General features: G+C 45.2%; 1 protein-coding gene and 1 long non-coding RNA gene across 5 annotated transcripts; both read right to left on the bottom strand.

The window, feature by feature from the left end:
• Positions 1-35,898: 35,898 nt before the first annotated feature.
• On the bottom strand, positions 35,899-103,504 carry LOC125447145 (branched-chain-amino-acid aminotransferase, cytosolic). Of its 3 annotated transcripts, XR_009443022.1 has the most exons (12): positions 103,374-103,504; positions 87,434-87,508; positions 82,781-82,981; positions 70,985-71,095; positions 63,267-63,386; positions 62,238-62,401; positions 58,100-58,242; positions 57,601-57,686; positions 55,529-55,669; positions 51,406-51,480; positions 47,952-48,069; positions 35,899-36,067 (listed from the first exon to the last, which is right to left on the bottom strand). XR_009443022.1 is itself a non-coding variant. In XM_059640419.1 (11 exons), the coding sequence occupies exons 1-11, from the start codon at positions 103,413-103,415 to the stop codon at positions 48,028-48,030; spliced, it is 1,200 nt and encodes a 399-aa protein (XP_059496402.1). In that variant the 5' UTR covers positions 103,416-103,504; the 3' UTR covers positions 46,586-48,027. The 3 variants fall into 3 exon arrangements, 2 of the variants coding, with proteins under 2 accessions (XP_059496402.1, XP_059496403.1); XM_059640419.1 differs by lacking the exon at positions 35,899-36,067 and having other exon boundaries at positions 46,586-48,069; XM_059640420.1 differs by lacking the exons at positions 35,899-36,067; positions 87,434-87,508 and having other exon boundaries at positions 46,586-48,069; positions 103,374-103,496.
• An 11,709-nt stretch (positions 103,505-115,213) lies between these two features.
• Positions 115,214-127,527, bottom strand: LOC125446983 (uncharacterized). Of its 2 annotated transcripts, none has more exons than XR_007246503.2 (3): positions 127,025-127,527; positions 120,838-121,029; positions 115,214-117,726 (listed from the first exon to the last, which is right to left on the bottom strand). It is a non-coding gene; the product is annotated as an uncharacterized LOC125446983 (long non-coding RNA). The 2 variants fall into 2 exon arrangements; XR_007246502.2 differs by having other exon boundaries at positions 115,214-117,731.
• Positions 127,528-129,640: the final 2,113 nt, after the last annotated feature.

A 129,640-nucleotide genomic window follows, 5' to 3' on the forward strand; every position in this document is an offset into this window, starting at 1 on the left:
TTTGGCATTTATACATTCTAGCACATCAGATCTGTTACCAGGGGGTTTAGGAGCAAGAGTAAGTTATACAGTCACTTGAGCTTGTGTTCCTATTCATTGTCATCGCCTTAAGTAAGGGAACCGAAGTTCTATGATGTGGTCCAGCTCCAGATGCGGTCTCACCAATGCCTTACACAATTGTTGCAACATTTCCTTACTTTGGTGCTGTATTCCTTCAGCAATGAATACCAAAATTCTGTTTGTTTTCCTTATTCCCTGTTGTGACTGCAAACTAGTTTTCTGTGAATCATGCACAAGGACAACCAGATCCCTCTGCACTGATGCACTCTGAAGTCTCCATCTATTTAGATAATAAGTTGCCTTCCTATTCTTCCAACCAAAACCAATAAGCTACACTTATCCACGTAAAACTTCATCTGCTAAATTTTGGCCAATTCACCTAACCTCTTCCTATCCATTTGCAAATTTCTTATTTCCTCATTGCAACTTACTTTCCCATGTATTTTAATTTCCTTTCCTTTATTCATTCATGGGGTGAGGGTGTGACTTTCAGGCAGCATTTATTTCCCATCCCTAATTGCCCAGAGGTGAATCTGGAGTCGCATGTAGGCCAGACCAGGTAAGGATGGCAGTCTCCTTGCCTAAGGACTTTAGTGAACCAAATGGTTTTTCCCAACAGTTGGCAATGGATTCATGGTTATCACTAGATTTTTAATTCCAGATATTTATTGAATTCAAATTCCATCATTTGCCACGGTTGGATTCAAACCCAGAACGTTATCTTGGTCTCTGGATTAACAGTCCAGCAATAGATACCACGAGGCCCATTGCTTCCCTAGTGTCATCTGAAAACTTGGCTATAGTACCTTCTATCCCCATTTCCAAGTCATCAATATAGATTGCAAATAATTGGGGCTCAAAGACTAAATCATGTGGCACACCAGTAGTTATATCTTGCCAACCAGGAAGAGAGCCATTTATTCTGACTCTGTGCTTCCTGTTGATTAACCCATCCTCTATCTAGTCTAATAAATTACCCTTAACTCTATGTGATCTTATCAAGTGTATCTTTTCTGTAACACCTTATCAAATACCTTCTGAAAGTTCATAGAATCCCTAGTATTGGGCCATTTTCCCTGTAACTCTGCACTTCCCATGCCTAATACACCTAACCTCCACATCTCTGAACTCTATGGGTAATTTAGCATGGCCAATCAACCTAACTTGCACATCTTTAGACTATGGGAGGAAACTGGAGCACCCAGAGGAAACCCGTGCAGACACAGGGAGAATGTGCAAACCCCACAAAGACAATCATCTGAGACTAGAATCTGGCACTGTAGGGTAGCAGCATTAGTCACTGTGCTGCCCTGATACTTACAGTCCAATATACTCTACAGGGTCCCATTTTCTGTTTTGCTTGTTATATTTTCAAAGAACTGTAGCAAATTAATCAAACACAATTTATCCTTAATAAGACCATGCTGACTCTGGTAGCTTGCATTTTGATTTCTAAATGTCCTGATACTATGTCTTTAATAATAAATTCTGACAGATGTTAAACTAACTGCTCTGTAGTTTAATAAAATGTGAGGCTGGATGAACACAGCAGGCCAAGCAGCATCTCAGGAGCACAAAAGCTGACGTTTCGGGCCTAGACCCTTCATCAGAGAGGGGGATGGGGGGAGGGAACTGGAATAAATAGGGAGAGAGGGGGAGGCGGACCGAAGATGGAGAGTAAAGAAGATAGGTGGAGAGGGTGTAGGTGGGGAGGTAGGGAGGGGATAGGTCAGTCCAGGGAAGACGGACAGGTCAAGGAGGTGGGATGAGGTTAGTAGGTAGCTGGGGGTGCGGCTTGGGGTGGGAGGAAGGGATGGGTGAGAGGAAGAACCGGTTAGGGAGGCAGAGACAGGTTGGACTGGTTTTGGGATGCAGTGGGTGGGGGGGAAGAGCTGGGCTGGTTGTGTGGTGCAGTGGGGGGAGGGGATGAACTGGGCTGGTTTAGGGATGCAGTGGGGGAAGGGGAGATTTTGAAACTGGTGAAGTCCACATTGATACCATATGGCTGCAGGGTTCCCAGGCGGAATATGAGTTGCTGTTCCTGCAACCTTCGGGTGGCATCATTGTGGCAGTGCAGGAGGCCCATGATGGACATGTCATCAAGAGAATGGGAGGGGGAGTGGAAATGGTTTGCGACTGGGAGGTGCAGTTGTTTGTTACGAACTGAGCGGAGGTGTTCTGCAAAGCGGTCCCCAAGCCTCCGCTTGGTTTCCCCAATGTAGAGGAAGCCGCACCGGGTACAGTGCGGCTTCCTCTACATTGGGAAGGTGCGGCTTCCTCTACATTGGGAAAACTGCATCCACTGTACCCGGTGCGGCTTCCTCTACATTGGGGAAACCAAGCGGAGGCTTGGGGACCGCTTTGCAGAACACCTCCGCTCAGTTCGTAACAAACAACTGCACCTCCCAGTCGCAAACCATTTCCACTCCCCCTCCCATTCTCTTGACGACATGTCCATCATGGGCCTCCTGCACTGCCACAATGATGCCACCCGAAGGTTGCAGGAACAGCAACTCATATTCCGCCTGGGAACCCTGCAGCCATATGGTATCAATGTGGACTTCACCAGTTTCAAAATCTCCCCTTCCCCCACTGCATCCCTAAACCAGCCCAGTTCATCCCCTCCCCCCACTGCACCACACAACCAGCCCAGCTCTTCCCCCCCACCCACTGCATCCCAAAACCAGTCCAACCTGTCTCTGCCTCCCTAACCGGTTCTTCCTCTCACCCATCCCTTCCTCCCACCCCAAGCCGCACCCCCAGCTACCTACTAACCTCATCCCACCTCCTTGACCTGTCCATCTTCCCTGGACTGACCTATCCCCTCCCTACCTCCCCACCTACACCCTCTCCACCTATCTTCTTTACTCTCCATCTTCGGTCCGCCTCCCCCTCTCTCCCTATTTATTCCAGTTCCCTCCCCCCATCCCCCTCTCTGATGAAGGGTCTAGGCCCGAAACGTCAGCTTTTGTGCTCCTGAGATGCTGCTTGGCCTGCTGTGTTCATCCAGCCTCACATTTTATTATCTTGGAATTCTCCAGCATCTGCAGTTCCCATTATCTCTGCTCTGTAGTTTCCTATTTTCTGCCTCCTTCCCTTTTGAATAAGGGCACTATATTGGTAAAAGTAAAAATGTTAATTTGGTTGTAATTGATCACAACTGCCTATCATCTTAGAGGTAAAAGGAAAAGTTCAGCACTATTTCCATTATTTGATATTGTAATAATGTGGCAGAAATATGCTGTTCAGCCCCTTGGATCTCCTTTGCCATTCTAGATCATTGCTGATTGTCTATTTCAAAGCCATAATACTGTGCTATCCCCATATCCTTCAATGTCATTAGTAACTAGAAATCTATCTACCTCTGACCTGAGCTAGCTTAATGACAGCTTCTACATTGTGCTGAGGTAGAGATTTCTGAACATTCATCACTTCTAAGTGAAAAAGTTCCTCTTCATCGCAGTCCTACATGACTTACCCTTTATTCGGTGACTGACCCCACAGTCAGAGCAAATATTTTTCTGCTTCAACCCTGCCTATCCCTCTGCCACATCCTTCTGTGGCAAGTATACACTTCCTTAGCTAAGGGAAATAAACCTGCACAAAATGCTCCAAGTGCAAATCTCACCAGTGTTCCATTTCATTGAAACAAATGGATAGATTTTCCATTAACTCCACAGTCATTATTCCAGAGTAGATGGGAATTGTATTTGGGAATCCGCATTGTGGCACACTGAGAAAATTGAACATCCCACTGGGTAATTCCTCTGTGCCTCTGAACCCTCCAAAAGTCCCTAGAAGACAGCGAGTGGTAGTAGAAGGAAAATATTCTGCCTGGAAGTCAGTGGTGAGTGGGGTTCCACAGGGCTCTGTCCTTGGGCCTCTACTGCTTGTAATTTTTATTAATGACTTGGATGAGGGGATTGAAGGATGGGTCAGCAAGTTTGCAGACGACACAAAGGTCGGAGGTGTCGTTGACAGTGTAGAGGGCTGTTGTAGGCTGCAGCGGGACATTGACAGGATGCAGAGATGGGCTGAGAGGTGGCAGATGGAGTTCAACCTGGATAAATGCGAGGTGATGCATTTTGGAAGGTCGAATTTGAAAGCTGAGTACAGGATTAAGGATAGGATTCTTGGCAGCGTGGAGGAACAGAGGGATCTTGGTGTGCAGATACATAGATCCCTTAAAATGGCCACCCAAGTGGACAGGGTTGTTAAGAAAGCATATGGTGTTTTGGCTTTCATTAACAGGGGGATTGAGTTTAAGAGTCGTGAGATCTTGTTGCAGCTCTATAAAACTTTGGTTAGACCGCACTTGGAATACTGCGTCCAGTTCTGGTCGCCCTATTACAGGAAAGATGTGGATGCTTTGGAGAGGGTTCAGAGGAGGTTTACCAGGATGCTGCCTGGACTGGAGGGCTTATCTTATGAAGAGAGGTTGACTGAGCTCGGTCTCTTTTCATTGGAGAAAAGGAGGAGGAGAGGGGACCTAATTGAGGTATACAAGATAATGAGAGGCATAGATAGAGTTGATAGCCAGAGACTATTTCCCAGGGCAGAAATGGCTAGCACGAGGGGTCATAGTTTTAAGCTGGTTGGTGGAAAGTATAGAGGGGATGTCAGAGGCAGGTTCTTTACGCAGAGAGTTGTGAGAGCATGGAATGCGTTGCCAGCAGCAGTTGTGGAAGCAAGGTCATTGGGGTCATTTAAGAGACTGCTGGACATGTATATGGTCACAGAAATTTGAGGGTGCATACATGAGGATCAATGGTCGGCACAACATTGTGGGCTGAAGGGCCTGTTCTGTGCTGTACGGTTCTATGTTCTATGTTCTATGTTCTAAGATAAAAAAAATTGGATGGTTCCAGCAAAATTAATTAAAATATTTACTCAGAGTCACAGAGTTACACAGCACAAAATAGATGCTTTAATCTAACTTCTCTGCACTGACCAGATGCCCAAAATTAATCTAGTTCTACTGGCCAGCATTTGGCCCATATCTTGCTAAACCCTCCCTATTCATTTACACATCCAGATGCCTTTTAAATGTTGTAATTGTACCCACCTCCAACACTTCCTCTGGCAGCTCATTCCATATACGTACTACCCTCTGTGTGAAACAGTTGCACTTTAGATCCCTGATAAATCTTTCCCCTCTAACTTTAAATCTATGCCCTCAGGCTTTGGACTTACTCCACCCTGGGGAACAAAGACCTTGACTATTAACCATATCTGTGCACCTCATAATTTTAGAAACCTCTATAAGTTAACCCCTCAGCCTCCGATACTCCAGGAAAATAGCCCCAACCTATTCGGCTTCTCCATATCGCTCAAACCCTCCAATCCAGGCAACATTCTTATGAACAAATCTTTTCATAACCTTTTCATGTTTCGCAATATCTTTCCTATGGCAGGGAAACCAGAACTGAATGCAGTATTCCAGAAGTGGCCAAACCAAAGTCCTGGTATTGCCGCAACATGATATCCCAATTCCTATGATCAATGCATTGACCAATGCAGGGAAAGTTAGACTATTAAATACATAATGCTGAGTATAAGACCATAAGACACAGGAGCAGAAATTAGCCTATTCGGCCATTGAGTCTGCTTCACCATTCAATCATGGCTGATAAGTTCAATTCCATTCTCCTGCTTTCTCCCTGTAAGCCTTGATAATCAAGAATTTATCTATCTCAGTCTTAAATATACTCAATGACCTGACCTCCACAGTCTTCTGTGGCAGTGAATTAAGAGTAACCCTTAACAAATGCCCATACTCATCTCACACCACACCACACGTTCCAGCAACCAAACAACCCCACCCTCGACCCAACACCTTCCCCGCGGAATCTGACATCAGCCCCCACACACCACCCCACCCCGCTGACCTGACCCCCAACATCCCTCCACCAAGGCCAGTGGTCATGTTTTCCCCTTTCTAAATCTTTGCTGACATTGTCCAATCAGACAAATATTTCCTAAATGTCCAACAATCTTTTTCTTTATGATAGGTTCTAGAATGTTCCTAGCAGCCAACAGGTCTGTCATTAAATTTCCCTAAGTGTAAATAACTGACACCTCCCTGTCAATAAAACCATTGAGTCATTTCATTCATGACAATTAAACCAGGCAGCTTTACTCAGGCAGACTTCACACACAAGCCCTTTCCTTACCTTGAATTTAAAAATACTGTTCCACACAATAGCAGTCTTAGAAACTAAAAGATATAGTCTGAAAACATTATAATCACATGAAGTTCACAATTGTAACGTAGTGAACTTGGAGTTGGGAGAACGGTCCATGAGTCTCTTTTGGGGATAAGGCGAAATACTCTGCTCCTTCTGCTTCCCCAATGTGCCTTTTTAACATTAGACAATGAATAAGTTACCACACAGAAACAAGCCATTCAGCCCAACTAACCTCTGCTGAGTTTTACCCTGCCTTTAATTACGCTCCCATCATGTTCTCACCATTGAATAATAGTTTTACTGGGAAGAAGACTCAGAGTTGGAAGTGAGGCAGAGATGAGCAAAATGAAATATTGAGACAAAATGGGGGGGGAGGGGATATCAGTAGGATGGTGCAGAGATTAGGGAGCACTGTTGAGTTAATTTGGGAACAAATTTACCAATAATGGTCTGGAAATTATCATTTAATTTGCTGTGACATGTGTTGACACAGGAACATTCGTCATGTCACTGATGGTTTGGTAAATAAGGCTTACATTAGACTCATGTTGTAATTACAAATAAATGATTACATGCATTTTCTCAAACTAATCTCAAAAAGGAGAAACTACAAACTGTGAATCAGGTTGAGAAAGTGGCATATCAAGTGACAACACTTCTCTGGAAAGGAAGCATTTTATTAATGTATCAAAATAATACAAGAAATTAATTCATTGACACGATTCCACAGAAATGAAATATTCTTTATGGGTACAATTAATCTGTCTAATTGGCTCTCTTATCACTGTGTTGTAGAGTCCCAGATAATAATAAGAAATCAAAGGAAGTACAATCAGGATATTATCTTTATTGAAGCAATTTCCTATCAGTTTTCCAAGTTCCCTTTTTTACATATCATAATTAGTTAACTTTCTGGAGAAAAACTAGGTGTGAATGTTGGTTTAACAAATCAAAGAGATTACCGGACAAAGAATCCAGGTGTAGGGGTAGAAAGGGCACAGCAGACATGTGGAGGCTGTTTAAGGACCAGTTGTTGCGAGTGATGTATAAATTTGTTCCTCTGAGACAGGTAAGAAGGGGTAAGATTAAGGAGCCTTGGATGATGGGTACACAGGTGCTTCTTGTCAAAAAGAAAAAGGCAGCGTACGTAAGGTGGAGGAAGCAAGGGTCCAGCCCAGCTTTAGAGGATTGCTCGGAAGAAGCTCAAAAGTGGACTGAGGAGGGCCAGGACGGGGCACGAAAAAGTCTTGGCAGGAGGAATAGGGAGAACCCGAAGGCATTTTACTCACGTGAGGAATAAGAGAATGATCAGGGAGAAGGTAGGGCTGATCAGGGATAGCGTATGTGCATAGAGTCTGAGCAAATAGGGGAAGCCCTAAATGAGTTTTCTGCTTCGGTTTTCACTAAGGAAAGGGACCTTGTTGTGAATGAGAACTTTGAGGAGCAGGAAAACAGGCTTGAACAGAGCAAGATTGAGGAAGTTGATGTGCTGGAAATTTTGGCAAACATTAAAATTGATAAGTCCCCAGGGCCAGACCAAATTTATCCTAGGTTGCTCCAGGAAGTGAGAAAGGAGGTTGCTAAGCCACTGGCGAAGATCTTTGCTTCCTCACTCTCCACGGGAGTCGTACCGGAAGATTGAAGGGAGGCAAATGTTGTTCCTCTTTTCAAGAAAGGGAATAGGGAAATTCCTGGAAATTACAGACCAATCAGTGTTACATCTGTGGTCAGCAAGGTTTTGGAAAGAATTCTGAAGGATAGGATTTATGACTATTTGGAAAAGCATAGCGTGATTAAAGGGAGTCAGCATGACTTTGTGAGGGGCAGGTCATGCCTTACAAATCTTATTGAGTTCTTTGAGGAAGTCACGAGACAGGTTGACGAGGGTCGAGCAGTAGATGTGGTGTACATGGACTTCAGCAAGGCATTTGATAAGGTTCCCCACGGCAGGTTCATTCATGAAGTCAGGAGGTATGGGATACAGGGTGATTTGGCTGTCTGGATTCAGAATTGGTTGGCTGACAGGAGGCAGAGAGTGGTTGTAGATGGTAAGTATTCTGCCTGGAGGTCAGTGCTGAGTGGTGTCCCGCAGGGCTCTGTTCTTAGACCTCTGCTCTTTGTAGTTTTTATAAATGACTTGGATGAGGAGGTTGAGGGGTGGGGTAGTATGTTTGCTGATGGCACAAAGGTTGGAGGTGCCATTGATAGTATCAAGGGCTATTGCAGGCTTCAGCGAGACATTGACAGAATGCAGAGCTGGGCTGAGAAATGGCAGATGAAGTTCAACCTGGATAAATGTGAAGTGATGCATTTTGGAAGGTCGAACTTAAATGCTGAATATAGGATTAAAGGCAAGATTCTCGGCAGTGTGGAGGAACAGCAGTATCTTTGTGTTCAAGTGCATAGCTCCCTCAAAGTTGCCCTCCCAGGTGGATAAGGTTGTTAAGAAAGCATATGGTATTTTGGCTTTCATTAACAGGGGGATCAAGTTTAAGATCCGCAAGGTTATGCTGCAGCTCTACAAAACCCTGGTGAGACCACACTTGGAATATTGTGTCCAGTTCTGGTCGCCCTATTATAGGAAAGATGTGGAGGCTTTGGAGAGGGTGCAAAGGAGGTTTACCAGGATGCTGCCTGGACTGGAGGGCTTGTCTTACGAGAAGAGGTGGACTGACCTTGGACTTTTCTCTCTGGAGAGAAGGAGGAAGAGAGGTGACCTGATCGAGGTGTACAAGGTAATGAGAGGCATGGATAGAGTCGATAGCCAGAGACCTTTCCCCAGGGCAGGATTGACTGCCACGAGGGGTCATAGTTTTAAGGTGTTAGGAGGAAGGTATAGAGGAGACGTCAGAGGGAGGTTCTTCACCCAGACAGTTGTGGGCGCATGGAATAGTTTACCAGTGGAAGTCGTGGAAGCGGAGTCATTAGTGACATTTAAGTGACTGCTGGACATGCACATGGACAGCAGTGAATTGAGGGGAATGTAGGTTAGGTTATTTTATTTTTGGATTAGGATCATTCCACGGCACAACATCGTGGGCCGAAGGGCCTGTACTGTGCTGTACTTTTCTATGTTCTATGTTCTATGTAGAGGTCTACAGATCTCTGAAAGTGGCAACACAAGTGGATAAGATCGTCAAGAAGACATATGGCATGCTTGCCGTCATCTGTTGGAGTACAGGGTATAAAAATTGGCAAGTCATGTTGCAGCTGTTCAGCAAGGCTACATTTGGAATATTGCATATGTTCCGGCTGTCATTGTAGAATTATGGACAGTTCAATGTCTCAAAGTGTAAATACCTGACACTTCCTTGTCAACTACTAGAAGGGTGCAGAGGCTTTGGAGAGGGTCTGGAAATGGTTTACTAGGATAAAAACTGAAAACTGAAAGAACTGCAGATGCTGTAAATCAGAAACAAAAGCAGAAATTGCAGGAAAAGCTCAGCAGGCCTGGCAGCATCTGTGGAGAGAAATCTGTGTTAATGTTTTGGTTCCTTTCTGGCCCTTCCTCAGAATCGCAGGTCACTGGACCTGAAACGTTGACTCTGCTTTCTCTCCACAGATGCTGCCAGGCCTGCTGAGCTTTTCCAGCAACCTCTGTTTTTGTTTCAGGTTTTCCAGGATATGCCGAATTTGGAGAGTATCATCTGTGAGCGGAGATTGGACAAACTCAGTTTGTTTAAATTTTCATTTATGAAAGGTAGAGATAATTGGAGTCTTTTATCCAGGATTACTGGGTGACATAGGTTAAAGATAAAAGGGGGAAGATTTAAAAGAGATGTGATAGGCAATTTATTTTTACACAGAGAGTAATAAGTGTATTGACCATGCTGCCAGAGGAGATCAGAGAGTCATAGATATGTATAGCATGGAAACAGACCCTTCGGTCCAACTCATTCATGCTGACCAGATATCCTAAATAAGTCCAGTCCCAGTTGCCAGCATTTGGCCCACATCCCTGTAAACCCATCTAATTCACATACCCATCCAGATGCCTTTTAAATGTTGTAATTGTACCAGCCTCCAACATTTCCTCTGGCAGCTCATTCCATACACAGACCACCCTCTGTGGGAAAATGTTGCCCCTTAGGTCCCTTTTAAATCTTTCTCCTCTCACCATAAACCTCTGCCCTCTAGTTTTGGATTCCCCTATCCCAGGGAGTAGACCTCGGCTATTTATCATATCAATACCCCTCATGATTTTATAAACCTCTATAAAAGGTTACCCCCTCAGCCTCTGACACTCTAGAGAAAATAGCGTCAGGCTAGTTGGCATCTCCCTATAGCTCAAATCCTCTAACCCTGGCAACATCCTTGTAAATCTTTTCTGAACCCTTTCAAGTTTCACAACTTCTTTCCTATAGCAGGGAGACCAGAACTGATAGAAGCAGATACAATAGCAACATTTAAGAGGCATTTTGACACATGAATTCTCAGGCAATAAAGTGATATGGATCACACAGAGGCAGAAGGTTTTTTGTTTAGAATGTGTTGGTATAGGCTTGGTGGGATGAAGAGCCTGTTCCTATGCTGCACTGTTATTTGTTCTCTTTGAGATCTATAGCAGTAGTAATCAAACAGTTATTATTCCCTGGCCGATCAATATCACGGATGTCAGAGTATATGGAGAGTGTAAGTGTGTGTTTGTCCCTGTGAGAGAATCAGCACTAGTACCTGTTTAACTTGTGTCTATGTAACCACCAGTTGTGTATTTGTGAGAATGATTGCACAGGAAGAACATTCTTCTCAAGTTCAGGAAGCCTCCCTTCCTGATCCCTTACATGACACTATCTGAATTGTGAAATAACTGCACAGAGGCTGGTATCCTATTATCAAGTCACACTTTATTTACTTGTGCACAGTACACAGGCTTGGCCAGTCAGCTCAGCTAGATTCTAAATCTCCTGGTTATGTTGGTCAGCCAGGACTTTCCTGATTGGTCCAGGTTAATAAACCTGATCAAGGATCTCACAGTCAACAATATCCAGCTGGTTCCAATCACGGCATCAGGCGAGTGGGCCATGAGCTGTGTGGCCTGTCTAGCTGATTAATGCCAGAGAGGTCATTCATCTGCCAGTCGATGCAGTTTTCTTTTGTTTCCTGTGCACTGTTACACAGGACACATGGCAATGTGGGGGCTGCTTGAGAAGTTGTGACAGTCCTGACTCTGCAGCTCAAGGCTGAATATCAGTGTTAACAAGGAACTGAATGTGAAGAATGGTTATTTGATAACTTTGATCACTCTTCTGGAGTGGAGCCATGGAGGGACACTTTTCTATAGAAACCATGTGAAGGCTCCTAAAGAGAACAGGAGAGGGTTAGCCTGCTAGACAACTCCTTGTGTTAGCAAATTTTGAGAAGATTTGTAGCTCAGGTTGAGGTTCTGGATGTGAGTTTGCTCGCTGAGCTGGAAGGTTTGTTTTCAGACGTTTTGTCACTTTTTTTTATTTGAAAAAAATATACTTTATTCATAGAATGTACAAAAAATAAAACATTCATACACCTACCCAGTCATGCAAGCCACTCCGGGTTACCCGGGGGTACGTACACCAACTAAAGGGAAAAAAAAACAAAACAGAGAAAAAAAAACAAAGCAAAGAAACCGCCCCGGCAGTCGTCACCCTGCACAGTCCCAGTTGGCCCCCTGACCAGTTGGGGAAGGCGCCAGCTGGGCCCAGTTACCAGATAGGATTCTTTTCCCTTTTCTGGACGAGGGGGCTCATACGGTGGTCTTTCCCCGCCGCGCCTTGGCGGCGGCTGCCCCAAGCTTTAGCGCGTCCCTCAGCACGTAGCCCTGGACCTTGGAGTGCGCCAGTCTGCAACACTCGGTCGGGGTCAGTTCTTTCAGCTGGCAGACCAGCAAGTTGCGGGCAGACCAAAGAGCGTCTTTCACCGCATTGATGGTCCTCCAGGCGCTGTTGATGTTGGTCTCGGTGCGCGTCCCCGGAAACAGCCCGTAGAGCACGGAGTCCCGCGTCACGGAGCTGCTCGGGACGAACCTCGACAAATACCACTGCATCCCCCTCCAGACCTCCTGCACATAGGCACACTCCAGAAGGAGGTGATCGACAGTCTCGTCCCCCCGCAGCCACCTCGAGGGCAGCGTGCGGTGGTGCAGAGATTCCGGGCATGCATAAAGGATCTCACTGGCAGAGCCCCTCTCACCGCCAGCCAGCAATGTCCTTGTGCTTGTTTGAAAGTTCTGGCGATGAGGCATTCTGCCAAACGACTTTGGCAGTCTGCATGGGGAACCACACGACAGGATCCACCCTCTCCTTTTCCCAAAGGGTCCTGAGGATACTACGTGCTGACCACTGCCTGACGGCCTTGTGGTCAAAGGTGTTTCCTTTCAAAAATTTCTCCACGAAGGACAGGTGGTACGGAACGGTCCAACTACTCGGAGCGTTCCGCGGCAACGAGGCCAGGCCCATCCTTCGCAACACCGGGGACAGTTAGAACCTCAGTAAGTAGTGACACTTGGTGTTTGCGTACTGAGGATCTACGCACAGCTTGATGCAGCCACACACAAAGGTAGCCGTCAGGGCGAGGGTGGCGTTCGGTACGCCCTTTCCCCCCATTTCCCAGGTCTTTGTACATGGTATCTCTGCGGACCCGGTCCATCCTCGACCCCCAAATGAAGTGGAAGGTGGCCTGGGTGACCGCAGCGGCGCAGGTCCAGGGAATAGGCCAGGCCTGCGCCACATACAACAGTACCGAAAGCCCCTCGCACCTGACAACCAGGTTCTTACCCGCGATGGAGAGGGACCGGAGCGTCCACCTGCCCAGCTTCTGCTTAAATTTGGAGATACGCTCCTCCCAAGTCTTAGTGCATGCCCCAGCTCCACCAAACCAAACACCCAGCACCTTCAGGTAGTCTGTCCTGACGGTGAAGGGGATGAAGGAGCGGTCGTCCCAGTTCCCGAAGAACATGACCTCGCTCTTACCCCTATTGACTTTGGCACCCGAGGCCAGTTCAAACTGGCCGCAGATGTCCAACAGCCTACTCACCGACCGACGATCGGTGCAGAAGACGGCGACATCATCCATGTACAGGGAGGTCTTGACCTGAAGGCCTCCGCTGCCTGGGATAGTCACGCCCCTCAGGCTCACGTCCTTCCTGATGGAGGCGGCGAAGGGCTCCACACAGCACACGAACAAGGCAGGAGAGAGCGGGCAGCCCTGCCTGACTCCAGATCTAACAGGAAAACTGTCTGATTCCCACCCGTTGATCGAGACTGCGCTAACGATGTTGGCGTAGAGCAGCCGGATCCAATTGCGGATGCCCTCCCCGAACCCCAATTTGGAGAGGACGTCCCTCATGTAAGCATGAGAGACCCTGTCGAAGGCCTTCTCCTGGTCCAGGCTGACAAGGCAGGTGTCCACCTGCCTGTCCTGTACGTAGGCGATCGTATCCCTGATGAGCGCGAGGCTCTCAGCGATCTTCCTGCCCGGCACAGCACAGGTTTGGTCAGGGTGAATCACCGACTCCAGGACAGACCTGACCCGGTTGGCAATGACCTTGGCCAGGATTTTGTAGTCCACGTTCAAAAGTGAAATGGGACGCCAATTCTTAATTTCTTCCCTCTCCCCCTTCCTCTTGTAAATGAGGGTGATGATGCCCTTCCTCATGGACTTGCACATTTCCCCTGCCCGAAGCGCACTATCGTACACCTCCAGCAGGTCCTGGCTGACCAGGCCCCACAGAGTGGAATACAGCTCGACCGGTAAGCCATCACTTCCGGGAGTCCTATTCCTCTGCAAGGACTTGAGGGCTCTGGCCAGCTCGTCCAGGGATATCGGCCGGTCCAGCCACTCCCTCGTGCCGTCGTCTAAGACCTCCGTGATAGACGACAGGAACGACTCGGAGGCCGTGGTGTCCGTGGGCTTCGTGTCGTACAGTCCGGCATAGAAGGATCTGCTGATCCTCAAAACGTCGGGCCGAGACGACGTCACCGAGCCGTCGTCCTCCTTCAGCCGGCTAAGCACAGAGCTCTCTTTGTGCACCTTCTGAAAGAAGAAACGCGAGCACGTCTCGTCCTGCTCCACGGAGCGGACCCTGGACCGGAAGATTATCCTGGAGGCCTCCGCGGCGAAGAGCGAGGCTTGCTGGCCCCTCACCTCGCGGAGGTCCTCCGTGACATCGACCCCCATCAACTGCAGAAGGAGCAGGTTCTGCACCCTTTTCTGGAGTCGCGACAGCTTTCCCCGCCTCTCTCTTGCCTTCTGAACACCCTTGAGGACAAAGAACCTCTTGATGTTCTCCTTCACCGTCTCCCACCAGTCGCCTGGAGACTCAAAGAGGGGTTTCACGGTTCTCCAACCAGTGTACTCCCTCTTAAGCTCCTCGACGTTCTCTGGGGTCAACAGAGTCGTGTTGAGCTTCCACGTCCCCTTGCCGGCCGGCTGGTCGTCCTGTAAGTGACAGTCGGCCAACAGGAGGCAGTGGTCAGAGAAGAACACCGGCTCGACACCAGTGGATCTGACCGAGAACGTCCGTGACACAAACAGGAAGTCTATCCTTGAGCGGATAGACCCGTCTGGCCGCGACCAGGTGTACCTCTGCTGCGCTCCGTCTGCAGGGGTGCTGAAGACGTCGAGCAGCTTGGCGTCCTTCACCGTGCCCATCAGGAATCTGGACGTGACGTCCAGTTGACTCCCCCCACCCGCTGTCCCCACGCCGGATCTCCCATCTGCATCGATGATGCAGTTGAAGTCTCCGCCTAGGATGACCGGCCTGGACGTAGCCAGCAGGGGTGGAAGCCGCTGCAGGACGGCCAACCGCTCACTCCGTACCGCTGGGGCGTACACGTTGATCAGCCTCAGGGGAGCATTCCTGTAGGTGATGTCAGCCACTAGGAGGCGCCCCCCCACCACCTCCTGAACTTGAGAGATGGTGAAGTTGTGCCCCCGCAGCAGAATAGCCAGGCCCGAGGAGCGACAGTCGTTACCCCCCGACCAGATCGAAGGCCCACAGGTCCAGGCGCCGGACCATTTCCCGTACCTGCCGAGGTGCGGTATCCCGCACTCCTGCAGAAACAGGAGGTCCGCCCTGACGGTGGTCAGGTAGGCCAATGTGGACGCACATCTCGCGGTTGACTTGACGCTGCGCACATTAATGCTCGCAACTCGTACCCCCATTGTGGGCAGTGACCGCAGTACCCTCCCCAAGTCCAAGGTCCAGCCCCTCCATCTGTGCCTTCATGCCCATTGCCCGAGCTAACTGCAGGACGCTCTCCGGACTCAGGAAACCGTCCGTGCTGCCTTCCGGGTGGCATCCCCCCGTCAGGGGTGCGGAGGCAGGAGGGTCCGGCTCCGGATCAGGCTGGGGACGTGCTGTTTCCTCCTTCCTGCCTGGAAGTTCCGGGGGGCCCTCCAGTGCTCCAGCGGCACTTGACTGGGTGTCGGAGTGTGCCTCAGGACGCCTCCCGTCACCTGGAAGCAGGGTGCTGCTTTCCTTCCCCCTCGAGACCTTTAACTTCTGCTTCGGGTGGGCCCTCTCCGAATCCTCCTCGTCAGAGGAGCTCTTATAGCCCCCCTGTAGCTGTCTCTTCCCTCCTGATTGTTGCGGTTCCTGGGCCCGTCGACGCACCTTCCTCCTCGCTTTCCGGACTGTAGTCCACTCCCCTGGGTCGCCTGTCGCCGCCTCCATTGGCTCCGGGTTGTCGGGGGGGATCGGAGCCTGCAGGGGTGCTTTGCTGGCCTCGGGCCCATCCTGCAGGGCTGGGCCCTCCTGCACGGCCTGGCCCTCCTGCACATTAGTGGGGTCCTTGCTGGGCCCTGGTGCCTTCCTCTCCTCCGGGGGGGCTGGCCCCGCATTTCCCCTGCCGGCGACCTGGGCGTAGGTGGTACCCCGCCGCGGGCATGCCCTATAGAAGTGGCCCGCTTCCCCGCAAAGGTTGCAGCTTCTCTCTCGTGGGCAATCCTTTGCAAGGTGTCCCTCCTCCCTGCAGTTCCTGCAGATGGTGGCTTTGCAGTCGGCCGCCATGTGACCTGACCTACCACAGGCATGGCAGACTTTAGGTTGCCCTGCATAGGTCAGGTAGCCCCTGCTCCCGCCGATCGCGAAGCTGGACGGTGGGTGTGCGACATTCCCGTCTGCGCCCATCCTCAGCGTCACCTTGACCTGCCTCTTACTCGTCCAGATGCCAAAGGGGTCCACGATGTCAGTTAGGTCCCCTTCCACCTTCACATACCTTCCGAGGAAGGTCAGGACATCAACTGCTGGCACGTGCGGGTTGTACATGTGTACAGTCACCATACGGCTCCTCTGTGCTGGCATCACAAACAGTGGGACAGCGGTCAATACAGAGAGGGGGCCCTCACCTCCTTTCTCCTTGAAAACCTCCAGGAAGCGCTCGCAAAGCTTGGCACTCCGGAAGGTTACATCGTAAAAACCTCCTCCTGGGAAATCCTGCAGGCAGTAAATGTCCGCAGCAGCGAACCCGCAACAGTCCAACAGGACCCTCTTCACGAAGAAGGTGCGGTCCACAGGTGCACCTTCATCCACCTTCTTTACGGAAACACGGATGGTGTTCCGGACCCCCTGACCTGGGGCACGAGCACTTGCCGCAGCCATCGTTGCAGGTTGGCTGCTCCCCTGAACCAGCGTTAGGCCGAAGCCAGCATTAAGATCCACTGGTCGCAAGGGTGCACAGCCAACCCGACGTCCTCCTTTCACCTCCAAGATAGCACTCTCCTCCTCTCGGTCCACAAGAGAGTGGGTCTTTATTGTGTTCGAGCTGTGAGCTGGTTCACTGAGCTGTAAGGTTTGTTCCCAGATGTTTCGTCACCATTCTAGGTAACATCATCAGTGAGCCTCCAACGAAGTGCTGGTGTTCTGTCCCGCTTTCTATTTATCTCTTTGGGTTTCCTTTGGGTTGGTGATGTCATTTCCTGAGTTGGTGATGTCATTTCCTGTTCTTTTTCTCAGGGGATGGTAGATTGGCTCCAAATTAATGTGTTTATTGATGGAGTTCCGGTTGGAATGCCATGCTTCTAGGAATTCTCGTGCGTGTCTCTGTTTGGCTTGTCCAGGATGGATGTGTTGTCTCAATCAAAGTGGTGTCCTTCCTCATCTGTATGTAAGGATACGAGTGATAGTGGGTCATGTCGTTTTGTGGCCAGTTGATGTTCATGTATCCTGGTGGCTAGCTTTCTGCCAGTTTGTCCAATGTAGTGTTTGTCACAGTTCTTGCAAGGTATTTTGTAGATGACGTTCGTTTTATTTGTTGTCTGTATAGGGTCTTTTAAGTTCATTAGCTGCTGTTTTAGTGTGTTGGTGGGTTTGTGGGCTACCCTGATGCCAAGGGGTCCGAGTAGTCTGGCAGTCATTTCGGAAATGTCTTTGATGTAGGGGAGAGTGGTGATGGTTTCTGGGCCCGTTTTGTCTGTTTGTTTGGGTTTGTCGCTGAGAAATCGGCGGACTGTGTTCATAGGGTACCCATTCTTTTTGGATACGCTGTATAGGTGATTTTCTTCTGCTCTGCGTAGTTCCTCTGTGCTGCAGTGTGTAGTGGCTCGTTGGAAAACAACACATACGGACCAAATACTGAACTACAGGAGCAACCATCCCAACACCCACAAACGAAGCTGCATTAGAACATTATTCCAATGAGCCACCACACACTGCAGCACAGAGGAACTATGCAGAGCAGAGGAAAATCACCTATACAGCGTATTCAAAAAGAATGGGTACCCTATGAACACAGTCCGCCGAATCCTCAGCAATAAACCCAAACAAACAGACAAAACGGGCCCAGAAACCATCACCACTCTCCCCTACATCAAAGACATTTCCGAAATGACTGCCAGACTACTCAGACCTCTTGGCATCAGGGTAGCCCACAAACCCACCAACACACTAAAACAGCAGCTAATGAACTTAAAAGACCCTATACAGACAACAAATAAAACGAACGTCATCTACAAAATACTTTGCAAGAACTGTGACAAACACTACATTGGACAAACTGGCAGGAAGCTAGCCACCAGGATACATGAACATCAACTGGCCACAAAACGACATGACCCACTATCACTCGTATCCTTACATACAGATAAAGAGGACACCACTTTGATTGGGACAACACACCCATCCTAGGACAAGCCAAACAGAGACATGCACGAGAATCCCTAGAAGCATGGCATTCCAATCGGAATTCCATCAACAAACACATTGGCTCCAAATCAATCTACCATCCCCTGAGAAAAAGAACAGGAAATGACATCACCAAACACAGGAAATGACATCACCAACCCAAGGAAACCTAAACAGATAAATAGAAAGCGGGACATAACACCTGCGCTTCGTCAGAGGCTCACTGATGATGTTACCTAGAATGGTGACGAAATGTCTGAAAACTAACCTTCCAGCTCAGCGAGCAAACTCACATCCAGAACTCCTTGTGTGTCATGGGGAGGCTCAAGCAACAGAGATCTTTATATAATATCCCAGCTAGACCACTTTCTCCTGACTGACTGCTATTCAAAACAAAAGCAATTCCACCAAGTTTTGTTATGAAAAGAAATCAATACTGAGACATAATTAAGTAACAAATCATTCTGTAGAGTCATATTGAATTAGAAACATTGGCTCTGTTTCTGTCTCCACAGTTGGTACCAGACCTACTGAGTTTCTCCAACATTTTCTCTGTTTGTTTCAGATTTCCAACATTTGCAGCATTTTGCTTTTAATTAACTTTAACAAATGACAGAGAAAAGAAAGATGTTTAATCTACCACAATGTGACTTAAATTATCCCCTTGCAAAAACTCTGAGGCTGCATTAAGTTGTCTCTCACAGCTCCTCATGATTTTTAGCGCTGATAGCATGCTGATCTGTGCTGCACTTTGATTGTTGTCACAGCCTCGTCTTTGTTAGAATTCGTTTTTTTAAGCTTTCTTAGTTTTACTGCCATTTTGCCCACAAGAGGGACAGATGGGTACATTAGCGTTTCCAGGTTTTGGATGTTTCTGCCATCCTTGTTCTCACAACTTTGTACAAATCTGCAGTTCAACCAATCAGAAAGCTGTCACCAGGTAGAATTTTCTGAACACAAACACTCTTGCTGCTACTCAATCTCAAAATGTCTCCCTCAATGTCTGATACAACTAAACTTGTGCAGCACTTTATTTTTCAGTGTTGCGAAAACATTCCCGGTATTTCAATTGTAGCAGTTCAGCTTCTGCTTTGGTTTATATTCCGAAAAAAAAACACACATGTCAACACTTGCATCAGGGCAATGCAAGTTGAAATGTTTATCCAGAAAGCAGGGTATATAAAGGCAACATCCCAATTACCTCCAGACGTCTGAATGCCAATGATATAGACAGCTGTGAAATTTAATAGTAGCCAATCACATCTACTCATGTGATACTCTCAGAGAATATGAACTCCACTTGTGTGACTGACTATCTGATACCTGTGTCTCTAGGTCACTGCAGCTTTAAATGTTTATGCCTCAGGAGATCTCTGAGAATTAGAGTCACAGAGTTGTTGAGTCACACAACATGTCAGAGGTAGTTTCTTTACTCAGAGAGTAGTAAGGGAATGGAACACTTTGCCTGCAACGGTAGTAGATTCGCCAACTTTAGGTACAATTAAGTCATCATTGGATAAGCATATGGACGTACATGGAATAGTGTAGGTTAGATGGGCTTCAGATCGGTATGACAGGTCGGCACAACATCAAGGGCCGAAGGGCCTGTACAATGCTGTAATGTTCTGTGTTCTGTGGAAACAGAACCTTTGACCCTACTCATCCATGCCAACCAAGTTTCCCAAACTAAACTAGTACATTTGCATGCATTTCACAAATATTCAGCTAAACCTCTCCTATTCTCGTACCTACTCAAATGTGTTTTAAATGTAACTGCATCTGCATCTACCACCCCCTCTGGAATCTAAATGGTAGGAGCAGCAGTGGTCACTCCTGCCAAAGCCTCCTCTTTGTTGCCAGTTGAGCTGGGTGCAGGTATCAACCTTGATGTCTCATTTCTCCAGGGGAACTTGGCAGGTATTCAATGGGCACCTGAGGCTCCAAGGACCCTGGCATTAAGAACAACACTTGCCCAAGAGTGCCCCAAGAGGAGGCAGCTGATGCAGCTACCTATAGTTTTCTTGCCTTTGTGAGGTCTAATGTTGGAATTAAATGAGGATCTGATGAGTGGTTTCAGCGCAGAGTGACTCCTCTGACACTGACTACTTGGTAGTCAGTGACAATGCAGTGAGTGTGTAGCTGGATACAGCATCCCCTGCAGGTGCTGTTGGCTCTCCCTCACCATGAAAGACACCAGGGTCTTTGTAGAAGAAGCTACACAGGCACACAGGAGGGAGATCTCAGCACTACTTCACTGGCCATGCTGTGTACACGTCATCTGGAATCCCTGCTGCTTCTACACTCATCTCCCACTGGACATTCAACATCTGCCATCTTGTGGACCATTTCGGAGGCTTGTCTTCTGCCAGATCTCCAACATCTTCAAGTGTTCCAGGCCTGGTTTGAGACAGCATTCAGCAGCTGGCTCAGCACACGTGTGGCACTCAGATTTGTTGGTACTGCCATTGCAGAAGGTGTACCTTGAAGATCACGGATAGGTTGGAATGCCATGAAAAGCATGGATTGGATGGTGCACAGTGGAGAAAGCAGGTGGTTGATAAAGATCTTAGTCAAGACACGAGAAAACTCTGCTTCTCTTTAAATAGTGTCCATGGATGGTTTACATCCACCTGAACACTAAAACGGCCTCATAGTTTAGCCTTTCATTCAAGAGCCAGCTACTCTAAACCTTCTGCACCATAATGTCAGCTTGGAGTTTCTCGTTCAGGCCATTAAGGACTTGCATAAGAATTGAAAGTAGGGTAAGGCCATTCAGCCCCTTAAGCGTGCTCTGCCATTCAATATTAGCATGGATGATTTGATGTGGCCTTTACTCCACTTTCCTTCTTGCCCCTTCCGTAGCCCTTGGCTTCTTTGTGGATCAGAAATCTGTCTAACAAAGACCCCATGATCTTCTGTTTTATATGTAGAAATGCAGTTGAACCAAGTTGGCCTGATAAAGTGGCTGGGCTAAAAGAACTGGGACGAGATCTATCAGTAGCTCCCATCCTTCCCAAAAGAATGTAGATAGAACATGGAACTGTACAGCACAGTACAGGCCCTTCAGCCCACGATGTTGTGCTGAGCTTTTCCCCTAATTCTAAGGTCTATCTAATCTCCACCTCTACCTTATACAATTGCCCATATGCCTGAAGGGTCTAGGCCTGAAACGTCAGCTTTTGTGCTCCTGAGATGCTGCTTGGCCTGCTGTGTTCATCCAGCTCCACACTTTGTTATCTTGGATTCTCCAGCATCTGCAGTACCCATTATCACTGCCTATCTAATTGCTGCTTAAATGCCCCAAATGAGGCCGACTCCAGTACCATCTCTGTCAACGCATTTCATGCCCCGACCACTCTCTGAGTAAAGAACATACCTCTGACGTCTCCCCTATATCTACTCCCACTCACTTTAAAACTATGCCCCCTCATAATAGCTACCTCCACCTGAGGAAAAAGTCTCTGGCTGTCTACTCTATCTGTACTTCTGATCTTTTTTTACACCTTTATCAAGCCACCTCTCATCCTTTGTCATTCTAAAGAGAAAAACCCTATCTCTCTCAACCTTTCTTCGTAAGACCTTCCCTCCATTCCAGGCAACATCCTGGTGAATCTCCTAAGTGTCATTGCCTGTAATGAGGTGACCAGAACTGGACTCAATACTCCAGATGTGGTTGAACCAGACTTTTGTATAGCTGGAGCATAACTTCACGGCTCTTGAACTAAATCCCTCTATTAATGAAAGCTAACACACCGTATGCCTTCTTAACAACTCTATCCACCTGAGTTGCAGCTTTTAGGGAACTGTGAACATGAACCCCAAGATCCCTCTGCTCCTCCACACTGCCAAGAAACTTTCTGTTAACGCTGTATTCTGCTTTCAAATTTGTCCTTCCACAATGAACCACCTCACACTTTTCAGGGTTAAACTCTATCTGCCACTTCTCAGCCCAGGTTTGCATCCTATCAATGTCCCTTTGTAACCTAGAACAGCTTTCCATACTGTCCACAACGCAACCCACTTTCATATTGTCCATGAACTTGCTAATCCATTCTTCCACCCCTTCATCCAAATCATTTACACTAAATAACAAATAGAAGAGGACCCAGAACAGATCCTTGTGGTACACCACTTGTAACTGAGCACCATGTTGAATATTTTCCGTCTGCTACCACCCTTTGTCTTCAAAGGGTCAGCCAGTTCTGAATCCAATCTGCTACATTTTCCCCTATCCCATGCCTCCTTACCTTCTGCATGAGCCTACCATGGGGATCCTTATCAAACGCCTTACTTAAATCCATGTAAACCACATCCACTGCTCAACCTTCATCCATGTGTTTGGTCACCTCTTCAAAGAATTCAATAAGGTTTGTGAGGCATGATCTACCCCTCACAAATCCATGCTGACTATCACAAATCAAACTGTGCCTTTCCAAGTGATCATAAATCCTATCTCTCAGAGCCCTTTCCAATAATTTGCCCACCACTGAAGAAAGACTAACTGGCCTGTAATTTCTGGGATTATCCCTATTCCCTTTTTTGAACAAGGGGATGACGTTTGCCTCTCCCCAATCTTCTGGCACTATACCCATGGACAGTCAGGATGAAAAGATCATCGCCAAAGGCCCTGCGATCTGCTCCTTTGCTTCCCATAGAATTCTTGGATAAATCCCATCAGGCCCAGGGGAGTTATCTGTCTTGAACTTCCTCAAAATTCCCAGCACATCTTCCTTACAAACATCGATCTTCTCTAGCCGATCAGCCTGTTTCACACTGTCCTCCTCTACAACTAGGTCTCTCTCCATTGTGAATACCGAAAAAAAGTATTCGTTAAGAACATCTCCTATTTCTTTAGGCCCCATACACAAATTCCCTTTACAATCCTTGATTGGCCCTACCCTTTCTCTGGTCATTCTCTTATTCCTCATGTACGTGTAAAAAGGCTTGGAGTTTTCCTTGATCCTATCTGCCAAGGTTTTCTCATGCCCCCTTATAGCTCTCCTAAGTCCTTTCTTCAGCTCCTTCCTGGCTAACTTGTATGCCTCTAGAGCCTTTTCTGTTCCTTGTTTCCTAAACCTTATAAAAGCCTCCTTCTTCCTCTTAACCAGTCATTCAACCTCTCTCAAGAACCAAGGCTCCCTCACTTGGCGCATTTTCCCTGCCTGCTCAGGACAAACATATCGAGCACACGCAGTGTGCATTCCTTAAACACAATCTTCACATTTCATTAGTGCTCTTCCCTGACAGCAACTGTTCCCAGATGTGAACCATAAGGATCAGCATGGAACAGTTAACATCAAAATGCCTGATACCCTGGAAGTTTATGTTTAGAACAGAAAGGACTATCACCACCAGTAAAAAGTGGGTGTATCTTGTGCTTTAATGATAGTAGTGAGGAGATGCTAATCGATTAGCTGAGTGGGCTGTGCAAACCAATAAATCCACTTAAATTAATGAATAAGACATCAGGATTTGGGGAGGTTTGCAAAACATTGATGGTAGTTCTGACGAAATTGGGAAGGATTCTGACAGATGGTAAACGGGATTATGATAGCCCACATAGGCTCTGATGAGCCAGACTTTATTTTATCAAAAGAGCTTTATTTTGTAGACGTAACTACATCACAGATTTATGGGAGAAGCTATCTGCTAGCTTACTATGATTATTAAAGGATTTTAATGAAGTGATAACTGAAGCAGGAGCGTGAAAGGGTGCAGCAGGGAGAAAATGGAGGGTAAGGGTAAAGGTAACTGGGCCACACTGGAGGAGCAAGTGAATGGAAGGTCCCAGATACTGGTATCAATAAATCCCTCTTATTATCTCAATATGAAGTAATGACACTGCTGGAGGACAACTGGAGAGGACTTGCTTTCAAAGGAAGTAGCCAAAATCTTAGAATGAGATGGCAAAGCTAAAATTCTGCACAGATGCTGGAAATCTGGGAAAGAAAATGGTAGAAAATCCTGCAATCCTTGCAGCATCTTTGGGCAGAGTAAGCAAGTCTGTTCCAAATCAGTTCTGATGAAAGGTGCCAGATCTGAAACATTAATTCTGTTTCTGTCTGCTGACAGTGTCTGAATGATTAATGCTGCCAGTATATTCTGTTCATATTTCTTCAAAGAGAAAGTTTGTACCCATGCTAATCGTGAGCAGTTGAAGCGGGTTTTTACGAGGAACAGTGTTGGGGCCATAACTTGTCAGAGTGTTTTTAAGAAACAAGTGAATGATATACATGAGATTGAGTACAGTAAGATCAAATGAGCCACCAGATTTTTGACACCCAAACCTATTTTTTGATTGATTATGTTGAGGCAATGAAGGTGTGGATCAAAGAGCATAAGCACAGAGATGACTTGATGTTCAACATTAGAATTTTAGGCAAAATACTAAAAGAGGTATTTTGGTATTATCACTTGACTATTAATCCAGGTAATGTTCTGCGGACCTGGGTTTGATTCCCACCATGGCAGATGGTGAATTCAATAAATATTTGGAATTGAGAGTCTAATGATGACCGCAACTGTTTATAAAATTAAATTGTTGTCATTCCTTTATTAATATCCTTAAAATTCCAGTGCACAAGCCAAAATCATTGCACTGTATTGATCTGTATCTTTGTTATATCAGCTGTTAACCCTCATTGTTGTTTGTTTTTACTGTCTACACACCTTTATGGCACATACATACGTAATTATCTTAGTGACAAATTGGAAAGTTAATGAGATGATAACGTTTTTAAGTTTTCTGTTGAGGAGGATGGACTGATGGTGAATATAAAGCACAACAGCAGACCAGGTCCTCAAAAGCAGCAGAAGAGGCTGCAGCTGAGGGTGCTGAGTCAAGCTCGTGGTCCATTCCAGTCTGAGCTCTGCCAATCTGTTTTAAGTCTCCTGTCTCTGATTTAAGATCTGACCGTCCATCTGCATTTATCTGTATGTAGGACTGTATACTTTTAGAATATTTGGTTTTCTATCGTTTGAATTCCTTCTGGTTATTCTATTTAAATGAAGATGTTATTACAGTGAGAGTGATTGTAACTTGCATTTAACCGGTGATTAAACAAACGAGTATCTTACAGCTATTTGTGATGTTGACCTGCAGGGCTATAATAGGTGGGAAAGGAGCCAGGCTGAAGCATTTACGCAATTTATGGTGTTATAATTTAGTTATTACAAGTTGGATCCTAAGGTAGATTTAACCAGCAGGGAGCAGGGTGGGTCTAAATGCAGAAGCTGGTGCTTTTTTCCTTGAGCAAACTAATAATTGGGCAGACTGTACGGGTAAGTCTAAAGCTCTCCTTTGTAAAGGAGGAGGTACATAATTGCCTACAGTGATCTTACTGGGAAAGCTTTTTTGTCTCTGCCTGCCTAACACTGCTTTCTGAACTGAACTAGAGGATGCTAGGTGGTAAAGGATCTTCTGATCTCACTTGAAGTTAAATCCTGCCCAGTGCTTTATACCAGTTTTATATTTTGGGTGTAACATCTATTTGTTTCACTTTTAAGAGTCAGTTTGTAGAATTGCTTTGAGACCATTCTGCCCTATAATTATTAAGAATTTTGTTTTCATTATTTAGACAACCCCACATTGACACCATGTTGAACTCGCTGCCTGTGCCGTGTGTTATGTTAATTCTGGCGATGTCTGTCACAGGACTGATCCGACAGTCCCACCAGCGAAACCTGGGCCATGTACATCGCTCACGAGCATCCAATCAGCACCATCTCCTGTACCTACAGATCGATGTTGATGGACATGTTGACAAATCCAAGCATCAGAATGATTACAGTAAGTCAATGATCATTTCCACTGACTGCACATCTCTCTCATTGATTCTTGGGCAGTGGGATTTCAGGATTACTCTGGTGGCTGGAAGGAAGGAAGTTTCACTTAGTGTGATGCTGAGCTACAAGGAGCAGAAAGACCAGCAGGATGGTCACTGTTTACACTTCCAAATCAGGAGGAGACCATCTGGCCCCTCAAACCTGTTCCATTCAATAAGATCTCGGTTAATCTGATTATAACCTCAAATCCACTTCCTCTGATAACACTTTCACCCCATGCTTACCAAGAACCTGCCTGCCTTTCCTTAAAAATATTTAAGGATTCTATTAACACCACCATTTCAAAAACAGAGTCCCAAAGACTCTCAACCCTCTGAATGTAATCTCTATTTTAAATGGGCACCCGTTATTTTTAAACAGTGGCTCCTGGATTTGGATTCTCCGACAAGAGGAAGCATCCATTCCACATCTGCCTGGTCAAATCCTGCAGGGTCTAATATGTTTGAATGAACTGATCTCTTTCTTTTCTAAACTCCAGAGGATACAGGCCCAGCCTGTCAAGCTTTCTCATAAGGCCATCCGCTCATTCAAGGAATCACTCCAGTAAATCAAATCCAAAATAGCTGGAAAATCTTAGTCAATCTGGCAACATGTGTAGGGAGAAATCCAAGTTAACATTTCAGACAGAGACGCTTCTTTCAGAACTCATCTTCAGAATTAGTGATGTATATCTCTGAATTACTTGCAATGCAGTTCTATCATTCCTTAAATAAGGAGATCAATACTGTGCAAAGTTCTCCAGATGTAGTCTCCCCACAACACACTCCTGACTTGAGCCTTGTAGATGGTGGACAGGCTTTGAGGAGTGAGGAGATGAGTTACTTGCTCCAGAATTCCTAGCCTCTGACCTGCTGTTACAGTTATAGTATTTTAATGGTTAGTCCAGTTTTGGTTCTGCTCAATGGGAAACCCCAGGATGTTGATTATGGGGGAATTCAGTAATGGTGATACCATTGAATGTCAAGGGGAGATGTTTAGATTCTCTCTTATTGGTGATGGTCATAGCCTGGCATTTGTGTGGTGTGAATGTCACTTGCCACTTTGTCAGCCCAAGACTGGAGACTGTCCAGACCTTGTTGCATTTAAACACGGACTGCTTCGGTATGTGAGGAGTTGCAAATGATACTGACCATTGTGTAATCATTAATGAACATCCCCACTTCTGACCTTATGATGGAGGGAAGGTCATTGATGAAGCAGCTGAAGATGGTTGGCCCTAGGACACTACCCTGAGGAACTCCTGCAGAGATGTCCTAGAGCTGAGATGATTGACATCCCACAAACACGACCATCTTCCTATGTGCCAGGTATGACTCTGACCACTGGAGTCCCCGATATCTATTCATTTCTAGTTTTGCCAGGGGTCCTTGATGCCACACTTGGCTTAATGCAGCCATGCTATCAAGGGCTGTCACTCTCACCTCACCTCTGGAATTTCTTTGTCCATGTTTGAGCTGAGGCTATAATGAGATCAGGTGCTGAGTGGCCCTGGTGGAATCCAAACTGGGCATCACTGAGCAGTTTATTGCTGAGCAGGTGCTGCTTGATAGCACTGTTACTGACACCTTCCATCACTTTACTGATGATCGAGAGTAGACTGATGGGGTGGTAATTGTCCGGGTTGGATTAGTCCTACTTTTTGTGTACAGGGCATACTTGGGCAATTTTCCACATTGTCGGGTAGACACCAGTGTACCTGAAAGAGCTTGGCTCGGGGAGCAGCGAGTTCTGGAGCACAAGTCTTCAGCACAATTGCCGGAATGTTGTCAGGGCCGGTAGCCTTTGCAGTATCCAGTGTCTCTTGATATCATGTGGAGTGAATGGAATTGGCTCAGGACTGGAATATTGGATGCTGGGACCTTTGATGAAGGCCAAGATGGCTCATCCATTTGGCACTTCTGGCTGAAAATTGTTGCAAATCCTTCAGTCTTATCTTTTGCACTGACATGCTGGGTTCTTCCATCATTGAGGATGGGGATATTTGTTGAGCCTGCTTCTCCAGTGAGATGTTTAATTGTCCACCATCATTCACAACTGGATGTGGCAGGACTGCAGAGATTAGATTTGATCATTAGCTCTGTCTACCACTTGATGGATTCATCACTGGATGTGACAGGAGCTTAGATCTTATCCATGGTTGTGGATTTGCTTAGCTCTATCACTTGCTGCTTACTCTGTCTTGCCCACAATGGTCCTGTTGAGGAGCTTCACAAAGTTGATACCTCCTCTGGAGCTGTGCCTGGTGCTGCTCCTGGCATCCCCTCCTGCATACTCCATTGAGCCAAGGTTGATCCCCTGGCTCGGCAGTATTGGTTGAGTGGGGGATATGCTGGGCCATGAAGTTACATATTGTGCTGGAGTACAGTTCTTCAGCTGTTGATGGCCCACAGCGCTTCATGGATACCCAGCCTGGATTTGCTCTAAATCCATCAAATGTATCCTTTCCCCAAGGAACATTATGAGCCAGATGGGGTTTCCCTGACAATTGGCAGTAGTTTCGTGGTCACCATTAGACTTTTTTGATTCCATATCTTTATTGGATTCAAATCCCACCATGTGCCTTATTCCCAGAATGTTAGCTGAGTTTCTAGATGGATAGTTTACGGATAACACCCACTTGGTCATCGCCTCCTTTAACCCGCTCTCTGCTTGGCTCTAGAACATGCTGTTCTAAAACACCATCTTTGAATTCCCTATCTTGGCTCACTCTTCCAGTCAATATATAGATTAAAATCTCCCATGAATATTACTATGCCTTTTTGACAAGCTATCATTATTTCTTCCTTTATGCACTAACATGCCGTACGAGCACTGTTAGGGGTCTGTACACCACAAGTGACCTCTTACCTTTATCATTCTCATCCCTCTCCAAATTGTTTCCACTCTGTGATTTCCTGAGCTTGAGTCAACCTTTTCATCGTAATACCATCATTTACTATCAAAGGCACACCCCGCCATTGCTAAGCCTCTTGTCACCCCTAACTGTCCTACATCCTTCAATATTCAGTTCCCAATCCATGTCATTTTACAGCTACAACTCTATAATGGCTATCAGATTGCACTTATTTCTATTTGTGGTTTGAGTTCATTTGTTAAGTGCTTTCAGATACAAAGCCTTTTGTTTTATTATGTTCTTTTCGTAATTTCTAACCTTATCCGTAGATTTACTCTTCAATATGTGCTCTTGATCTCTTCCTGTCACAGTCTGTTTTATCATCTCTCATATTAATGCCGTTCTATTCTATAAAGAGTAGGAATTAGCCCTACTCTTTGTTTGACCTCATCTTATCAAACTTGATTCCTTGCCCAATAAAAACTAAAAGAACTGCAGATGCTGTAAAACCAGAAACAAAGACAGAAGTTGCTGGAAAAACTCAGCAAGTCTGGCAGCACCTGTGAAGAAAAATCAGAGTTAATGTTTCAGGTCCAGTGATCCTTTGTCAGTTCTGAAGAAAACCAGCAAAAAAAAAGACAAAAAAAGTTTACTTTTGGGAATGGAGAACTTGCTTAAAATACTGTTGGGTTTCCAAAAAGAGCTAGAATCCTCTGGCAAGCAGAATCAAAGAACCCCTCCAGTGTGGAACAAGGCTATTTGGCCCCTGCACACAGCAGGGTGATTTAGTATGGCCAATCCACATAAGCTGCACACCTTTGGACTGTGGGAAGAAACTGCAGCACCCAGAGGAAACCCATGCAGACATGGGGACAACATGCAAACTCCACGCAGACTGTCATCCAGGGGTGGAATTGAACCTGGGTCCCCGGCACTGTGAGGCAGTAGTGCTAAATACTGGACCACCATGCCACTGAGAAGAGAAGCTTTAAAAACATACTTTACTAAGACCTGGGCAAATCCCAATTATCAGTTAGCCCTGTTTCCCTAAACTGGCTGTTGGATCAGCTGGAATATCCAATGCAGAGCCTGTTATCCTTTGTCCCTGCCTGAGGTTGTGAGAACATGGGTCCAGCCTGCTGTAATTAACTTGGCCTGGCGCAGTCTTTCTTCTACTCTTTCATTTTGAAGTTCATTGAGTGAACTTGTAATTATTACATGAGGCAACAATGTCCAGTGAGTGAGTTTCAATACCTTGCCAAGGTAGCATTGAGCGTTAGACTGACAGTGAGCATGATAAATTACCAAAGGAACTCAAACATCGGCTGTTTAGAAATTTAGCATTATCTGTGCAATCCCTGATACTAGTAGGATCAGCAGCTTTTGTGTCTCACTCAGTGATAACAGTTTATCAGAGAATCCCTCTCTAGAAACTGGAACACACAATCTCCATGACCCCTTAGCAAAGTTAGGAAGAATGAGATGTTGGACAATATTTCCTACATTACAACAGTAACTGTACTTCAAAAGTAATGCATTGTCACAAAGCACTTGGATACATCCTGAGGCAGTGAAAGGTGCTATATAAATGGAAGCCTTCCTTTTCTTCAGAGGGATATATTTAACTTTTGTATTGCCAATATATTAAGTCAATGAAAAGAAAAGTAACAGAATTTGCCCAAACAGAAGATTAGCCCAAAATATTACTTTCTAAAATGAAAACAAAATTATTTTACAGAGTACAGTAAGATTCCATTGCAAGAGACTGCAGAGGATCAAACAAGAAATGTATATGGTATCTTTCACTTCGTCGGGCTGTCTGAACACTCCATCCTTGTAGCTCCCATCCAGTCTGCAATTCTCTCCACTCCCTCACTTCCTCTCATTCTCCCTGAAATTCTCTTCACTCCCTGTGATTCTCTGCTCTCTCTTTCCTCAATCCCAAGCTTGATCAGGAAGTCAGCAGAAGAGTTATTCACTAAGTGCCTTTCTTTTGCAGCTCTGATGGACATTGCCTTCACCAATAATGGGATTTTGATTAAGGGACGAAAGAGTGCTCGGTATTTATGCTCCCATCCAAACAACACTCTGTATAGCACCGTGAGTATCTGTGCAATGCAGTGTCAGTGGAGACTTGTTTATATTTAAAGATTTTAATGGTCCCTTGTTCAATTTGACTTATCTAAGGTGACCAAATATAACTAATCCCAGTTTGCTGATGATGCACAGTTAGATTAGAAATCAATCTGTGAGGGGGATACAAAGGGACCTACCATTAACTGTGTAAGTCCTGCCCTGGTTTGTCTTATCAAAATGCAACATCTTGTATTTATCAAAACTAAACTCTAACATTCCTTGGCTCACTGTCCCAACTGAACTCTCAGATAACCTTCTTCACTGCCCACTATCGCCACCTAATTTGATGTCATAGCAAACATGCCTACCATGCTTCCACATTCTCATCCAAACAATTTCTACAAATGATGAACAATAGTAAAAATTCCTTGCATGACCTTACCCTGAACTTACTTTAACCATCTCCAGCCCTACCACAAGACAATAAGAAATAAGGAGTGGGCCATTCGGCACAAGCCAGTCTTTAGCATCCTGGCTGATATGACACTCATTCCATCCACTTTCCGGCACTTTCCCCTGAGCCCTTAACTCTCTATCTGATCAAGAATCTATCTTTATTAGCCTTTAACATACAGAAGGACTGCGCCTCGCCAGCTGTCTGTGACAAGGAGCTCCAAAAATTCTCAACCCTCTGAGAACCCTCTTTCTTGTCTCAATCTTAAATTGGCATCCCTTTATTCTGAGACAATGCTATCTAATCCTCGACTTTCTCACAAGGGGAGACATGGTCTCAGCTTTTATCTTGTCAAGCCCCTTAAGAAACTGCATATGTTTCAATGAAATCAATTCTCATTCTTCTAAATTTCAATGCATAGAGTCCCAACCTGTTTAACCTTCTCTCATAAAACAATCCCTCCGTTAAGTTAACGAAAAGAAAAGTAACAGAATTCGCCCAAACAGAAGATTGGCCCAAAATATTATTTTCTAAAATGAAAACTGAATTATTTTACAGAGTACAGTAAGATTCCATTGCAAGAGACTGCAGAGTATCAAACAAGAAATGTATATGGTATCTTTCACTTCGTCGGGCTGTCTGAACACTCCATCCTTGTAGCTCCCATCCAGTCTGCAATTCTCTCCACTCCCTCACTTCCTCTCATTCTCCCTGAAATTCTCTTCACTCCCTGTGATTCTCTGCTCTCTCTTTCCTCAATCACCCTAAAGGGATCACCCTAGTGAACCTTCTCTGAACTACGTCCAATTAAATGATATCTTTCCTTAGACAAAGGGACCAAGACTGCTCACAGTACTCCAAATGTGTTCTCACCAGCGCCTAGTACTGTCACAGTAAGCCTCCTTCTCTTATACTCCAAATCCCTTGAAATAAGGACCAACATTGCATGAGCCACCCTGATTACCAGCTACACCTGTGTGTTAGCTTTGTTTTTCATGCTCAAATATTCCTAAGTCCCTTTGTGTTGCAGCTTTCTGCAGTTTTCCTCCATTTAAATAACAGTTCGCTCTTTAGTTCTCCCTTCCAAAAGGGAGAACAATTTCACACTTCCCACATTAGACTCCATTAGCCAACATCTTTTGCCCACTTACTTCCTATCAACATCTCTCCAGACTGTTTGCTCGAATCTCTCTCATAATTTGCCTTTCCACCTATTTTTGTGTGATCTGCAAATCTGGCTACAGTACATTTACTTCCTTCCTCCACATCACTAATATATATCGTAAACAGTAGCAGTCCCAGCACTGACCCCTGTGAAATGCCACTGGTCAGGAGTTGCCAACTTGATAAAGAACCCCTAATCCCCACTCACTGTTTCCTGCCCAGGAGTCCGTTCTCTATCGACGCCAATATACTATCTCTAAAACCATGGGTTCCGTCTCATGACTGAACCTTTTCTGAGGTACCTTATCTCAGGCTTTCTGGAAGTCAAATACAATATGCCTCCTGGTTCCCATCTATCACTTTGGTTGACATTTTCAAAAAAAATCTATAATAAATTAATCAGACACCATTTCCCTTCCACAAAGCCATGTTGACTCTGCTTGATTAGATTATGTGTTTCTAAATCTTTTGCTATTACTTCCTTAACAACTCATCCCAAAAGATAATAGGCTAATTGACTTAAACTTACCTGCTTTTAGCCTCCTTCCCTTTTTGAATAAGGGTGTCACATTAGCAGTTAAACCTTTCTGAACTCTTGGTGTTATTCCAGTTTCCAGCTTCCTTTGTTTCGCCATTGTGACCAAACCATTAACATGCCAGTTCCTAAACCTCTTAAGTTCCCTCCCTAAATCAGTCCTGCCCCTTACAGTTATAGATTTGTATAGTACAGAAACAGACCCTTTGTCCAACTCGATCATGCTGACCACATAGCCTAAACTGAACTAGTCCCATTTGCCAGCATTTAGCCCATATCACGCTAAACCTTTCTATTCGTGTACTCATCCAGATACCTTTTAAATGTTGTAATTGTACCCACCTCAGTCACTTCCTCTGGCAGCTCAATCCATTCCTGTATCACCCTCTGTGTGAAAACTATGCCCCTTAGGTCCCTTTTAAATCTTTTTCCTCTCATCTTTGACCTCTGCCCTCTAGTTTTAGACTCGCCCCACCCTGAGGAAAAGACCTTGTCTATTTATCCTCTCGATGCCCCTCAGGATTTTATAAACTTCGATAAGGTCACCCCTCAGCCTCCTACGCTCCAGGGAAAATAGCCCCAGACCATTCAAAGTCTCCCTGTAGCTCAAACCCTCCAATCCTGGCAGCATCCTTATAAATCTTTCTGAACCCTTCAAAGTTTCACAACATCTTTCCTTGAACAGGGAGACCAGTATTGAAAGTAGTATTCCAAAAGTAGCAACATGACCTCCCAACTCCTACACACAAAGCCCGGACCAATGAAGGCAAGCATACCAAACGCCTTCTTTACTATCCTGTCGACCTGTGACTTCATTTTCAGGGAACTATGTACCTGCACCCCTAGGTTCTTTTGTCAAGCTACACTCCTCAGGCCCTAGCATAAAGTGTCTAAGCCCGGCCCTAATTTGCTTTTCCAAAATGCAACATCTCTCATTTATCTAAACTAAATTGCATCCGCCGCTCCTCAGCCCATTGGCCCATCTGATCAAGTCCCATTGTATTCTGAGATAGCCTTCTTAATTGTTCCAATAATTACTACCAATTTTGGTATCATCTACAAACTTACTAAACCATACCTCCGATATTCACACGCAAATCATTTACAGAAATAATGAAAAGCAGTGGACCTATCACCGATCTTTGAGGCATGCCACTGGTCACAGGCCTCCAGTTTGAAAAACAACTATCCACCAGCACCCTCTGCCTCCTCCCTTCAAGACAATTTTGTATCCAATGGCTAGTTCCCCTGGATTCCATGTGATCTATCCAGTCTACTTTGTTGAATGCTTTGCTGAAGTCCGTATAGACCACATGTACCTCTCTGCCTTCGTCAGTCTTCTTTGTCACCTCTTCAAAAAACTCAAATTAGTGAGACATAATTTCCCATACACAAAGCCTCCCTACTCAGTCCTTGCCTTTCCAAATACATGTAAATCCCGTCCATCAGAATCCCAACAACTTGCCCACCATTGACAACTTTAGTTCTCCGGCTTTTCCTCACCACCTTTGTTAAATAATGGCACCACGTTAGCCAACCTCCAGCCTTCTGCACTTGGCCTGTGGTTATCAATGATACAACAAATATTTGAGGCACCCAGCATCTCTTCCCTAGCTTCCCACAAAGTTCTGGAATACACATGACAGGTCCCAAAAATTTATCCACTTTTGAGTTTTAAAACATCCACCGCCTCTTCTTCTGTAATATGGGCCCTTTTCAAGGTAACACAATTTATTTTCTAAAATTCTCCAGCTTATATATCCTTCACCACCGTTAATAACGATATGAGATACCCATTCAATATCTCACTCATTTCCTGTGCATCCACAATCAGAAGGCTTTGTTGATCTTTAAGGGACTTTATTCTCTCCCTTGATACTCTCTTTCCTTTAATGTATTTGTAGAATCCCTTTGGATTCTCTTTTACCCTATTTGCCCTCCTGATTTCCCTCTTAAGCTTCCTCTGCTCTCATACTCCTCTAGGGATTCACCTGATCCCTGCTGTCAATACCTGCCATTTGCTCCCTTTTCTATTCTTGCCTAGAGCCTCAATTTCTTTAGTCATCCAGCACTCCAAGTTTATAGATAGGATTTGAGGTATATTGTCAGTTTAATTTTGTGGAACTGTACAATGATGTATCTATCCTATTCCTGATTGAACAGAAATTGATTCAGTCATCAGGGGTTTTTTTTAATAGAAGTGATTTTCCTCAACATAAGCATCCATTGCCAATTTGCCCTAAGTTCCACCTTGCAGTTTTCAGCTAAGATTTAATATCTTCAATACTTCCTGACTTGAAGTTTGTTTCAGTTTCAGTTGACAGAGAACTGCAAATTCAGAGAAGGCCGTGTTAATGACCTCTTAAATGACCATGGAAGCACACAAAGGCTCAATCTCCCATCGGTGGAAATGCGCAGTGAATGTTTGCGTTCTGGACAAGTCAATCCTAATTCAGCAGATCCATTGGGAATGATGGAATGTTGAGAACAGTGTAGCAAAGGAATTCAACAATAATCACAGATGTTACTGTCAGATATTCTTTATTTATTTAAAAAGTGAATAATCTTGATTAAACTATATTTATATAAAGAAAACAATTCAATGTTGAAACTGGTTTATTTTAATAGATAAATGGTTTCTCTGCGTTTGAGGTTTTTTTTTGCAGACTGCATTACTAAGAAGAAACACTGGTCACAGTTGATCTGTGAGCCCGCAGCACAGTGATAGAGATGTCATGGTAGTAACTTCATGGTCCTCTCTTCAGAGTGTCACTGAGGAGAGATGATCAGTTCATATTATAGAGTGCATCAGTGACTGAAAGGGAAAGTTGGGAGTTAAGGTACAAAACACTGTCTAGCAGAGTACAGGTTTCACTATTTTAAAGTGGCTGAGTGTGTGTGAAGGCAGCCTTATTCCATAATTTCATACAAAAGGCAGTGAACCCTAACCCACAGAGCATGTTGCTATTGTGTAAAGAGCACAGATGTTAAATCCACATCTTCTCAGATCCTTCCCCATAGGAAGGTGGCTATGGTTTTTGGAGGTCAGCCATCTCAGCTCCAGGACATCTCTGTTCCTCAGGTGAATATCCTGGACTCAACCACCTTCACCTGCTTCAATGACCTTTCCTCTATCATAAGGTCAGAGGAGGGGATGATCGCTGATGATCGTAAAATGATCAGCACTATTTGCCACTTGTATTGCCATATTGGAAAGTGACAAGTAACATTCATGCCACACAATACCATGAGGTCATTGTCTCCCCTATATCATGAGACTATTAATCCGAAAGCACAGCTAAACTTCTGCGAACTCAGGTTTAATTTGCACCTTGGAAGATGTGGTCTCTGAATTTCAATTTAGAAAATGTGGCTTTAAGAATCGAATGATGATCATGAAACTATTGTTGATTGTCAGAAAAACCCATCTGGTTCCCTAATGTCCTTCAGGGTAGGAAATCTCCTATCCACATCTGGTCTGGTCTACATGTGACTCCAGACCCACAGCAATGTGGTTGACTCTCAGTTGCTCTCTGAAATGACCCAGCAAGATACTCAGTCCTACCAATCGCTACACGGTCTCAAAAGAAATGAAACCAGATGGATCACTTAGCATCGACCTAGGCACCAGAAAAGACAAGGGCAGAAACAGAGCCTGCAGCATCCTCCTCACTAACATCTGGGGGTTGGTGCCAAAATTGGGAGAGCTGTCTCACAGGCTAGTCAAGCAACACCTGACATAGTCATACTCACAGAATCATACCTTGTAGACAATATCCCAGACACCACCATCACTATCCCTCGATAGGTCTTGTCCCAACGGCAGGACAGACCCAGCAGAGGGTCGACACAGTGGGATATAGTCAGGAGGGAGTTTCTCTAGGAGTCCTCAACATTGACTCCAGACCCCATGAAGTCTCATAGCTTCACCTTAAACATGGGCAAGGAATCCTCCTGCTGATTACCACAAACCATCCTCACTCAGCTGATGAAACAGTACTCCTCCATGTTGAACATGAAGTGGAAGTATGGAAGATAGCTAAGGTGCAAAAGATACGTCTGCCTCCAAGAGTGGCTCAACAGCAGTACTACTGATCTGATTGGTTCCTAAAGGTCATAGCTGCTAGAGTGTGACTGCAGTGGGTAATGAGAGAACCAACGAGAGAGAAAAACGTACTTGATTTAATCCTCACCAATCTGCTGTTTGCAGATGTATCAGTCCATGACTGTATGGGTAAGAGTGACCATCGCACAGTCCTTGTGGAGATAAAGTCCTGCCTTCACATTGAGAACAATCTCCATCATGTTGTGTGACACTCTCACCCTGCTAAATGGGACAGGCTTCACACAGATCTAGCAACTCAACACTGGGCATCCACGAGGCGCTGTGGGCCATCAACAGCAGCAGAATCGTACTCCAGCACAATCTGTAACCTCATGGCCCAGCATATCCCTCACTCAATCATTACCATCGAGCCAGGGCATCAACCCTGGTTCAAGGGAGAGTGCAGGAGGGCATCCCAGGAGCAGCACCAGGCATTCCTAAAAATGAGGTGTCAACCTGGTGAAGCCACCAAACAGGACTAGAACATAGAACATAGAAAAGTACAGCACAGTACAGGCCCTTTGGCCCACAATGTTGTGCCGTGGAATAATCCTAATCCAAAAATAAAATAACCTAACCTACATTCCCCTCAATTCACTGCTGTCCATGTGTATGTCCAGCAGTCGCTTCAATGTCACTAATGACTCCGCTTCCACGACTTCCACTGGCAAACTATTCCATGCACTCACAACTCTCTGGGTGAAGAACCTCCCTCTGACGTCACCTCTATAATTTCCTCCTAACACCTTAAAACTATGACCCCTCGTGGCAGTCAATCCTGCCCTGGGGAAAGGTCTCTGGCTATCGACTCTATCCATGCCTCTCATTACCTTGTACACCTCGATCAGGTCACCTCTCTTCCTCCTCTCCAGAGAGAAAAGTCCAAGGTCAGTCCACCTCTCCTCGTAAGACAAGCCCTCCAGTCCAGGCAGCATCCTGGTAAACCTCCTTTGCACCCTCTTCAAAGCCTCCACATCTTTCCTATAATAGGGCGACCAGAACTGGACACAATATTCCAAGTATGGTCTCACCAGGGTTTTGTAGAGCTGCAGCATAACCTCGGGGCTCTTAAACTCGATCCCCCTGTTAATGAAAGCCAAAACGCCATATGCTTTCTTAACAACCTTATCCACCTGGGTGGCAACTTTGAGGGAGCTATGCACTTGAGCACCAAGATTCCACTGTTCCTCCACACTGCCGAGAATCCTGCCTTTAATCCTATATTCAGCATTTAAGTTCGACCTTCCAAAATGCATCACTTTGCATTTATCCAGGTTGAACTCCATCTGCCATTTCTCAGCCCAGCTCTGCATTCTGTCAATGTCTCGCTGAAGCCTGCAATAGCCCTCGATACTATCAATGGCACCTCCAACCTTTGTGCCATCAGCAAACATACTACCCCACCCCTCAACCTCCTCCTCCAAGTCATTTATAAAAATTACAAAGAGCAGAGGTCCAAGAACAGAGCCCTGCGGGACACCACTCAGCACTGACCTCCAGGCAGAATACTTACCATCTACAACCACTCTCTGCCTCCTGTCAGCCAAGCAATTCTGAATCCAGACAGCCAAATCACCCTGTATCCCATACCTCCTGACTTCATGAATGAACCTGCTGTGGGGAACCTTATCAAATGCCTTGCTGAAGTCCATGTACACCACATCGACTACTCGACCCTCGTCAACCTGTCTCGTGACTTCCTCAAAGAACTCAATAAGATTTGTAAGGCATGACCTTCCCCTCACAAAGCCATGCTGACTCCCTTTAATCACGCTATGCTTTTCCAAATAGTCATAAATCCTATCCCTCAGAATTCTTTCCAAAACCTTGCTGACCACAGACGTAAGACTGACTGGTCTGTAATTTCCAGGGATTTCCCTATTCCCTTTCTTGAAAAGAGGAACAATATTTCCCCCCTTCCAATCTTCCGGCACGACTCCCGTGGAGAGTGAGGAAGCAAAGATCTTTGCCAGCGGCTTAGCAACCTCCTTTCTCGCTTCCTGGAGCAACCTAGGATAAATTTGGTCTGGCCCTGGGGACTCATCAATCTTAATGTTTGCCAAAATTTCCAGCACATCAACTTCCTCAATCTTGCTCTGTTCAAGCCTGTTTTCCTGCTCCTCAAAGTTCTCATTCACAACAAGGTCCCTTTCCTTAGTGAAAACTGAAGCAAAAAACTCATTTAGGGCTTCCCCTATCTGCTCAGACTCCACGCATAAGTTCCCTACGCAATCCCTGATCGGCCCTACCTTCTCCCTGATCATTCTTTTATTCCTCACGTATGAGTAAAATGCCTTCGGGTTCTCCCTAATCCTTCCTGCCAAGCCTTTTTCGTGCCCCGTCCTGGCCCTCCTCAGTCCACTTTTGAGCTTCTTCCGAGCAATCCTCTAAAGCTGGGCTACACCCTTGCTTCCTCCACCTTATGTACGCTGCCTTTTTCTTTTTGACAAGAAGCACCTCTGTACCCGTCATCCAAGGCTCCTTAATCTTACCCCTTCTTACCTGTCTCAGAGGAACAAATTTATACATCACTCGCAACAACTGGTCCTTAGACAGCCTTCACATGTCTGCTGTGCCCTTTCTGTGGAACAAATGCTCCCAATCTGTACTTCCCAACTCCTGTCTGATAGCGTCATAGTTTTCTTTTCCCCAGTTAAATATCTTCCACTGGTAACTGCTCCTTTCCCTTTCCATGGCTATGGTAAATGTGAGGCTGTTGTGGTCACTGTCGCCAAAGTGTTCTCCCACCATGAGATCTGACACCTATCCTGGCTCAATACCGAGCACCAAATCCAAAATGGCCTCCCCCCTCGTCGGCCTGTCCACATATTGAGTAAGGAAACCTTCCTGAACACACCTGACAAAAACGACTCCATCCAATGACAACTTGCACGCCAAACAGCAAAAGCATAAAGTGATAGACAGAGCTAAGTGAAACCACGAACAACAGATGAGATCCAAACTTTGCAGTCCTGCCACAACCAGTCATGAATGGTGGTGGATAATTAGACAACTCACTGGAAGAGGAGGAGGGTCCACAAATATCCCCATCCTTAATGATGGAAGAACCCAGCAATATCATTGCAAGAGATAAGACCAAAGTATTTGCAACAATCCTCAGCCAAAAATGCCAAATGGATGATCCATCTCAGCCTCCTCCAGTGGTCCCCAACATTACAGATAACAGTCTTCAGCCAATTCCATTCACTCCACATGATATCAAGAAACTGGATACTGCAAAGGCTATGGGCCCTCACAACATTCTGGCAATAGTACTGAAGACCTGTGCTCCTGAACTTGCCGCTCCCCTAGCCAAGCTGTTCCAGCACCGTTACAACAAGGGCATAACCTGACTATGTGAAAAAATTGCCCAGGTATATCCTATACATAAAAAGCAGGCCAAATCCAACCTGGCCAATTATCACCCCAGCGCTGCACTCTCGATCATCAGTAAAGTGATGGAAGGTGTCAGTAACTGTGCTATCAAGCAGCACCTGCTCAGCAATAAACTGCTCAGTGATGCCCAGTTTGGGTTCCACCAGGGCAACTCAGCTCCTGACCTCATTACAGCCTCGGTTGAAATATGGACAAAAAAATTCCAGAGGTGAGGTGAGAATGACATCTGTTGATGTCAAGGCCACACTTGACCAAAATATCACGGAAACCTAGCAAAACTGGAATCATTGGGAATCAGGAGGCAAACTCTCCACTGGCTGGAGTCCTAACTGGATATAGGAAGCTGATTGTGGTTGTTGGAGGTAAGTCATCTCAGCTCTGGGACATAGAGCTGTACAGAATAGGAGCAGATCCTTTGGCCCAACATGTCCATGCCAACCAGATTTTCTAAATTAATCTAGCTCCATTTGCCAGCATTTGGCCCATATCCCTCTAAACCCTTCCTATTTGTGTACCCATCCAGATGCCTTTTAAACAGCTTCCACCACTTCCTCTCAGTTCATTCCATACACGCACAACCATCTGCGTGAAAAAGTTACCCATAAGCACCTTTTTAAATCTTTTCCCTCTCACCTTAAACCTATGCCGTCTCATTTTAGGAAAAAGGCCTTGGCTATTCACCCTCTCCACATCCCTCATGATTTTACAAACCGGTCACATCTCAGCCTCTGACACTCCAGGGAAAATAGCCCCAGGGCATCCTTGCAGCAGTTCCTCAGGGTCATGTCCTCAGCCCAACCATTTCTAGCCGCTTCATCAATGACCTTCCCTCCAACATAAACTCAGAATTGGGGATGTTCACTGATGATTGCATAATATTCAGCACCATTCATGACTCCTAAAATACTGAAGCAGTTCATGTACAAATGCTACAATATTTGGAGAATATTCAGGCTAATGCTGACAAGTGGTAAGTAATAGACAACACACATTGTGGAGCTGGAGGAGCACAGTGGGCCAGGCAGCATTAGAGGAGCAGGAAAGTTCACATTTTGGATCAGGACCCTTCTTCAGAAACATCTGCGCCATACAAATCCAGGCAATGACCATCTCCAATAAGAGACAGTCAAAACATCACTCCCTTGAGGATTAGCTGCTGCTTGGACTGGGCTGGTGCTGCCTGGATGTTACTGAGAAGCTGTGCTGTTGCCATTCATCCCCAGGTACACTCTGGTCTGCCTGGCTCCTCTTCCAAGGCAGAGTAAACTATAGACAAAATAATTCCTATTCCTCATGGTGTCCTGTCTCAGCCGACCCTTATAGTCTACAAGGCTTAGGCTGTATACCTAGCCTAATTGTCTCCTTCCAAGTATTTTTTTGAAAGAAGAAACCAGTGTGTCCTTTTGGTAACCTTTTTCTACAGTGTCCAAACATCTCCTCAGTCTTCTAACTGAACTAATCTTTACAATCTTAAGAATTTAGGGAAGAGTAATCTTCTGAAACATTTCCCGTCATCTCCAGTCCAGTCATCTGGCATTTTGAGTTGATGGAGTTCACTCCCTAATCTTAACCATTGGAAATTTACATCAAATTTGCTTTTATATAAAATGCATCCATTGTAGTTCTGAATGTATGCGAACGTGCAGTGTAGACGAGTAGGCAAACTGAACCATGATTTTTAAAAAAATTTTTGAACCAGAGATGTTAATGACACACCTCTGAAGCAGGCAGAACTTGAACCCAGGTCTCTGGGCCCAGAAACAAAGTGAAATTGCTGGAAAAACTCAACAGTTCAGGCAGAATTTGTGGAGAGAAAGCAGAGTTAACATTTTCGATCCAGTGGCCCTTCTTAAGACAAAAGGGTCATTGGACACAAAACATTAACTCTGCTTTCTTTCCACAGATGTTGCCAGACCTGCTGAGTTTCTCCAGCAAATTCTATTTTTGTTTGTGATTTCCAGCATTCACAGTTCTTTGCTTCTCTCCCCATTCCCCCTCCCCTGGTCCAGAGATCAGGGCACCACCACTGCACCACAAGAACTCTCCTTGACTTGGTAACGATAATAAAATTGGCTAACTGCACAAGTACGGTTGCACCTAGGTGCAAATAAGGTGTTCAAGCATTCTAAAGATCACTATGGTATAAAACCAGACAACATAATTCATTTTTTATGGCTTTATTTCAGAATTATCAAAACAATATGTTGTGCTAACAGCACAAATGTGTATGAGGGATTTTACAATGAAACGATATAGATTAGCAAGCAGCACATGGAAATGCACTGAAAGCAGAAATATAAATACACTCACCAACACACGAAGTGACAAATAAATACACTCAATGATTTGCATGTCAACTGCCAGGCACACCAACTAGAATGAGAACATGACAGCCTGGCACACCACAAGATGAATCTGTACATTTTAGGAATATCTGAATATCTAATCAAACTTCCGAGTGACTAGAGTTTTGGAGATGGGGGCTTTTGTATTTCTTGAAACTGTAACCTTTCAAACTGTTGGCTGGTCCTTCAGGTGTGGTTGCAATGAATTGCCATCAATTGGTGCTGTCAGTCCAGCCATCTCTTCTTGTACCAAATGCCTAAAGCCTCCGATGCTAACTACAGCAACAAACTTCATTTGAAAATTAGACCAAATGAATAGTAGGTACTAAAATAAACCCTGCAAACACAAAGAGGAAGTACTCTGTAAAATACAAATCAATGGGAGGACAACCTAAAAGCAAGATTTTCTTTTGATTCATTCATTCATTGCACTTCAGATGACAGGCATGTCAGATCTGACAGCAACACTGGATTTCATTCACTCTGAAACCCACATCATTAAGCATGGATATGGTGACATTCAGCACACTGTGCAAATGTTCTTTTCAATTTGATGCTTTCATATTAATTACTGCCACCAAATATAGCAATTTGTAACAGACCCAGCATGTCAGTGAGCTAGTGATGCCTGACCTGAACTCAACTCCCCCAAAGCCTTTACTGAAAATAGTCAATAGAACTGTTCTCTTTTCTAGATTCTAATCTGAAATTGTTCCTGAGCTTAATACTGAAAGGATAATCAGTTTCTTTACAGCAAAATTTCCCCACACAATCCCCTTTCCAAAGAGAGCCCTCCCCACATTCCCTTTCCATACACCTCCCTCCCCACTCTGCCTCGTTCCTACACACTGGATGGCAATTTCAATTACCAGCTCACCATTATTTAGGAAATTGTTTTCTCAACTATTTTAGACCAAAATAGAAAAAAAAATTCCAAAACTGTGGCTTTCATTTTAAAAGTAGTGAAGTCTCTGACTTACATCTAGTATCTGCACCAAGGCAGTCTCTGACTGCAACTGTACATCACCTTCTGAAATGCTGCCTTGTTCTGCAACATCTATTCCAACTTGCCATTCACGTCTGCTCTGATGCAAACCCATAATTCTTGAAGCAAAATTGAAAAATGCAGCACAAAACAGCTAGGATAAGTCAATCAGTTCAGGCTATAGTTCTTTAGGTACCCATTATCACACCCAGAACTGTATCGTCTGCATGCTGATGCTTTGCACACACCTAGTACTAACAATATTTTTTGTGTTTGAATTCATACTTTCACCATCCCTAAGAGATGACTGATATCCATACACACATCTGGCAGTACAGCAAATATAGAAAATGGATCTTTCTAATCAAGGAATTAGATCATTCAAAACTACCTTTTAGATTCTGGTTTAAATATGATTAAAATCACTTGGGGTTTTGTTGTGTGGTACATCTGTTCACCACCTGAATTATAATTAAATAGGAGAATGAGAGGTGCAGACTCTGGAACAGACATAGGTCTAAACTGGAATTCCTCCTTCATCAGTACAGTATAATGGGCAGGGAAAAAAAAATCATCAGTTTGTTTTGTGCTGTTGGTTTGACTTTCCCTGCCAACACCTCCTTTTGGGTTACTGGGTTCAAAGATCACACTAACCTCTCAAAACATTCATTATTTGCCTTCCTTTGTGCTCAATCTGGTACTCAATTAACCACAACTGATTGTCAAACTAAAGTTTTATCACATCTGCTCCCTCCTCTTCCTCATACCACTCCAAGCTAGCCATTTAGCAGTGTAGAGAATAGCTTACTCCATCTAGTGACTAAATTGAGAGATGCATAAAGACATTTGCTGAAGACTTGAAACATTGAGTCAGAAGATAATACCGAATCTTTTAACTTTTAAACAAGTTCTGGTAAAGTTATGATGACAGTGCCTGGAGATTGGGAACGGCCATCAAGTAATATAAAGTGTCAAGAACAACCCAAAGCAGTTTCCTTGAAGTTATTGTTAGATTCTGTTGAAGACTAAACAGCTTAGTTAAGATAATAAAATGTGAGGCTGGATGAACACAGCAGGCCAAGCAGAATGATATAATTGGATCAGTTACTTTTGAGTTTACCAGACAGGTATTAAAATAATCTTTTCATGGAGAGCTGGTGGCTAATAATCCAGAACCCAAGGTGAATGCTTTAGGGACACAGGTTCAAATCCCACCACAGAGATGTGAAATTTGAATTCATTAAAAACCTAGGATAAAATACAAGCTTAATTGTAAGCACATAAGCAGCATTATAAAAGCCATTTGACTAGTGCTCTTTAGGGAAGGAAATTTACCATCTTTACCTGATCTACTTTGCATGTGACCCTTGGGATGGATAATAAATGCCCACATTCTGTAAATGAAAATAAAATTCCAATTTTTTTACTTAACTCAGCTAAGCCGGTGACAAAGTCACTGAAAAATCAGGTCAATCTGTAGGAAGTTTGTTCCTGTTGACCTAGGAAACATCGACAGCCTCATCTTTAATGTTCGCCCCTTACAGTACAGGTTCAGTTGACTAAGACTCTAGGCCTCAGTTTCAACATGAATGCTCTGGGTTACATGTTCTGTTGTTTACCATCATAATTAAAAGTACCAATTAAAGATATACAAATGTGTGGATTAACAAATGGATATGTTGAGGTACATACGCAGATAAGCACATGTATGTGTATCCATTCTCGAGCTGCTTGTGGACACACGGACATGTTAACAAATGGGAATAAACACATTGTCATGCCAAGAAGTTTGGTCACACTAGTATACTCAGATTTTCACCTGGTCAAAACACACTACATAAGTTACATTACAGAATATAAATATTCTCATTTGTTAAATCAACAGTTTTGCCTCAGACCTTGAGAACCAAAAACAAAACATGCAAAACAAGTTGGAAAGCAGAAAAAAAAAGGTGAGGCAGGTGTTCCCAATGTTAAATCTAACTGGGTTTAAATACTACAGGGATTTATGGAAAAGGCTTACTGCATCATTTTATTGAACTAATAGCTAATAGTGAAACTGGTTCCCACCTAGCGCACTAACTCACGTCTACCACTAATATCAATAAACTCACAGGAAAAGTTTGAGAATGTTCATAATTGTGAAACGTCAAGTCATCAATTCGAGCACAGATTCTGTATGTTGAACTATCTCTACCCTCTGTTTGCTTCATTCAGGTACTGACTGACTAGTTAAGAGTTGGCAATGGTTGTTTGCTTGTTAGTGTTACACTTTAGAGCTGTGAGCTCAGTCACTGCACTGTGGTACAGAATGACAGGGTGGTTGTCAAAAACAAAAGGAAAATACTACAGGATGCTGGAAATCTGAAACAGAAACAGGTAGGGCAGCATCTGTGAGAGAAACAGAGTTAACATTTCTGCTTGATGACCTTTGATCAGAAGTCAAGCTTATTCATCAGCCGCGCCCCCCCGCACCCCCCCTCCCCCCCACCCCGCCCCCAATGGTATTGTCATAACCAACTGTTCAAGCAGCCACAGAGTACTGTCTGGGCACTCTATACTGGATGGAAAGTTTTCAGAGGGTAAATAAATAAAAAATTAGAAAAAAAAACCGCAAGATTGTAATGTCTATCTACTTCTGTGTGCCTTCACATTCTAGCACAAAGGCACAGAGAATTAAAAATATATTACAAACTTGGTAAAAAAAAAAGCAATACAGATAAATTTAAGAAGCCATTGTAATTTACTGCATCATTTACGTTATGCTCATGAGTTTTATGATGTTCTAGTTTCACAGTGGTCAGTTCAATTGCTATCAACTTATGAGAGCACTCATTCTGAATGCAAACAGAGAGAACGTACTGATAGAAACATCATTTTGTCAGGATGATCTACTGGCAAAGATGTCCTATTCTCAAGGGATGTAAAAGGCTCAATTCAGATGGTTGGACCAGTGGAGCAGACTCATTAGCCAACAACCAGTGGTTCAAGACAACTTTTAGCACCTAAGCCAACAGAAACCTCGAGACAAAAGTTTGCAGCTAATATAATCCCTAGGAATAAAGACGAGAAACTGAATTTGGTTCCAAAAGCACAGACGCTGTGCTGCAGATTACTCTATATCTGAAAGAAATGGGCCATGTTTTCACAACATTCCAAGATTAGGTCTGAGAGAGATTCAGTCTGTTAGACTGACATTCCTGCTCCAGACATTGATAAGTTTTGATTGATGACTACTGTAACTGGCAGCAGAGCAAAGGAAGAACAGGGTAAAGATAAGACAGGCTATAAGAAATAAGAACAGAAGTAGGCCATTTGGCCCCTTAAGCCTGCTTTGCCATTCAACACTCTTTACTCAGAGAGTAGTAAGGGTGTGGAATGCCCGGCCTGCAACAGTAGTAGACTCGCCAAGTTTAATGGCATTTAAATGGTCATTGGATAAACATATGGATAATAATGGAATAGTGCAGGTTAGATGGGCTTCAGTTTGGTTTCACAGGTCAGCGCAACATCGAGGGCCAAAGAGCCTGTACTGCGCTGTTTTGTTCTATGTTCTATGGGATCATGGTTGAAATATTACTCACTTCTTCCTGCATGAGTGATTTCTTTGGACATCTGCAGTGGAGAGTTTCACATTGCACCGGGGTCAGTAATGCTAAACACTTTGGTATTCACTGACATCGAGTAGAATTTAAATTCCAAACTCCCATAAACGGCAATAGCATAGTTGGTATGCAGTTAACATTATATATTTAGTCAGACTAATTAATCTAAAAAACAGTACCAACCCCGGCTAAATCTATTATTGAACTAGATTTATAAATGTCAGATGTTTTCTTGAAGCAACACAAATTATCTGAAAGGATACCAAGTATCCCATCTCAAAGCAACACAGATGGCAACTGGATCAGCTTTCTGCAGAACGGGAGACTGATTTCCAGTGCTTAGATGACCAGGCGTGTCCAGTTGCTTAAGGTTCGGCCATACTGAAATTAAAATGCAATTATATTTTTTATTAGGCGCTGTATCAGTATTTGCATTTCATCATAATTCACCTCAGTCATAAGGCTGACAGCATAGAAACACGCACAGATTCAAATAAAAGATCTCTTTGATCGGCACCTGTCTCATCTTTCAAGAGATAAGGTGAACACTACACCCACTGTTCTCTGGAGCTACACAGACCAGATTCTCTTCTCTACATCAGGGCAACAGGTGAAATGCCGTAACTTGCCCTAGGACCCCTGTGCCTCGACGGGGGTGGGCAATCAGGCAGGCACCCCCATGTCTTGGGTGGGGGAGGGGGCATGGCAAATCAGGCAGAGGCAGGGATTTATCCCTATACCTCCCACCCACGGGTGTCAGAAGAAGTTTCAATGATTACTCTCTGCAAGGTAAACCTTAGAATCCCTACAGTGTGGAAACAGGCCCTTTGGCCCAACAAGTTCACACCAAACCTCAGAGCATCCCACTCAGACCCATTCCCCTATTACCCACCTAAGCTACACATCCTGAACACTACAGGCAATTTAGCATGGCCAATCCACCTAACCTGCACATCTCTGGACTGCGGGAGGAAACCCAACAGACACGGGGGGAATGTGCAAACTCCACACAGACAGATGCCTGAGGCCGGGATCGAACCTGGGTCCCTGGTGCTGTGAGGCTGCAGTGCTAACCACTGAGCCACCGTGCCACCCTAAACGTTGTCTGTCACCTTATAAAACATTCCAAAATTCCAGAATATAGTTTTCTTCTTTCAAACTCCCACCCACCCATCAGCCTGCCTGGTCTATTTTTAAATTAGAAAGCATCCAAAGAATATCACCAGGATCAGCTGTGATCCTGAACTCCGAGAGGCTCAGAATCTTTTGGTTTAAGAAGAGAAAGCAGGCTTTTATCCCTTTAAAGGAAATGACTGAGTTGGGATTATCGTCCATCCACAATTCCCAGGATGCTTTAGCCAAAATGCATCTTTAGAAACATGAAGCTACAGGGTTCTTGTAAAAAATAACAAAACCTGATTCACTGACAATAAAATGTGAGGCTGGATGAATACAGCAGGCCAAGCAGCATCTCAGGAGCACAAAAGCTGACGTTTCGGGCCTAGACCCTTCATCAGAGAGGGGGATGGGGAGAATGTTGAATTTGCTCCCATAACGAGTATTTAATGTGAGTGGCACATATACCTTTAAGGAGAAGCTACAGTGTCAATTCTCCCTGCTGCCTTTTCAAAGCAGTCAGTCTCTGTCAATCCACTTTTATAAGTGTTGGAAGACTGTTCGACTGTGGATGGTATCATATAGAAAAGGAGAATGAGACAAATCTTGAGGGGACCAGGAAACATTGCAATTGGCTGGTTGGACTGACTGACCTGTTTCTGTGCATTAACATTCTATGACACAGAACCATGGAATCCTAACAATGTAGAAGCAGGTCATTCAGCTCATGAAGTCCATACCACCCCTCTGAAGAGCATCCCACCCAGACCCAGCCCTCGACCCTACCATGTAATCCTGTATTTCCCATGGTTAAACTACCTAGCCTGAACATCCCTGGACACTATGGGCAATCCACCCTAACCTGCACATAATCCTTAATCATTTATAAATTCTCTGCCTGCATGTCTTGTATCATGAGGACAACCAAATAAGTTTCCCATCTGTTAAATTTTAGTACAGAGCATGAAGTAAGGTGACTAGCACTACTAAATCAGTTTACCAGGTATGCTCTCACAAGCTGCTTAGCAAGATCCCCATCATCCTTTTAAACTGTTTCCAGATATTTTCCTAATAGGAACTAGGAACCATTCAGAGACATTATTGTACGCCTTTGGAACAGGTAGAACGTCATAGATCATAGAATCCCTACAGTGTGGAAACAGGCCCTTCGGTCCATCAAGTCCACACCAACCATCAGAGCGTCCCAACCAGACCCATCCTCCTGATCTACATATCCCTGGACACAATGGACAATTAGCATGGTCAATCCACCTGGATACTATAGGCAATCCACCTAACCTGCACATCTTTGGAATGTGGAAGGAAACCAGAGCATCTGGAGGAAACCCATGCAGACATAGGGAGAATGTGCAAACTCCACATGGACAGTTGCCCGAGGGTGGAATTCAATCTGTGTTCCTGCCACTGTGAGGCAGCAATCCTAACCACTGAGCCACCGTGCTGCCCTAATTGAACCTAGGTTTCTTGGCTCAGAGGTAGAGACACTACCTCTGCACCATAAGAGGCCTCATTCAACCATTTCCATGTCTCAAAGTTTCAACTATAAATTGTGGTTCCATAACAGGATGTCTGTATAAAAGGAATTCAAAATTGAATTCAAGAAGATTTTTTGCAGGCATGTGAGCAATACATTAACGAATTGAGTAACTCTTTCAGAGAACCAGCATAGGCACAGTGTGTGGAATGGCCTCTGATTGTCACAAATTCCAAGCTGCTGCAAAGGTGAAAATTGTTAAACATTGTGGGTTGCACCATGATACCATCCACAGTCGAACAGTCTTCCAACACTTATAAAAGTGGATTGACAGAGACTGACTGCTTTGAAAAGGCAGCAGGGAGAATTGACACTGTAGCTTCTCCTTAAAGGTATATGTGCCACTCACATTAAATACTCGTTATGGGAGCAAATTCAACATTCTCCCCATCCCCCTCTCTGATGAAGGGTCTAGGCCCGAAACGTCAGCTTTTGTGCTCCTGAGATGCTGCTTGGCCTGCTGTGTTCATCCAGCCTCACATTTTATTGTCTTGGAATTCTCCAGCATCTGCAGTTTCCATTATCTCTAAAACCTGATTCACTCCTGTCTTTTAAGGAAGCTTGCTGCCTCTACCTCATTTCACATTAACACTTTAATGTTGCTGAACAGGTCCAAGACCTGCTCAGCGGGATTTAATGGTAGTAAACTGTTACAAAGTTCAGGGAATAGACAATAAACACCAGCCTTACCAGTGATCCCTCTATCTCAAGGACATTTTTAAAAAAGCCTTTTATTTACTGTGCCACTTTATTCCAAACCACCTCGCAGGTAGTGGCAGTGCAGAGAAAGCTTCTAATCACTGGGCTGATGAGAATATTTTTGCGCATAGAGAATGGAATATTACTTCAAACAAAAACATGTTCTGATCAGTTTTTCCAGTTCAAAGGACAGCTTTAAAACATGCGACACTGAATAATGGGAAGAAATACTCTTCATGGAAACCCCACACAAGTATGAAGTTGCATACAGTCATCATCTTTATTGTGGGAGAGTCAAACAGACACAAAGTTTAGTTTAATTGAAATTCAAAAGGCTTAACATCTACCTGAATGTCTGTTAGCTCTTTCAGGAACCGTTTTGCTAGTTCTGGGCCATTCTCCATGGTGGGAATGTGGTAGTTCTGAAGGAGAGCAAAACAGAAATTTTACCTACAGTATTCCACCATTAACATGCTTTCAAACAAAGAATTGTGTTTTTAAATTGTTCTATTATGCAAATCTTTTACCTCTAGCACTTTGTAGCTTTTCTGGTTCTTTTTTAAATATCACATGCTAACATCCTGGTTACATGATTATATTCACTAGGGACAAGATTAATTCTACCTTTTAATATGGTTGTGTCAGATCTGCAAGTGCCTACAACTCTCCCTTCCTGTCAAACTCCATATCCCCTCCCACATCCTCTGCTCTATCCTGTCTCTGCCCTCTCATCCCCATCCTGTGCCCCTTCCCTATCTTGCATCCCATACCCTACCCTGCTCCCCTCTCACATGCCCCAGCCCTTTCCAGCCACCGCACCTGACCTCCCAACACTAGCCCCAACCACGTAAATTTTCTGATGAAGGGTCTAGACCCGAAATGTCAGCTTTCCTACTCCTCTGATGCTGCTTGGCCTGCTGTGTCCATCCAGCTCCACACCTTGTTATCTCAGATTCTCCACCATCTGCAGTTCCTACTATCTCTGCTCACATGGAAGATTTGGCTTTTGGATAAAATGCTTGAAGGCTTTTCTGTCGGGTCACCCGGGAATGGGCAACTGTTGAACTGGTCAGCCACATTTTCAAATAAAAAAAAATTGTAGTTTGGATTAGAAAAGTGAAGCCTACTTAGTTTAAGTTACATTCCAAAAATGATTATTTTCTCCTCATTGGTAGGGAGCAGAGGGAGGGACCGAGATTATGAGGGTTTTGAGGGAAGCATGTGCAGTAGCTGCTAATTTCAAACACTGAAAATCCAGAAGCACTTGCTTTACAAGTCAGTGTTGCTTAGTCCAATGATGCCAACCTGGACAGTTAATTATTACCATTTTGAAAATAGTTAATTTTCTTTGAAACCGTATACGCTTCACTCTCGTAGCTCTTTTAAAATAAACTAGGACATTGCTCTCAAATGTTATTTTCAATTTGTCTTCCAAAAGAAGAAAAGGATTCTGTTATACAGTATTATTTAAACTAGCTTGGCAGGAGGATGTGAACCTAAGGGGAGGCTCTGAGCTAACTCTGAGCCAGGGACCCGGGTTCGATTCTACCCTCGGCTGACTGTCTGCGTGGGTTTCCTCCGGACGCTCCAGTTTCCTCCCACAGTCTTAAGATGTGCTGGCTAGGTGGATTAGTCATGCTAAATTGCCCGTAGTGTTCAGGAATGTGTAGATGAGGTGAGTTGTAGGGGAATGGGTCTGGGTTGGATACTCTGAGGGTCGGTGTGGACTTGTTGGGCCAAACGGCCTGTTTGCACACTGTAGGGTTTCTATGATCTATGACTGTATGATCTGGCTAAGAGTGGATGAGGGTTTAAGGAAAGAGAGAATCAAGAAGCAGCTGAGTTGTGTAGCATTAAGATGAGTGGAAACCAGTAGTGATGGAAAAAATGTGTAAAAATAAATGTTCTTCTGGTGAAGGTGTTAGGAATCAGAAAGAAAGTATAAAAACTAGGGTAAGAGCTCTTCACCTGAATGCTCGTAGCATTCAAACCAAGGTAAATAAATTGACAGCACAAATCATGACGAAAGGATGTGATTTAGAGGCCAGTACAGAGTTATGGTTGCAGGGTGGTCATGACTGGGAGTTAAATAGCCAGGGATATCAGACTATTCGGAAGGACAGACAGGAAGGTAAGGGAGGTCATGTAGCTCCGATATTTAAGGATGACATCAGGGTGGGACTGACAGGTGAAATAGGTTCTATGGAGAAAAAGGGTGAACCAATGTGGGTGGAAATTAGAAACAGTAAGGGGAGAAGGTCACTGACAGCTGTAGTCTACAGGCCACCAAATAACATCATCACTGTGAGGTGGGCAATAAACAAAGAAATAACTGGTGCATGCAGAAAGGGTACAGCGATTACCATGGGGATTTTAATCTACCTACAGACTGGTCAAAACAAGACAGTAAAGGTATCCTTGAGGAGGTGTTCGTAGAACATATCCAAGATAGGTTCCATTACATACTGTTTGAGGAACCTAACAGGGAACAAGCTATTTTAGATCAGGTCCTGTGTAATGGATAGGAATAATTATAAATCTCATAGGCAGGGATCCTCTTGGAAGGAGTAATCACAGTATGATTGAATTTAAAATACGGATGGAGGCTGAAAAGGTAAAATCCAATACCAGTACGTCGTGCTTAAACAAAGGAGACTATAATAGGATGAGGGAGAAGTTAGCTAAGGTAGACTGGGAGCAAAGACGATATATTGGGACAATTGAGGATCAGTGGAGGACTTTCAAAACAATTCTCCACAGTGCTCAGCAAAAGCACGTACCAGAAAAAACGCAGGACTGTAGGAAAAGAGATAAACAGCCAGGGGCTGCTAAGAAGATAAAGGAGAGTATCAAATTGAAAGCTAATGCATATAAAGTGGCAAAAATTAATAGGAAACTACTGAGTTGGGAAATCTTTAAAAGTCAACAGAATGTGGTGCATCTGGATTTCCAGAAGTCTTTCGATAAGGTGCCACACAAGAGGCTACTGCACAAGATAGCAGGTAAAGTATGAGCATAGATAGAAGATTGGTTAACCAAACAGAAAGCAACGAGTGGGATGAATTGCTGCTTTTCTGGTTGGCAATCAGTGGCTAGTGGCATGCCTCAGGAATCAGTGTTGGAATTGCAGTTGTTTAGAATTTACGTAGGCGATTTGGAGTTGGGGCCAAGTGTAGTGTGTCAAAGTATGCAGGTGACACTAAGATGAGTGAAAAAGCAAAGTGTGCAGAGGATACAAAGTCTATAGACAGACATAGATAGGTTAAGTGAGCGGACAAAGGTCCGGCAGATGGAGCACAACGTTGGGAAATGTGAGGTCATCCATTTTGGTCAGAATAACAGCAAAATGGGCTATTATTTAAATACAGTGAAAAATTGCAACACGCTGCTGTGCAGAGGGATCTGGGTGTCCTTGTACGTGGTTCACCAAAAAAAAAATGGTTTGTAGGTACAACAGGTAATTCAGAAGGTAAATGGAATATTGTCCTTCATCGCTAGAGGGATGGAGTTTAAAAACAGGGATGTTTATGCTACAACTGTATAGGGTGCTGGTGAGGCCATAGCTGAGTACTGTGTGCAGTTTGTTCTCCTCATTTGCTAAATAATGTAGCGGCACTGGACGGGATGCAGAGGAGGTTCACTAGGTTGATTCCAGAGTTGAGGAAGTAGGTTTATGAGGAGATATTGATAGAGTGGGACTGTACAATTGGAAGTTAGAAGAATGAGGAGGATCTTGAGGGAATGTATGCAATTATGAAGGAAACAGATAGAATTAGGGATAATGGGAACTGCAGATGCTGGAGAATTCCAAGATAATAAAATGTGAGGCTGGATGAACACAGCAGGCCAGGCAGCATCTCAGGAGCACAAAAGCTGACGTTTTGGGCCTAGACCCTTCAATCAGAGATTCATTCTCTGATGAAGGGTCTAGGCCCGAAACGTCAGCTTTTGTGCTCCTGAGATGCTGCTTGGCCTGCTGTGTTCATCCAGCCTCACATTTTATTAGATAGAATTAGGGAGGTTGTTTCCACTAGCAGGTGAAACTAGAACTAAGAGGTACAGCTTCAAAATAAGGGGAAACAGATTTAGGACTGAGTTGAAGAGGAACTCCTTCACCCAAAGGGTTGTGAATCTGTGGAATTCCCTGCCCTGTGAGGCAGCTGAGGCTACCTGATTGGATGTTTTTAAGGTGAAGATAGATAGATTTTTGAACAGAAACAGAATTAAGGATTATGGAAAGCAGGCGCATATGTGGAACTGACTCCACAAAAAGATCAGCAGTGATCTTACTGAATAATGGAGCAGGCTCAAGGGGCCAGATGGCCTACTCCTGCTCCTACTTTTTATGTTCTTGTGCGACAAATGGTGTTTGTTAATTCATCAAATGCCTTCTAGAGTTCGAATTTCTGCTCATTTCATTTTGTCTGTAAAGATGAAGCTGTTTTAAAAAAGTTAAAGAGGAGAACCCACCTGATCGTGGTACAAGATTCGATTCACTGGGCAGACAACACAGGCTGTACCAGCGCCGAAAACCTCGTCCACTCGACTCTCTTGCAGCCCTTTAATCAGTTCAGCCATTGTTATCCCTCGTTCTGAAACTTTAAATTCACCCTGGAAATAAAGACAAGAGCTTAATGAAGCTGGAACCTGAGGCTAGTATGTGACTTGCCCTAACCTGCTATAAATGTTCATTCACCAAAATGAACATCCTGTAGCTTCCTGCATACCATGACTGTGTTACGCAACATAACTGCAGTTCATGAAGAAAACCTACCACTAACCTGTCAGGTCAACTGGGGATGGGTAACTGCTGAACTTGTCAGCAACATCCCCAAATAAAGAAAATACTAATTTGTACCTTGGCTTTAAAATGAAGCCTACTTAGTTTAAGTTACTTAAGTTCATTTTCTTTGAAATTGTATACTCTTCACACTCAAACACCACGTAAAACAAACCAAGCCATTGCTCTCTAAAGTTATTTTTCAATTTGCCTTCCAATAGGAGAAAATGATTCTGTTATATAATATAAAAACAAAGTACTGGAGGAACTCAGCAGGTCTGGCAGCATCTGTGGAGAGAGAAACAATGTCAATGATTTTGAGTCTAATATGACTCATACTAGAGCCAAAATGTTAACACATTTCCCTATGTCTGCGTTGGTGTCCTCTGGGTGCTCCAGTTTCTACCCACAGCCCAAAGATGTGCAGGGTAGGTGCTAAACTACCCATCGTGTTCAGGGATAGATAGATGAGGTGGGTTATTGGTGGGGAGGGGAAGGAGAATGCTGAGGGTCAATGTGGGCTTGTTGGGCTGAAGAGACTGTCCCCACAAAGTAGGGACTCTAAGAATTCTATGAATCTTTGAGATTTCCTCCCTCTACTGCAAATCCACTGTATTTCACCTTTGAGTGCAAGATAATGTTTTCTGTATACACATTATTGCCCAAGATCATATTGTTTGACTAGAGGATACAAGGTCTTGCTTCAAGGACTTGTCATACTGGGCTCAGCAGAGACCAAAAACATGCTCACAGAAACATTAATTGTATAATCGTATTAAGAATCTAATGTTGTGCACTCACCCTGAAATAACTACACAGAGGCTAATATTTCATCAGCAAGTCACCCTTTATTTACTTGTGCACCACACACTGGCTGCAACCAGCCAGCTCAGAGTCAGTTCCTTTAACCAAGGAGATTCTAAGTCCCCTGTTAATATTGGTGGGCCAGGGCTTCCTGATCGATGTTGTTAATCTGGGCCAATCAAGGACCTCATACTCCACCTGGTTCCAATCACTACCCATCACTTCCATTGACATTTTGAAGCAGGGTGGGAGCAAGTGGGCACTCTGCTCATTTGCTGCCTAATCCCATTTCTTAGCAGCATGTGACACATTCAGAAAGACAGGAAACAGTCTAAGTTAAGACAGCAATAAAGTCCCATGCTATTTGTAACAGAGAGAGAGAGAGAAAGTAACAAAGTATGGAGCTGGATGAATACAGCAGGCCAAGCAGCATCTTAGGAGCACAGAAGCTGATGTTTCGGGCCTGAAGGCTCCAGGCCCAAAATGTTAGCTTTTGTGCTCCTAAGATGCTGCTTGGCCTGCTGTGTTTATCCAGCTCCACACATCGTTATCTCTTAATCTTTTATGGGATGTAGACATCATTGATAAGGCCAGTATTTGGTGCTCATCCCTTTCAACTGAGCAGCTTCCAAGGCCAGTTTAGAGGACATTTAAGAGTTAACCAAGTTGATGTCAGTCTGGAGTCACATGTAGACCAGACTAGATAAGAACAGCAGATTGCCTTTCCTATGAGACATCAGTGAACCAGATGGGCTTTGATAGTTTTATAGTCACCATTACCAAGACCAGCTTCAGTTCCAGATTTATTAATTGAATATAAAATCTATCTGAGATGGGATTTGAACCAGTGAACCCAGAACATTAGCCCACACCTCCGATTATAAGGGACAGTGGCTACTGGTAAAGTATTTCATATTCATAGAAAAGAATATCAAATAAAGATCAGTTCCCAACTTACCCACTGACGAGCCAAGTCCAACAAACTCTGCCTTGTGACTCCTGGGAGGATTGTACCATCCAATGGAGGAGTGAGCAACTCCACCTCTGAGGAGAGAAATGTGGAATCCTTTAACAAACTAGAAAATCAAATTTACTGACCAAACATGATTCAACAAGTGTGACTCATAGCTAAAGAGCTCTCACTGACCATAATTTTACTGTGTGTTTGAAAGTAGGGAGCTTTCATGGGCTAACACTACAGTTAATATCTATAACTTGTTGGTCATTATTGAGAAATTTAGGTTAAAAGTTAAGAACCATTGAGTAGGATAGCTGGCAATAACAAAGAGATAAACAGAAACAGAAATTGACGTTGGATGATGTCAAGCTTGGGCTTTCAGAAGTGTGGAAATGTAAACCATGTGGTTTTCCGGTTAGTAGAATAGGGTATCTTAACACATTTTAACATGTCAATGACAGCATGTTGAGTGAGGAGCTGGAATTGCCATGTCACCTACCGCCTTGCTCATTCTTCCAATAAATGAAGATGTTCATAGTTCCCACTTCTGTGAGCTCATGCTCGTCTCCGTAGAGCCACAGAACCTGCTGACAGCCTTGTTTCTGGGCTTCGTTCTGAACATATATCGTAGGACCGTAATTTCTAGGTAGCGAGGAAATGAGAAGAAAATTCTGTCAGATGTTCACACCTTCAAGTGAGGAAATTTTTCAAAAATGCTAACAGCATAAAATGCAAGAGGCTGAGAGTTGGAATGAATTTGGTTGTTACAGTTGCATTAAAATATCACCCAACAAACAGCAGTCTTCAAATTCAGAAAATTCAGAATAATAATAACTGAAACACTTTAACCATCAAGTTTAACTATTTACTCCTGAACAGAAGAAATCAGATGAAGGGTCTCTCTGATGAAGGGTCTAGGCCCGAAACGTCAGCTTTTGTGCTCCTGAGATGCTGCTTGGCCTGCTGTGTTCATCCAGCCTCACATTTTATTATCTTAAATCAGAGAAGTGGACTGTTTGGCCCCTCAAGCCTGCTCTACCATTCAATAACATCTTGGCTGATCTAACTGTGCTCTTAAAGTCCACTTTTCTGTCTACATCCTTATAAACTTTGGCTCTTTTGTACTTCAAAGTCTGTCTGACTCAACCTGAAATATAATCAACGGGTTGATTTCCTCTGCTGTATGGGGACTGAATTCCAAAGTTTAAAATGTCCCAAAGAAGAAATTCCTACATATCGTCTTTTCAAATGGGAGACTCATTATTCTGAAACTATAACCCCTCTGAATCAGGGATTAAAAGCTTGTCTAATGACCACCATGTAATCATTGTCAATTGTTGTAAAACCCATCTGGTTCACTGATGTCCTTTAAAGGAAGAAATCTCCTATCCTTACCTGGCCAGACCTACAAATGACTTCAGTAAAGACATCAAGATGTATAATCAGTTTGGGTAGAAATTAGCAATACAAGTCAGAAGGTGTGTGTGAGGATGGTACAGTAATAATAACAGAATGGCATTTACAGGAAAAAAATAGTAGAGGCCTGTGAGAAAGGTATCAAAATCATGGGTGTCTTCAATCTTCATAGGAATTAGGCAAATCAAATTGGCAAAGTAGCCATTTCAGTATTTCTGGGATACTTTCTTGGGCCAGCTCATTCTAGAGTCAACCAGGCAGTAGGCTATACTAGATCTGATAGTGCAAAATGAGATAGAATTAATGATCCCACAGTGAAGGGGAAGGAAGCTGTGTCATACATGGATGAATATCACACTCAGTTTGAGGAAGAGAATATTGGATGGAAGACTAGTGTTTTAAACTTAAAGGCAAATTCAAGGGCAGGAGCACAGAGTTGACTAAAGCAAATTGAGAAATTAAGCTACGAGGCAGATCCCCACGTGATGCAGTGCAGACATTTAGGGAGATTTTTCAGAAGACTCAGAGAAGGTACTTTTCAGTGAGAAAGAAAGACTCCAAGGAAAATCCATGACTAAGCACAAGAGTATGTAAAGTGCTAGTCGACTAGAAACTATGTCTGGGGAATAATAAAGGAAAATAAAGAAATGGTACACGAATTGAACAGATATTTTTGGTCTGTATTTATTGTAGAGTATACAGATAATATCCCAGAAATAATTGTCAATCAGCAACTGAAAGGGAGGGAAAAAATCACAAGTTTCTGGAGAAGCTCAGCAGGTCTGTCAGCATCTGTGAAGAAAAAGTTAAGAGTTAAATGTTTCGGGTCTGGTGACCCTTTCTCTGAAAGTGAGGGAAGTAATTTAAAACAATCACATTCATCAGGAGAACGGCACTGATAAAATTATGAGAACTGAAGGCTAACAAATTCCCATTTCAAGAATAAGAGCAGAATTAAGCCATTTGGCCCATCGAGTCTGCTCTGCCATTTAATCATAGCTGATATGCTTCTCAATTCCATTCTCGTGCATTCTACCCACAATCCTTGTTCCCCTTACAAATCAAGATCCAATCTATCTCTGTCCTAAATGCAATGACCTGACCTCCACAGTCTGCTGTAACAATGGGCTCCACAGTTTTCCACCCTCTGGATGAAGAAGTTCCTCCTCATCTCAGTCTAAAGGGTTGTCCCTTCAGTCTGAGGCCATGTCCTTGGTCCTCGTCTTTCCTGCTAGCGGAAAGATCTTCTCCACATCCACTCTACCCAGGCCTCTCAGTATTCTGTAAGTTTCAATGAGATCCTCTCTCATCCTTGTAAACTCCATCCACACAGACCTAGACTCCTCAACCACTTATCACATGACAAGCCCTTCATCCCCAGGATCATTTTCGTTTATCTCCTGTGGACCTGGTGCGGCCGCACTTGGAGTATTATGTGCAGTTCTGGTCGCCACATTATAGGAAGGATGTGGAAGCACTGAAAAGGGTGCAGAGGCGATTTACCAGGATTTTGCCTGGTCTGGAGGGAAGGTCTAATGAGGAAAGGCTGACGGACTTGAGGCTGTTTTCATTAGAGAGAAGAAATGACCTAATAGAGACATACAAGATGATCAGGGCATTAGATAGGGTGGGCAGTGAGAGTTGGCTACCATGAGGGGACATAGCTTAAAGTTGAGGGGTAATAGATATAGGACAGATGTCAGAGGTAGGTTCTTTACTCAGAGGGTAGTAAGGGTATGGAATGTCCTACCTGCAACAGTAGTAGACTCGCCAGGTTTAATGGCATTTAAATGGTCATTGGAAAACCATATGGATGATAATGGAATAGTGTAGGTTAGATGGGCTTCAGTTTGGTTTCACAGGTCGACGCAACATCGAGGGCTGAGGGGCCTGTACTGTGCTGTAATGTTCTATGTTTTATCCTTCCTTAGAGAGTAGGCCCTAAACTGCTCACAATAGAGCCTTATACAGCCTCAGCAGTACATCTCTATTCTTGTATTCTGGTTCCAACTAGCTTCATCCTACAGTTTTAAAAGAAGCAGCTGATGAGATAGTAAGTGTATTGGTTTCAATTTTTCAAAATTTCCCTAGCTTCTGGAGACAGGAGACTAGTGAATGCCATTCTTTTACTCAAGAAAGGAGGCAGACAGACAGAAGTAAACTACAGGGGAATCAGTGCTGAAGACTCAACTATTGACAATACATATCAATATGCATGAAGGGACTGAAGTCTTGGTTACTAAATTTGGAGATGACAGAAACACTGTCTGGAAAATAAGTTGTGAAGCATACATAGGGAGCCTGAAAAGTGATACGGATAGGTTAAGTGAACATGCAAAAAGTTTGGCAAATAAAGTGTGATCTCTCAATCGAGGGGGGCTGCAGAGCTCAGAGGGATCTGGAGGCTGTGGCGCATGAATCACAAAGTTAGTACGTCAGTACTAGTGAATGAGAAAACAAAGTACATGGAATGTTGTTGCTTTGTGACAGTTGTCGAGACCGCTGGTGAATCCACACTGGAGTAGTGTGTACAGTTTGATTTCTTTATTTAAGAAAAGTCTTAAAAGCAGCTTGGAGAAGGTTCAGTCAACTGATAACTGGCTTGGGGGCCACAAGTCCTCCTTCATAAACCAATGCTAAATTCGCTTGGTTGTATGATAAATGTTCTGTACTAGTTTGTCCCCTCTGACTGCTGTCACACGTATTCTCAGTTTAGTTGGTGACGTGCTGCATTAAAACTCGTCCAGCTGAGACTGCAAGCAAGCTCAGATAACCAGCCATACTAGAAAACGTAGGTGACGTGTTAGACTTGAGAATGGTAAATTTTGTGACTGGGTCGGTAACTGAATAATAGAAATAAAGCTCACACTTGGAACCACCTCTCCTGATGATGCCAGCACCCCTTGACAGTGACCTCAAATATAGAGCAAGTGCTGGCATTTTTTGAGAATTATGTTATATCACCAAATCCTCTGCTCGCCTGACATTAACATAGAACTATCCAGTGAGATCTGAATAATGAACCCTTGTATTTTTCCTAACTCAACATCGTGGAAGACAGGCTAGGAATCAAACCTGGAAATTCTAAGGTCCTGGTCACAATAGGGTGCATCTTACCTGTTCGATCACGTACAACATGGCATTCTCTCCACCATACACTGAGAAACAATTTTTAAAAAATTACATCTGAAAATCATCTTCATGCGTTCAACATCACTTACCCTCCCATTTTGCAGTCACCTACGCCCCCTTTCCAGGCACGTACATATTTGGGATCAGCAAGCAATGAGACCGGGTTGAAACTTCCTGTCGCAAAGTAGGGTCCAACTGGCCCAATGATAACAAAGAGTAGGGCATGATCAGCTCGAGACACCCCAAGGGAAGGCTGGGAAAAAACGTATATATGAAAATGTGAAAGCCTGCTCCACTCCCTATAGCATCATGTCAAATGCTTAATGAGAACTGCTTGTTGTGACACTCCCCTGCAAATGGACAGCAATAACTTGCTGACCAGATGCACATCATCAGGAATGAGAACTACATCTGGGACTTAAACCATCAGCTGAGTATTTGTGTAGCAGAGAGGACTAAGAATTTAAAAAGATACACAGAATGTGATGATATACAGCACAGGTGAGTAAACACGAAACAAGAAAACTCAGATTAGGGCTTGTACTAAAAGGACACAGGATAACTTTAGAGAAAATTATTTTAAAACAAAGGAATGTACTACCACAGTCAGATCTGAAGCAGAGACAATGTAAGTTATTTAGAGGGAAATAGACAAGCAATAGTTTGAATTTATATAGTGCATTTCATTGAAGTGCTCCTTAGTACTTCACATGGCAGAAAGCAGCAAGTGAGATTGGGAGGATTTGGGCAATGTACTTTGAATGAGTTCAAAACTATCTGTAGAAGGGAATCTTTTAAAGGCAGGAAGAAAATGAGACTAAAATTATCCAGAGCACAGAAAAGAAAAAATAGGTTTAAAGCTGGTAGCTCTGGTGTGGAGCCAGCACTGTCACAAAGACAGCTGGGCAAATCACCCCAGTCTATTCTAAGTTTCTGGGACTTCAGCCACCAGGAGGAAGGTCATGTGACATAGAAGCATCTAGAGAATGATCAGTTGCCATGAACTTGTTTCTGTAGGATTACCCCTTCAGTGCACGCATAACACTGCCAGGCAAATCCAGTAAACAATATTCTAGACATAATCCAGGTTAAAAAATGAAAAATAAAAGGCTTCACACCTCCGTTCCAATGAAAGTGGGCCGGATATAGAGACTAGCTGCATCAGAATATGGGACCCATTCTCTGTCAACTTCAATTAGCTTTCGGATGCACTCCACCAGCTCTTCTTTGTCAAAGCCCTAAAATACAGACAAGCTTCAGAAACTCTGACAACGCAGAACATCTATGATCTCGAGGGCAGCCTAACAGACAGCATCATTTTGGAACAACATGTACAATTACATTAGATCAGCCACAAGAATGGATGCTGGATAAAAAAAGAAACACCGTGCCTCTGGAAGTTTCTGAAAATAGAATTAAAATATATTGTCATTACAGTATAAATGGAGTTTTTTCCTTCCTACTATCGGACTTGATCTGGAACAGACAAACAGCCAAAAATTGCCTCTTAGTTTATTTTTACACTTGTGTCAATGGAGGATACCACCATTAGTGTGTGAAAATGGCGGCCCATTTTCTGAATGTTGAAAATTGATAGCTACATTTAGCAAATAATAAGTCGGAGTGGATTTCAGTAATGTATTGAATTGCAACCCGAAAAGGAGTGAGGCATTTAATTCATTAAAGGGAGTTCAGGTTAGAAGATAAATAGGAATTCAGTTGCTTTTGTTTCTCCTAAATATTTTCAAACTCAGATATTGATTCTTACTCTGCTACAGGAGGAGCTGGTTACGGAGTGATTTTCTGGTAAGTTACTAAAGTGTATTCTATTCTTAAGATTCAGCATAGTACAGCAATCGATGGTTGGTGGTATTTATTTTATTCAATTTTATATGAAGTTGTAAATAGTTAAGTATAACACATGAAGAATGGCAGGATAGGTGATGTACTGCAAATGCCGCATAGAAGAGGTCCTGGATACCAGTTTGGCCCAGAACAAACATGTTTGTGACAAGTGTCTGAAGATCGATCAGCTCCGGCTCAGAGTTTCTGAGCTGGATGCTGAACTCTAGTCAATACCATGCAGCAGAGAAGGGTAAGGTTGCCTGGATTCTTTGTACCAGGAGGCAGTCATGCCAGTTGGGTTGGGTTATCGAATTTGGTCAGTGTTCAGTGAGATGAGAGTGTGACTGTGAGCGAGGCAGATGAGGGGATCCAGAGAGCAGGAGCACAGGAACCTCAGCTTTTGCAACCATCCAATAAGTTAGAGGCTCTGCAGGGAGCTAAGCCAACTGACCAACCACAACAATATAGGAAAACCATTCAAAAAGGGGGATTAAGAAGGAATGTAGTGGTATTTGGGAACAGCATAGTGCACTAGATTGACACTTGTTTATTACAGGCAAGAATATGAGTCCAGATGGCAGTGTTGCCTGCCTGATGATAGGGCAGGGCAGGGCTAGAGAGAAACTTGCAGGTTTTTCTCCTGGCAGAGGGGGCAGGAGGAGAAGGAAGGGAAGAGAGAGGGAGAGAGAGAATCCAGTTGTCAAGGTAGTGATCAACAACATAGACAGGCTAAGGAAGAGGTTCTGCATAGGCAGTATGAGGACCTAGGCACCAAAATAAAAGGCAGGGCATCAAAGGACATAACCTCTGCATTTTGGTCTCAGTCACATGTTAACTGGCAAAGGGCAAATCAGATTAGAGGGATGATCATGTGGCTCAAAGATTGTGGTCATAGGGATGGGTTTTGGTTCATGAGATACTGGCACCAAAAGTGGATAAAGCAGGAGCTGTACCAATGGAACGGTCTTCATTTGAATCATGTAGACACTGGTATTCGTGCCAAATGCATAACTAGGGAAGTAGAGTGGATTTTAAATTGAACAGTGGATCAAATTGGGAAGATGTGGTAAATCAGAGTAGAGTCAAGGCGGAAGAGAAATGTACTAACGTGTGAAATGATAAACTAGACAATGACAGGAAGGGATAGAGAGTTTGAATCAAAGAGTAAACCAACAGACAGGGCTAGAGCTTACATAAGGGGCAAAAGAATGAAACTGAAGTCTCTATATGAATGCATGTAACATTCAAAACAAAACAGGTGACCTCAGATTGAAAACAGAAATAAATAAGTGTGAACTTCTAGCCATCACAGAGACATAGCTGTGGATGGATAAGGATTGGGACCTTGAAGGAATGTCACAAAACTAAGAAAAGGCACTGGTGTGGCTCTGGTAGTTAATAATTGCATTAAAACAATCAAAAGGGCTGATTTAAGTTCAGGAAACCAAGATGTGGAAGTATTTTGGGTAAAAATTAGAAGTAATCAATTCTCTGGCAAGATTCATGGTAGTTTGGATGAGCACAGAGAACTTGGTGGCCATGTGCATAGATCCCTGAAAGTTGCCACCCAGGTTGATAGGGTTGTTAAGAAGGCGTATGGTGTGTTAGGTTTTCTTGGTAGAGGGATTGAGTTTCAGAGCTATGAGGTCATGTTGCTGCTGTACAAAACTCTGGTGCAGCCACACTTGGAGTATTGCATACAGTTCTGGTCGCCGCATTACAAGAAGGTTGTGGAAGCATTGGGAAGGGAGCAGAGGAGATTTACTAGGATGTTGCCTGGTATGGAGGTAAGGTCTTGAGGAAAGGCTGAGGGACTTGAGGTTGTTTTCGTTAGAGAGAAGAAGGTTGAGAGGTGACCTAATAGAGACATACAAGATGATCAGAGGATTAGATAGGGTGGACAGTGAGAGCCTTTTTCCCTCGGATGGTGATGGCCAGCACGAGGGGGCATAGCTTTAAATTGAGGGGTGATAGATATAGGACAGATGTCAGAGGTAGGTTCTTTACTCAGAGGGTAGTAAGGGTATGGAATGTCCTACCTGCAACAGTAGTAGACTCGCCAGGTTTAATGGCATTTAAATGATCATTGGATAACCATATGGATGATAATGGAATAGTATAGGTTAGATGGGCTTCAGATTATTTTCACAGGTCGGCCCAACATCAAGGGCCGAAGGGCCTATACTGCGCTGAAATGTTCTACAGAATCGCTACCACATGGAAGCCAGCCATTTGGCTGATTGAGTCCACGCTGTCCCTCAGAAGAGCATCCCATCCCCCTTATCCCCATAACCCTGCACTGCCTATAGCTGAGCCCCCAAGCCTAAACATCCCTGGACTGTGGGTAATTTAGGATGGCCGATCCACCTAACCCGCACATCCTTGTACTGTAGGAGGAAGCCGAAACATCCAGAGGAAACCCAAGCAGACGCAGGGAGAATGTGAAAACTCCACAATCAGATGCCTGAGGTGGAATTGAACCTGGGTCCCTGGCACTGTGAGGCAGAAATGCTAACCACTGAACCATTGCCTGTGAGATGTTATTTGTGGTAGTGGTGTATAGGCCTCCCTAATAGAAACCACATAGTATTGGGGGTTTAAAGAAAGAAATAGCAAGGTCTTCACAGAAAAGCAGTGATAATCATGGAAGATTTTAATTTACATATGAATTGGAAAAGTCATGCAGGCAAAGGGAGCCTAGATAAGGAGCTCAGATAATATTTTCAGGATAGCTTCAAAGAACAGCATATTCTGGAACGAACCTGGATCAGACTATGCTAGAGATAACACAGTGTAGAGCTGGAGGAACACAGCAGGCCAGGCAGCAGAGGAGTAGAGAAAAGACAGCTTTCCTGCTGTTCTTCTCCTGCTCCACACTATATTATAACAGACTATGCTAGACTTGGTTTTGAGCAATGAGTTGAATTAATCAGTGAAGGCACCCCTAGGTAATAGCAATATGTTTGAATTTTACATTCAGTCTGAAGGAGAGATGAATGGATAAAACACACTCTTTAAAAATTTAAACAAGGGTAATTATGAAGGCATGAAAGCTGACTAAAGTGAATTTGTAAATGTGGTTAAAAGAAAAGTCAATAGAGTGGTAGGTAGTTAAGTTGCTATTTCAGAATACACAGAGTAGATACATTCCAAAAACTAAGAAAAATCCCAACAAACAGGCCCAACCACCATAGTTAAACTAGTAATGTTGTGGCCATTTCGGAGACATGGATAGAGCAGGGACAGGAACGGATGTTGCAGGTTCCAGGGTTTAGATCTTTCATTAAGATCAGGGAAGGTTGTAAAAGAGGGGGATGTGCAGCTTTGTTCATCAAGGACAGTGTAACGGTGGCTGAAAGAACTTTTGATGAGAACTCGTCTACTGAGGTGGTATGGGCTGAGGTCAGAAACAGGAGAGGAGAGGTAACACTGCTGGGAGTTTTTTATAGGCCTCCACAAAGTTCCAGGGATGTGGAGGAGAGGATTGACAAAACTATTCTGGGCAGAAGTGAAAGGAACAGGGTTGTTATTATGGAGACTTTAACTTCCCCAACATTGACTGGAAATGCTATAACTCTAGTGCGTCGGATGGATCAGTTTTTGTCCAATCTGTGCAGGAGGGTTTCTTGACTCAGTATGGGACTCAAGAGGGGAGGCCACACTGGATTTGGTACTTGGTAATGAACCAGGCCAGGTGTTTGATTTAGTGGTAGGTGAGCACTTTGGAGAGAGTAACCATAATTCGGTTATGTTTAGTTTAGCGATGGAAAGGGATAGGAACATGCCACAGGGCAGGAGTTATAGAAGGGAGAAGGGCAATTATAATGCGATTAGGCAAGACTTAGGAGGCATAGATTTGGTTAGCAAAATGCAGGGGATGGGGACCATTGAAATGTGGAGCTGGCTTAAGGAACAGATATTGTGTGTCCTTGATAGGTATGTCCCTGTCAGGCAGGGAGGAAGTGATAAGGTAAGGGAACTGTGGTTTACTAAAGAAATTGTATCTCTTGTCAAGCGGAAGAGGGAGGCTTATGTGACGATGAGACGAAATGGTTCAGATGAGGCGATGGAGAGTTACAGATTAGCTAGGAAGGATTTAAAGAGAGAGTTAAGAAGAGCAAGGAGGGGACATGAGCAGACATTAGCAGGTAGAATAAAGAAGAACCCTAAAGCTTTCTATAGGTATGTGAGGAATAAGAGGATGACTAGGTTAGGAATAGGGCCAGCCAAAGACAGAAGTGAGAAGTTTTGTGTGGACCCTGTGGAGATTGGAGAGGTGCTAAATTATTATTTCTCATCTGTTTTCACTGAGGAACAGGAGAATATTGTACAGGAGATGACTGAGTTACGGGCTACTAGAATTGAAATGATTAAGGAGGAGGTGTTATCAATTCTAGAAGGCGTGAAGGTAGATAAATCCCCTGGGCCAGATGGGATTTTTCTAAGAATTCTCTGGGAAGTTAGGGAGGAGGTGGCAGAGCCTTTGGCCTTGATCTTTGAGTCCTCATTGTCTACAGGTTTAGTCCCAGAGGATTGGAGGATTGCAAATGTTGTGCCCTTGTTCAAGAAGGACAGTAGAGATGACCCAGGTAATTATAGACCTGTGAGCCTTACGTCTGTTGTAGGAAAAATTTTTGTACGAGGGGGCATAGCTACAAATTGAGGGGTGATAGGTTTAAGACAGATGTCAGAGGCAGGTTCTTTACTCAGAGAGAAGTAAGGGCGTGGAACACCCTGCCTGCCAATGTAGTTAACTCAGCCACATTAGGGGCATTTAAACAGTCCTTGGATAAGCATATGGATGATGATGGGATAGTATAGGGGGAGGGGCTTAGATTAGTTCACATATCGGCGCAACATCGAGGGCCGAAGGGCCTGTTCTGCGCTGTATTGTTTTATGTTCTATGTTCTAATGGACAAATACAGAATCAAACTTAAAGAAAGTGCATATAATTATGTAAAGCTACATGGTATGTCAGAAGATTGGATGGAATTTTAAAAACAGGAAAGGCTGGCCAAAAACACAATAAGGAGTAGAAAAAGTACAAAGGAAATCTCATCAGAAATATAAAAACAGATGGTAAGAGTTTCTGTAATTATTTACAGAAGCATTATCAAAGTGAGTAGAAAGTGACACTAAGAATCAATAATATAAGGAAATGGCAGATCAATTGAACTGATTCTGTCAGTCTTCACTATTTTAATCAACTTGTTGGACATGCCGTGATAAATCTCCAGAGCAGGTAGGACTTTGACTCGGATCTTCTGGCTCAGCGGTGGGCTACTACTATACACTACTACTATACCACAAGAGGCTCGGTCTTCACAACAGAACATTCAAATAGCAGCTGAAATGGAAAGGAGGGAGGAACTCAGGAAACGATACGGAGTACACTGCTGGAACTGCAGGCTGACAAGCGCCTGGATCCTGATGGACTTTATCGCAGGGTCTTAAAGTAAGTAGCTAGTGAGATAGTTGTTGAATTTCCAAAAACTCCCATAGTTTGTGAAAGGTGCCATGAGATTGGAAAATAATAAATGCAACATCTTTATTCAAAAAGGTAGAGAGACAGAAAGCAGGAAAATAGCAGCCAGTGGCTTAACATCTCTCAGAGGGTAAATATTAATAGTTATTATTAAAAAGAAGTGGTAGCAGGGCACATTGATAAGTTCAAGGTAATCGGACAAAGTCAACATGGTTTTGCGAAACAGAAATCACGCTTGACCAGTCTACTCGAGTTCTTTGAGAAGGTAAGACCTACTGTGGATAAAGGGGAACTTGTGATTGTACTCTACTTAGATTTCAGACGGCATCTAATGAAGCAGCACATCTAAGGTTATGGTGGTGTGTAACAAGGATTAATGATGGTTTTAATGCTAGATCTAACCATTTACAACATACATAAATGACACAGATGAAGGGATGGAATATGTATTTATCGCATTTGCTGAGAATTCGAAGCTTGGTAGAAAAGTCATTTGTGAAGAAATAAGGAGCTTACAAAGGGATGTGGATAGGTTAAATGAGTGGGCAAGGATAGTATAATGTAGGAAATTGTTTAACTATCCATTTTGGCAGGAAGAATAAAAAGAAGTGTATATCTGAATGGTGAGAGACTGCAGATCTCCGAAATGTAGGGATGGCTGGCCTTGTACAAAAGTAACATACCTTTCAGAAAATTTTCTGAAGAAGGGTCTAGACCCGAAATGGCAGCTTTCCTGCTCCTCTGATGCTGCTTCGCCTGCTGTGCTCATCCAGCTCTACACCTTGTTATCTCTATGTTTCAGTTGTACAGGGCACTGAGAGACCGCATCAGTGTACAGCTTTGATCTTCTCATTTAAGGAAAAATGTAAATACACTGGAAGTAGTTCAATGAAATTTTACCAGGCTAATACGTGGAATGGGGGTGGTGCCTCATGAGAAAAGATTGGAGGTGCTGGGACTGTAATCTGCTGGAGTTTAGAACAATAAGAGGTGACTTCATGAAACATGCAAGACCCCGAGAGGACTGACAGGAAGGATGTGGAGAGGATGTTTCTTCTTATGGGAGACTCTAAAACTTGGTGATCACTGTTTAAAATTCAGTGGCTGTGCATTTTAAACATAGATTAGGTAAATTTCTTTTCCCCTCAGCATGAGTGACTCTTTGGAACTCTCTTCCTGCAAAGCTGGTGGAAGCAAAAGGTATAGTCACAGTCATAGTCAAGCTCAAGCAGATTCTTGTTCAACAAAGGGGTGCAAGATTACCAGGGGCAGGGGGGAACATGGATTTGAGTTTACAGTTAGATCAACGAGAATATTAAGGAATTTGTGGAGCAGGTTCAAGGAGTTGAACAGATGACTCCTGCTCCTAATTCATATGTTCTTACATGAGCACTTCGAGATGTTCCTGTGAGGCATTTTAAGGCACTGTATAAACTTATATCTGTCTTTTTCATTCTTTATGCAATCAATGTACAACACATTGAAATGTCCTTTGTCCTCCATACCGGCAGACATGCTCGGAGTGCTGATCGATGCATTCGTTCCATGTTCAAATCCGGTCGGAACATGCGAATCTTGTTGTCTACCCCTCGGAAAGCTTTCATACCTTCAAACAGCTTTTGGACATAAAGAGCAATGATAAAGATATTTGAGTTCAAACTGTAGTTATTCATCCAAGAACGCAAAGTTAAATTAATTACACCTAATTATTTCATTTTCATTTCCTTCCAGAACCACAATACCAAGTAGAATGTGTGAGCAACTTCTCTGCAGGACAGTGAATAGTGGGGAAGCAGTGGACAGTGACACAGACTCTACAGTTCCTTTGCAGAGAGAGCAGACAGTGAATTTACAATCGGATTTATTTTTGGCTGTTAGGATTGTAAAAGCCACAGTTACGGGAATGCTGCATGTGTTTCATCATCTTTTCCTGGTCTGAAGCCAAGAGGACAAGTGATCCAGGGGTTAGTTTAAAAAAATGAGGAGCTGCAAAAGCACAGCAGGTTAGGCAGCATCTGAGGAGTAGGAAAGTTAGCATTTCAGGTTAGAACCCTTCGTTGACTTTCCTGCTCATCGGATGCCGTCTGACCTGCTGTGCTTTTCCAGCGGCACATTTTTGACTCAATCTTACAGCAGTTGCAGACCATTCTGTCTCCAAAGTTAGTTTCTCTGATTGCCTTTCCCTCTTGAACTCTGCTAAATGTTTCATTAAGGGTGCATGCTGAAATTAACAAGCAGGGGCTTATAAGAGTGGATTCAGGCTACAGTACTGATTGTTTAAGTTACTGTTTCACAACCCTAGAGGTCATTGTGAGCTGGCAGGGAATTGAGGTTGTAAATAGTAGGATTGACACCAGTCATTCAGTTTGTCAATTATTTTAAAATTAAAAGGATCAAATAGGACACTTGCTAAATACCATTCTGCATGTTAAAAATGGCGAATATGTGGATCAGCTACAAAGATACTGGAAACATAGCATTACAGCTTTACATTCTAAGCCCAAATGATTAATGGTCCTTGTAGAAGGGTTAAGAGAACAGAAACAGTTGTGAATAATTAACAGTTAAACGTCTGAAAGAAATAAAAATCTACTGTTGTGTATATCAACCCTTCGTCAAACTGGAAATACAAGTAGAAAACGAGAACAAAAAGGGAGATCAACAGGGAAATGTCAAGAGTCAGGTATATTATCACAAAGTAGCAGTTAACAGGTCTAGTAATTTCTGAATTATCATTAAAAATAAATACTCTGGGTGTGAGTTTGCTCGCTGAGCTGGAAGGTTCGTTTTCAGACGTTTCGTCACCTTTTTTTTTGTTTTTTATTTGAAAAAGTATACTTTATTCGTAAGATGTACAAAAAGTAAAACATATTTATACACCTACCCAGTCATGCAAGCCGCTCCGGGTTACCCGGGGGTACGTACACCAACTAAAGGAAAAAAATAAGGAAGGAAAAAAAAACAAAGCAAATGGAAAAAACCCTGGCAGTCGTCACCCCGCACAGTCCCAGTTGGCCCCCTGACCAGTTTGGGAAGGCGCCAGCTGGGCCCACTTACCAGATAGGGTTCTTCTTTCTATTCTGGACGAGGGGTTTCATACAGTGGTCTTTCCCCACCGCACCTTGGCGGCGGCTGCCCCAAGCTTTAGCGCGTCCCTCAGCACGTAGCCCTGGACCTTGGAGTGCGCCAGTCTGCAACACTCGGTCGGGGTCAGTTCTTTCAGCTGGCAGACCAGCAAGTTGCGGGCAGACCAAAGAGCATCTTTCACTGCATTGATGGTCCTCCAGGCACAGTTGATGTCGTTCTCTGTGTGCGTCCCGGGAAACAGCCCGTAGAGCACGGAGTCCCGCGTCACGGAGCTGCTCGGGATGAACCTCGACAAATACCACTGCATCCCCCTCCAGACCTCCTGCGCATAGGCACACTCCAGAAGGAGGTGATCGACAGTCTCGTCCCCCCCGCAGCCACTTCGAGGGCAGCGTGCGGTGGCGCAGAGATTCCGGGCATGCATAAAAGATCTCACTGGCAGAGCCCCTCTCACCGCCAGCCAAGCAATGTCCTTGTGCTTGTTTGAAAGTTCTGGCGATGAGGCATTCTGCCAAACGACTTTGGCAGTCTGCGTGGGGAACCACACGACGGGATCCACCCTCTCCTTTTCCCGAAGGGTCCCGAGGATACTATGTGCTGACCACTGCCTGACGGCCTTGTGGTCAAAGGTGTTTCCTTTCAAAAATTTCTCCACGAAGGACAGGTGGTACGGAACGGTCCAACTACTCGGAGCGTTCCGCGGCAACGAGGCCAGGCCCATCCTTTGCAACACCGGGGACAGGTAGAACCTCAGTAAGTAGTGACACTTGGTGTTTGCGTACTGAGGATCTACGCACAGCTTGATGCAGCCGCACACAAAGGTAGCCATCAGGGCGAGGGTGGCGTTCGGTACGCCCTTTCCCCCATTTCCCAGGTCTTTGTACATGGTGTCTCTGCGGACCCGGTCCATCCTTGACAGTGGAAGATGGCCCGGGTGACCACAGCAGCACAGGCCCAGGGAATAGGCCAGGCCTGCGCCACATACAACAGTACCGAAAGCCCCTCGCACCTGACAACCAGGTTATTACCCGCGATGGAGAGGGACCGGAGCGTCCACCTGCCCAGCTTCTGCTTCAATTTGGTGATACGCTCCTCCCAAGTCTTAGTGCATGCCCCAGCTCCACCGAACCAAACACCCAGCACCTTCAGGTAGTCTGTCCTGACGGTGAAGGGGATGAAGGAACGGTCATCCCCGTTCCCGAAGAACATGACCTCACTCTAACCCCCGTTGACTTTGGCACCCGAGGCCAGTTCAAACTGGCCGCAGATGTCCAATAGCCTACTCACCAACCGACGATCGGTGCAGAAGACGGCGACATCGTCCATGTACAGGGAGGGCTTGACCTGAAGGCCTCCGCTGCCTGGGATAGTCATGCCCTTCAGGCTCACGCCCTTCCTGATGGATGCGGCGAAGGGCTCCACACGGCACATGAACAAGGCAGGAGAGAGTGGGCAGCCCTGCCTGACTCCAGATCTAACAGGAAAACTGTCTGATTCCCACCCGTTGATTTTGACTGCGCTAACGATGTTGGCGTGGAGCAGCCGGATCCAACTGCGGATGCCGTCCCCAAACCCAAATTTGGAGAGGACGTCCCTCACGTAAGCATGAGAGACCCTGTCGAAGGCCTTCTCCTGGTCCAGGCTGACAAGGCAGGTGTCCACCTGCCTGTCCTGTACGTAGGCGATCGTATCCCTGATGAGCGCGAGGCTCTCAGCGATCTTCCTGCCCGGCACAGCACAGGTTCGGTCAGGGTGAATCACTGCCTCCAGGACAGACCTGACCCGGTTGGCTATGACTTTGGCCAGGATTTTGTAGTCCACGTTCAAAAGTGAAATGGGACGCCAATTCTTAATTTCTTCCCTCTCCCCCTTCCTCTTGTAAATGAGGGTGATGATGCCCTTCCTCATGGACTTGCACATTTCCCCTGCCCGAAGCGCACTATCGTACACCTCCAGCAGGTCCTGGCCGACCAGGCCCCACAGAGTGGAATACAGCTCGACTGGTAAGCCGTCGCTTCCGGGAGTCCTATTCCTCCCCAAGGACTTGAGGGCTCTGGTTAGCTCGTCCAGGGATATCGGCCGGTCCAGCCACTCCCTCGTGCCATCGTCTAAGACCTCCGTGATAGACGACAGGAACGACTCGGAGGCCGTGCTGTCCGTGGGCTTCGTATCGTACAGTCCGGCATAGAAGGATCTGCTGATCCTCAAAATGTTGGGCCGAGACGATGTCACCGAGCCGTCGTCCTCCTTCAGCCGGCTAAGCACAGAGCTCTCTTTGTGCACCTTCTGAAAGAAGAAACGCGAGCACGTCTCATCCTGCTCCACGGAGCGGAAGATTATCCTGGAGGTCTCCGCGGCGAAGAGCGAGGCTTGCTGGCCCCTCACCTCGCGGAGGTCCTCCGTGACATCGACCCCCATCAACTGCAGAAGGAGCAGGTTCTGCACCCTTTTCTGGAGTCGCGACAGCTTTCCCCGCCTCTCTCTTGCCTTCTGAACACCCTTGAGGACAAAGAACCTCTTGATGTTCTCCTTCACCGTCTCCCACCAGTCGCCTGGAGACTCAAAGAGGGGTTTCACGGTTCTCCAACCGGCGTACTCCCTCTTAAGCTCCTCGACGTTCTCTGGGGTCAACAGAGTCGTGTTGAGCTTCCACGTCCCCTTGCCGGCTGGTCGTCCTGTAAGTGACAGTCGGCCAGCACGAGGCAGTGGTCAGAGAAGAACACCAGCTCGACGCTGGTGGACCTGACCGAGAATGCCTGTGACACAAACAGGAAGTCTATCCTTGAGTGGAAAGACCCGTCTGGCCGCGACCAGGTGTACCTCTGCTGCGCTCCGTCTGCAGGGGTGCTGAAGACGTCGAGCAGCTTGGCGTCCTTCACCGTGCCCATCAGGAATCTGGACGTGACGTCCAGTTGAATCCCCCCACCCACTGTCCCCACGCCGGATCTTCCATCTGCATCGATGATGCAGTTGAAGTCTCTGCCTAGGATGACCGGCCTGGACGTAGCCAGCAGGGGTGGAAGCCGCTGCAGGACGTCCAACCGCTCACTCCGTACCACTGGGGCGTACACGTTGATCAGCTCAGGGGAGCGTTCCTGTAGGTGATGTCAGCCACTAGGAGGCACCCACCTACCACCTCCTGAACTTGAGAGATGGTGAAGTTGTGCCCCCGCAGCAGAATAGCCAGGCCCGAGGAGCGACAGTCGTTACCCCCCGACCAGATCGAAGGCCCACAGGTCCAGGCGCCGGACCATTTCCCGTACCTGCCGAGGTGCGGTATCCCGCACTCCTGCAGAAACAGGAGGTCCGCCTCGATGGTGGTCAGGTAGGCCAACGTGGATACACATCTTGCAGTGGACCTGACACTGTGCACATTAATGCTCGCAACTCGTACCCCCATTGTGGGCAGTGACCGCAGTACCCTCCCCAAGTCCAAGGTCCAGCCCCTCCATCTGTCCCTTCATGCCCATTGCCTGGGCTAACTGCTGGACGCTCTCCGGGCTCAGGAAACTGTCCGTGCTGCCTTCCGGGTGGCATTCCCCCGTCCGGGGTATGGAGGCAGGAGGGTCCGGCTCTGGGTCAGGCTGGGGAGACGCTGTTTCCTCCTTCCCGCCTGGAAGTTGCGGGGGGCCCTCCAGTGCCCCAGCGGCACTTGACTGGGTGTCGGAGGGAGCCTCAGGACGCCTCCCGTCGCCTGGAAGTGGGGTGCTGCTTTCCTTCTCCCTCGAGATCTTTAACCTCTGCTTCGGGTGGACCTTCTCCGAATCCCCCTCGTCAGAGGAGCTCTTATAGCCCCCCTGTAGCTGCCTCTTCCCGCCTGATGGTTGCGGTTCCTGGACCCGTCGACGCGCCTTCCTCCTCGCTTTCCGGACTGTTGTCCACTCCCCCGGGTCGCCTGTCGCCGCCTCCATCGACTCCGGGTTGTCGGGGGGGGATCGGAGCCTGCAGGGGTGCTTTGCTGGCCTCGGGCCCATCCTGCGGGGCAGGGCCCTCCTGCATGACCTGGCCCTCCTGCACATTAGTGGGGTCCTTGCTGGGCCCTGGTGCCTTCCTCTCCTCCGGGGGGGGCTGGCCCCGCATTGCCTCTGCCGGCGACCTGGGCCTAGGTGGTCCCCCGCCGGGGGCATGCCCTATAGAGGTGGCCCCCTTCCCCGCAAAGGTTGCAGCTTCTCTCTCGTGGGCAATCCTTTGCAAGGTGTCCCTCCTCCCTGCAGTTCCTGCAGATGGTGGCTTTGCAGTCGGCCGCCATGTGACCTGACCTACCACAGGCATGGCAGACTTTAGGTTGCCCTGCATAGGTCAGGTAGCCCCTGCTCCCGCCAATCGCGAAGCTGGACGGTGGGTGTGCGACATTCCCGTCTGCGCCCATCCTCAGCGTCACCTTGACCTGCCTCTTACTCGTCCAGATGCCAAAGGGGTCCATAATGTCAGTTAGGTCCCCTTCCACCTTCACGTACCTTCCGAGGAAGGTCAGGACATCAACTGCTGGCACATGCGGGTTGTACATGTGTACAGTCACCATACGGCTCCTCTGTGCTGGCATCACAAACAGTGGGACAGCGGTCAATACAGAGAGGGGGCCCTCACCTCCTTTCTCCTTGAAAACCTCCAGGAAGCGCTCGCAAAGCTTGGCACTCCGGAAGGTCACATCGTAAAAACCCCCTCCGGGGAAATCCTGCAGGCAGTAAATGTCCGCAGCAGCAAACCCACAACAGTCCAACAGGACCCTCTTCACGAAGAAGGTGCGGTCCACAGGTGCACCTTCATCCACCTGCTTTACAGAAACACGGATGGTGTTCCAGACCCCCTGACCTGGGGCACGAGCACTTGCCGCAGCCATCGTTGCAGGTTGGCTGCTCCCCTGAACCAGTGTTAGGCCGAAGCCAGCATTAAGATCCACTGGTCGCAAAGGGGCACAGCCAACCCGACGTCCTCCTTTCTCCTCCAAGACAGCACTCTCCTCCTCTCGGTCCACAAGAGAGTGGGTCTTTATTGTGTTCCAGATGTAAGCTGGTTCACTGAGCTTGCCGGTTTGTTCCCAGATGTTTTGTCACCATTCTAGGTAACATCATCAATGAGCCTCCGACGAAGCGCTGGTGTTATGTCCCGTTTCCTATTTATCTGGTTAGGTTTCCTTGGGCTGGTGATGTCATTTCCTGTTCTTTTTCTCAGGGGATGGTAGATTGGCATCTGGACGAGTAAGAGGCAGGTCAAGGTGACGCTGAGGATGGACGCGGACGGGAACGTCGTACACCCACCGTCCAGCTTCGCGATCGGCAGGAGCAAGGGCTACCTGACCTATGCAGGGCAACCTAAAGTCTGCCATGCCTGTGGTAGGTCAGGTCACGTGGTGGCCGACTGCAAAGCCACCATCTGCAGAAACTGCAGGGAGGAGGGACACCTCTCTCGTGGGCAATCCTTTGCAAGAAGCTGCAACCTTTGCGGGGAAGCGGGCCACTTCTATAGGGCATGCCCCCGGCGGGGTACCACCTATGCCCAGGTCGCCGGCAGGGGAAATGCGGGGCCAGCCCCCCCCGGAGGAGAGGAAGGCACCAGGGCCCAGCAAGGACCCCACTAATGTGCAGGAGGGCCAGGCCGTGCAGGAGGGCCCAGCCCTGCAGGATGGGCCTGAGGCCAGCAAAGCGCCCCTGCAGGCTCTGCTCCCCCCTGACAACCCGGAGTCGATGGAGGCGGCGACAGGCGACCCAGGGGAGTGGACGACGGTCTGGAAAGTGAGGAGGATGGTGCGTCGACAGGCCCAGGAACCACAACCATCAGGCGGGAAGAGGCAGCTACAGGGGGGCTATAAGAGCTCCTCTGACGAGGGGGATTCGGAGAGGGCCCGCCCGAAACAGAAGTTAAAGATCTCGAGGGAGAAGGAAAGCAGCACCACGCTGCCAGGTGACGGGAGGCGTCCTGAGGCTCCCTCCGACACCCAGTCAAGTGCCGCTGGGGCACTGGAGGGCCCCCCGCAACTTCCAGGCGGGGAGGAGGAAACAACGCGTTTCCAGCCTGACCCAGAGCCGGACCCTCCTACCTCTGCACCCCTGACGGGGGGATGCCACCCAGAAGGCAGCACGGACGGTTTCCTGAGTCCGGAGAGCGTCCTGCAGTTAGCTCGGGCAATGGGCATGAAGGCACAGATGGAGGGGCTGGACCTTGGACTTGGGGAGGGTACTGCGGTCACTGCCCACAATGGGGGTACGAGTTGCGAGCATTAATGTGCGCAGCGTCAAGTCAACCGCGAGATGTGTGTCCACGTTGGCCTACCTGACCACCGTCAAGGCGGACCTCCTGTTTCTGCAGGAGTGCGGGATACCGCACCTCGGCAGGTACGGGAAATGGTCTGGCGCCTGGACCTGTGGGCCTTCGATCTGGTCGGGGGGTAACGACTGTCGCTCCTCGGGCCTGGCTATTCTGCTGCGGGGGCACAACTTCACCATCTCTCAAGTTCAGGAGGTGGTGGGGGGGCGCATCCTAGTGGCTGACATCACCTACAGGAATGCTCCCCTGAGGCTGATCAACGTGTACGCCCCAGTGGTACGGAGTGAGCGGTTGGCCGTCCTGCAGCGGCTTCCACCCCTGCTGGCTACGTCCAGGCCGGTCATCCTAGGTGGAGACTTCAACTGCATCATCGATGCAGATGGAAGATCCGGCGTGGGGACAGTGGGTGGGGGGAGTCAACTGGACGTCACGTCCAGATTCCTGATGGGCACTGTGAAAGACGCCAAGCTGCTCGACGTCTTCAGCGCCCCTGCAGACGGAGCGCAGCAGAGGTACACCTGGTCGCGGCCAGACGGGTCTATCCGCTCAAGGATAGACTTCCTGTTTGTGTCACAGGCGTTCTCGGTCAGGTCCACCGGCATCGAGCCAGTGTTCTTCTCTGACCACTGCCTCGTGCTGGCCGACTGTCACTTACAGGACGACCAGCCGGCAAGGGGACGTGGAAGCTCAACACGACTGTTGACCCCAGAGAACGTCGAGGTGCTTAAGAGGGAGTACGCCGGTTGGAGAACCGTGAAACCCCTCTTTGAGTCTCGGGCGACTGGTGGGAGACGGTGAAGGAGAACATCAAGAGGTTCTTTGTCCTCAAAGGTGTTCGGAAGGCGAGAGAGAGGCAGGGAAAGCTATCGCGACTCCAGAAAAGGGTGCAGAACCTGCTCCTTCTGCAGTGGATGGGGGTCGATGTCACGGGGGATCTCTGTGAGATTGGGCCAGCAAGCCTCGCTCTTCGCTGCGGAGGCCTCCAGGATAATCTTCCGGTCCAGGGACGGCTCCGTGGAGCAGGATGAGATGTGCTCGCGTCTCTTCTTTCAGAAGGTGCACAAACAGAGCTCTGTGCTTAGCCGGCTGAAGGAGGACGACGGCTCAGTGACGTCGTCTCGGCCCGACATTTTGAGGATCAGATCCTTCTATGCCAGACTGTACAACACGAAGCCCACGGACAGCACGGCCTCCGAGTCGTTCCTGTTGTCTATCACGGAGGTCTTCAACGGCACGAGGGTGTGGCTGGACCGGCCAATATCCCTGGACGAGCTGACCAGAGCCCTCAAGTCCTCGGAGAGGAATAGGACTCCCGGGAGCGACGGCTTACCGGTCGAGCTGTATTCCGCTCTGTGGGACCTGGTCGGCCAGGACCTGCTGGAGCTGTATAATAGTGCGCTTCGGGCAGGGGAAATGTGCAAGTCCATGAGGAAGGGCATCATCACCCTTGTACCCCCATTTACAAGAGGAAGGGGGACAGGGAAGAAATTAAGAATTGGCGTCCCATTTCACTATTGAACGTGGACTACACAATCCTGGCCAAGGTTGTAGCCAACCGGGTCAGGTCTGTCCTGGAGTCGGTGATTCACCCTGACCAAACCTGTGCTGTGCCGGGCAGGCAGATCGCTGAGAGCCTCGCGCTCATCAGGGATACGATCGCCTACGTACAGGACAGGCGGGTGGACACCTGCCTCGTCAGCCTGGACCAGGAGAAGGCCTTCGACAGGGTCTCTCATGCTTACACGAGGGACGTCCTCTCCAAATTGGGGTTCGGGGAGGGCATCCGCAATTGGATCCAGCTGCTCTACGCCAACATCGTTAGCGCAGTCTCGATGAACGGGTGGGAATCAGACAGTTTTCCTGTTACATCTGGAGTCAGGCAGGGCTGCCCACTCTCTCCTGCCTTGTTCATGTGCCGTGTGGAGCCCTTCGCCGCATCCATCAGGAAGGACGTGAGCCTGACAGGCGTGACTATCCCAGGCAGCGGAGGCCTTCAGGTCAAGACCTCCATGTACATGAATGATGTCGCCGTCTTCTGCACTGATCGTCGGTCGGTGAGTAGACTATTGGGCATATACGGCCAGTTTGAACTGGCCTCGGGTGCCAAAGTCAATAGGGGTAAGAGTGAGGTCATGTTCTTCGGGAACGGGGACGACCGCTCCTTCATCCCCTTCACCGTCAGGACAGACTACCTGAAGGTGCTGGGTGTTTGGTTTGGTGGAGCTGGGGCGTGCACTAAGACTTGGGAAGAGCGTATCACCAAACTGAAGCAGAAGCTGGGCAGGTGGACGCTCCGGTCCCTCTCCATCGCGGGTAAGAACCTGGTTGTCAGGTGCGAGGGGCTTTCGGTACTGTTGTATGTGGCGCAGGCCTGGCCTATTCCCTGGACCATCTTCCACTTCATTTGGGGGTCGAGGATGGACCGGGTCCGCAGAGACACCATGTACAAAGACCTGGGAAATGGGGGAAAGGGCGTACCGAACGCCACCCTCGCCCTGACGGCTACCTTTGTGTGTGGCTGCATCAAGCTGTGCGTAGATCCTCAGTACGCAAACACCAAGTGTCACTGCTTACTGAGGTTCTACCTGTCCCCGGTGTTGCAAAGGATGGGCCTGGCCTCGTTGCCGCGGAACGCTCCGAGTAGTTGGACCGTTCCGTACCACCTGTCCTTCGTGGAGAAATTTTCGAAAGGAAACACCTTTGACCACAAGGCCGTCAGGCAGTGGTCAGCACGTAGTATCCTCGGGACCCTTCGGGAAAAGGAGAGGGTGGATCCCGTCGTGTGGTTCCCCACGCAGACTGCCAAAGCCGTTTGGCAGAATGCCTCATCGCCAGAACTTTCAAACAAGCACAAGGACATTGCTTGGCTGGCTGTGAGAGGGGCTCTGCCAGTGAGATCCTTTGTGCAAGCCTGGAATCTCTGCGCCACCGCACGGTGCCCTTGAGGTGGCTGCGGGGGGACGAGACTGTCGATCACCTCCTTCTGGAGTGTGCCTATGCGCAGGAGGTCTGGAGGGGGATGCAGTGGTATTTGTCGAGGTTCGTCCCGAGCAGCTCCGTGATGCGGGACTCCGTGCTGTACGGGCTGTTTCCCGGGACGCACACCGAGACCAACATCAACTGCGCCTGGAGGACCATCAATGCGGTGAAAGATGCTCTTTGGTCTGCCTGCAACTTGCTGGCCTGCCAGCTGAAAGAACTGACCCCGACCGAGTGTCGCAGGCTGGCGCACTCCATGGTCCAAGACTATGTGCTGAGGGACGCACTAAAGCTTGGGGCAGCCGCCGCCAAGGCGCGGTGGGGAAAGACCACCGTATGAACCCCCTCGTCCAGAATAGAAAAAAGAACCCTATCTGGTAAGTGGGCCCAGCTGGCGCCTTCCCCAACTGGTCAGGGGGCCAACTGGGACTGTGCGGGGTGACGACTGCCGGGGTGTTTTCTTTGCTTTGTTTTTTTCTTCTTCTTTGTTTGTTTTTTTTCCTTTAATTGGTGTACGTAACCCCTGGGTAACCCGGAGCGGCTTGCATGACTGGCTAGGTGTATAAATTTTTTTTTTGTACATCTTATGAATAAAGTATATTTTTTCAAATAAAAAAAAGTGACGAAACGTCTGAAAACGAACCTTCCAGCTCAGCGAGCAAACTCACACCCAGAACCTCAAACTGAGCTACAAATCTTCTCAAAACTCGCTAAAAATAAATACTATAAAGAAGGGGAAAACTGCCAATCATAACTTAAATATTATCTTGGTCAATTTTTAAAAAAGGGCATTACAAAGAGAAAATGAACTAAAAAGTTCCAAAACACAAAGGAATAAACGGTAGATGGATGGGAGTTAACCAGAGCAAACTATGAACTATTTTTCTCTTTGCAGTGCTTTGGTATGAATAATGAGCTACTACCTCGAAATTTAAATTTTCAACCTCATAAGTATCGTAAAGAAAGCTTACCTCGATAGAATAATGCAGGACTGAAGTTGCTGGATGCAGTGAGAGATTTTGCAGGGGTTTGATAAGGGGCTTGTCCCATCCTTTCTCTGCACTCCATTCTATTGTCAACATATGATCTGAAAACGACTTTCCAAACACCAGGTTGCTGCTGTCAGGCTTCTCCTTGGGGTGCTTAGAAATCTCAATCTGCAAATCAGTAGCCTGTATTTTAAAGAGACAGAATTAGCCAGCTGTTTTCTTAAAGGTGTTGTGGAGGCATAATGACAAGCCTAACAAGTTATTACAAAATAAACATATTCTGGAAGTTGGTAATCTTAAATATATACCAGAAACACTCAGCATCTGTAGGGAGTGAAACAGAGTTAACAGTCAGGTCAATGACCTTTCATCTCAGCCCCAGTCAATGCAACATGATACTGTACTAAAGTTTAAATCTGCCACTTCATGGCTACTGTCAGGACAAATTACTTCTCTGAATTAGTGCAGAGGTGGAGATTCTGCGCAGGTTTCAGAGGAGGTTCATCCCACCCTTTCTACACACTCCATTTTATTGTCAACACATGATTGGATGCTGTAGAGAGAGAGCAGCCCATGGTCCCGATGATGCCTTTACCCCTTTTAATACGGTACTCCAGATTATCACACCCATTCTGTAATAAATAACTGTCAATACTTCATTGCAAAAGGATAATTGAACACAACACAAGATGCAGTGCAGGGTGTCAAGTGACTTTCTTTGATGTTTTTTGTACACACACAGTGACTGACTGAGGTCTGGGCATATCCCTGCGTGAAAACGACATGTAAGTCATGTTCCTAGATGCTGATAACTGCACCTCTCCATTTCAATTCGAGAGTATCGCAGCAAAAATATCTGATAGATTTGCCAGCTTCAAAGATGGAAATATATAGAAAGAAATTTGGAGGCTATTCAAAACTGGAATGCTGATGGAGAGATCAAACACTCTCCATTATGAGACAATTGCTTAGCCCATTAATCCATCTGTGTAGACAATGTCACATGATATAAACTGGCTTGTGATAAGAAACCCCTTATTAATTCATAAAGTCAGCCTAAGGTAGGGAGTCTGCAAGACAAACATTAGACAGGAATGACATCTTGTCCAGAAAAAGGGAGAATCCTACCTCCAGGTGGATAAGTGGCGTGATTTTCTTTATCTGCACATTATATCTTTACCTCAATCACAACTTCCAGTGGAAAATTCAGAAATCCTCCTGATAGGGTGTAAGCCATTGTGAGTTCATTGTCAGAAATTTCCAATTTGCACTGCCTTCAGTGAGCCAAGAGAGGCTCCTGAGACCTCTCATTGCCATTGTTGAAAACCAATAACAACACTGACAGTTTCAATCTGTTAGAAATTTAAGTATATGCTACACCTTTTGTAATCATCTTTCTTGCATGTGTCGATTTTGTGTGATTAAATGATTGGGTGCTGTTGTGTTTACAACTTGGATGTCAAGAAAAATAAAATATTTATTCCTACTTTTAATTTAAATCTTGAGAAAGCCCATCTTATATCTGTTCTTAAAAATCTCAGCATTCAAGGGGTAAAGGGACACTTCTTCATTAAAGCACGTCTTGTTGCAATTAGTGGAGAAATAGGGAAAAAGGTGAAATTATCCCACATCTCTTCCCTGTTTGAAACTGACATTCTGTGTAAATGCTAAATCAAAGTGTTTAGTTGGTTCTGCTGTTCTCTCACCCATGACAACTTGCTTGTCTAACTCTGGCCAATTGGCCATTCAGCCCCTTGAACCTGCCCTGACATTGAGTAAGATCAAGGTTGAAGTTTCTATTTTTGTTCTCATCTACTGCTAATTTTACCACATTTCGCACTCCTTCACTGATGAGTTATATTTGTCATTTTTTCCTCTTTAATTACACTAATCATTGTGGCATTTGTTGTCATATTTCGATAATCTTTATGGTTGTTGTACTCCATTCATTTTTCACTGGGAGACTCAGCACTCTCACATCTTTGTGTAAAGATTGCTCACTCAGTGTCACCACAGCACAGCGGTAATGTTACTCGACTAGTTATGAGAAGCCTAGACTAATGGTCTGGAGACATAAATTCTAATCTCACCATGGCTGCTGGGGAATATAAATCTAACTAATTAGTTTTTTTTTGTAATTCTAAATTTACTATCACAAAACCCAAGATAACAAGGTGTACAGCTGGATGAACACAGCAGGCCAAGCAACATCATAGGAGCAGGAGAGCTGATGTTTTGGAACTGGACCCTTCCTCAGAAAATCTTCTGAGGAAAGGTCCAGGCCCAAAACATCAGCTTTCCTGCTCCTCTGATGCTGTTTGACCTGCTGTGCTCATCCAGCTCTACACCTTGTTATCTCAGATTCTCCAGCATCTGCAGTTCCAACTATCTCTATCACAAACCCATCTGGCTCATTAACACGTGACAGGAAACATTAACATGTGCCCTTATCTGGTCTGGCACACATATGTCTTCACACCTGCTGTAATGTTGTTGCTGCTCAGTTGTGTAAAGGTGCATCAAATCACTATAAAAACACACCAAAAATTAAACTGGCCAGACTGTTCAGCTTGAGGTGTCAGAGGTTCAAAAGTAGACAACTCCCCAGGTCCAGATGAGTTATATTCCAGGCTGCGACAGGTGAAGGGGAAGAAATTATAGGGACTCTGAGCTAATTTTTTAATTTATAGAACATAGAACATAGAGCAATACAGCGCAGAACAGGCCCTTCGGCCCTCGATGTTGCACCGACCTGTGAACTAATCTAAGCCCCTCCCCCTACACTACCCCATCATTATCCATATGCTTATCCAAGGACTGTTTAAATGCCCCTAATGTGGCTGAGTTAACTACATTGTCAGGCAGGGCGTTCCACGCCCTTACCACTCTCTGAGAAAAGAACCTGCCTCTGACATCTGTCTTAAATCTATCACCCCTCAATTTGTAGCTCTGCCCCCTTCTACAAGGTGAAGTCATCATCCTCGGAAAAAGCCACTGGGAACTATCAAAGGCACATTCCTGTCACAGCCTGGAATATAACTCATCTGGACCTGGGGAGTTGTCTACTTTTGAACATCTGACACCTCAAGCTGAACAGTCTGGCCAGTTTAATTTTTTGTGTGTTTTTATAGTGACTTGATGCACCTTTACACAATTGAGCAGCTTACTAAACCGTTGAAGGATTGAAAGACAGCTGATGTGGTTCCACTTTTCAAGAAGTTATGGATATCCCAGGGAATTCATCACCAACGAGTCTCACATCAGCAGTCTGGAAACTACTGGAGAACATTTTGAAGGAGGGGATTAATCTCCACTTGGAGAGGGAAGGTTTGGTCAAGGATACTGAAAACAACAATACGTCAGAAATCAGAACAGGTCAAGCAGCATCTGAGGAGACCAGGCAAGCTAACAATTCAAGTCTAGATGCTACCTGACCTGCTGTGACTTCCAGCACTTTTTTATTTTCAGTACAGATTCCAATATCTGCAGTAATTTGCCCCTACATTGTGTATGATCGGGTTAGTCAGGTTTGCGATGCAGTGTGATACTAACAATGTGGGTTGAAGTCCTACACTGGCTGAGGTTACCATGGGGGGAGCTCTCCTTCTCAACCTCCCACCTCACCTGATGTTCAGGTTAAACCACCACCAGTTATCTCCTTCTCTCTAATGAGAGAACCGAAGTACAGCCTGGTAATCTATGGTGACTTTACCTTTTCAATAGGAAGAATATGATTGCAATGAAGGGGGTGCAGAGGAGACTCACCAGGATGTCACCTGAGATGGAGGAATTAGCACTGAACAGAGGCTGGATCAGTTAAGGTTTTCTTCTTTGGAGCAGACAAGGTTGTCGGGGACCTGACAGATGTAAGATTAATGATAAGAATTGACAGGGTGGATAGGAAGCTGTTCCCCTCTTGTCGAAGGGTCAATAACAAGATGGCATAATTTTAAGGTGCAGGACAGGAGGTTTAGAGGGGATTTGAGGAAAATGTTTTTTTTTAAATCAGAAAGATGGAGGAGATCTGAAATGTACTGCCTGGCAGGGTAGTTGAGGCAGGAAACATTACAACATTTAGAAAGTACTTCAACAGGCAATTAAAATGACACCGCATTCAAGGCGTGATAATGGGATGAAGGGTCTAGGCCCGAAACGTCAGCTTTTGTGCTCCTGAGATGCTGCTTGGCCTGCTGTGTTCATCCAGCTTCACACTTTATTTTCTACCACATTCAAGGCTATGGGTCAAATGCTGGAAAATGGGATTTATGCAGGAAGGCGGTGCAGATTTGATGAACTGAAAGGCCTCTTCTGTGCTGTATGATTCTGTGGCCTTAATAGAACCAACAAAGGCACATCCTGCCAAGGATTTTGATGTTCCTTTGTCAATTGCTGGATCAAAGTCTTGGAGCACCCTTCCTAAGCACACACAGCATACCCACACTCTGCAGCAGGCAGCTCAACACAGTTTTCTCAAGAAATATTAGGTAAAGACAATGTCTTGCCACATCCCACAAACAAATACAATAAAAATATGGTTGCCGAGTGCAGGGATCGATATTGCAAAACCCAAAATGTTACAAGAATAAATTTGCTACAAAATATTTCAGAACTCTATACTGTATACAGACTATTTACCTTAAACATTGTGCTAACAGATCTCTGGGGTCCATTACGAACACCGTGGGCCTGGAATAACAGTTGTGATAAAACCTACAAAACAGAAGATCCTGAAATTGATATCAAGTGAAAAGACTGCACAAACTGAATTGGCAAAATCATGAAGTACTTCTGAATAAATATTACACTTAATAGCAGAGGGCCTCTGAGGCACAGAGATTTCAGGCACACCTTCCTGCCAGGTAGAAATAATTAAAGGACCATTTACATGGCTTTGCTTGTCAACTAATGGTCATCAAGTGGCTAATTTCTGATGGTAGTGTATGGGATTATTCAGTCTCTTGGGCTGCAAAACAACAAACGATAAGATGGAAGAATTACAATCAAACTGCTCCTGTGGCAAACCTGACAAGTTGACTCCACCATATTGCAGGGCACGGTTAAAGACTGAGCAGCTCAATCCCTGGGATCTGGAAGGATATATGGGGTTAGTATTCTGATTCACTTTACAGAGATGACAGTTACAATCCAGGAGTATCTCCACAGTGTAAAAGAAGCAAAGTCTCTAAAAAACAACTATTGGCAACCTTTTGTTCTTGGCCTGTAAAAGATAATGGAAGGATACGGGAAACAGAGGTCACAGAATTAAATAAAATGACTCATTCAGAGAACAGAAAGAATATACCATACATTGCATAGTAAACAATTTCTGTGGATTTCTTAGTATTCTTTCTTTATCTCTACGTTCATTTAATTTCTTCACCAAACAAAATGGAAAATTGAGTCCAAGTACCTCACTAATGTTGGATTTTGGGAGATGGACATAAGGGAGGGAACGAAGACTGCAGATGGACAAAGCTGGCAAGATAGACAGGTCATTGACAGGATGTCCTGTAAAAATACTTGCATTCAGTTGACAAGTCAATGGATTAGCAATCCACAGAAATCCAGGTAAATACTCTGGAACATAGAGTCAAATTGCAATGAAACAGCTGATGGAATTTAATTAAATCAACAAAGAGGAATATCCAGTAACTTCCATGTAAGAACTGATCACTGCTAAAAACCTATCTGACCCACTTGCAGAAGGAATTCTGCCTCCTTAATGGTCTGGCCTACAGGTGACTCCAGACCAACAGCACTGTGGCTCACCCTCAAATGCCCTCTGAAATGGCGTAGCAAGCCACTCAGTTGCATTGACTGCTAGCAAGGAAAAAAGAAATGATACTGGATGAACCACCTGAGGCATTAACCTGGGCACCAGAAATTAAAATGCACAAACAGCCTGTTAACCCTGCAAAGTCTCCCTGACTAACATCTGGGGGTTAGTGCCAAAATTAAGTCAGCGGTCTCATAGACTAGACAAGCAACAGCCTGACATAGTCATACTCACAGAAACATACTTTACAGACAATGCCCTAGACACCATTCTGGGGTATGTCCTGTCCCAACGGAAGGCAACAGCCAGTCAGGGCAGTGGCACCATGCGATGCAGTCAGGGTGGAGTTACCCAGGGGGTCCTCAACATGGCATGAAGTCAAACATGGCAAAGGAAACCTCCTGCAATGTAACCACATACCATTCTTCCTTGGCTGATGAATCATTTTGAACAACACTTGCAGGAAGCACTGAGGATGGCAAGGCCACAAAATATACTCTGGGTGGGGGATTTCAACACCGACCACCAAGAGTGGCTCAGTAGCAGCACTACTTATTGAGCTGGTCAGATCCTAAAGGACATAGCTGCTAGACTGGGTCTGCGGCAAGTGGTGAGGGAACCAACAAGACGAAAAACATACTTGACCTCATCCCCACTAATATGCCAGCTGCAGTTACATCTGTCCATAACTGTATTGGTAAGAGCGAACATCGCACGTCCCTGTGGAGATAAAATCCCACCTTCACATTGAGAACAACCTCTACCGTGTTGTGTGACACTATGACCGTGCTGGATTGGACAGACTTTGCACAGATCTCGCAACTCAAGACTGGGCATCCAAGAGGCGGTGTGGGCCATCAACATTAGCAGAATTGTACTCCAGCACAATCTGTAACCTCATGGCCTGGCATATCCCCCACTCAATCATTACCATCGAGCTAGGGCATGAACCCTGGTTCAATGGAGGTGGCAGGATGGCATGCCAGGAGCAGCACCAGGCATTCCTAAAAATCAGGTGTCAACCTGACGCAGCTACAAAATAAAAGACTACATGTACATCAAACACTTAAATAGTAAGCGATAGATACAGTTAAGTATTCTCATAACCGACGGATCAGATCTAAACTCTGCAATCCTGCCACATCTAGTTGTGAATGGTGGGGAACAATTAAACAACTCACTGGAGGAGGCAAATCCACAAATCGTCCCATCCTCAATGACAAGGGATCCCAGTACATCAGTGCAAAAGATAAGGCTGAAACATTTGCAACAATCTCCAGCCAGAAGTGCCAAGTGGATGATCCATTTAGGCCTCCTCCAGTGGTCCCAGCATTACAGATTCCAACCTTTAGCCAATCGATTCACTCCACATGGTGTCAAGAAAAGGCTAAAAGCACTGGGTATTGCAAATGCTTGGGACCCTGGTCACATTCCAGAACTTGCGGCTCCCCTAGCCAATCTGTTCCTGTATAGCTACAACACTGCCATTTGCCTGACAATGGAAAATTGCCCGGGTATGTCCTGTACATAGACAGCAGAGCAAATCCAACCCAACCAATTACTGCCCCGTTAGCCCACTCAATCATCAGTAAAGTGATGGAGAGTGTCATCAACAGTGCTATCAAGCAGCACTGCTCAAAAATAACCTGTTCAGTGACTTCCAGGTGGAGTTCCACCAGGGCCATTCAGCTTCTGACCTCATTACAGCCTTGGTTCAACATTAGACAAAACGGCCGAATCCCAGAGGTGAAGAGAGAGTGACTGCCTTTGACATCAAGGTCACATTTGACTGAATGTGGCATGAAGAAGTTTCAAGAAGCTTACAGTGTAAGATGAAGTGCCTTAAACATTAACTATAACAGCTGGGAGTCACAACTGGAAAAACAGAGAGCTGACATGTATCCCAAAAATCAGCAGAAACATCAACTTGGCTACAAAGAGAACATCAAAAACAACACAGAACATAGAACAATACAGAGCAGAACAGGCCCTTCGGCCCTCGATGTTGCGCCAATCTGTGAACTAATCTAAGCCCCTCCCCCTACACTATCCCATCATCATCCATATGCTTATCCAAGGACTGTTTAAATGCCCCTAATGTGGCTGAGTTAACTACATTGGCAGGCAGGGCGTTCCACGCCCTTACCTCTCTCTGAGTAAAGAACCTGCCTCTGACATCTGTCTTAAATCTATCACCCCTCAATTTGTAGCTGCGCCCCCTTGTACAAGCTGAAGTCATCATCCTCAGAAAAAGACTCTCACTGTCCACCTTTATCGAATCCTCTGATCATCTTGTATGTCTCTATTAAATCCCTTCTTAGCCTCCTTCTCTCCAATGAGAACAGTCCCAAGTCCCTCAGCCTTTCTTCATAGGGCCTGCGCTCCAGACCAGGCAACATCCTGGTAAATCTCCTCTGCACCTTCTCCAATGTTTCCACATCCTTCCTGTAATGGGGCGACCAGAACTGCACACAATATTCCAAATGAGGACGCACTAGCGTTTTGTACAGTTGCAGTATGACATCACGGCTCTGGAACTCAATCCCTCTATCAATAAAACCTGACACACCGTAAGCCTTCTTAACAGCACTATCAACCTGGTGGCAACTTTCAGGGATCTATGTACATGGACACCAAGATCCCTCTGCACATCCACACTACCAAGAATCTTTCCATTGACCCAGTATTCTGCCTTCCTATTATTCCTCCCAAAGTGAATCACCTCACATTTATCTGCATTGAACTCCATTTGCCACCTGTCAGTCCAATTCTGCAGTTTATCCAAGTCTCCCTGCAACCTGCAACATTCTTCCACACTGTCCACCACTCCACCGACTTTAGTGTCATCTGCAAACTTACTAACCCATCCACCTATACCTGCGCCCAAGTCATTTATAAAAATGACAAACAGAATGGTTCCAAAACAGGTCCTTGAGGCACACCACTAGTAACTGGACTCCAGGCTGAATACTTTCCATCAACCACCACTCGTTGCCTTCTTACAGAAAGCCAGTTTCTCATCCAAACTGCTAAATCCCCTTCAATCCCATGCCTCTGTATTTTCTCCAATAGCCTACCATGTGGAACCTTATCAAAGGCTTTACTGAAGCCCAGTTACACCATAACAACCCGCATGCTTTTGGCAGAAACTGTTTGTCAAGGACTAGCCTTAATAACCATCTGTAAAGGTAAACCAAAGGAGGGCCACCCTCTCCCAAAATAGATTATCAGAGATCAAACAATGCCAACAACCTTACTCTTAAATCATCTGTGGGCTGTCATTGCACTCAAAATGACACCATATTTGCTACATAGTAACAGCGCTTGAATGTCAAAATAATATGCTCTTTGAGAGGCATTTCTGAGCCAATTCAACATTCCCTTTTTAAGCAGCACAACATCATGCAGAAATTGCAGTGTTGTGGAAAATTTTGGGCAAGAAGATAATAATGACATGATCACAGCTGCAATGTGAACCATATTTGAGCAAGCACCAAGCAGCTGACATTGTATTTTAAAATCTCTTCTAATGATCAATGTAGTAAAATTAGCCAGGACACTGCTCATTAAAAGTTGGCTACATTAGTCCGAATTCCAAATTCCAAGCTGTGCAGTCTTCAATAATCATTTATTGCTCAGACAAAAAGAATCATTTGCATTTTACTAGGTCAGCAATTCAAAGGTTAGAAGAAAGGATCTTCTCTGAGATAGATAGTGCTCTGCTTGGTTCAAAGTACAGTCCTTTGCCTGTGGACATATCAAGTGGAGAGAACAGGAGCAGTGAAGTTCCAACCAGAAAAGGGAACTAGAGTGAAGGTTTCCCTCCATTTAAACTTTTACATTACATTTCTTAAAATTGTATCATCATTTGGAAAGTCTTGAGTAATAGTGATTCCCTCAAGGTAAGAAAATTAAAGAAATGTTGGCTCTGAAAGCAATGAAAAGTGTGTCATTGTGCAAGGGATTGTCTGTTACAAAAATGGTTACTGGTACTCAGTAATTACACAGATTTGCAATGTAACGATATTATGAGATTTGTACAGAATTGCTTGTTTCTTTGATACAAATGCAATGTACTACAGCAGAGGCTTTGTTTGGTGTGTTATAATCTGCTCCTTTCCTGACACTTACTGAGTTAGGCTGCTCTCTCCTAACTTGCCCCAAATTGTTATTCTTCAGTGTGAGCGCTGTATAAAACCAGAATCTGTCTTGACCAATGTCTCTATATGCCCTTCAGAAGCCACCAGTCTCCTATCAAATAATTCCAAACTCCATCAGATTTTCTATTTGTTGATGTATTTATTGTGCTTTTAAAAACACAGCCAGTACTTTCCATTTATTTGCTCTTCAGTGACTCTTGGCCAACATGCCCCACCCAGCACCAATCCTTCGCTGTTTTAGTGAACTTGGAATGCTTCTATTCAAAAAGTTAAGATTCAAATCCCTGGCATATACAATGAGGTCTTTCTCCCCCATGACCATGTGGGCTTCAGTTTAAAAGCAGCAGCAAAAGCTGGCAGTGGAACGATACACATGAATTGTGAAACTATACAAGCCCATCAGAATGTCAGAGGGAACAGACAGGGTCGTGCTTGTTGCAATCATTACTTCTTCTCTTTTAAATACCCATGGATTTTCTTCCAATTTTTGTTCTCCGCTCACTTCATATTCCCAGCAGACGTAGACTCAGTTATAGTTAGTGTGTGGCAGGGAAAAGGTAAGTGGCTGTTTATCCTCCTTTAGAACATCATGAACTATGTTAGGAGATTTACAGAATCGAGAAAAGTAAAATTAAGACTGAACAAGAGAATGATGATCCAAAGCTCATGTCAATGAAGGATCGTTGTTGGCTGCCTACATTGACATTAAAAAAAGTTGCATTGTGATACATTTGAATACAGACAGCGGTTAAATATTTAATCTTATCATGAGAAATCTTTCCTCAATTATATTCCATTGATCATTAACTGATAGAAGACATATACACTTATATTCTGCTGGTGAAGTTGTTAAGTTTAAAACTGCAAAGCTGGACTAGTTAATCGCAGCTTGAGTAACTGAAAGCCTCTAAATGCCAGCAAAGTGATGAAGAAGCTGTTAATACTGCTACCAAGCTACATTTGTGAAGTATTAACTTACCCACTTAGCTCTTCATCACATTACAGTCTTGGTTCAAACATGGACAAAACAGCTGAACTCCAGAAATAAGAATGATTGCCCTTGACTTGCAGGCATCATTCAACTAAGACTCACATCAGAGAGCTAGCAAAACTGAAATTTATGGGAATCAAGGTGAAAACTCTCTGCTAGTTGGAGTCATACTTAGTACAAAAGGAAGACGGGTTTGTGGTTGCTGGAGGTCAGTCAACTTAGTTCCAGAACACCATTACAAACTTTCTCAGGGTAGATATTTTTGAATCAATCTGTTCAGAAATGGTATTACACATCTCTGGAGCAGGTGGTGGTTGAATACTGGCCTCCTATCTAAAAGGAAGGGATAATGGGAACTGCAGATACTGGAGAATCCAAGGTAACAAAGTGTGAAGCTGGATGAACACAGCAGGCCAAGCAGCATCTCAGGAGCACAAAAGCTGACGTTTCGGGCCTAGACCCTTCATCAGAGAGGGGGATGGGGTGAGGGTTCTGCAATAAATAGGAAGAGAGGGGAAGGCGGACCGAAGATGGAGAGAAAAGAAGATAGGTGGAGAGGAGAGTATAGGTGGGGAGGTAGGGAGGGGATAGGTCAGTCCAGGGAAGACGGACAGGTCAAGGAGGTGGGATGAGGTTAGTAGGTAGGAGATGGAGGTGCGGCTTGGGGTGGGAGGAAGGGATGGGTGAGAGGAAGAACAGCTTAGGGAGGCAGAGACAGGTTGGACTGGTTTTGGGATGCAGTGGGTGGAGGGGAAGAGCTGGGCTGGTTGTGTGGTGCAGTGGGGGGAGGGGACGAACTGGGCTGGTTTTGGGATGCTGTGGGGGAAGGGGAGATTTTGAAGCTGGTGAAGTCCACATTGATACCATTGGGCTGCAGGGTTCCCAAGCGGAATATGAGTTGCTGTTCCTGCAACCTTCGGGTGGCATCATTGTGGCACTGCAGGAGGCCCATGATGGACATGTCATCTAAAGAATGGGAGGGGGAGTGGAAATGGTTTGCGACTGGGAGGTGCAGTTGTTTATTGCGAACCAAGCGGAGGTGTTCTGCAAAGCGGTCCCCAAGCCTCCGCTTGGTTTCCCCAATGTAGAGGAAGCCACACCGGGTACAGTGGATGCAGTATACCACATTGGCAGATGTGCAGGTGAACCTCTGCTTAATGTGGAAAGTCATCTTGGCGCCTGGGATAGGGGTGAGGGAGGAGGTGTGGGGGCAAGTGTAGCATTTCCTGCGGTTGCAGGGGAAGGTGCCGGGTGTGGTGGGGTTGGAGGGCAGTGTGGAGCGAACAAGGGAGTCACGGAGAGAGTGGTCTCTCCGGAAAGCAGACAGGGGTGGGGATGGAAAAATATCTTGGGTGGTGGGGTCGGATTGTAGATGGCGGAAGTGTCGGAGAATGATGTGTTGTATCCGGAGGTTGGTGGGGTGGTGTGTGAGAACGAGGGGGATCTTCTTTGGGCGGTTGTGGCGGGGGCGGGGTGTGAGGGATGTGTAGCGGGAAATGCGGGAGACGCGGTCAAGGGCGTTCTCGACCACTGTGGGGGGAAAGTTGCGGTCCTTGAAGAACTTGGACATCTGGGATGTGCGGGAGTGGAATGCCTCATCGTGGGAGCAGATGCGGTGGAGGCGGAGGAATTCGGAATAGGGGATGGTATTTTTGCAGGAGGGTGGGTGGGAGGAGGTGTATTCTAAGTAGCTGTGGGAGTCGGTGGGCTTGAAATGGACATCAGTTACAAGCTGGTTGCCTGAGATGGAAACTGAGAGATCCAGGAAGGTGAGGGATGTGCTGGAGATGGCCCAGTTGAACTGAAGGTTGGGGTGGAAGGTGTTGGTGAAGTGGATGAACTGTTCAAGCTCCTCCGGGGAGCAAGAGGCGGCGCCGATACAGTCATCAATGTAACGGAGGAAGAGGTGGGGTTTGGGGCCTGTGTAGGTGCGGAAGAGGGACTGTTCCACGTAACCTACAAAGAGGCAGGCATAGCTGGGGCCCATGCGGGTGCCCATGGCCACCCCCTTAGTCTGTAGGAATCGAAAGAGAAGTTGTTGAGGGTGAGCATGAGTTCGGCTAGGCGGATGAGGGTGTCGGTGGAGGGGGACTGGTCGGGCCTGCGGGACAGGAAGAAGCGGAGGGCCTTGAGGCCATCTGCATGCGGAATGCAGGTGTATAGGGACTGGACGTCCATGGTGAAAATGAGGTGTTGGGGGCCAGGGAATTGGAAGTCCTGGAGGAGGTGGAGGGCATGGGTGCTGTCACGGACGTAGGTGGGGAGTTCCTGGACCAAAGGGGAGAAAATGGAGTCCAGATAGGTGGAGATGAGTTCGGTGGGGCAGGAGCAGGCTGAGTTCCGCCGCCTTTGCCTCCACGCCTACTTCTTCAACCGGGAACCTAACCCTCCTTCCACTGACCCCTTCACCCGCTTCCAACACAAGTCCTCCTCCTGGACACCACCCCCAGGCCTCCTACCCTCCCTCGACCTCTTCATCTCTAACTGCCGTCGAGACATTAACCGCCTCAACCTCTCCACCCCTCTCACCCACTCCAACCTCTCCCCCGCAGAACGGGCAGCCCTCCGCTCCAACCCCAACCTCACCATCAAACCCGCAGACAAGGGTGGCGCAGTGGTAGTATGGCGCACTGACCTCTACATCGCCGAGGCCAGACGCCAACTCTGCGACACCACCTCCTACCGCCCCCTCGATCATGACCCCACACCCGAGCACCAAACCATCATCTCCAACACCATTCATGACCTCATCACCTCAGGGGACCTCCCACCCACAGCCTCCAACTTCATTGTTCCCCAACCCCGCACGGCCCATTTCTATCTCCTTCCCAAAATCCACAAACCTGCCTGCCCTGGTCGACCCATCGTCTCAGCCTGCTCCTGCCCCACCGAACTCATCTCCACCTATCTGGACTCCATTTTCTCCCCTTTGGTCCAGGAACTCCCCACCTACGTCCGTGACAGCACCCATGCCCTCCACCTCCTCCAGGACTTCCAATTCCCTGGCCCCCAACACCTCATTTTCACCATGGATGTCCAGTCCCTATACACCTGCATTCCGCATGCAGATGGCCTCAAGGCCCTCCACTTCTTCCTGTCCCGCAGGCCTGACCAGTCCCCCTCCACCATCTACAATCCCCAGTTGTGAGCATTGCTGGTTGGATGAGCATTTCCTACCCATCCTGTGTTGCCTTTGAGGCGGTGCTGACCTGCCTTCTTGAACTGTTGCAACCTCAACCAGAGGCCACTCAGTAACTAAGCTGTATTCTCCCCGCTTGGTGTATAAATGCTGTCCTTGAATTTGCATTCCTGATGTTGTTTTTGACACAACTTTCTAATTCAATAGCAATAGTGAAACCAGCTGCGGACTGACAATGGCTAACTGTAGATTACCACACAATTTTGTATAACAATGTAAGTACGACTTGAGTAGAGACAGTAAGGCCTTTTTTTAATACCATGGGCCAATTTAAAAAGCTTACAAGCTTCACCAATTATGCTTTTAGGTAGTATGGTTCTAAAAAATGCAAATTAAGTATTAAATGAACGTAGCTAAAGCTTTGTGTTTGTGATTCCAGACAATCCTAGAAGTATACAGGACAGAAGGGTAGCATTTTGTTTGTTTGATTTACTGTCATCACATGTACTGTGATACAGTGAAAGTGTTGTGCATGTTATTCAGGCAGATTATACCTTACGAAGTACATCAGGATAGCAGAACATTGATTCTGTATCTGTGCCAGCCCTTGGTGCAGTAATCCAAAAATTCTGGTCTCTATCCCTAGGTCTTTAGATAATAAGATACAGAAGCAGAATTAGGCCATTCAGCCCATCGAGTCTGTGCCACCATTGGATCATGGCTGACATGTTCTCAATCCCATTCTCCTTCCTTCTCCCTGTAACCCTTGATCCTTGACTGAACCTATCTGTCTGTCTTAAGTGCATTCAATGACTTGGACTCCACAGCCCTCCGCAGCAATGAGTTACACAGATTAACCAGCCTCTGTTTGAAGAAATTCCTCCTTATCTCAGTTTCAGAAACAGTCGTCCCTTCATGCTGAGAGTGTACCCTTGAGTCCTAGTTTCTCCTGCTAGTGGAAACATCTCCACATCCACTTTATCCTGGCTTTTCAGTATTCTGTAAGTTTCAGTCAGATTCCCAACTCCCATCCTTCTCAACTGCATCCAGTACAGACTCAGAGTCCTCAACTGCTCCTCATATGACAAGCCCTTCATCCCCGGGATCATTCTTGTAAACCTTCCCCAACACCAGCACATCCTTCCTTAGATATAGGGCCGAAAACTGCTCACGATATTCTAAATACAGTCTGACCAGAGTCTTATGTAGCCTCAAAAGTACACCCATGCTCTTGTATTCTAACCTTCTTTAACTCCATGCAAACATTGCATTTGCTTTCCTAACTGTATGTTAACTTTAAGAGAATTCTGAACTGGGACTCTTTTCAAGTACCCTTGTGCTTCAGATTTCTGAAGCTTTTCTCCATTCAGAAAACAATCCACACCTTTACTCTTTCTACCACAGTGCATAACCTCACACTTTCCCACACTGTATCCCATCTTCCACTTCTTTGTCCACTTTTCTGGCATGTCCAAGTACTTTTGCAGCCTCCCTGCTCACACAACACTACCTGTTCCTCCAGCTATCATTGTGTCATCTGCAAACTTGGCAACATTGCTCTCAGTTTGTTCGTCCAGATTGTTAATGTGTAACATGAATAGCTGTGGTCCCAACTCTAACCCCTGCAGAATTCCACTTGCCATCCTGAAAAAAGATCCCTTTATTCCCACTTTCTAACTGTCAGGCATCTTCTATCCATGCCAGTCCCTTGACCCCAACACCATGGGCTCTTATTTTTTTTGCAGCCTCCTTTGTAGCACCTTGTCAAAGGCCTTCTGGAAATGTAAATAGATCAGGTCCATTGGCTCCCTTCTCAGCCATGGTTGCCTCATCCTCCCCTTGGTATGTTTCTTCTTCCTTGGGATGAATTTCTGCTGTGCCTCCCGAATTACCCCCAGAAACACCCGCCATTGATGGTCCACTGTCTTCCCTGCTAGGCTTCCCTTCTAATCAGCTCTGGCCAACTCCTCCATCATGTGTTTACAGTTATCTTTATTCAATTGTAATACTATTACATCAGATTCAAGCTTCTCCCTCTTGAAGTGATAGGGTGAACTCTATCTAGAGATTCTAAGCTCCCTAATCAAGTCCACCTCATTACACATCACCTAGCTGAATTGCCTGTTCCCCAGTGGGCTCTACTACAAGTTGCTCCAAAAAAAATAATATCTCATAGACATGCCACAAATTCCGTTTCTTGGGTCTACAAACAGCTTAATTTTCCCAGTCCATCTGCATATTAAAGTCCCCCATAATTGTAGTAGTGCCTTTCTTACATTCCTTTTCTCTCTGCTGATTTATTTTCTACCCTACATCCTTGGTATTTAGCTCCTAGCCCCGGTCCTCTTGTAGCCACATTTCTGTGGATATCCACAAGATTCTATGGGCTAATTTCAATTTGTGTTACAAACTCTTATTTTTTTCATTATCATGTGCTGCATGCATTTAAGTACAACACCCTCAGTCCTGCAGTGGCTGCCTCCTCCTCTCAGTCATTCCCATTATTGTGCCTGAAGTTAGATTTTTGGCTCTTTCCATACTCTGTCCAATTTATTTTTCCCATTTATTGTTTCACAGGATGAGGGCGCTATGAGTCAACCACATTGCTGTGGGTCAGGAGTCACATGTAGGCCAGACCAGGTAAGGATGACAGTTTCCTTCCCTAAAGGACATTAGTGACCCAGATAGGTTTTTTCCAACAATTAATTCCAGATGTTTATTGAATTCAAATTCCAACAGCTGCCATGGTAGGATTCAAACCCAAGTCCCCAGAATGTTATCTGGGTCTCTGGATTAACAGTTCAGCAACAATACCACTAAGCCATTGCCTTCCTTGAGATAATTATTTGTTCTGGAAACTTTAATAACTTCTGCTGAGCCCTGCCCCTTTACGTTTTTCCATAATTTCCAGCCCATCCCCTGCATGTTCAGTTTAAAACACTATCCCCGCTTCATTCCAAACATTTATCTCCATTTCAACGGAAAACAGAAAAGTTTCTAGTTCAGGTAAACGGCAAGGTGTATGTGTGTTTAGTGGTTCAGACTACCTGGCACAACCAGGGATCAGGACCAGGCTGTACCATTCGCTTTGTGATCAAAGCCAGGTTGTACCACTTGTCCTTTGAGATGTAACGTGATTGTGGTGCTGCAGGTTGCTCAATCTATTTGAATTATTTATTTTTCATTCATTCACAGGATAAAACAGCAGTGGCTTGGCCAGCATTCATTGCCCACTCCAATATGTCCACAGGGCAGCTGACAGTCAAACACATTACTGTGGGCCTGGAGTCATATGTGGGCCAGACAAAGTAAGGATACCAGATATCCCTCCCAAGAGGACATTAGTGAATCAAATCAGTTTTCATAACAAATGACAGTGGTTTCCATTAGACTAGCTTTTGCCCTTCTAAATTTTTATTGAATGCAAATTTTACCATTGCCGTGGCAGGAGTCATTCTCAGAACATTAGCCTGGTGTTATTTGCTAGTCCAGCAACATTATCAATGCACCAGAACCTAGCCTATGTATTCATGCTGAGGTTTCAGAAACCTTTGTTACCTGGTAGGAGCCTCCACCAGATTTCTAGTTCTGAACTTGTCCTTGCTATGAAGCAAAGGCTGAGAATGCCTTCTTTTCTTCTTGTTGACACATAACTAAATAAATCTAAGACACTATCCAGCTCTTACGGACCAACTATTTCTGTGAATCCATAAACTGTTTTTCAGTACATCCTGTGTCACTCTGTTGTAGAAATATTAACACATTTAAACTGTATTGTCTGATCTCACCTAAAACAAAAAATTCTGTTAGCAAGATTTTTGAGAAAAGTTGAATATTTTGACAGTGCAGAAGCTAAAATAGACTAATACATTTATTAAAGACCTTTTAATACACAATAGTGTAGCAACATGTCAAATCCTCCAAACTTTGGTTACGTTTGCCACTGTTTCCAATATTATTGAATATTCTTTCCTGTTCCATTTAACACTGGGAGGAAATTGGGGCAGTGAAAAATTTTATTAATGGATCAGCACCATAAGTATTATTGAAAATTTTTTCAACATATTCCAGTGTCACATTGTGCACATCTGAACATGATTGACCATGCTATCTATTAAAACAGTGGGAAATGTAAAGAGGTAACAGGATTCAGTCCATGTGACACTAGCAAACTATTCAAATTCCAATTTTACTGTGAAATCCCCAAATCTTTAGCTACCAATATTCTGTATGAATTTGAATATTCCAATGATAAACCATTTAGAACTGCACTGATCAAAAATCCCAGGCTGCATCCAGTCAGTGCTCTGAGCTTAGGAGGCGAATTGGCCGAAGAGTCTGTCCATCAATATCCAGTGACTGGAAAATTCTTGCGATTTAGCATCACTGCCTCAGACACAGGTGGTCCTGGTTCAAATCCCACCCAATATTTGTTGGCTAAGGAGACTGCATTCATAATGCCAAACAATTCGAATATCAATCTGCTATATTTTTTCATAACACACCAACGGCCAATGTAACAGCAGCAGAAATTCCTAATCAGACATTTCAAAGAAAGACCATTGCAATCTCTACCATCTTTATCCAAAGCTTCAGCCTACAATTGTTAGGTTCATTTTTTGGAGACCCTCACAGACTTGATGCAAGAGCAAGACACTGACCTGGCTACAAAACACAAGCCTTTATTATTAACCAATTACAAGCTGTGGAGGATCGCTGTACGCAACCCGGCACAGAGTGCTGAGTATCGTGAGCGATTCTCCCCAAACAGGGCACAGTCCCTTTTATACCCTTGGAAATGGCAGATACATAAAATAATTACTACATCTGAGAACAGGATACAGCTTTGATCGTCACAAAGTGTATGATAACAACAGGATGTGATTTCATGTGGTGACAACTGCCTGGCTTGATCAAAGGTCACTGACCTGGCCATTTCAGCAGAAGCAGGGGTAGGCGGTAGTGTGGGGGTAGAACCATAAAGATTACAGAGCTTGTGATAATGGGAACTGCAGATGCTGGAGAATCCAAGATAATAAAATGTGAGGCTGGATGAACACAGCAGGCCCAGCAGCATCTCAGGAGCACAAAAGCTGACGTTTCGGGCCTAGACCCTTCATCAGAGAGGGGGATGGGGTGAGGGTTCTGGAATAAATAGGGAGAGAGGGGGAGGAGGACCGAAGATGGAGAGAAAAGAAGACAGGTTTAGAGGAGAGTATAGGTGGAGAGGTAGGGAGGGGACAGGTCAAGGAGGTGGGATGAGGTTAGTAGGTAGGAGATGGAGGTGTGGCTTGGGGTGGGAGGAAGGGATGGGTGAGAGGAAGAACAGGTTAGGGATAAACAACTGCACCTCCCAGTCGCAAACCATTTCAACTCCCCCTCCCATTCCTCAGACGACATGTCCATCATGGGCCTCCTGCAGTGCCACAATGATGCCACCCGAAGGTTGCAGGAACAGCAACTCATATTCCGCTTGGGAACCCTGCAGCCCAATGGTATCAATGTGGACTTCACCAGCTTCAAAATCTCCCCTTCCCCCACAGCATCCCAAAACCAGCCCAGTTCGTCCCCTCCCCCCACTGCACCACACAACCAGCCCAGCTCTTCCCCTCCACCCACTGCATCCCAAAACCAGTCCAACCTGGCTCTGCCTCCCTAACCTGTTCTTCCTCTCACCCATCCCTTCATCCCACCCCAAGCCGCACCTCCATCTCCTACCTACTAACCTCATTCTACCTCCTTGACCTGTCCGTCTTCCCTGGACTGACCTATCCCCTCCCTACCTCCCCACCTATACTCTCCTCTCCAGCTATCTTCTTTTCTCTCCATCTTCGGTCCACCTCCCCCTCTTTATTGCAGAACCCTCACCCCATCCCCCTCTCTGATGAAGGGTCTAGGCCCGAAACGTCAGCTTTTGTGCTCCTGAGATGCTGCTGGGCCTGCTGTGTTCATCCAGCCTCACATTTTATTATCTAAGATTACAGAGCTTAATGCTTTTTATGTTTACAGATGTTTCACTCCCAATGCTATTCGGGCAGGAAGTTGAGACAGTGTTCACATACCCCTGTATGAGGAAAGAAGGTGTAGAAAAATATCATGGGATGTTAACATCCCACAAAGTGCGTGTAAAGTGTATTTTAGCACACAGCGAGTCTGACTCCCTGAATAAACTACAGCCCACCACACTGCCATCCAGCAACTCCAGTTTAAAACCTCTGGATACACAGATTTGAAGTCATCACCGGAGTCGAATATTTTGCCACAAACTAACTTGTAGTTATAGGTAATGAATGATCGAACATTTACTGAAATTACTGAGGTGACTGCTGAGAGCACAGCCGTAGATCAGACTGGGGGCTTTGGGACAATGCCTTTAGGAGGCTCGGTATCCGCATACAGATTCAGACCCTCCTCTGTTTTAATCAAAATCTGGAAGTTCGCCGCAGAGTTCAACCAAATGTTGCTTGCCCTTGTCGATCTCTGATTCCCACTCCCAAACACACACTCACCCTCAGCAAGCCACCTCCTGTCCTTGCTCTTGCTGTCGCCATTGCACTGTGTCCCACAAACAAACTGAACCGGCTCGGCTCTACCTCCAGCTCCGCCCGAGTGCTCGGAAACAGGTTCCGCCTCTGCACTGAGGCTGGTTACAGCAGGAGCCACTTTGTAAAGCAATGAAATATCAGTAATTTATCCAGAGCAACAGAATCGCTGAATGGGCCGAATGGCTTTTTTTCCCTGTGCTTTGATGATGTGACAACCGTAAAATAATTTGCTGTGGCAGGAAGTATAAAAAAGTAACTTTTTAAAAAAAGACAAGATGCTCGTAAATATAATCAAACCATCGGGCGTTTTTGTACACAAACAATTGCGACCAACAATTAAGAAGGTGAATTATTTATTAGCCTTTAGTGCAACGTGGATTGGAGTATGACAGATCTCCTCTCCACCTATCTTCTCCTCTATCCATCTATGATCCGCTTCTCCCTCTCTCCCTATTTATTTCAGAACCCTCTTCTCCTTCCCCATTTCTGAAGGAGGGTCCAGGCCCGAAACGTCAGCTTTCCTGTTCCGCTAATGCTGCCTGGCCTGCTGTGTTCATCCAGCTCCACACCTTGTTATCGCACACTGTTGTTGTAATTGGGCTGTTGAGATTATAACTGGAATAGGGTGCATAGTTTTGATCTTTCTTATCTAAGGAACCTATACCTGCCTTAATTGAAGTTCACTCACTAGACTAATTTCTGGATGAGAGAGATGGCCTGTAAGGGTTTGTGCAGAGTGGGTTTCTATTCACTGGTTTAATTTGAAATTGAGAATTTGCCTAATAAATAGTGGTTATAGAACAATAACCAGTATTACCCCCACTGTGGGCTTTAATTGTAAAATCACATCTCAATTGCCCTGAATGTATGTCATGAGTAAATAGATTCATTAAGTATATTTCTATTTACTGGGTTTCAAGACAGATGCAATTTCATCAAAACATCACATTCTCGGTGGGTTTAGCGAGTCGATGCTAGAGGCTGTTCCCCTGACTGGAAAGTGTAGAATAATAAACAAAACGTTACACTTAGATAAAGCACTAATTGTTTGGACTTAGGGTTGTCGAACTTCTGAATTGTCTACCCCAGAAAGCTGTGAATGCTTGGTTGTTAAGTGTAATCAAGAATAAAATCAACAAATATTTAGTCATCAAAGGAATCAAGGAATACGGAATTTGAGTAGGAAAGAGAAGTTAAGGTCACAATTAGGTCAGTCATCATCTTACTGAATGGCAAAGCAACTTTCAGGTTCCAAATAACCTTCTGCTCCTATTACGCTCTCAAATCTCAAACGTCAGCCTCACAGTAACAGAAAAAAAGGCAGGAGGCCATTCATTCCCTCAGACCTGCTCTACCATTCAACATGATCACGGCTGATCATCCAACTAAATACAATGCTCCTGTTTTCTCTCCATACTCTTTTATGTTCAGTCATGGGACACGGGCATTGATGGCTGGCCCAACATTTATTGCCTGTCCCTAGTTGGTCCACTGATCCCTTTGGCTCTCCAAGTGATATCTAACTCTTTCTTGAAAATGTTCAATTGTATGGCCTCAGCTGCTTTCTGTGTCAGAGAATTCCAGAAGCTCCCCACTCTTGCTGAAAATAATTTCTCTTTGGCCTAAAAGGGCTACTCTACATCTTTAAACCGGAGCCCTGCTTCTGAACACTCCGATCATCAATAAAACCTTTCCTGCGTTTATTTTCCCTAGCACAGGTAGGGCCTGGGGCGGAAGTTTTGCAACGAAAATTTAGAAACTTGCTTAAGTACCAAAAAAAAGCCAGCGAAGCACAACAAACTATGTGCGCATGGACTCCTATAGTTAATTAAAAAAAACGCGACCTAAGAGTCCGCAAACTATGGTTGTGCAAAACTGTGTAGCAATGAGGCAACAGTGTGGAGCCGAAGGAACGCAGTAGGCTAGGCAGCATCAGAGGAGCAGGAAAGTTGACCGTTTCTGGTCGGGACCCTTCAGAAGCAATACCGTCTAGCCCAGGTCCCCGACAGTAAGGGAGAACGCCCGTATTCGGAACCCTCTCAACTGGGGCCTCTGCAACCGCCGGACAGCAAGGTAGTCTCGAGCATTTACTGCAGCTAATACAGGTTTAAGTGTACATAGGAGAATTCCAATCTATCTTCCAGGGCACAGGACCAGCTAGACGGAAGGGCACAACTGAAGCTGGTATGATATTTTCTAATCAACATGTTCAGAAATGATATCACACAACTCAGGAGCAGACGCAACTTGAACCTGGGCTTCCTGGCTTAAGACACTACCACTGTGCTACAAGAGCCCTAAAATTGCACTAGTACACCGAGCTTGCTTTGCAACAGGGGTAGAGATACAGAATGAGGGCGGTTTTATTGGCTTTGTAAACGGAACAGAGAGACAAGGAGGCAGCCGTGACTGGCTGGAGACGCAGACTGGCCGCCGATTGGCTTTGCGTTGGGGGGGTGGAGACGCAGACTGGCCGCCGATTGGCTGTGCGTTGGGGGGGTGGAGATACAGACAGGCCGCCGATTGGCTTTGCGTTGGGGGGGGTGGAGACGCAGACTGGCCGCCGATTGGCTTTGCGTTGGGGGGGTGGAGACGCAGACAGGCCGCCGATTGGCTTTGCAGCAGGTTGATGTAAAGTGGAGGTTGCTAATTAATTATCCAATGAGGGATATGTTCGGTAACTCCGACCCACAGACTGCAATATGCAAATTCTGCTTTCAGTTATTTATTTTAATCTTTCAACGACTATGCGAAATGTCATTAATATCATTTTATAATGAACAATTTTGTGTTGTAATGAAAAAAATAATATTCTGCCTGAAGTGATTTTGTAACAATGAATATTAAAATATTCGCAATCTGTGATGCAGGAAAATGTTTTGGACGTGTGACTTTGCCGGGAGTGGAAATAAGCACGGATGCTTGGAAGGAATCATCTTCCGTAACAAAAACAATTCGTGGAGTTTTTTTTATCAATAGGAAAATACTATTGAACGCTAACTATGTCCAGAGCCCCTGAGTCAGCAATAATTCTTCCACTTGCCATTTTTCAATAGCGGTGCAGTATTTCCCATGCTCCAATCCTCTGGTAACTTGTTCATATCAAGTAAGAGGTAATGGGAACTGCAGATGCTGGAGAATCCGAGATAACAAAGTGTGGATAATAAAATGTGAGGCTGGATGAACACAGCAGGCCCAGCAGCATCTCAGGAGCAGAAAAGCTGACGTTTCAGGCCTAGACCCTTCATCAGAGAGGGGGATGGGGTGAGGGTTCTGCAATAAATAGGGAGAGAGGGGGAGGCGGACCGAAGATGGAGAGTAAAGAAGATAGGTGGAGAGAGTATAGGTGGGGAGTTAGGGAGGGGATAGGTCAGTCCAGGGAAGATGGACAGGTCAAGGAGGTGGGATGAGGTTAGTAGGTAGGAGATGGAGGTATGGCTTGGGGTGGGAGGAAGGGATGGGTGAGAGGAAGAACAGGTTAGGGAGGCAGAGACAGGTTGGACTGGTTTTGGGATGCAGTGGGTGGGGGGGAAGAGCTGGGCTGGTTGTGTGGTGCAGTGGGGGGAGGGGACGAACTGGGCTGGTTTTGGGATGCGGTGGGGGAAGGGGAGATTTTGAAGCTGGTGAAGTCCACATTGATACCATTGGGCTGCAGGGTTCCCAAGCGGAATATGAGTTGCTGTTCCTGCAACCTTCGGGTGGCATCATTGTGGCACTGCAGGAGGCCCATGATGGATATGTCATCTAAAGAATGGGAGGAGTGGAAATGGTTTGCGACTGGGAGGTGCAGTTGTTTATTGCGGGAAATCAAGCGGAGGCTTGGGGACCGCTTTGCAGAACACCTAAAAGAAAAAGCCCCTGCCACTAACAAAGTGTGGAGCTGGATGAACACAGCAGGCCAAGCAGCATCTTTAAAAAACTTTTTCTGATGAAGGGTCTTGGCCCGAAACCTCAGCTTTTGTGCTCCTAAGATGCTGCTTGGCCTGCTGTGTTCATCCAGCTCCACACTTTGTTATCTCATATTTAGTAAGGTTTGGATAATGATCCTCACAGCATCCATTATTTCCTCCCTGGCCTCCTTTAACAGCCTAGGATTCAAATTTATGTTCCCCTGGTGATTTATCCACCTTCAAAACGTCTGTCCCTCCAGTAGTTCTCTTCTTATTAAACTTATTTATCAATACTTCACTCATCTCCTTTTAATTGGAAGAGACAAAACATTCAGTAGGAAGTGGGGAAAAAAGGGTACAGTTCTACAGGGTGTTCAGAAGCAGAGAGATCTGGGTGTATAGCTACATAAAGTGGACAGGACAGGTTTAGAGAGCTGTTAATAAAGCATACAGTACTGTAGGTTTCATTAGGTAGAGCACAGAGTGCAAGGGCAGACAAGTTATGATGAATTTTATAGGATATTGGTTAGACCCACGCTGAAGCACTGTGTATTGTTCTCAGCAGCACAGCTTTTAGGAAAGATGTGAATGCATTGGAGAGACTAAAATATATTGATGAGAATACTTGAGAAGGATGAGAAACTTCAGTCAAAGGAAAGATTGGAGAGGAGATTTGATAGAAGATTTTAAAAAATGGAGTCTGAATTGAAAATAGATGGGAGAAACTGTTCCCTAATGTAAAATTTAAAGTGTTTTGCAAAAGAACAAATGTGAGGTGAATGGTTCAAGTCTGGAATACAGTCTGGAAGAGTAGTGGAGGCAGGTTCAATGGAGGTATTCAGGAGGGAATGGATGATGATTGAAATGGGGCTGTGTGCAGAGGTACAGAGAAAAGGCAGGAGACTGGCACCAAGTTAATATAGTCAGAGCCTATGCTGACTCAATGGGCCAAATGACCTCTCTGTGCACAGCAGTTCTGTGATGTAACTAATGTGCAGAAGATGCTAAAAAAGATTGACAAAGTAGATGTAGAAATGATGTTTTCTGATGTGGGGCAATCTAGAATGAGAGGTCATAGCTATATGATAAAGGATAGCAGATTTAAAACAAAGATGCAGAGAAATTATTTAAAACAAAGATGCAGAGAAATTATTTCTCTCAAAGGGTCATAAATCTAGTCATTCAGGAATCATTGGACATACATTTCAAGTTCCTTATGCTCCTCTAGATCATTCACAATCCTGTTATACACTGGTATATTGCCTTGTTTTATTTTCCTTCCCTGTTGGTAAAATTTACACAGAACTTGTCAGTGAGCTAAATCCACACTGGAAGAATCCACAAAGGAGCTGTGAATGAGCCAAATCCAAGAAAAGCTGAAGAAGATAAACACTGGTGGTATCCTTGCTGAGTACAAAACAAACTTTAAAAATGCAGTCAGGAGAGGTGAACAAAGTAAATGCTATGAACTTTAATTGAGGATTGGAGGGTTATATCACCAGGTTTATAGCAGAACAAGTCAAAAATAATTCAGAGAATGCTGAGGAGTGAGTGGAACCCACAAGGCACCCTTAGAGAAAAGGAGATAGCAAGGTATGCAGATGCTGGAAGTCAGAGTCAATAAAATGTGGAGCTGGAGGGGTTCAGCAAGTCAGACAGCATCTGAGTAGCAGGAAAGCCTACATTTTGGGTCGGAATTCTTCATCAGGATTGGGGAGGGGAAAAGGAGCTCAGAAATAAATAGAGGGTGGGGTTGGGGATGGGGGAAGGTAAGTGCCATGGTGACTGGATGCAGGTAGGGAGTTGTAGAGACTGGTCAGTTGGAAGAGTGGGGTGGATAGATGAGAAGGGAGATTGACAGGCTGTGTCAGGTCAAGGAGATGGGGATGAGACAGAGGGCTGGACATGGGATGAGACCGGGGGTGGGGATATTTTGAAACTGGTGAAGTAAATATTGAGGCTATTGGGCTCTCAGCTCCCAAGATGGAATATAAGGTGATGTTTCTTCAGTATTAGTGTGGCCTGACTGTGACATTGGAGGAGGCCCAGGGTGGACATGTCACCAAGGGAGTGGGAGGTGAAGTTGAAATGGCTGGCAACCAGAAGGTGATGTTGATTGGGTGTATAGAGCACAGATCCTCCATGAATCGGACATCAAGTCTGCACTTGGTTTGTCCAATATATGGGAGACCACATTGGGAATAACAATGCAATAGACTAGGTTAGAAGACATACATGTAAATCTCTGTCAGATTTGGAATGATTGTTTGGGGCCTTGTATGGAGGTGAGAGGGAAGGTGTGGAGGCAGGTGTAGCACTTCCTGCAGTTGCGAGGAAAGGTGACAAACAGCAATTTTGCTGGGAGTGTGGAGCAGACAAGTCACAGAGTGAGTAGTCCCAACAGAAAGTAGACAGGGGTAGGGAAGGATATACTTTTTTGAAGATGGGGTCTGATTACAGGTGGTGAAAATTGGTGGAGGAAGTTGTCCATGGAGACCGTTGTGTATGCAGGTATTGAGGAAGGAGATGTGGCTGCAGTAGCAGATTTGTTTCAGGGTGTGGGTGAAGAGTTTCAGGGCAGAATTTGGTAGGTAGATCACAAGAAGGACCAAGAATAGAAGATTATCACCGCTTGAAATTTGCAATCATACAAATTAGTTAAGGCTCGTATGTCAAGAAACCACAAGTTGGTGGCTATGGGAGACATCAATGAGGATAAAGTAGAAAAAGCTGAACTTTTTTAAAATGTCTTCATGGGATAAGGGATTGCTGGCTAGTCCAACATTTATTACCCACTTCTAAGTGCTCAGAGAGCAGTTAACAGTCAACCACACTGCTATGGATCTGGAGTCACGTGTAAGCCAGACCAAGTGAGGATGGCAGATATCCTTCCCGAAATGACACTGCAGAAGCAGATGGGTATCTCTGACAATTGACAGTGGTCTCATGGTCATTGATAGATCAATTCCAATTCTTAAAATTAAAACTCCAACATCAGCCATGGCAGGATTCAAACCTGGATCCCCAGAGCATTATCTGAGCCTCAAGATTAAGTTTAAACAAAGCGCTGCATATGGTCACACAATAAAAGAGCAGAATTAGGCCCTTTGAGTCTACTTCACCATTGATCATGGCTGATATGTTTCTCAATCACATTTTCCTGCCTTCTCCCTGTAATCCTTGATCCCCTTACTAATCAAGAACCAATCTCTCTCTGCATTAAAGACACTCAATGAATTGGGCGCCACAGTCTTCTGCTGCAATGATTTACACAGATTAACTACCCTCTGGCTGAAGAAATTCCTCCTCATTGCAGTTAAAAAGTGCTGTCCCTTGACTTCGAGGCTATATCTTCTGGTCCTAATCTCTCCTATTCGTGGAAACATCTCTCCACGTCCACTCTATACAAGTTTCTCAGTATTTTATAAGTTTCAGTGAGATCACTCATCATCCTTCTAAGCTCCAGACAGTACAGACCCAGAAAGAGTTCAACCAATACTCATGTGGCAAGACTTCCATTCCCAGAATCATTTTTGTAAACCTCTTCTGGATCTCCTCAAACACCAGCATATCCTTCCTTTGATTTGGTTCCAAAACTGTTCAATATATTCCAAATGCAGTCTGACCAGAGTTTTATACAGCCTCAGCAGTACATCTGTGCTCTTGTATTCTAGCCTTCTTAAAATGAATGTTAACATTACATTGGCCTTCCGATCTGCCAGCTGAACCTGCATGTTAGTGTTAAAGAGAATCCTGAACTAGGATTCCAAATCTTTGTGCTTTAGATTTCCAAAGCTTTTCCCCATTTATAAAATAGTCAACAGTTCTATTCTTCCCACCAAAGTGCATAACCTCACAGTGTCCCACACTGTATTCCATCTGCCAATTCTTTGCCTACTCTCTTAGCCTGTCCAGGTCTTTTGCAGCCTTCATCAGAATCAGTCACCAGATTTGAAACATTAACTCTGCATTTTTCCCACAGATGCTGCCAGACCTGCTGAATTTTGGTAGCAATTTCATCATCAGAACTGCTATGAGCAAGGGTCACCGGACCTGAAACGTTAGCTCTGTTTTCTACTTCACAGATGCTGCCAGACCTGCTGAGCTTTTTCAGCAGCTTTGTTTCTGTTCCCGCTTTACAGCATCAGCAGTCCTTTCGGTTTTTATATAGATAAGCTGTAGTTTGTCAGACATCCAATCAAATTCAGCATTTGTAAAAGGTGTTTCAGTGAAAATGAGCCAAATGTAAAGACGCAAGAAATATGCTTCTGTTGTCAAGATGATTTTAAAATTCTAAAGGGCCTTAAGACAATTAAAAACAAATTTTAGAAAGGGAACCCATTGAATTGAACAATTAACGAATAAATCCAGCTGCTAAATAGTCTGCAGCAACTGACCGATGGTTTCAGGAAGCCACAGCAGCAATTGGAGTAGTTTGTGCACGGGTTGTACAATTTGTGTGGTGTGGAGTCAAGGGGCCCAGCGTGAGAGGTAAGGTTTTCATCGAGGTGGTAATTATGACCAGTGTTAATATGTACTCACGTGGACGTAAAAGGAACGGAGTGCTGGAGACACTGGTCACTGCTGAAGCATTTTACAAATTCATTTTTCGTTTGTCTTGCATAACTAACTCCAATTGGCCGGTGACAACTGGGTTGGTCATTAGTTTAATTTACAAAATGTTGTTTGTCCCACCAATAGTGATAGGATTGGTGTTCGTAGCAGGGAAAACAAAGACTACCATCCAACCATACTCTATGCATGGACTATACTATACGAAAAGCAATGTGAAGCTCAACACATGATGTAGCACATTGAAAGTAACATTTGGAGATCAACTAATCATGCATTTGACACATATGGATGATTGGAGGGAACTCTTTGGAGAAACTAAGTTGTCCCTTAAGTTCCCAAATTTAAGTAGACTAGTGTAAGTTTTAAATTACCGGAAAATTGACTAGTGGTACTTAATAGTGATAAGATCTTGTTTGGTAATATGCATCATGAACTGGTACCCGTTGTCATAGACCTGTCTGACATAACCCTGTCTGAAAGATGGAACAAGGTTAGTGGTCTGAGGGAAAAAAAAGACCGAAACGTGACCTGATAAATGATACCACTATAATATTCAATATAGGAATCTCAATAGTTAATTCCATTGATTTAGCTATTGTGGAGCAAAAGGACCAAACTCTAACTTCACAAGGTAAGGAAATTTTACGAAAAAGGACAAGGGATTTACGGCACCAAATTAGGCACAAGTCAAGGGCTGACACAGATAGTCCGGAGCCTGATTATTGTACTGTAAAATGTATGGGCATTACCAACAAATTGATTGAAAAGGGCAGATGATACAACTAAGGATAATGTTTGCAGTAACTATGGGTCAAGGGTTCTCGAACAAAGACAGGAAAATTTGAGATAAATATTACCACACAGTAGCAGGAGCAATCAATTATGCCCCATTTACAACCACTCAGTGTGCTTCACCCACATAGCCAGCAAGGGTGGGAAAGGTAGAACTGGTTGAAATACATAAAAGGAAAGCATTTCAAGCTGTGGAAGGTATGAAAGTCAACCCCAAGCAATGCCTCATCCAGTTTGCCTATGTTATCCTGCATTTGATCAAATGCCTCACTTTGACCAGGAATGAAGCACAAAGAATGAAAAGACTTACTTTGTGGTCCAACAGCAGACTCAGGCCTAAGCTGGTGACAGTGAATGTGTATGGGTGACTGGAACTATGGAATTGAGGAATGATTATACAGATTCATCCATGGATTAGAATGATTTGCCATGCCTTGGTTGTCATCCAACTGTTCTTGAGTTTACATCTAACATGCCCAATTAATTGCATCAGGAGATCATGCAGAAGTTGACAGTGGGGATTCAGAAATTTAGGACAAGAGGGTGTTGATGGAAGATCTGAATGGTATAGATGCTTTAATCCATTGCCTTTACAAGCCTAAGCTGGATACCTGAGCAGAATCAATGGATGGCTGAGTACAAAGGTTAAGGATGATAGCACTGTATTGGCTACCTTGGGCTTGGGCCAAGGGGTCAAAAAGGGGGACTGTTAGGGGAAATTTAGATATTTAGACTCTAAAAGTTAAATGATACTTCCATACTAGAAGTAGGAGGCAATTCCAACTTTGCACGGAGTGACCTTATGCAGCTTCTAGAACAGTGTCAATATGATCCCTGTAAGCATCTGTGTACAAGGAGACAGTCTTAACAAAAACATTCTAAGTATGACTTAGGATGAGATAGTGAAGAGCACACACTGATAAAGAAAGAAACAGCAATGTCTAGGGTGAGAGTGATTGTTCACTCCAACTGGCTGAGGGAGATTTTAACACATTAACCTATGATACAGAAGCAGCACTTATTTTATTTGCTGTGTACGAAAGAAGATTGGAATAAAGATAAGAGGATGCTAATAGTATAAAGGTAATCAACTCCGCTGTATGCTTCAGAGTTTTACTAAATCTAATAACTGAGGGAGATCTGTTCTTGCAGTGTTCAAATAAAATAACCATAAAAACTTTTAGTCTCCAGCAGTTGATTATTTAAAAATCAATACAACAGTCTAAATCATTGATTACACCAGGAAAAGAAAGAACCCCACAGGAAACAAATTTACAGTCACAAAATATCTGTTCATTGCTTCAATCTGTTTCCTGCCACTGACCAATTTTTGAACTAACTGGATACTTTCTCTTTGATCCAGAGGCTCTTGCGGAAACTGGAGGAGCAGCACCTCACATTCCACCTTGGGACCTTACAACCCAATGGTCTCAATGTGGACTTCACTATCTTCAAAATCTCCCCACTCCCCCCCCCATCCCATGTCCAACCCTCCCTCTCATCCCCGCCTCCTCGACCTGCCTGTCTTCTCTCCCACCTATCTGTCCTTCCACCTCACTGAACAATCCCCACCACTGCCTACCTGCACTCACCTATCGCCATCCCACCTACTTTCCGCAGCCCCGCTTATCTGCGCTTCCTTGACCCGTCTGTCTTCTCTCCCACCTATCTGCCCTCCCACCTCACTGACCAATTCCCACTGCAACATACCTGCACTCACCATCCCACCTACCTTCCCCAGACTGACCCCACCCCCCTCTCTATTTATTTCAGAGCCCCCTTCCCCTCACCCAGGGTCCCAACCTGAAACATCAGCCTTCCTGCTCCTCTGATACTGCCTGGCCAGCTGTACTTCTCCAGCTCCACACTGTGTTATCCCAGACTCCAGCATTGGCAATTCTTACTATCTCTGCTTTTTTTAATTGTTTATGTTGGAGGTTGTTGAACATATTGCCAAAATTCTCCTGTAAGCTGTAGGCAAATATGCTACTCTGTCAATCTTGTCTGTTACAAAAACCCCAATAAAGTTAGTCAGATCCAGTCTTCCCCTGTTGATTACACTTGATTTAATCAGTTCCTTTCTAACTGATAAATAATACTGTTCCTCAGATTTTTTTTCTAAACTTACAGAAATGTGGTTGATATTTAACTGCCCTCTCAAATAATCTAACGCATCATTCAGTCGGACCAAACTAGAACAATGATGTTAAATAAGACTGAGTTATCCCCACAGTATCAACCTAGGCGTTAGAAATGGACAAAGACACATCATATGCAGGTTACTCTACACGGGCCTCTTCACTACTATATGGTGGATGTGTGTCAAAATTGGGACAGCTGTCCCACAACCAGTCAAACAACAGCATGACATAACCATGCCATCTGAATCATACCTTAATGCCAGTGTTTCAGATGCTTGTTCTTTGCCACTGCATTCCCAGCAGAGGTGGCAGCACAACAGTGTACAAATCAGGTGGGAGCAGTGTTGACATTGAGCCCCTGACATTGACTTCAAACCCAATGATGTCTTTTGATTTGATTTATTATTGTCACATGTACCAAAGCACAGTAGTTGTGCATGCAGTACACAGAACATAACAACATACAAAGACACAAAAATCATTGTGTGATTGAATAGAGTGAGAAATACAAAGGTACAGCTGCAAAAAGGTTGTACAAAATGCAAGATCAACATTGGATTTGAAATTTGAGAGATCCATTCTGAAGTCCAATGGCGGCAGCAAAGAAGCTGCTCTTGAACTTGTTGGTACATGTTTTTGTATCTTCTGCCTGACAGGAGAGGTTGGAAGAGATTATAACTGGGGTAGGAGGGGTCTTTGATGATGTTGGCTGCATTTCAGTAGCAACAAGAAGTGTTGATATAGTCAGTCGACGGAAGGTTGGCTTGTGTGATAGTCTGGGCGGTATTCACAACTTTCTGTAGTTTCTTATGGTCTTCAGCAGAGCAGTTGCCATAGCAAGCTGTGATGCATCCAGGTAGAATGTTTTCTATAGTGCATCTATAAAAGTTGGTGAGGGTCCTTATGAACATGCCAAATTTCGTTAGCCTCCAGAGGAAAAAGAGGCATTATTGTGCCTTCTTGACCGTTGCATCAACACACAGGTGGTCCAGGACAGATTGTTGGTGATCATCAAAATTGATGCTCTCAACCATCTCCACCTCAGTTGCATTGATATAGATAGGGGCATGTTCTCCTTCTTGCTTCTGAAGTCGACGATTGGTTCTTTGGTTGACAATGAGGGAGAGATTGTTACCTTTGCACCACTTTACCAAGTATTCTATCTATTTTCTGTAGTTTGTCTCATCATTGTTTGACAACTGGCCTACTACGATGGTGTCATCGGCAAACTTGTAGATGGAATTCGGATGAAATTTGGCCACACCGTCTTGAATGTACAGGAAGTACAGAAGGGGACTGAACATGCATCCTTGCCCTGTGTTGGTGTTGAGAATTGCCACAGAGGAGGTCATAAGGCCATAAGACATTGGAGTGGAAGTAAGGCCATTTGGCCCAAGTCCACTCCAACATTTAATCATGGCTGATGGGTGTTTCAACTCCACTTCCCTGCACTCGCCCCATAGCCCTTGATTCCTTGTGAGATCAAGAATTTATCAATCTCTGCCTTGAAGACATTTAACGTCCCAGCCTCCATGGCAATGAATTCCACAGGCCCACCATTCTCTGGCTGAAGAAATGTCTCCTCATTTCTGTTTTAAATTTACCCTCTCTAACTCTAAGACTGTGCCCCACAGGTCCTAGTCTCCCTGCCTAACGGAAACAACTTCCCAGCGACCATCCTTTCTAAGCCATATATTATCTTGTTTTTCTATTAGATCTCCCCCAAACCTTCTAAACTCTAATGAATACAATTCCAGGATCCTTAGCCGTTCATGGTACGTTAAACCTACCATTCCAGGGATCGTTCGTGTGAATCTCTGCTAGACATGCTTCAGCGCCAGTACGTCCTTCCTGAGGTGTGGTGCCCATAATTGGACACAGTATTCTAAATGGTGCCTAACTAGAGCTTTATAAAGTCTCAGAAACACATCACTGCTTTTATATTCCAACCCTCTTGAGATAAACGACAACATTACATTCGTTTTCTTAGTGATGTTGCATATATTCATGGATTGTGGTCTGTGGTTTAGGATTTCGAGGATCCAGTTGCAGAGGGTGGAGCAGAGACCTCAGTCTTAGAGGTTGGAGATTAGTTTGGTTGGGTTTAAAAACTGTTGAAGGTGGAGCCTTAGTCAATAAGTTGAAGTCTGATGTAGTTATCCTTATTATCCAGATGATCCAGGAATCATTGTAGGGCTAGGGAAATGGTGTCTGCTGTGGACCTGTTGCACTGGTAGGCAAATTTCAAGGGATTGAAGCAGGCTGAGAAATGACAGTCATATTGCATCAGGTCATGCATGGGCAATGAGACGCCTGCTGATTATCATGTATCAATAACCACCAGTAGCTTCATTCTGAAGTCCAATGACGGCAGGGAAGAAGCTGTTCTTGAATTTGTTGGTACATATTTTTGTATCTTCTGCTTGACAGAAGAGGTTGGAAGAGATTATAACTGGGTTGGGAGGGGTCTTTGATGATGTTGGCTGCATTTCAGTAGCAACAAGAAGTGTTGATGTAGTCAGTCGACAGAAGGTTGGCTTGTGTGATAGTCTGGGCGGTCTAGTCTGGCCCAAGCTAATAAATTAGTACTTCTCCATGTTTGTGATGTCACTGTGCCTTTAAGAGAGATTTGTCTATGTTGTTACTCTTGTAGAGAGGTGTTACCGTAATGGCACTGAAACAGCAGCTTCAGAAGCTGTGGGTAAACAGTTTTGAGCTCCCTGAGTGTTTTTTCTAAATTAGAAAAAGCATGAGAGGGTGGAGTCACGCTCACACAGACCAAGGGTTTCAATTTTACTTTCAGTTGAGGTTTGGAGCTGGCTGTTGAAGTTGGTAGATACAGCTCTTTCTCTCTGCTGCAGCAAAAAAGTTTACGTTCTCTCTCCACAACCAGATTGTTTCTTTCGAAGTTCCTTTCACCTGCACTAGAAAAGGAGATAATATGTGAGGATGTCCATTTCAAGCCCACCGACTCCCACAGCTACCTAGAATACACCTCCTCCCACCCACCCTCCTGCAAAAATTCCATCCCCTATTCCCAACTCCTCCGCCTCCACCCCCATGATGAGGCATTCCACTCCCGCACATCCCAGATGTCCAAGTTCTTCAAGGACCGCAACTTTCCCCCCGCAGTGGTCGAGAATGCCCTTGACCGCGTCTCCCGCATTTCCTGCAACACATCCCTCACACCCCGCCCCCGCCACAACCGCCCTAAGAGGATCCCCCTCGTTCTCACACACCACCCCACAAACCTCCGGATACAACGCATCATCCTCCAACACTTCTGCCATCTACAATCCGACCCCACCACCCAAGACATTTTTCCATCCCCACCCCTGTCTGCTTTCCGGAGAGACCACTCTCTCCGTGACTCCCTTGTTCGCTCCACACTGCCCTCCAACCCCACCACACCCGGCACCTTCCCCTGCAACCGCAGGAAATGCTACACTTGCCCCCACACCTCCTCGCTCACCACTATCCCAGGCCCCAAGATGACTTTCCATATTAAGCAGAGGTTCACCTGCACATCTGCCAATGTGGTATACTGCATCCACTGTACCCAGTGTGGCTTCCTCTACATTGGGGAAACCAAGTGGAGGCTTGGGGGCCGCTTTGCAGAACACCTCCGCTCGGTTCGCAATAAACAACTGCACCTCCCGGTCGCAAACCATTTCCACTCCCCCTCCCATTCTTTAGATGACATGTCCATCATGGGCCTCTTGCAGTGCCACAATGATGCCACCCGAAGGTTGCAGGAACAGCAACTCACATTCCGCTTGGGAACCCTGCAGCCCAATGGTATCAATGTGGACTTCACCAGCTTCAAAATCTCCCCTTCCCCCACAGCATCCCAAAGCCAGCCCAGTTCGTCCCCTCCCCCCACTGCACCACACAACCAGCCCAGCTCTTCCCCTCCACGCACTGCATCCCAAAACCAGTCCAACCTGTCTCTGCCTCCCTAACTTGTTCTTCCTCTCACCCATCCCTTCCTCCCACCCCAAGCCGCACCTCCATCTCCTACTTACTAACCTCATCCCACCTCCTTGACCTGTCCGTCTTCCCTGGACTGACCTATCCCTTCCCTAACTCCCCACCTATACTCTCCTCTCCACCTATCTTCTTTTCTCTCCATCTTTGGTCCGCCTCCCCCTCTCTCCCTATTTATTCCAGAACCCTCACCCCATTCCCCTCTCTGATGAAGGGTCTAGGCCTGAAACGTCTCTAAACTTTTGTGCTCCTGAGATGCTGCTGGGCCTGCTGTGTTCATCCAGCCTCACATTTTATTAATATATGAGGAAAATCTGTTTTCCTGAATTTGCCTTTTCCAAGAGTGTGTTTATGTGATGCTTCTAAATTAGAACAGTTGATAATTAGTAGTTAAATAATACATTATTTTATTAACTACTTCAATAGAGTTAATTATGCCAATTCTACTTTTTTGTTTGATTTTTAACTGTGTTGTAAGAATAAGGCACGGTTTGCTTAAAGCCTAGTAATGGATCAATTGGCACACAGCACCTTACACTTCCTTTCAAATAAAATTTAAAAAAAATTAAGATGCAGGCTATCTCCTCATTTATATTTTGAGGGGGTTTGGTCTGGTCCATAACAATGTTGAGTAACACTTGGAGGAAGCACTGAGCATAGCAAGAGCACGGAATGTAGTCTGGGAGAGAAACTTCATTGTCCATCACCAGAAGTGGGTGAATAGTATAGTTCATAACCAAGATGGCCAAATCCTGAAAAACTTGCCAAACTAGGGCTAAGGGAACCAACAAGGAGTAAAAACCTACTTCACTTCATCCTCACAAATATACCTGCTGCAATTACATCTGTCACTGACAGGAGTGACAGGAAACGACATTGTGCAGTCATTTTGGAGGTAAAGATCTTTCTTCAAAATAAAGACACTCTCTGTGTCTTTGTAACATAACACCAACATGCTAAACAAGTTAAATTCAGAATAAAGCTAGCAGAACTTGTACACCATAGATCATCATCATCATTAGTGGTCCCTCACATATGAGGATGAAAATCTCTTCCACTCTCAGGGTAAGTCTGTAGGTGACTGTACAGACCAATGCGGTTTCCACAGGCATTGTTACATTTGGAGCAGAAGTGGTTGTGGGAAGGGGTGGGTAGGGCTTGGTGTGGCAGTGTGCTCCTTACACTGTTGTCGCCTGGCCTTCTGCTTTTCCCAAATGGCAAGTCTCAAGGTGCTCAATATCTTTCCAGATGCTCCCTCTCCACTCTGGATGGACTTGGTGCTGCTCCAGCACCTTGAGATGTCTGCTGTAGACGGTCCATGTCTCAGAGCCATACAGGAGCATGGAAACCACCACAGTTCTACAAAACATGAGCTTGATGTTAGAACAAGTCCAACTATGGTAACTACAGGGGAATCTCCCTGTTGTCGACCATTGGAAAAGTCATGGACAAAGTCCTCCTCAACGGTCCCCTTCCTGCAGCTGAGGAACTCCTCCTGGAATCACAGTACAGCTTTTAGAGGGGCGCAATGGACGTGATTTTCACCACAGAGCAGCTGCAGGAGAAATGCAGAGAAAAGAACCTACCACTCCTTCAGTCTTACAAAGGCCTTTGACATCATCAATCTGAAAGCATTATGGAGTATTCTTCTCTGTTTTGGTTGACCATGAAGTTTGTCACCATCCTTTGCCTGCTCCATGACGACATGGAAGTTGTGGTAATGATAAATGGCTCCACCACCGACCCATTCCTGCTCGGACTGCTGTCAAGCAGGGCTGCATCATCGTCCCAATATTGTTCTCAATCTATCTTGCTGCAATGTTTCACCTCACCATCGACATGCTCCCTGCTGGAGAGGACCTAACTTACATAACCAGCAGGAAATTATTCAACCTCTGCAGCCTTCAAGCCAAAACCAAAGTCACCCCAACTACAACATCGAGCTGCAATATACACATGATGTTTGCTTATGAGAAGTCTCAGAGAATGTACTCCAGACCATTGTCAGCCCTTTATGGAGACATATGAGAAGATGGCTCTCACCCTGAACATCTGTAAGACAAAGGTCCTCCATCAACCTAGCATGATTACAGCAAACACCAGATCAAGGTCCACAGGGAAGCCTTAAAGAACACTGATCTCTTCCAATCCCTTCGGCGTGTTCTGAGACTCAAAGCAGCTATTGATGAAGAGATCCAACATCGCCTCCAGTGAGCCAGCACAGCCTTCGGTTGCCTGATGAAAACAAAAGCATCCATAGAAGCCATCAGCTGCAGAAGAATTGGATTCAACAACAATCCGTAACCTTATCAGTTAGCATATTCCCCTCACGATCAATATCATTAACTGAGCAGGTTCAATGAGGAGTATATGAGAAGGAGAATAAACCAAAAACATCAGTAAGCAAACTAACGATGGGATACTAACCCGATGAAGCTAAACCTCAGGTTGCAATGAGACTAAACAACGGAAGCAGCATTAAGTCATCGCATAAATGTCTGCAGAACTGCTTGGAATCGGTGGACTGGACCATATTCAAGTACTCAGCGGAAAACCTAGACAAGTATACCACCACCATCACAGGCCCCATGAGCAAATACGTGCAGGACTGTGTACCAAGTCAATCCAAGTGTTCCCCACCTGGAAACCTTGGATGAACCAGGAAATCCACTCCCTACTGAAGACCAGGTGTGCAGCATTCAAGTCTAATGATCTAGACCTATACGGAATATCCAGCTACCACCTCAGCATAGCCAGAGATGCCAAGAGGCAGTACCGGACTGAGTTAGAGGCCCAAGCCAACTGTACAGACTCCTGCCGCCTGTGGCAAGGCCTAAACAACATTACAAATACAAAATGAAGCAGAGAGCAAGATAGTGGTCAAAAACACATCACTTCCTGAAGCACTCCATGTTTTCTATACTCAGCTCAAGCCGAATGCCAGCAGCGTGGTGTCACCTGCCCCGACTACCCTGGACGTACCTGTGCCCACTGTGTCAGATTGCTCTTCCTGGGATTCAATCCAAGGAAAGCAACAGGCCCAGACAGATTCCCTGGCCAAGTACTTAGATCCTGTGTGAACCAACTCACAGAGGTATCCACCAACATGTTCAACCTGCCCCTTCTACAAGCCAAAGTCCTCGCCCGCTTCAAGAAGAGCACCATCATCCCACAACCTAAGAAAGCATGTGCAATGTGCTTTAATGACTACCGCCCAGTGACTCTGACCTCCATAATCATGAAGTGCTTCAAAAGGCTGGTTAGGACCCACAGCAAGTTTCCCAGCCTGCCTCAATTCTCTACAATTTGCCTACTGACATAAAAGATTCACAACGGATGTCATTTTCCTTGCCCTACATTCATTCCCGGAACATATGGACAACATGGACACCTATGTCAGACTCCTGCTCATTGACTACAGCTCCATCTTCAACACCATTATCCCCTCCAGACTGATCTCAAAACTCAGAGACCTAGGTCTTGATTCTGCCCTCTGCAACAGGATCCTCAGCTTTCTGACCTTCGGACCACAATCAGTGAAGATGGACAACTGCACCTCCTCCACGATAACTCTCAACATGGCCGCCCCACAAGGATGCGTTCTTAGCCCCTTCCTGTACCCCCTTTACTCCCATGACTGTTTTGCCAAATACTGAATGACCGCCATTTACAAAGTTTGCTGACAACACCTCCATGGTAGGATGGATATCAAACAATGACAATTCAGGACTCAGAAAGGAGATAGGGGGCTTGGTGACGTGTGGCAATGAGAACAACCCTTTCTCAACATCGGAAGAACTAAAGAACTGATCACTGACTTCAGAAAGAAGGGAGGATAACGTGCCTCCATCTATATCACAAAGCTGAAGTCGAGAGGGTGGACATTGTCAAATTCCTATCAGTGACGATAACCAATGACCTGTCCTGGACTTCCCACATAAATGTGATGGTCAAGAAGGCACAATAATGCCTCTTCTTCCTCGCGTGGCTCATGAAATTTGGCATGTCCACAAGATCCCTCACCGACCTTTACAGATGCACCATTGAAAGCATACCGTCCAGGTGCATAATAGTCTGGTATGGCAATAGCTCCGCCCAGGACAGTAAGAAACTACAGAAGGTTGTCAGCACAGCCAGACCATCATGGAAACCAACCTTCCATCCATGGACTCCATTTACATGACCTGTTGCCGTGGAAAGGCTGCCAACATCATCAAGACCCATTGAGCTCTGCCAGGCCTCTCCTACAACCTCTTCAGTCTGGCAGAAGATACAGAAGCTTGAACACACACATCAGCAAGTTCAAGAATGACTTCTTCCCTGCCGTTATTAGACTGATAAATGAACTCTGTAATTTCAAATGAGGCAGATCTTGATAATGTTGATCATGCCTGGTGCATGACCTGTGCAATGTAACTTGTATACCTCTAATTTTTTTTCACTGTATGATATGTGTGTCCTAGCTTACTGTGACCCGCCTGTACTGCTCTTAAACAAAGCTTTTCACTGTACCTAGGTACATGTGATGATAAATCAATCAAATCAAGTAACCAAAGGGGCAAAGAATGAGGATCTTAGTGATTCATATCAACAGATAAAAAATATTGGACGAACTAAAATAGACTAAAAACTGACAAGCTCTCAGGACCTGACCCTACACCCAGGGATTCTCGAAGGGTTTGTTGCAGAAATAATGGAGGCATTGGTTACGATTTTTCAAAATTCCCTGAATTCTAAAGTCCCATCAAATTGAAAGTTTGAAAATGTGACAACACTATTTAAGTAAGGGAGAGCAGAGAGAGAACACAATTAAACAACTGAAAACAAATTAGCCTCATGTCTGTCATTGGGACATGGCTGGGATCTATTATCAAGGAAGTCTTAACAATGCACTTAGAAAGTCACAATATCATCGTACAAAATTTACAAAGAATGAAAATCATATTCAACAAATCTGAGAGAGCATTTGAAGGACGTAACTAGTAGGGTGAATAAACGGGAGCTGGAGGATGTAGTATACTTGCATTTCCAATTTACTAATGTGCCATTGGGAAGACGCAAGATGAACATTGTACACAGGAGCAGAAGGAAGCTTTCGGCCCTTTGAGCCTGCTCCACCATTCTTCATCAACATTATCCAACTCAATAGCCTAATCCTGCTTTCTCCCCATAACCTTTGATCTCATTCGCCCCAAGTGCTCTATCTAGTTACCTGTTGATGAGGGATCATGGACTTGGGAATTACTATATTAGCATGCGCAGAGGATTGGTTAACAGAGAGGAAGCAGAAAACAGAGACAAATGAGGAATTTTAAGTTCGCTGGCTGTAATTAGTGGAGTACCACCATAATTTTTTGAAGAGGTAACAAGTAGGTAAGACCAGGGAAACCCAGTGGATGTTATCTATCTAGACTTTCAAAAGGCCTTTGATAAGGTGCCTCACGGGAGGCTGCTGAGTAAGGTGAGGGACCATGGTGTTCGAGGTGAGCTACTGGCTTGGATTGAGGATTGGCTGTCTGACAGAAGGCAGAGAGTTGGGATAAAAGGCTCTTTTTCGGAATGGCAACTGGTGACAAGGGGTGTCCTGCAGGGTTCAATGTTAGGGCCGCAGCTGTTCACTTTATATATTAATAATCTGGATGAAGGGACTGGGGGCATTCTGGTGAAGTTTGCTGATGATACAAAGATAGGTGGACAGGCAGGTAGTACTGAGGAGGTGGGGAGGCTGCAGAAAGATTTAGACAGTTTAGGAGAGTGGTCCAGGAAATGGCTGATGAAATTCAATGTGAACTAATGCGAGAAATTGCACTTTAGGAAAAGGAATACAGGCATGGGCTATTTTCTGAACAGTGAGAAAATTTGGAAAGCAGAAGTACGAAGGGATCTGGGAGCGTCAGTCCAGGATTTTCTAAAGGTTAACTTGCAGGTAGACTCCATGATTAAGAAAGCGAATGTAATGTTGTCTTTTATCTCAAGAGGGTTGGAATATAAAAGCAGCAATGTGCTTCTGAGACTTTATAAAGCTCTAGTTAGGCCCCATTTAGAATACTGTGTCCAATTTTGGGCCCCACGCTTCAGGAAGGACATACTGGCGCTGGAGCGTGTCCAGCGGAGATTCACGCAGATGATCCCTGGAATAGTAGGTTTAACGTACGATGAACGGCTAAGGATCCTGGGATTGTATTTATTAGAGTTTAGAAGGTTGAGGGGAGATTTAATAGAAACTTACAAGATAATGTATGGCTTAGAAAGGGTGGATGCTGGGAAGTTGTTTCCATTAGGCGGGGAGACTAGGACCCATGGGCACAGCCTTAGAACTAGAGGGGGTAAATTTAAAACAGAAATGAGGAGACATTTTTTCAGCCAGAGAGTGGTGGCCTGTGGAATTCATTGCCACGGAGCGCAGTGGAAGCCGGGACGTTAAATGTCATCAAGGCACAAGAGATTGATAAATTCTTGATCTCACAAGGAATCAAGGGCTACAGGGAGAGTGCAGGGAAGTGGAGTTGAAATGCCCATCAGCCATGACTACTTCCACTCCTATGTCTTATGGTCTTAATAAGTGCTGGAGCCTGAACTAGTCACAGTCTATAATAACAAATTAGATGAACAGGCCAAGCATAACGTATCCAAATGAGTGTGCCACAAGGTGTTAAGTGAAATATAATGCCAGGAAGTGTTGTTACTTGCTTTGGTTTCAAGAATTAAAAACACTTTTTGTTTTAAACGTAAAGAGACTTCTAAGCTTTGACATTTGATGTTTCAGATGGATGGATTGGACAGACGGATAATCTTGGAAATCCCTCCGAACTGCTCTGTCAGTCACCCTACACAACATCAACTCCAGCCACTATCTTCTCAAGGGCTTTAGGGATAACCAATAAATTCTGGTGTTGACAGTGACACACATTTATGAGTGAATCCTAGATAACAAAGTATGAAGCTGGATGAACACAGCAGGCCAAGCAGCATCCTTTTGTCCCTCCTCAAACAGGGCTTCTAGCAGAATGCTAATGGTAACGCCATAGCAACAGAAAGTCTGATGGACACTTCGGCCTTTAGACAGACTCAGAGCAGCTTGGTAGATTGATTGATTGTATCTTACGGATTTTAACATGAATATAAATGTTGGGTAATGCACAGAGGAGGTAGTCACAGCAAACATCAAGGAATAACACAACTGACTGAAATTTCCTATTGAGCCGTATCAAATAATTAATGGAAGAAACAAGTATTTAATTTCACACCAGCAGTGATGACTGAGTCACTGAGTCAGGAGGCATCACAAACTGATGCTCTGGGGTCACTTAAACATTCTGACGTGTAAGCAGCATCCTGTCAAACATGATGAGCTTCATAAAATTTGAACAGGCAGCAGACTTACCATTTGCTCAACCTATATAGCAGGTGTTAGCAAATATAAATATAATCCTTGCACACAATGACAGGAGATTTCTCAATAATTCTTGATTCCACTTTTCCCACCTTGCATCACAATGCTGGATTTGGCTGGTGGCTTTTACAACCAGATGCCCTTCTTCCTGCTAACCCTCCTCATATCCAGACTGGAGACCGGAATCAACACATGCAGGCCTGCCCACAACTGGGCAGTACTGTTTTATAACTTAAACGCAGGGCCGTGCAACTTCAGCTGTGCAGGAGATTTCTCAGTGTCCAAAACAGCAAATGCTGAACTCACTGTCATTCAGCTTCCGCGGATAAAATAGACAAATTTAACAATTTGAATTCTTACTTTTTCAGTTCTGCCAAAAAGTTAACGGTAAAAATGGGTAAGTCTCTCCCATCCTCAGGCCATTTCAGCGTTCCTGTTTTATGACATTGTATGTTGCAAGTAAAGGCATGTTTCCAAGATAAATTAGCTTTACTGACTAACATTACATCATTTTTCCTCAGCTATTAGCCCCATTAAATTTAACACAGATGACACTTTGTGATGTAACAGGAGAAAAAATTCTAAACAAATCTTTGGTTCCATATGTACCCACCCAACAGTTTAAAAGCTTAGGTCACAGAGCAAGGAGTACTTGTGAAATTCTAAGTAAGTTTACAACTTTCTCCCTTTTCATTTGTGAGGATTATATGATATTTTTGTAAAATAGAACTCGATTTAACCTTAATATTATGATATTTTTGTAAACCATTCATTCAAAGATCAGAAAGTAGAAAATCAAGTACTATAAAATACTTCTCCACAGTATCAGCTGCCCACCATATGCCAGTCTGATCATCCAGAAGGATGTTAACAATTCTCCATGGCAATAATCTGTAGCAGGAAGGAATTGAAGGCATCAAAGGGGACAAAGGTGCTTTTCTTGTTTTGGAGACCAGGTCAAGACACAATTTTTCCAAAAGTTGGCGGAGGACTTTGTAAAGCACATCATCCGGTTGCAGGAGACAGCTGCTTGATTTTAAATAGGTAAATGTGCCAACATGGAAGTAGGTTCACAAACTGGATCCCTGCGGCAAAAACTCAGAACAAATGAAAGTTAATCTCAAGGTCTTCGCTCAAGCACAGGGAGTTCACTGCTTTGAAGCTGGTGTAACAAAAATGCCTAGTTCCAGTGGATAAGAAGAAGCCTTTGTTGAGGGTGTATTTTAGAAAAATCCCTTCCTTGTCCAAATATTTCACCCGCGGCTACAGCCCGGCTTCTGCACCAAGCAGGAAAACAGGAACATTTCAAACTCCTAACGGTCACCGGAGACTTGGGGGCGGGGAACAGTTTCGAGGGTGGGGTTAGTTGTGGGCACGTGCGTCCTTTGAGGGGTGGAGCATGCAGTGAGAGGGCTGGACTTGCAATGCGGAGGCGGGTCTCCCAGGTCAGGGGCGGGACTCCTGGCGCGGGGGAGGGGCTGGGATCTGTTCAAACTCTAACGGTCCTGGGTCCTGGCGCGCGAGCGCCGCCCAAAGGTAAACGGTCAGCGGCACGTTGCAGCAATGACTCCCAGCAAAAGGTAAACGAGACTTTGCGATAGTCTACATATAATTGTTGGGTACTGTCTGGTTTTGGCACCACGGCTCTGGGTGAGTTCCAACCTCTGCAACTCACTTGAATTATGTTATCATTGAGCATGCGTTCAATACCTTTTGGAACCTGTGCCAACTTTTTTAAGGGTTATGTCTATAAGGATGTAGCTTAATTGGAACAGCATTTCTAATGTCTGCATCATGTGTAATTAGATTAGTACTATCCAGCTTATTCCTATATATCTCCCCATGTGATTGAAATAATGCCTTCAGGTTGTTTCAAGTTTCCTCTGGAAGGCAACCCAGTAATTTATCTCAATTTTCAGAACTTCCTCATTGTCCAATTTAGTTTGAGGAATATATCCAATTCAGAATCATCTGTGGTGTAGAGGTGCCGGTGTTGGACTGGGGCGGACAAGGTCAGAAATCACATGACATGAGGTTTAGTCCAACAGGTTTATTTGAAAACACAAACATTCAAAGCTTTGCTCCTTCTGCAGGTGTTAGTAGAGAGAGGTAGTATCAGACACAGAATTTGTAAGTAGAAAATAAAAGGGTTATACCACTAATCAGGATGTATTAAACAAACCTGAGATTCTGTTAAATCTTCAGTCAGCTAGAAGGTTTTAATTAATTAATATGTATAATATTAATATGCTTTCTTCAGCCAGAGAGTGGTGGCCTGTGGAATTTATTGCCACGGAGCGCAGTGAAGGCCGGGACGTTAAATGTCTTCAAGGCAGAGATTGATAAATTCTTGATCTCGCGGGGAGTTAAGGGCTACGGGGAGAGTGCGGGTAGGTGGAGTTGAAATGCCCATCAGCCATGAATAAATGGTGGAGTGGACTCGATGGGCCAAATGGCCTTACTTCCTCTGCAATGTCTTATGGTCTTACGGCCCATAAGTGCGTCCCCAAATTCCTTACAAGTCAATGTCCTGAGAAAACTAAAGGTTTTATCGATGTGACATTTTAGATCAGACAATGTATGTTGGGTGTTGAGGCCTTGTTTATAATCTGGTTGTTTTGGTTTGGAGTCGGACTGGTTTTATCACTAATGTAGGAATTTATAAAACACCACACTGATATCTATAAGTTGTATGCTTTTGAACAAAATAGAATGTATCTGCAAATACAAATTCACCCCATAGATTCACATGCACGTGTGTGTGAGAGACAGAAGGAAAGAGTAGGAGAGAGAGTGGGAGAAAGAGTGCATGCATGGGTGGGGGAGTCAGAGAAGGAATGTATGCATGGGTGGGGGAGACAGAGAAAGAGTACATGCGCGCGGGGGGAGAGAGAAAAAGAGATAAAAAGGGTGCGTGCGCGGGAGGAGAGAGAAAAGAGAGAGAAAAAGAGCGCGTGCGGCGGGGGAGAGAAGGAGAGAAAAAGAGTGCGCGCACGGGTGGGCGAGACAGAGAAAGAGTGCGAGCGTGGGGGGACAGAGAAAAAGAGAGAAAAAAGGGTGCACGCACGGGGGAGAGAGGAAAAGAGAGAGAAAAAGAGTGCGCGCGTGGGGAGAGAGAGGAAAAGGGAGAGAAAAAGAGTGCGTGCGTGGGGAGAGAGTGGAAAAGAGAGAGAAAGAGAGTGTGCGCTGAGAGAGAGAGGAAAAGAGAGAGAAACAGAGTGCGTGCGTGGGGGGAGAGGAAAAGAGAGAGAAAGAGAGTGCACACGTGGGGGGAGAGAGTAAAATAAGAGACAAAAAGTGCGCGCGTAGGGGGCTGAGAGAAAAAGAGTGCGCGCGTGCAGGGGAGAGAGGAAAAGAGAGAGAAAAAGAGTGTGTGCGTGGGGAGAGAGTGGAAAAGAGAGAGAAAAAGAGTGCGTGCGCCGGGGGATAGAGGAAAATAGAGAGAAACAGAGT

Source organism: Stegostoma tigrinum, chromosome 38 (genome assembly GCF_030684315.1).
Source record: "Stegostoma tigrinum isolate sSteTig4 chromosome 38, sSteTig4.hap1, whole genome shotgun sequence".
NCBI lineage: Eukaryota > Metazoa > Chordata > Chondrichthyes > Orectolobiformes > Stegostomatidae > Stegostoma > Stegostoma tigrinum.

What these genes read in the sequence shown, in the direction of transcription:
- LOC125447145 (XM_059640419.1), bottom strand. Translation starts at nt 103,415, where the DNA reads ATGGCGACAGCAAGAGCAAGGACAGGAGGTGGCTTGCTGAGG. An exon ending in GGTGACTGCAAAATGGGAGG is followed by an intron (nt 58,243 to 62,237) that starts GTAAGTGATGTT and finishes CTCGCTACCTAG; the next exon opens with AAATTACGGTCCTACGATAT. An exon ending in TGGACTTGGCTCGTCAGTGG is followed by an intron (nt 55,670 to 57,600) that starts GTAAGTTGGGAA and finishes CTTTATTTCCAG; the next exon opens with GGTGAATTTAAAGTTTCAGA.